Source organism: Bombus vancouverensis, chromosome 5 (genome assembly GCF_051014615.1).
Source record: "Bombus vancouverensis nearcticus chromosome 5, iyBomVanc1_principal, whole genome shotgun sequence".
NCBI classification, from domain to species: Eukaryota; Metazoa; Arthropoda; class Insecta; order Hymenoptera; family Apidae; genus Bombus; species Bombus vancouverensis.
In genome coordinates, this window is record NC_134915.1 from 17826826 (window position 1) to 17950742 (window position 123917).

At 39.8% G+C, this 123917-nt stretch overlaps 3 protein-coding genes and 1 long non-coding RNA gene across 8 annotated transcripts; 2 read left to right on the forward strand and 2 right to left on the reverse strand.

Annotated features, from left to right (window-relative positions):
• Positions 1-302: 302 nt before the first annotated feature.
• On the forward strand, positions 303-47598 carry LOC117158623 (choline transporter-like protein 1). 3 transcript variants are annotated; one of them, XM_033337719.2, is made up of 17 exons: positions 303-631; positions 34930-35075; positions 39874-39987; positions 40067-40221; positions 41892-41960; positions 42547-42640; positions 42921-42984; positions 43070-43178; positions 43592-43700; positions 43954-44073; positions 44677-44802; positions 44872-44978; positions 45224-45480; positions 45578-45744; positions 45815-45907; positions 46005-46097; positions 46171-47598. In XM_033337719.2, the coding sequence occupies exons 2-17, from the start codon at positions 35025-35027 to the stop codon at positions 46222-46224; spliced, it is 1782 nt and encodes a 593-aa protein (XP_033193610.2). In that variant the 5' UTR covers positions 303-631; positions 34930-35024; the 3' UTR covers positions 46225-47598. The 3 variants fall into 3 exon arrangements, with proteins under 3 accessions (XP_033193610.2, XP_076474563.1, XP_076474562.1); XM_076618448.1 differs by lacking the exon at positions 303-631 and adding an exon at positions 698-961; XM_076618447.1 differs by lacking the exon at positions 303-631 and adding an exon at positions 11178-11334.
• LOC143302662 (uncharacterized) lies at positions 18750-21336 on the reverse strand. The gene is made up of 3 exons (XR_013058338.1): positions 21111-21336; positions 20662-20846; positions 18750-18904 (listed from the first exon to the last, which is right to left on the reverse strand). It is a non-coding gene; the product is annotated as an uncharacterized LOC143302662 (long non-coding RNA).
• A 1021-nt stretch (positions 47599-48619) lies between the features above and the next one.
• On the reverse strand, positions 48620-74621 carry Snrk (SNF related kinase). Of its 3 annotated transcripts, none has more exons than XM_033337717.2 (8): positions 73625-74621; positions 60400-60603; positions 58957-59109; positions 57769-58015; positions 57129-57480; positions 56641-56769; positions 56439-56544; positions 48620-56073 (listed from the first exon to the last, which is right to left on the reverse strand). In XM_033337717.2, the coding sequence occupies exons 2-8, from the start codon at positions 60592-60594 to the stop codon at positions 53974-53976; spliced, it is 3282 nt and encodes a 1093-aa protein (XP_033193608.1). In that variant the 5' UTR covers positions 60595-60603; positions 73625-74621; the 3' UTR covers positions 48620-53973. The 3 variants fall into 3 exon arrangements, with proteins under 3 accessions (XP_033193608.1, XP_076474546.1, XP_076474547.1); XM_076618431.1 differs by lacking the exon at positions 73625-74621 and adding an exon at positions 60981-61936; XM_076618432.1 differs by lacking the exon at positions 73625-74621 and adding an exon at positions 60867-60937.
• Positions 74622-75896: 1275 nt separating this feature from the next.
• Positions 75897-89705, forward strand: LOC117158465 (uncharacterized). The gene is made up of 7 exons (XM_033337366.2): positions 75897-76738; positions 79537-79812; positions 83085-83346; positions 84525-84807; positions 85654-85842; positions 86828-86946; positions 87024-89705. Exons 2-7 carry the CDS (start codon positions 79747-79749, stop codon positions 88529-88531), a joined length of 2427 nt encoding a protein of 808 aa, XP_033193257.1. The 5' UTR covers positions 75897-76738; positions 79537-79746; the 3' UTR covers positions 88532-89705.
• The last annotated feature ends 34212 nt before the right edge of the window (positions 89706-123917 follow it).

The following is a 123917-nucleotide window of genomic DNA, read 5'->3' on the forward strand; positions in this document are numbered from 1 at the left end:
TTCTCCGATAGGAAAACACAAGGAAAATGCGCGTTCCGTTGCAATGTCTTACAGAGGAGATTGACCTAATAATTACGCGTTGGCGAACCCACTGAAGGTAGAAGATAGAAGATGCGCGAACATAGGCCAGAGTAACGAAGGAAAAGCAGCGTGGCGGCAAGCAGAGAAACGAAGAGCGAGCTCGTGTACAGTGTACGTGACAACGAATACAGCGAACTGTCGAGCAGAAAAGGAGGGATACCCGCACAGAGTATCGTTAACCGGTATACACGAGATTACGTTCTCCAGCGTGCAAAAGCGGCGAGGCACGAGTTAGTATCGCGAGCGAACTCGGTCGACACGCAAGTCGCGTCCTCGCGTTCTGCGAATCGTACGAATCGTTGGACGTCGATCGTCGCGAGCGGGAAAACCTACATGGAACGGTTCAAAGAGTCGCGACGTCCACACTGATACCGGCGTTTCTATTTCTGTGTTCCGTGTGGCTGGTCTATCGGAGCGACCAAGCGCAGGCTACGTAGCGTTTCGAACGAAAGGCGTAAAGAGCGTGTTGCGCGCAACGTGAGAGAGAAAGAAGGGGGATCCGTGGATCGGCCCCGTTAATCGACAGGAATCTAGGTGTAACGGAGGAAAGGTACGTGGTGTTCGGCGCAGTTTCCAGCGAACTCGTTACCGACCAGTTTCTCCATCGGCTGGAGAATCTTCTGCGAGTTGGCGAAGTTTCTCGGTTCGACGATGTTAATCGCGATGATACGAAGTAACGCGCGACTGAGAGACACCGCGACACAGGTCCAGTCGCACGTCCGTTGCGAGCTGTTTTCTCGATCGTCAGAACGAGAAGAAACGGTATCTCGTGCGGTGATCTCGTTCTACGGTTATCCGGATCGAGTTCGACGAAAGTCGTCGATTTTCTTTCATCGCAGACCCCGAGAGTACCAACTTCGTGCTGGCTGCCTCTCTTTCGGTAATTTCCTTCGACACCAGTTTCTCTGTGTACGAGTTTATTGACAGATCACGCGCTGCTTCTGGTTCTTTTTTCTTCTTGTCGTTTTTTTCTAACTTTTTCTCGGCGAGACCCAGGTGTTATCTTCGAATTGAACCGCGCGATCTTCGTAGACGATAAACCACTTTGCGAAGAATATCGACAGGCATGCTGGATTTCCACGCTCCTTTGTTTGTGCCGGATACAGCCTGCTATCTCGATCGACGTTGTTTATCGGTGAGAAAAGTTCACACGTGCTTTTGCACACGTGCGATTCTCCGCTGAATTCCATCGGTCGATCGCGAATACCTGACCGGATCTACTCTTTTGTGGAACCGTTTGCTCGAACCGTTTAATCGAGAATATCGTTCGATTACCCGGTAGAACGTGGTCTCGTCGGTGCACCGGCCATGTCCTTGAACGAAGGAAGCTACGAATTATCATCGCGACGGGATTTACGATTGCCAGAGCTCGGTTCAGCGGCACTCTACGAGAATAATCCTGCGGTATGGCAGCCTCGATCTGGTGTAAGAACGTTGACACGCCGTGTTGGTGACTCATGACGCTTATTTTTACTGTGTCTGGCCTCTTTGTGGTTTCGCTCGTGAACACCGACTCGGGTCAACTGCATAGGGATTGCTAATCCCTCGCAACACCGTTCAAGGTTTGCTTTGACAGGAATTTTCAACGATAAAAAATACTTGTTCCACGTACGTACGCTGTAATTAGGTACTAAATCCAACGTGTCGCAGTTTCAACTTAGCTGCTACTAACCTAATTTGCAACTTGTATAATTGTCGCGCGATGTTTCCTCGTAGAGATTCCCCCCAAGTAACGCGCGATGAAACAAGATTCTAAGAAAAACGAACGATTTATCGATCGACGTCACCGGAAAACCTTCGCGGATAATCGTTGTCTACTTCTTTAGCTTCGTTCGTTCCTTGCGTCGATTCGACACGTACGATAAATGTGGCAAAGCGGAGCGAGCTACGCGTCGCTGTACTTCCGTATGGTACGAACGATTTTATTTCTGGAAATAGAGAAATTTCATTTTCCTATCTGTCGTAAAAGAATTTCGAAACTTATCTCGTTTCGTTGTGTCAATAGTTTGCCACTGTAAAATATTCGTATCGACTTCTTGTATATTTTCGAACGAATAAAAATGTACTGGTATTAACAGCGCGTAACATCGTTCTGCCTACGATTTTCTCCATTTATTCGAAGCGATAACGATCGACGATCGAAAGCGAAAGAGAACTCTTCCGTGTCTTGCTCTTGTCTCGCAGAGATTCGTAATTTATCGAGTCTCGGATTTCCATAAAATTCATCGACAGATTTCCATCGGCAAATATCTAATTTACCGGTTCGATCAGCAAATAATCCACTTACGACCACGATATACGTACGTCGACCGATCGAAATTCGCGTTTCGCTTGCTGAATCGCGAACCGCGCGGCACCCGCACTGTCTCCGACGAACTCGCGTCCAGTTTTATCGATATTACCTACGAAATAGGAAGAAAGCAGACTGTGTGCTGTTTCTGGTGCGTCGACAACTTTTGCCGGCCAATTGAGCTGACATGAAAGCCAAGAGGAGAAATTGCAGCCGCGGGTCAACGAATCGTCCACTTGCACGAACACAAAGGAACGATCCGAGCCACACACGGTCCACTGCCTTTTCTCTTTTTCGTCCAGCTGTCCGTCCGTCGTTCTTCGTTTTTCGTTCTTTCTGGTCGCTCCTCGACGTTTTCCTCGTTGTGTTCTTCCTCGTAACTCGTAACACGTTATTCCCTGCTTTTCGCGAAGTCAATTGTTTCCGTTGCCTCCTTCTCCTTCTCTTTCTCCTTCTCTTTCTCTTTCTCGCGATAGAGACCAAACGACTTCAGGGTAGTTCCGTTTACGATCGATTGCGTGCAATCAAATGGCCTCGTAAACAGTATTACCTGACGCGACGGATGCTTCAATTTGACGGGACGACGTTTAACGACGGAAAAAGTATTGTTTTACCGATCCTGTTACTCCCTTTCTTTCGCTTCGTTTTCTTTTGCATTCACGAGAGAACGTGTACACGCGATCGTGATGGATAAAGTTATTTTTTATAGATTACATCGACGGCGGGACCGTTTTAGCTTCTGCAGGGTAGAGTGCTTGGTAAACGATGGGCTGAATTATTAAACGATACAGCGTTAACGACGCGACGATGGAGAACCATGTAAGATGAAAAGTTTGCCGAGTTAACGTAGTATGGATCGTTGTATTCCGTTTCAACGCGAAGATCGCGATACGGAGATACAGAGAAAGTACGTCTTTTTTGATCTTTTAAATTGTGTATTTGTTGCGCGTGTTTCTTGTATTTCGAGGAGATACGAAGCAATTATTGGTATTAATCTGTGCGATTTTTCCTTTTGATCTCGTATTGAAAAAATGTTTCAAACATGAAAGGTACTTGTGTTCGTTGAAACGAGAACGATATCGAAACGTGAAAAGTTTCGACAGGGACTGTAAAGTTAAACGTATCATTATGTATTATTTGGTTGATCGGAAAGTTTTTGTTCGGTCATTTCTGTTCTCCGCGAAGAAAGAAATCGATCGTTTTGGTAATACAATTAATTACCGTTACCCGGCGATTCATTTATTCTCCGTGGAATTTTTCGTTTTTATTATTAAAATATTCGTCGTGCAGCAGCAGCTTCGACATTTTTCCCGTCGAAACGATTTTATAAAGATCTAAACGAGTTACCGATCTTCTAAGAAAGCCTGTGAAAATTGCCACCGTTGCAAATTTTATTACCGGCAACTCTTACAAAATCCAACGGCTGAGGCACACTTTGCTATACGACGATTTATCGATATAATTTATAACAACAGATAATTCCTCCGACACTGCTACGCGATCTTTTTACAGCTTTCGTTCCGATATTTAAAATATACATGTAAATGTAACGTTTCAGATGTACGTACTCTTTCGTCGAACATTTTATCGATCAAATTTTCAACAAGAGACACATTACATATCTTTTTCTAGAAATATTACGTCATTTACCTCGACGTATATTTTCAATATATTGGTTAAAATATGCGTATATTTGAATTAGGTATTTACAATTTATGGAAATTATGCAAAAATATGCAAAATTTTCGAATTACACGTATTACGTAATATTTTCTGTTTACTAATAGATCCTTTCGATTGTATTCTGACAATTCGGCTCGGCTGGGGAAAATTAACTCGCGGAATTACAAACTGTACATTCTGTTTCACATATTCGATCGTTTTGATTTAGGAAAAATCTATATTTGGATGGTATTTTAATAAAATGACGTTATGCTAGAAAATATTCCAATTTCCTGTTTTTATTCATTCTTGTTCTTCGTTTTATTTTCTTCCGATTACTGGAAATATAAGTACAATGTATGATATTTCTGTTGGAAATATCAGAGTATCAGATATCCCACTGTTTGAATTTCCATCCGTGCAATAATTAAACGTTATAGGACCGAGAATGAAAGATTGGAACGATATATCGAAAGAAACCTACAACACCAAATATGGATTTCGTTTTGTATTTCCAACGCTCGTAGTTTTTAATCTTATAATTTATCGACGTACGTAAACGTCAGCTATCTCATTAGGTGTAATTCCGTGGTTCCACGTCAAATGCAAATATAGTATCTTCAATTCTGATCTGCAAGTATGCCATCGATTGTTTTATTAAAATATTAACGTGGATAGCGTGGAAAATAAATTTTGTTAAAAATTCAAGAAACAGTCCAGCTTGAAAGTAGGAAGATAAAAAGAAGCTCCATTTAACCTAATAAATATTCTACTATACTATACTATACTGGTATTCCTTCAGTTCACTATCTTGGCAAAAAAAAGTGCCACTTAACAACATAAACGATTTGATAATTATACGATTACGCGGTTTAAAGCGATGAATTTTATCTGTTCAACGTAAGATTGGACCAATTCGTTTTACATAATGCCAAGGTCAACGCCAGCCTTGCATTTATTATTCTACAATCAACGTTCCATAATATCCACCGGAATACTAAATTTAAAGCAAGAAATTTTACCTATCGTCTATGTTATTGTTTATATCGAAGCGGAATATCGATACCTTTGTATTTTCTTCTTATAATTAACCCCTTAATCTACAACTACGGCCATAGCCCGTAGTACGATGATCGGGTTAAACGTAAATATTACGGGCACATAATATAAATATAATATACAGGGTGATTGGTAACTGAACAAGCGGAAAGGGGGTGATTCTACGCGAAAAAAGAAGTCGAAAATATAGAATAAAAATTTAAAAATTTAAAAATTTAAAAATTAAAAATTTAAAAATTTAAAATTTAAAAATTTAAAAATTTAAAAATTTAAAATTTTAAAATTTTAAAATTTTAAAAATTTTGAAAATTATAAAAATAACGTCAATCGAGACAACGATCTACAGTGCGATCCGTTATAACGAGACGCGATAAAGTGCGTGCATACCGAGCGAAAATTCAAAGTCGATTTTCTCGAAAACAAAGCCTCGAACGAAACATTTTTATTCTTTACTTTCGACTTCTTTTTTCGCGTAGAATCACCTCCTTTCCGCTTGTACCACCAGTTACCAACCACCCTGTATATGTCGGGTTGGCGTTAGACTTAGGGGCGTGTAACGTATCCTCATTAATCGTTGTTGTTCAATGGAGATTATATTTACAATTATACGTAGAAATGTCGATTTAACAGAGTTTGTCAATTAAACGTGGCGATTAGACACTCTCGATGTTAAAGACGATGTTTTTAGGTTCGATAACGAATCCACGGTGAACGCGGAAACTCTTTGTACAATTGAACCTATTTTGAAACACAAAGTGACGTTAGCTGTGACGCACGGGTTTTCCGACCGACCGACAAGACGATGTGCGTAAACTCTCCAAGGTTATCGCAAGAATAAAAGACCGATACGATCACTTTTGTCAATTGCATATTGACCGGGGATATCAGCAAAATTCCAGGCGCCGTTACCAGGCAGACCCGCGTAGAGCCGTCGTTGCTCCTGCCCGGGGCTCGTTTGTTAATCAGCGTGTGTCCCTCGATATTTGTACTTCTTCTGTTAGGTACAAACGTTCATCCCGTGACCGTGGCTACGTTCGGCGACCAACTGCGTCACCTCGAGCCCAAGCCCACTGTCGTAATCTCGGGCAAACGTAGTCAGATCGTATCGCAACGACTACTTCTTGGTTCTATCATTTAAGTACAGCTATAACAAATAGCTTTAGACCAAAGTATCGGGGATCTTCCCAAAATTCCAAAAGGAAGGCCCGATGTCTCTACATCTTCGACATATAACGTAATATATAATAGCTTGTTTAGGTTTTAGGCCCAAAATTCTCGAACGTAAATCGTAGGTTAAGAGGTTAAGACGTTACGATTAACATAGATAAATAATAATTATCTAACGTTTCAAACAATGTTATCCTACGTAAGGACAAATTCTCTTAATCCGGCAAGGCATCAACATAATCAATCTTTATTCCTACACGTGTACGTACACGCTATTGAAAACTTAAAGCAGCATCAAAGAATCAGAATATACATCGAGCACAAAAGATCAAGGGAACGCAATCACGATGCGTTTTCAACTCCGACAAGTAATCCTTGGCGCATGAATGATCCCCTTCCGTGGGTTCTGCTCGTGTAGGATTACAAGCGATCGCGTTACGCATTGCTACGTACACGTACAAAAGTAGTTGGTCGAGATTCGCGCAACGATCGCGGCCCAAGAAATCGAGCGGAATTGCAAAGGTTCTGCGGCTAAGAACGGACCGGTGTCACGTAGAATAAAAAGAAATTTAAAAAAAAAAGAAACTTTATTTTTTTCTGGTTTACAATACACTTCCGAGCTGTAGGCGTGACTGTTCGAGACTACTTTGGATGATTTTAGGGGGAGTATTTAAATTCTTTTATTCGTGGGAGTGACAAAAAGGCTTCGATCATATATTTCGAAGAACGGATAGAGCGACCGGATGTTATCCCGATGGTCACTCATGCTAAGGCGCTTGGAATTTCGCTATTTTATCGCTTTGTTTAGTCGGATTTCGTCCGTGACACCAGCAACGGTTCTCGGAATAAATAACGGTGGAAAATTCAGCTTCCATTTACTTGGATTCGCGAACAAGCCGCCATCGCGCTATTCCAACGTAAAGCGGTTTTAATATTATCGCGAGATATCTTCGACGCGTTCCAGCAACGACCTAGATTTTTCTTTCGTCGCCTGGTGTTCACGCAGGCTACGCATTTTTCACAGCCTGTACGCGAGTGTCTCGACCGATTTTCTCGCCGCTCGGGATATTCGAGACACCGGTAGAATTTCGCGTTAAGTATCGTTGCTCTCGTAAACTAGAAATAGAAACGGCTTCCTGTTTCCGCCAATTCGGGTCAGGTTCTCGGTCGTTCTTTCATTTTATCCGTCCGAAAGATCGAATTTTCGGAAGCTATACGTAGTCTGTTCGTCGTTTATACCGTTCGTCGGATGCACGCGTGAATCCCGATAACTATGATAAATTCGCGGGATAAATTCGTCTGCTTCGTTTGTCATCGCAGCTATATCTTTTTTTATTCATATTTCATCCCGGTTTGTTTTTCAGAATCGTCAACATTTCACCGGTAATTTTACTTTATCACGAGAAGAGGATTTATCCCGACCAATTTCGCTTTTTCCGCGTATTTTCGATCGCACTTGAGCTACCGATGTAGATAACTTCTGTTTACCGTGTGCTTTCTTCTTATTGCGGCTGAAATCGCAATATCGGACGGGTACGTTAATCGCGTAAACTGTTTTTACAAACTGTCAATAATAGCTCGATACGTAAAATCGATATTTCCCATCTTGCTTTCCTCCTGCGATTCTGTGCTCTTGCGGAGCTTACAAATGCGGGATATTAATTTTCTTCGGTAACGAGGGCAATTTTTACAAAGAATCAATTGTATGGTTAATCGAATATCGTGGATACGTTTGTTTCGTAGAGGCAGACAATTTCTCACTACGGTTACGCGTGATCGCTAATCGCGCAAACATTTTTGCCACAGACTCCATGTAAACAGCAGTTTTTTAGCGACTTTTTAATGCTTCCAAATGATCCGTAGTCTTTGGTTCGCGATTAATGGACATTCGATAATTTGCTACGAGGAATTTGCTACATCGCTAAATGTGCAATTTAAATATTCCGATGCTTGTGCACTGTGACGGATTCACGGAAAGTTTCGACCATCGGTCGACTAGTTTGGTAGTTCTATCGTCGAGACTGATAACTTAAGATTTATCAAATTTCATTAATGGCGCAACTTCGATCGTGCAAAATGCTTCTTCGACGATGAATTCCGTTGAATCGAACTTCTCTATAAGAAATGTACTTTAAAATTATTCGTTCGAACGATCCACTCGATCCAAGCACGAGGACACTGCTGCGTAAATCGATAGCCAGAGAAAATTGGGATTAGTAAATGATTTTCTGGGAAGAGGCGAGGTGTAGCGCGATACAAAGCTGCAATTGCTTTGCACCTACGCGTAAAACGTGGGCGGAGATTATTAAAGTTCCACGGGAGCATGACGCGAAGCTGTTTTACGAAAAAAGAAAGGCGAAACAAAGGCATCGAGAAACGTCGTCGTCATCCGGCAAATTGCAATTTCGATCCCCTTCGAAGTCTGCTTGAAATCTTAGAAAGAAGAACACGCGAGAGACGACCAATCGCGCTAATAATTAAAATGGACGCGACGCTCTTTCATCTTCCGTGATCGAATGCGTTTCAGACGAATGCACGTCGATCGCGTAAAATCGAGTCATTTTCAATCTCGCGTTTCCCGATAACGGAATCGTAACGAACCACTGGAAATAATTCACGTCGCTTCATTCGATTAGCGAATCGATCATCGGCCTTTCCACCGAGGCCTCTTCTCTTTTTAAGTTTCTATCCACAGATAGAGACGGCTCGAACGACGAGTGTTTTATCGTTTTGTGATAAAGCTGATCCAAAGTGGTGATACGCAGCGTTTACTAGTAGATATAGTTGCACATACAGCGGTGGCCAAATAGATAAGAATATTTATGTAACATTGACAATTAAAAAATTTGTAACAATTCGTAACAATTACTTGTTCCAATGGAAAATAAAATTACATCGGTACCCCGTTTCGTACCGCGCGTCAACAACTACAAAATCAGCCTACAGTTTTCAATTCTGATTACACAAAACCTGATTGGAGACACTTACGCAAAATCAAACGTTTGATCGTACAAATGTTGTCGATAAGATTTCGTTTTATCGTATGCTCTGCTTGCAGTTCTCCGACGAATATAATCTACCTCTTTCGAGAAGAATAGAACGAGTCGCTTTTCCACGCGTAATGCGGCATCTTGAAGACCAAACTAACGAGACAGCGTTGTTTCGTAAAAATACAGTATCGTCAACCTGATCTGGGAAAATCGAAGAATTAAACAGTCGATCGCCACTGTAATTGGCAGATAACGCGAAGTCAGTTGCACAACGCGCGATCATCTCCGTTGCATCGCGACACAAAAACCTTCGGTGTTTCTACCTTGCGACGAACTCGTTGTCTGTGGATCATACGTGACAAGGATGTTATTATGAAACATTTGTTACGCGCCAACGTCCCCGTTTCGCGGCCTGGGGTTTTACGTTCCCCGCGGATGGTAAAAAAAAAAAAAAAAAAAAAACCCGGCAAGTGACTTCAACTTCCAACAGTGTATTTTGCCAGTACGTTTTATTGAAAATCTGCGCGAGGAACGATAGCAATTTAGCGGGATCGCATAGCAGTTTTGAACGAAATTCAACCTTTAAATTGGAAAACTGTTTGGAAACGTATCAAAGGCAGCGTAAACTCCTTTTCATTTTATAGAACTTCATATTACGTTATTTATTGGAGTCTTTATGCGCCGTTTCTGGTCCCTACATTCTTTCGTCAATGGTTATCGAACGTATCGATTTTATGAAGATTTTACGTAAAAGTATTCGCAGCATTTAATTAACGATCGTCGAATAAAGTGTTAACAAGTTGTGTGATAAGTTCGCCCGATTCTTGCACATTTTAAGGCAAGTTATAGAGAAACGTTACTTACGTTAATCGCAGTGGATAAGTAACGTTGTCGATCGTTGATCAATAACTGAAAATTATTCCGGTTTTCTTTGAGTTTACGAGATTCGAGATTATCGCAACATCTACTATATCGTTACCATCGAAACGTTAATTGTTTCAATATTTGGAGAATTGTAATATGTGCGAACATAAATATGTACTGGAATTTTTCGATGAATCTTTGCAGCGATGGATGGCGTCCGAACGAAAGCTATTTAAAAGACTTGTGAAAGACTCAACACTTGTAAAATACATCGTATTTTTTAACGAAACCCTCGAATTTTACTTCATTGCCGTTTGGTTGTTTAAGCGAAAATGTTTATTAGATCCTTTGCGATGCAAATCGTAAATATCACGAATTTCATTTTACTGCCAATTTCTGCTGTCGCAAATAACGAGACAAACTGATCTACGCCGTCGTTCAGGACTCTTAGCGCGCCTACCGTTTTTCATAAAGCTGCCATTACCTCGTGTAGATTACAAAGTTCCAAGTATTCCTTCTTTAGTAAAACCGTCAATATATCAGTATCGAACGAAGTAATATTTCTTCGTATCTCTCAACGATTACGTAATTCTGCTTGATTTTCTATCGCGCATAACAATAAAAAAATAAGAATTTGTAATTTGTTTCACGATCCTTCGTAAATCTCGTCTCAGTTTCGGTGGAAACGAACAGCTGCGTACAAAAATAGGATACCGAATCAACGTAACGACCGAAACGGTCGTTTCAAAATCTTTCTCGGAAAAAGGACGTGGAAATAATTTGGTACGCCGAAGGTCGGTCCATTTTTCAAAGAAGACGATCGATGCCTGCATTCGTGACTCTTTCATGGTCGATTCGGACGTGGGAAGAGCGCAAACAGAATGCAGGAACGGTCGTGCCAGCTGTCGTGCGTTATCCCACAGTTGCATTCTATGGAGCCTAGAATCTCATCTAGGCCCTTTAGCCGGCCTATGTTGAAAGAGTAGGGGCGCGGGGAGGGTTCGTTTAACCTGGAGAGCAAGCAGGTGCGTTCGCTCAACTCGCAACTAGCGTGCAGTTTACCTGCGGGAGCGTCTGCCAGCGCATCGTCGCGCGGAACGTTCGTGTCTCGCTCTGCTTCCTCGTGGTCGTGCTGTTCCACGCGTACATTCCATCGGAATTATCGTTTTATAGCGACACAGTGTCGCGTCACCGGGGACCTCGATGCTTCGCCTCTGTCAGGTACGTTAGAATCGATTCTCGACAGTGTCGTGTCTAGGTTAACAGTTTTTTTAACCTGCATTCGCTGTCGCTATAAATGCTTTACAGTTTTGCTCTTGTCAGAAATTTCTTTGCTTCGAACGTTTGGCCGAACACGCGTTGTCCGTTATTTGCTCCGTGTTCGTAGCTAATTTCGTCGAAGAAAAGCGCGACAGTCGTAGTCGATAGCGTTACGCATTTACAATTAGACAATGAAGAGGATGCGAGTCAAGCCAGAGTTCACGTTGAACTTTGTTACGGATACGACCTCTCTTTATCGAATCGGTACTCCGATTCGTGGCATCAGTGTGACTCTGTGATATAACGTAATTGATTAATCGAGGAAATTGCTAAGGCTGGCTAAATTAATACGTATCGAGCGGTCAGCGTGCTTCGTTATCTATTTATAATCGTATCTGTATCGAACACGCGGCCGTTAGTCGACGATCGTACGACGTCTCGAGGTGCATGCAAATTTCGATAATTTGAAAAAATGACACGTAAATGCGCGTATACGTACGAGACGTTCGATACTTGTACGTTTTTGCATCGTCGGAGCCGATGTCACAACGGATGTACAAAGTGTTTATTATGCAGTGAACAACTACAAAGAAAACTTGTTAAACGATATTTTTAAAAAGAAATATACCGTACATTTGTTCAAGTTCGTGGAACTGTCGAAGAAACGAAAGAAATACGTATTCGACTAGGAAGAACGTGTAATGAAAAGAGTAATAGAAATAAAAGCATAATAGCTCGGTATTCGGTTTAAATATGAATTTCAAAATGTAAATGTGTTTGACAGTCTGCGAACGAATATTTGGGTAGTCACGCGTATACGTTTTGTACAAAAGTCGAGCAACAATTTCCTTGTCGAAATTCCAAGAGTAGGAGGTAGGTAGCATTTGCAGTATCGTTCTTCCATAGAAACAAAGAACGCACGGTGAAAGTGCTTTTTCGAGTTTTCCCTCGTATCTAATGTAGAAAATAAAGGACGATCGTCAGCTAATTGGGAGAAAATACCGAACAACGACGTCTAGATCGATAAAGTTTCTACGCTGTAGATATTTTACTAATATTTTCCCAGCTACGTAAAATATTCACGATTCGACCGGATTATCGATCAAGCTATCTATAGCGATTTAATTCGAGTTTTATTTCGAATTTTACGATTATTTCTGATTCGAAGAAACTCACTTACGTCGGTCGATCGAGCGTCGATATCGCGAGTAGCATGTTTACACGATATAGAGTGGGCCAGAACGAGGAATAGATCGTAAGATGATCGTTTCGCGCACAAAGTACGCCGTACTTGGAATATTTTCGCAGAAATCGGCGCGAATGAACGCGTTGAGAGTGCAACCGTTGTTCTCGGCCGTTGAATACGAAGCGACGCTGCCGTGAAAGCGTGAGTGCTCGTTTTTAATACGCCAGTCCGATGAATATTTCAAATGGAACTTTAATCACACGGGCAGGTCCGCGTGACAAGATAACGTTAGTTGTCTCCTTTCTCACTTTGCCAGTTCGTGCGACGCGCCGTCATACTACCTATCTTTTGAAAACGACCGAGCATTGAAATTCCCCGCCAAACAACATTACTCTAAACCCGCGCGTCCTGTGCTTTGAACAGGCGATGCTGATTTTTATAAAGCTTGCCACGAAATATGCACATTGAAATATTTAAAAGGTGTTTCTCTTTCTTCTTTTGTGTCGTGTTGCACGATTAGTTTTCGAAAGATATTGTTTTGGGAAATTAAAATGACAACTACCGAATGGTCGTTGAATTGTGTAAGAGAAAGAAAATAGATGGAATGGAATTGGATTTCTGCGTTCCAATTCCACTGGATTGCCGTGGCTCTAATTTAATCGATGAATCTTTCATTAATAAAGTCTGCCGCGCGCGGCGCTATCTTTTTTTATTAATTCGATAAAATTCCCAGAGCACGTCGAAAAATCCTCCAGCTATAGATAAAAGTGGCGAGTTATTCTTCGATAATGTAATCTTTACGTTGTAAAATATCAGCCACTTTCGTCGATATCAGTTATACGGTTCTCTTTGCTATTGCAAAAAGAGCCTTTGTGCCATTCACCATGCATTTTCCACTCGTTTCTCGTATTCCTTTTCGGTTGCGCTGATTGAATTTTCTTTTAATCCTTTTCGCATAGAAACATGATTCGTTAAAACGAGCAAAGATACGATTTCAACACTTTCGTCGAATCTACCGAATTTCCAATCGATTAATATCGCTTTCGAGAAAAAGCAGAGTTTAACGGTTAATGTAAAACGCTGTAACATTTGCGAGTCTCGATCCTTTATGCGATCAACGAGATTTCAAACGTCAATCGTAAAAATCTATGGTCTTTCCACTCGATCCTACCGCTATGGTTTTTGAAATTTTTATATCTCGATCTACCTCCTGTTTCAGCAAACAAAAAACACTTTTAACGTTTCAACAAACGCTTTAGTTTGTCATTCTGTTTGCCAGACATTCTGAGATTTCAGAAATTTGTTCGGAATAAAAAGGCACCGTCGACTCGAAAATGAACGATCGTCTACCTACTTCGTTGTAACGCGAGAAAAAGTAACGATAAATCTTTTACCGGAAAGAACGAAAATTACAATTACAATGTTTAAACGTACAATTTAACCGCCCTGTTCTCCCCCAATTGTTTTGCCATTTCCACCTTTTGCGGAACACACGGCGTACCGTGAACGAGCTAAATCAACTCGCCAACTGGTCACACAAATGGTTATAGTATTCGATATTCTTCAACAACGATACCGCACCTATACGCGAAACTTGTTAGTACTACGATACTCGCGCAACTATGTACTCCTTCCATGAAAACGAAATAAAAGTAGAGTATATGTGTCGAAGCGGTTAGAAAACAATTTTATTACTGCAACCACTTGTAACGAGTACAGTCTTCGTCTTCCCACGCGAGAAAATCATTCTAGTTTTATTATAGTGCTTATGAAACTCCTTAATTCATCCGTACAAATTTTCCACGGTAGATGTTCAAACACTTTCGTAATTCGATATACAGATTCGATATGTGCGGTATGTGCAACAAAAAAAAAGTTATACGATAAGAAATACGAAAAGACACCATAATCGTAGTGTCGTGGAAAAATCATTTGGGAAAAGCCCGATGAACTACAGTGCAGGGAAAAGTAAAAGTGCTGTCGGGCCGGAGAGCATGGAAAATTTTAATGGGCCATGTGACTCGGCAATGTGCGCCTGGACCTTTAGGACCATAGGGTACGTGAAAATGGCGTCCTTGACCATCTTGAGTCATCGATTGCTACAAAACTCGTATACCTGACAGGAGTACTAAAACTGGTTTAAAAGGATGTTTTGGTGGAGAAAGTTAGTCAGCTGGCGTGAGTCAGTAAGTTGGAGTAGGTCGTGAGTTGCTTGTCACTCAGAAGTTGACCAGTTATACCAATTTAGTTGTTTTAGTTGTATTACGTTAGTACTTTAAGGAACAGCTTCGAGTTAAAAAATCATAGTTTTCTGTTTCAGTCTTTCTAACCGAATCCGTCAAATAAACAAGTCGCTATATAATTTTACAAAGTGGATTTACGTTTAATAAGACCAAGGAATAAATATACCACGGAACGGATGATCGTTGCTAATATGGTAAACATCTTCGATACGAAAAAGCTATTAAAATTCATATTGTATCAATTTCAAGCTTTCTTCCACCCGCCACTGTGCGTCTCGCGAAAAACATTTGTAGCAAAAATCCAACGTATCGTTTCGAGCGTGACAACGACCATACCCAAATCCACGTCATTCCATACTATCTGACAGCGAATCGTTAGGTTTTCACTCGATCTTTTCACATGGCCCAACATTACACTTTCCCCGTTACGTAGAGCAATCAGGATGCTCCCGTTGCCCCTCGACACCTACAAACGCAACATACAAAAAGTGCAAGCATTCGACCACGAGTCTAGTTTTTAGTCTTTAGTGTCGAGTCTTGCGTACAGTTTGGCCGTGATTCGAACTTCGCTACTTCGTCGTAATATTATACTCGATCATTTTCGCGAATAAAAGCCCACAAAATTGTAAAAACACGGTCAAGTTAAGTTACTGCTCAGCTACTGCTTTCTTTTTATCATTAATTTTACGCGACACGAGACACGTAGCTTCTAATCGTCGCAACAAATCGCTCGTTTCCATACTAATCGCCGCTAATAACCGAGCCGATGGCGATCGATGCGACGCAACATAAATATAAAAGGAGTACCGTGAAACAGCGAGAGTAGCGTAAAAAGAGACGAATTTATTATTAATTGCGCGTATATCGATCGAAGGCGATCGCGAAGGCCTTCGAAATAGGGTTTGCCAGGGCGCACAGGGGTAGTAAAAACTCGTCGAACCGATTGAAACGGCGACGTACGACGGTAAACGTAGACGTTGGACGTTTTTCACGGTATTAAACGTTGCGTAAATCCCGGCTTCTTGTTTAGTCACGCCCAGCCATTGTTACAACGAGATGGAGAGGGCGGAAGGGGGTGAGAGACCAGGATCGTTCGAGAAAATCGCTCGACATCGACATCCACTTCGCTCCACCTTTCAATTACGCGCGGCCTGTTTACTCGCCGGGGTTGGAGGGATGGTAAACAGAGTCATACGTTTCTTTTTAACGTTGCGTTGCTTCGGGCGATCCCTCTCTTCTTGCCTCTCTCTCTCCCCACCTCCCTCCCCGTTAATTAGCAGTTTAATTAAATGAAGTTTGCGTTCTTTTGGTCCCTTGCGGGACGAGAGATCGCGGATTCCGATACAAATTTCGTGCCAACGAATCCCGCGGGGAAATGAAGATGGCAAACCTGTATACGCACGTATATACAGTATGTATATATATGTGTACAGTATGTATATATATAGAGAGAGAGAGAGAGACAAATATTTTCGTATTCGTATACGATATAGGGGACGGTGTTTGCGAGGATGTTCGATATTAAAGATTTGGCGAGCACAGGGATTATTATCGAATAAAAATGAATGGAAATTAGTTTTGCCGAGTGGTACGAGTTAAGTGACTTTTGTGCGTCGTCCGTTGGACATTGGAATCTCGGAGAGTTGGAAATTTTTAGAATGCGTCTAAACACGATGCGTAGAACGTTTTCAAACGTTCTTCTACCGTGACGTTGGAGATACAGCGAGAGAATAATAACCTTTCGATCGAATTATACCGAACGTGCGAGCAACTTGTGCGTGACAGTGTATCAAAACGATTGTTCCAAGTATCGCTTCGACGCGATTCTTTCCTTTTTAACGTTCGAATGTCTGTCAGACCGAGTTTGGATTTTTGGATTTAATTAGACGTTACCGATAGCAAGTTACGCGGTAGCTGAAAATGGTTTAACCGGATTTACGATAAACGGATTAACGTCGAAAGTTGATAATAACAAAGGGAACGAAGCGCAGAAATTAGAAAGCCAAGGTGGTTGAGTTCGAGATGGCCATCTCGCGTAAATAACTTTCGTATCTCATTATGATTCGTTTGTTATATGTTTTTGTATTAAACGGAAGAAAGGCCGGTGTCATTAAGAATCCTGTTTTTCCTCCTTTTGATTTCTTAAGAACGACTTTAAATTCCTAAGCGTTTTTCTATAACAGTCTCTAATGAGATTTTAACGATCGTCTATTCGAGTTCTAATAAGTTTCTCGACATCCTACCGGCAACAAATAGGTTATGAGCAAGAGGGATATCGAGTAATACGTTTTTTACCAAGTTTGTTTGCCCCGTCTATTTTCTTCGACGCGCAATGAATCGTTTCAAAGGCTGTATAAGACCAGAGGAAATATTGACCATGCAGTCGGTTAAGACCGAGCTCGATGCACGCTTCGTTCGCAAACGGTTCATCGCCAGCTACCGTACCAAGTGCAAGAACATAATTTTCTGGTGTATTATTCATGATGTAGAAAGAGGCGATGCTGCGGAAAGCGAGGTCGATCCGAATGAATAAGCGAGAGGTACGAATAAAGATGATATACAGGGCGTTCGTTTCAGCGTTTGCCACGATTTTTAAGCACCTCCTGTTATTTATAATTCCCTGATACCACGTGAATTTGTAACCATCTATCTAGATCTTTATCTCGAACGGTAAAAAAGAAGAAAAGAAAACATTCGATCGCGTTTGTTCGACTTTGTTGGTTCTTCGAACGAAGATAAAAGGAAGATTGTATTGGAAGGAAGTTTCACCAACGATAGCGTTAACGTGATATTTCTCTGATAATTGCCTGTATCTTTGTAAATAGAAAGTAATGAGCGACGACGAAACGATAGGACGTACTCGCGGTGGAAAAATTTTGTAGCACCGTTCGAAAAACTATAGATAACGTCGATTCGGTATTTCGGGCTAACGTTATTCAGAATATTCTTTTCCAGATTATGGGAAGTGTATCGGGATAAACACCCAGTATATTAAGTTGAATCTATTACGATGCTAATCTTAAAGTTCTCTCGCTTGCCGCTCTACCTTGACCCTTTAACCCTTAACTGCACCACTTAACCCTTTCACAGCGATTTCGCTTTGTGCCCTTCGGCATTCTGATTTTCCTTTGTTCCGAGACTCCGAGACTCTTATTAAATGGAACTTCTCCGCTATTAATTCTAATTAGATTCGTTAAATCCCCGATTCCGAGCAGATACAATTATTTCTCCCCTCTATCTTTCTTACCTTCGAATTCTAATTGAACCGCGCTTCTCAAATTCTAAGAACTTTCGTTAAACTTTTCAAATGACACGCTTATACGTCTTTTAATCGGATAGGCGATCCGCTAGTTTTTCGACGTTCGATGAAATTTTTCAACGTTCTCGTCGTTCGTAACTCTCTGTGTCTTTCGGCGAAACGAGCAAATCCTTCGTCGAGCCTGTTTCGTTTTATCCTAAATCAACAGCTGAATTCGCGTGTTTAGATTCCAGCACGTTCGCGAAACAGGAGCTGTATTCGTATCATTCGTTTCTCTCTCGGCTAAAATTCCTGCCGCATTCCTCGAATTCATCCAGACACGCGTTCTCCGCTGAAACAGATTCCCGCATCCCAAGTAGCCACTCAATCTCTTTCATACTATCCCAAAATACTTGTCATTTGCATCTAACCTGACAAGACGTTTATTCGACGCTTCAATGTACACGTATTCCACTAGCCGTGATAACGCACATAATTTACATTACACCGTGATTAATATGCCATCGCGACTGCTCGAAATAATTAAGGAGTCACGTTCCTCCGTGATAGCATCGTTTAATTAGTTCTACCAATTATTCTGTGCGTTTGATCATCAAACGCGTACGCTTCGGCACACTGCTATTAAAGTCAATTAGCAATTAAGAATACGTCTGAGCCCTCGTTATTCGCAATTGTACCGTGTATCTGCTTCTACGTATCTTCTTGGTTTAGCCGCATGTACCAGAATTCCCACTTTTTTTCGTATTTCCCTCGAGCGTGTTTCTTCGTGTACTTTGAAAATTATCGCTGCCAGGTAATCTCTTGTTGCTTCAAACAAAACGTGAGAAAAACGCCCGTTTCGCTCTAAAATCAGAAACGAATCGTTATATCCACTTGTCTACGGTAAAGATATTAAATCGTAATATACAGGGTGGTTGGTAACTGGTGGTACAAGCGGAAAGGGAGCGATTCTGCGCGAAAAAAGAAGTCGAAAATATAGAATAAAAATTCAAAAATTTAAAAATTTAAAATTTAAAAATTTAAAAATTTTTAAAATTAAAAAAATAACGTCAATCGAGACAACGATCTACAGTGCGATCCGTTATAACGAGACGCGATAAAGTGCACGCGTACCGAGCGAAGATTCAAAGTCGATTTTCTCGGAAACAAAGCCTCGAACGAAAAATTTGTATTCTATATTTTCGACTTCTTTTTTTCGCTTGTACCATCAGTTACCAACCACCCTGTATATTTTCTTTCGGTGATGATGAAACATGCGATTCATAAATGTCACAGGCATAAATTTATTAAGAACAATGCCGATTGACTGTAAAGTGGAAAGTGGAAAGTGTGAGGGGCAAAGTGACGACGTTACGAATACTCTTCTGAAATTTTTCTTGGAATTTACGTTGTATAAACGTTAATTAGTGTTAAGCTACGAAGAGAACGTGGAAGGTATCTAAAATGCCACGAGTTCTTCGCTTTCAAAGAAACGAATCCTAGAATATCGTCTAAAGAGGGCGACGTATCATCAAGATCCTCTTTCTTCGTCACATCTGACGTCACTTACACCTCCATTACTTTAATAATCCTAGAATCCATCTGCTCGGATTAATACACACGATGTTCTCGAGAATAGAGCGAGATAAAGCAAAGAACAGCGATAAAATTAACGAGCAGCAACTCGAGGAAATGGATCTGACATCAATTACGTCTGACCATCGTACAGTTCAAAATATTCACCACGTACTAAAAAAATCACGAACGAATCCTGCAGCTCGGGAGCGCGGTGAAGCGAAGAGAGAAAAGCAGCGATAGAATTAAACAGGAACTCGAGAAAACTAATCTAACGTCACTTGCATCTCCATCCTACCATCGTCTCGAACAGCCGTCTTTGTGTAATCGATACGACGATGGATACCATTTGGAGAAAAATATTTTCCAATATAATACAGCACTTGCAAGCCTTTGCAAGTTCAACAAAACCAAATATCCGTACAGTGGTCTCCGATTGTAACCAAAGTCAAAAACTTTCATCTTCGGTAGAAGGAAAGAAGATAAAGAGTAGGACAACGAAAAAGATTAACAAAGAGCCGTTTTAAGAGTCGTTACTCTTCAAATGCGATTCATTTTACGTTTACTACTTTTTGCGATCTAACGTATCGCGGTAAACCTAAATTCACTGTTGTCGGATATAACGCGATGGTCCCAAGCATCCGACAATGCCAAAAATATTCGCTGTAACAGTGATCGGAATCTCGACGTACAAAGTATCCGAAATAAAATCATAAAGTTTCCATCTTCGATAAAAGAAGAAGATAAAGGAGGAGGCAAGGAAAGAATTAACGAGCAGCTCTCGAGGAAAAGTAACGAAAGGTCCGAGAAGCGATGGCTGACGGAGAGTACACAATTGCAACTAGAGTGAATTGGCAATCGAGAATTCGAGCGAGGGCTCGTTATTTGGAAATATCCTGGCGCAGCTGGTATTCTCGCGGGATTTCCGCGATGATTTCGACGATAGGCGCGACCTCTGCTCGTTAGTAAGCGCCGAGGTCGCTGCACGAGGTTACCGGAAGTCGCGGGCATCCGACAATGGTGTCACGGCGAAGATTTCTCGTTACCGAGTCGCGGTGGCAATCGGCCAGTGAGTCACGATTCTGGTTAATTCCTCTCGCGTACGTTTGCAACGAGTTCACGGTGATTTCGTGCCCCGTTTCGACATCGTCCTCGCCATTGTCTCGATTCGACTCGAGGCGTTGCACGCTCGCCTCTCGTCTCGTATCGTCGCCTCCGATATAACACGGTTCTGCAAATTATACAAATTATACAAATACAAATTATGCAAATTATACAAATAGCCATTTCTCAGTTACTTTCTATCGCAGGGAAAATGCGATGGTCGTTAATTTTCTATAAATAAGGTGGAATGAAATGTGCGTACGTATTTTGATGGAAATTCAAAGTTATAGTTTTCGAAAGTTTAAAATAAATCGACGTTTTTATGAAAAATATGAGAATGCAACAATCTGCAGAATATACATAACGAGTGGAAATGTCGTATGTAACGTACCCAAAGCAAAATATTCGTTACGATTAGATCAAATATTTGTAGATGTAAAGGTACAATATGGCAAAATATATAAAACATGGTCAAAGTATTCGTTAAAATATCCTTCGTCAAAGTACTCATCGGAGCTTGTCAAGGAGTGGAACAAATTTTTAGTTCAGTTTCATTTCTTCTCGTGTATTCATGAAAATATAAGGTCTACATAATCTTGAATAAATCTTTTATCCTCTTTATTAATTATATATTTCCCCTCACGACCCTTCTTACGATTTCTTAGAATCTATATTCATCGATCTGTGACTTCTTTTCTTCCTCCTTATAGGTTTTTCAGGTCTTTTCGTAGGTCTTTCCTCATTTTTTACAATCTTTTCGAATCCTTCCATCGACCTCTGACTTTCTATTATATCTCCTTAACTTTTACATTTTTAGCTTTTTATTAACCGACGCATTACGTCCCTTGTATGATTTATCGTTCACGTTTCCTTCTTATTGAAACAAAATTGGCAAACTTTAAAAGAGATTATAATTTTCGAGGGCAACGTTCAATAAATACTTTCCATTAAATCCTTGCGCAATCTTCGCAACTAATTTCCATTGAAATTTTTACCGAATAAAGCGCTAAAAATAGAAATGGTGTATATTATATAATAAGTAGCCTCTCACGCATTCGAATAACACGCTTCGAGATTTTATAATTTCATTCTTAACCACGATATTATCGTCCAAAGGTTATAAAAAATATTAAATCGCGAATTAAACGTCCAACTCTTTGTTCAAACTGTTCACTACGATTTACTGTTTCAGATTTAAATGGCATTAATAACAGGCACCGGGTCCTTATAAATAACGTTAAATACCTTTTACCAACGTTGACTAACGCTGCCTCGCGGTAGTGATAACAATTGTACAAAATTTCCTAGTGACAAAACTAAATTACCTCTTTGTTATTAACCGAATGAGAGTGGCGAATAAATCGATGCGATAATTCCATGGTATTCGTAAATAACGGTTATGGGCGGCAATATCCAAATTGATTAGCAATTCGTCTAATTGATTTCAAAGATATTAAATCGGCTATCGTATTACATAAAGTACATTCTCTAATTTGATATATTTTCTATAGATATCGCGTTAAAATTTCACTCGTCGCAAGTCCGTGAATCTTCTCCGAACCGATCGACAGAAGTTCGATTCTTATTAACTGATAAAGTTAACGAAACAACTATAATGGCAGATTGTAATCTTATCGTTTCGATTGGCTGGCGATAATTTACAGTACTGTTATTGTAGAATAAGGAAAAATTCACGACGTTGAAGATTTCGAGTCGTGAAAGACAATCCTTTTTTACAATAATGAGATACCAGTTGGTGAAATAGTCGATTACAAATAGCTGCCTGCTCTTTATTCCTTTGTTATTTATTACGACGTTCGAAGAGAATGGTAACAGAATTTTTTATGGATAGAAGAATCCTTTTCTATGCGACGATTGCAACACGTTTCGTTTAATAATTCTAAGATATAGATCCTTGCGTCGCTTTTACGACGACTGTTCTTTCTTCCAGTTTATGAAAAATTGAGAAGACTTTTGGAAAAAAGATCCATAAGAGGAAACGATTAACTGCATTCGCCGAGTGAAGCGAGAAATTTTTAATTCGAATCTCGCGATATCATCTACCTTCGAATTGATAGTTACAATGGCTCTTGAAACACACTTTGTTATTTTCGTACTTAATGCTTTTTCTATATCTAATATGTAAATTCAGAATAAACAAAAATTATATAACGATTGGAATATCTGACTGAAAGACACGCTGGGAGTATCTATGTATTACCACGGACTTATTATAATTTATAATTTCCACTCTTTGGAAATACCGTTCTCCTAGTACTTGAATTTTATTGCAATATATTTTTAATGTCAATGTGAGCTGCAATATGGACAATAATTACGATAAACATGCCAAGTCAATTTATAAAATTTCCCTACGACGTTGCATTTAAAAATAACGCGAAAACCGAATTACAGAGATTTATTTCGCGCTCTTTTAACGCTTTCGCGTTTAATTTCTTCTTTTGTTTCAATTTTTAACAAAAGCCACAAAAGCTTATTAACGGTAAAGATTTTAAAGAAAGCACTTGATTTTAAAAGTTTTTCCTTGTATTCCAGTAACCACTCGACACGAATTCAATCATGTTCGCAGCCTAACAATTCTAATCACTACGAGTCATCGTTTATAGCGAGCTCGGACAAATACAAATTAGCAATCATCGTTCGATTACCGCAAAACGTTATCGCTGACATTTCCAGTAGCTAATCCTAATCATGCTAATCTATTTCGCGTTACAAATATATCCCGATAATAAATCCGCAATAGCCTCGATTGTTGATATCGAGAATAATCGTTAATGACCCTACGCGGCAATCGAAAGCCATTTTACTCCCAAGCTAATGAATGACGCGTCATTGTCTCGCACACAATGCTTCTTAGATTCACTGTGTATTTTTATATAAAAGAACAAGGGAAGGACATTTTTGTGTAATACGCAGGAGATCGCGTGAGACATAATTCTCTCATATACGACATGATTTTCCACAAAAAAAAAAAAAATATATATATGTCGGGTTTACATTAGAATTAGGGTTAGGGGCGTAAAGCGAATCTTCGTTTGGATTACACGTCGTCGTTATGCAATAGAGAAGACATTGGCTAGTGCAAATACGATTACCATAAAACCGGACAAGTAACCGTGGTGATTAGATACTCGAGAGACTAATGACAATGATCCTAGGTTCAATAACGAATCCGCGGACAACGGGACGGTAGTCGTACGCACTCGCAAAAATCTAAGTCGGATTCTGCGTTAATATTCGCTGACCGTAAGGAGTTAATTCTTTTTTTTGTCGATGAGACCGCAAGAGAGAATGACTTTCCGTCCCGGTGATACCCCAGAGGAAAACCATGACGGGGTGTGTCTAAGGACACGAGATCATCGGATTCGTCCGGGACATCCTACGTTCGGAAAGTAAGGGAAATTGACGTTGCTGCTAATTGGCCAATCTCCATATCGGTAGTTAGAAAAGGATGCTAGCCGCCCTTGAGGGAGGGTTGCTAGTGGGAGACGTCGTTCGTGGAAAAATAGGTCTCTCCTGTCTTCCCGTAACTGGGACAAAGACTGTGTATCTGTTGAAGGATTTTAGGTAACTAGATATTAGTGTTTATGACGGTCCTCGGGCTAGCCGATCACGTACTGCGGAGACGCGTCGACATCTGGTAAACATCCTGCCCGGAGAATAGGATCTGCGTGTGGCGAGCTACGGGACAGAAACCGTTGGAATGTTTACTACCACGTGCCGCTACAAATCTTTCTTTTAAGGAGAGCTGTAGGATTACTCAATGCCTTTGTTAGATGGAGAGTTCGTCCCGTTGACCGCGGCTACGTTCGGTGACTAATTGTCGCCTTGAGCCCAAGCTCATTGTCACAAGTCTCAAACAAATACAATTGGTTAGAATGACGGCAAATCGTTTAGTTACAACTGTAAATTTTAATTACAATGTTTTTATGGATTTTCCCGAGGTTTCAGAGGGAAAGCACTGGTGTCCTCTTATCTCCGACATATATATATACAGATCAAAAATAAAGAATACAATTTTGTAATACTGTAATAATACTTCGTTGAGAAAATGGATCTTATGCAGCAAATATTAATCGATTTTGTACACGTACCTGACTCTGACATGGATAAGCCAAAGATAATAAGTTGATAATCACTGATAATTCATATCCATTGCAAACCGGACAATAGTGGTAAACTACAAGGTGAATATCGTGTTTCATGGATACAAACGTTGTTATTTTTATAACAGACGGGAAGAGGGAGAGATATATTCCAGAGCTGATCCAGTTATTATTATACATAAGAATCACGTGCACGAGAACTTGGTGCATTTTCAAATTAAATTCCTTCGATAAATTGTATTCTTTATACGTCGTCTATTTTTGCATGGAGAACAGTATCCTATTCCATATTACTATACTGTGATGGAAAATAAGCGAAATAAAGTAAATGGAAGATATCGCAGGGTTTTCACAATTATCACGGTATTATATTAATAATTCCGAGACAATAAAGTTACATCGAATCACTTGGGGACTCAACGTTTCGAAAATCTATGCTCCATTCTTTCTAACAATTGGCGGTACTTAGCGTTAGCGAGATGGATTACAGTATGAAACTTTAAAAGTCCATAGATCCTTGAAATCCGGGCAGAAGCGTCTTAAAAGTTTCGCAAGTTTCGCAAGATCATTTGGAGCGCGGTGGTAATGACTTGAAAAGTTAAGCGATCCGAATCTCGCGCGTTATGACAGCAACTGGATTTTGTCACGATGTTTGTTCCAATTAAAATTTTGATAAAGCCACGGCTGAAAGAACTTCTCTCTTTTCCGTCCTGTAGAAATTATCACTCTTCCTTTCTTTTTACAAAAGTTTTAACGGGTTCTTTCCACGCGGCCATTTTCTCGAGATTCTTCTATTTTCGCAACAATTTTTTTTTTTTTTAACAATTTCTTCTCGATTCTATTCCCGTCGAATACGGCGATACGAGGGATGAATATTTCTGGGTGAAAATAAAATTGTCGATATCAAGGGAGGAACAGGACTTTCGGAATAATCGATGAGACGAACGCTGCGATTTATCATTTCTCTGTTAATAAATTTCTATCGTACCATTGTTCTCCGGAGCTGTTCTTTCATCCTGTCATCACCATTAATTCCACCCACAGCCTCTGCAGCTGCTTCATGGATTCCTCTTCTTCCACGTGTCGCTTAACTGCCGGTCTGAATCGACGATAATATATTCGATCGACTTACATAAGTTTTATAATTAGAAAATCGATAATTATAATTATCCTCCTATCTACGTTAACTACTCCTACGTTCCAACCTCGAAGATTTATACAAATAGACTTCCAATACAGATTTTAACTGAATTCTAAAATAATTTGCTCGTCTAGATTTTGCGAACAGCTAACATCCACGATTCGAAACGACGAAGCAAACGATCAAGTAAATAATAATTTTCTATTCTAAATCAAGTTTCTGAATGATTTGTTTTCGTCAATTTTCATCCATGTAAAAATCAAATTTATTACAAATCTTCGATAGAAGACTAGAAAATTCTTAACTTGCTTGTTTCTTCGATTCCTCCTTCAAATATATCCGAGTTAATATCTGAGATTATTTAGCTAGAAACCAGAAAACCGTCAATGGCTAACACCCGCGATTCTAAGCAATAATCTCCACCTTTCCACGCATTTTCCTCGTCCTCTGTCCAAAACCAATTTTCCCGATACAAAGAATTAAATGGTTATCACGTTCCGCAATCACGATGCCACAATTAATCCTCCTCTTTATACGTCGAGCGCTTTTACGCGATGATAAACAAACGGGCGATTTTCTATAAGAACACCATCGGACAAATGTTTGCCAACGTGTTCGATAAGAGAGCGACGCGTTCAGCACGCGGCGTAAACGGTGTCCTCTCGATTTCGTTTTAACGATCGTCGTTAAAACGACGAAATAATCGTGTCCAGGGACCCATGCGTGCGATTACAATAAAATAAATCCTAGGTAACCGTAGAGCGTGCATGGATCGGTGTAAAAATGGCGAGCCAGTCGTCAACGCGTTCCAGGGTTTAGTAGCGTGTGGAGAAATCGGTAACCGGCTTCGAATCAAGAATAGGAAATAACGCGAATCGATAATAGTTGCGTCGAATCACAGCCGTACAGTCGTGTACCGATTTGCAAATAATGCGAAATTTACCGTTCGCCGACTGTGTCATTTGCCTGTGGAATATTTGATCGTTCGATTCAACGATTTTCAATCCCACTATGGGCATAGATAAAATATTCTGGGTGGACAACTGTCCACGATCGTCGATGAATCTAGCAGATATCGATCATAGCGTGTGCGCGTCAACGACGTATTCTTCAACCGATAATCGAGGAGTAAATGTCACCGATTAAACGATTAAGCGCTAGTTTCGCGATAACGCGGTTTGGTTCCTGATTTTTTAAATTAATCTACCGTATCATCGTTAGGATTACTGAAACGATCGAAATGACGAAAATCGACGATACAGCCTTGCCACTGTTAATTTTATTCGAATTCTAATTTGTCCAAGTTCGAAATACGAAAGTCGAAATACGTGCAAACGTATCGGTCAATTTATCACGGAGAGAGATGCCTACTTCTATAGGATATCGTAGCACGATTCGAACGCAGCGGAAAAAGATACTGCGAGTTATATAAAACGAGGTTTTCAAAATCTTTTCACCGCACAGTTTTAAACAATCTTCGGTAACCCAGTTTTAGTTATTCTGATAACTAGCCAGTATATGAGTTAGCTCGTTTTATTTTTACCTCATTTCTCAACAAAATTACATTCACTCAACTTTTGCTGTTTGATATTCAATGGATTAGCCGAGGGAAGACTTTTATTTCGCATAAAAGCGTCGGCTTGGAACGAAGCGTTTCCTAATACTTTCTTTTTCCTAACGTGTATACATAAATGGGTTAGGAACTTTGAAATTATTGCCGCGGAAAAAGGGGAATTTGACCTGGTATTCGCGAGAGGATCGATGTCGCGGAATTTTCGTAAAGTATAATATTAGTTTCCGTATGGAGAACCTGTGAAAACACGAGCTCTTCCTCTGCGAAGTAAACACCTGCGTAAACGACTCTTTTTATTTCATCCCTCGTTATTTGAAATACGTATGTCGCAATGTTTAAATAACGTACAGGTAAAGCTAGAAATCGAGAAGAGAGAAAAGAAGGAATACTCGTAACGAATTAATAACGTTTCTTGCTAATTTCCTTACGCGATAGAAGTCTTGGGTCGAAGATCTTATCGATGTTCGATGATCGAAGATGTTCATAAGGTGACAAAACCTGCTCGATGTACGCAAGATAGTCTTTAGACTTATACTATCGATTAAGAAGAAAAGCAATTCCTTGAAATATCGATAAAAAGCAAAATTAATTGTCAATATAATATATATCAGGCTCGATAGAATTATCTTTTCATATACGAAATTTATTTGTACATAATCTCGATATACAGGGTAATTGGTGGTACAAGCGGAAAGCGGGTGATTCTGCGCGAAAAAAGAAGTCGAAAATATAGAATAACAATTTTTCGTTCGAGGCTTCGTTTTCGAGAAAATCGACTTTGAATTTTCGCTCGGTACGCGTGCACTTTATCGCGTCTCGTTATAACGGATCTTAATGTAGATCGTTGTCTCGAAGGAAAAATTAAAAAAAAAAAAGAAAAAATTTATATTCTATATTTTCGACTTCTTTTTTCGCGTAGAATCATGCCCTTTCCGCTTGTACCACCAGTTACCAACCACCCTGTATATGTATAGCGCCTCGCATAATTATTCCAACAACAGTCGATAGACGGCTCTTGAATATTTTAACAACACTTTTATTACTCGTGTAATTTCTTATCGATAATACAATCGAAAAGGTATCCATCGTCCCAATAAAGAATCAAATGTGTTAACAATAGCAAGAAACCATTAATAAGATCTTACAGTAGAAACATAAAGTGTCTATCGTTCGAGTAATTACAAATGGTACTGCGTATGTGTTATATAGCGATAAACTTTGTTAGTTTTAATCCACTTCAATCTGTACGAATTAAATAATCATTACGATTTATTTACCTTTACCGCGCCCGATATAAAATCCGTTTCTACTTTATCGAAGGCTATCCTCGACTAAAATATCGCAAAACTAAATAGACGCAAACGGGTCACGATCGTTGATTAAATTTCAAGCGGTTAATTCCATGGGAAAAGAAACAAGCCCGCGAGAAACAAAGTTTCTAAATCTTGAAATCTCATTATCGTCATGGTAAAACGAGAACATTTAACCTATCAAACCACTTAATCAAGCTACTTCTAAAAAACGAACTAGCCCGTTAATTGGGACATTCGTTCCCCGTGGTACGGGCTCCGCGAAGTTCCCTAATTTCGCGAAATTCGATCAAGATACACGATATTCGCGTGCCCGACGCATTCCATTCGTTATCAAGGAAATATCGTGCCGCTGTTTAATTCCAGGTGACACGGTCTCGCTGTGGTTTCGAACGAGATTAACCGTACCTCCGTATTCCTCTGCAAACCCCGCCCGACCATTTTCTTTTCTTACCTCTCTTTTTCCTTCGCCATCCTTTCGTTCTCTTCGCCTCTTATCTGACGTACCCAATAACGAGGTATGTGTGTCGCTCGATAAGTTGTATTGTTCCTGGCTGGTTGGCTGGTTTGCGTCGAGCTTATCGACCTACTACGGGGGAAAAAGCAACTCCGGCGAAATTCGTCGCGCCAATCGTTTTTCGACCCCTGAAATGCTCTCTCCGTGTACGATCGATTCATCCAAGAAGCCTTCTTCGCTTCTCGTCTTCTTCTTTGTCGTCTTTTGCTTCGTTCCAGCTTATGCTGATTGAGACAGTGGTATAAGTAGTAAATAAGAAAGGATTGAATTTAACCGGCAAGTACGAAACTTCAACTTGATTCTGAAAATAAAATCTGTTATATCGCGTATGTGGATATATTTCTAAATAGGAAGTCTAGAAATATGGGATTCGTCGTATAATTGTAAAATGTTAACCGAACGTTCGGATTTTAACGTGGATTTGCAAGTAAAATTTATCGTATCTTGTACTTGTTTTAAAAATTATTTCGCAAAGATAGTTTGCCAGTAGATTAAAGCCATCCCCGACCGACACGCGAATGCCACAACTCGAAAACATACAGGCGAAATTATTCCGTAAAAATAGTTCTACCACGAATTAAGCAGATACGCTGCGCGAAATCATCTTAAAACGCGAAAAATTATTCCGCGAAAATAGTCTGCCTGCAAACGAACGCGCTAGGAGCCAACGCCACGTTACCCAACATTTTTTTAATATTCTAATTACGGAAGAGAATTTTGAAGATTTGCTACGTATATTTTTATCGTCACCTCTACTTTTATCCGGATTCTACGATTTTATAAAGTTGGAGGAAAAGTCAAAGTATCCATAGGAGATTACGGTAAACTATCTTTTCTTCTTTTTTTTTTTTTTTTTTTTTTTGAAATCATGGAACTTCATTTCGTATTTCTGCCCGTTGCATAACGCCGCGATCGTGCAACTTTGGCGCATTTTTACAATTCGACCCTTGGGTGAAAGATGCGTACACCTAAGAAATAACGATACAAAGACGCGAGTAAAATTACTCGGGAAAAATAGTTTTTCTGCGAATTAAAAAGGCACGCCAGGTAAAGCTATGCCATAACTCGGCGGCAGGTAGACAAAATTATTCCGCAACGCGGCAATTGTTTCTACAAATTGAAAACCACATGCCGCGAATCTGTAATTTAATTTGCGAGACGGCTATCTCGCAAGTGTATTTTATAACACGCGCCGTGCAAATTTATTTTTGTGGGATAATTTACCGTACGGTCTCCGATTCCGTTTGTGGCGACAACATTTTTCATGCATCGTTGAAAAAGCGGGGGTTTGGTATTCGGAAATAAGCAGGCCGAAGTAGGAAATGCGAAGATGGAAGTGGTCGTGAGCGAACGGCGCACATGTTCGATTTTTATCGCAGTCCGCGTTGATCGACTCCTACTCGCGTGAATTGCAGTTCGCCGGGATGCGTCGAAACACGTTCAAGGGTATATTTCTTAACCAAACTTGGCAAACTCGCGATGTGTGCTTCATTCTTTTTCTTCCCTACTTTCGGTCTTAACTTTTTATAGTGTGATATATGTATAGCGAATCGCAAAAATATTCTCCGCATTCGTCTTTCTTTTCCTTAGCGTTATTTATAGCCGCATAAATCGCTCGCATGGATTATTAGCAGAATAATGAAAAGTTACACGAGATTGTACTTACAGTGAGTGACTTACAAAAGTACTCGAGCGCTTACCTATAGAAAACCTTCGTATACATGTAGGTATATCAGTGTGTGTTGTTTAAAATATTTTGAAATTTCGTTAACACGTGTTTCCACGATTCTACCGTAATTAGCAGAGTCAATCTATATATCGTTATATCGTAATTCCGAATATGTTAAATAATTCAATAGCTTTCGTATCGATCTATCGTGCTTTAAATTGCCATTTATGACGAATCGTTAAACGTCGCTATCGAAGCGTTTATACGGAATATTTTGTAAGAAAAGCATAAGATTACATATCTGTTTTCATATTTAGATTACGTATTTTACACGACCCTCGAGGTGCCGGATCTTGTCCATCGAGAAGATCGATGAAGATGAGTGATATTTCCACGTCCTTCTCAAGCGACGTTTCGTTAGTTTATCTTCCTACGTTCTTTTTTCTATTCTTCGCGCTTTATTCTTCTTTCCATGCGGAAGTTTTTATAATTTCTGTTCGTCAAAAATGGAGCATTCAGGGAGGTTCGTCTACGTGTCTTTATTACGTTCAAAAGTGCAGCAATTGCATAATTTATAGTGGCGTATGGTCGTCGAATACGAAAAAGAAGACAGGTGGCAAAACTGAGAAAGATATATCAGAATTTTCACGACTGTATAACAAGTTTGAAAGTTCAACGCGCACCATGTAAAATATTTAACGTCGACCTTAATGGCAATTCGATGTATAAAAGATGTAACTCGAGCAAACGTGGAAGAACCTCTGTACGTTTGCCCTGCGAACTTTCTTTCTGCCTCCTATCGCAATTAGTACATTCCAAAGAAGATGGTATACATTGTGTCGCGTTTCGCAACTGCTCAAAACGATTCGAGAGGATTAACCGACCATAATGCGCGTTCATAACGAATAAATGGACAAACAACGCATTGATATTTCGCACAAAAGGTTAACAAAGAACGTACCTCGCCGTGCGCTTTGCTCCATTTTCGCTTTTCAATTACCGATGTTGTTGTTTCATAACCACAATCCTGATGATTAATCGGGACACAAAGTTTTAATAGGCTGTCTGCCCGGAAATTGCATCATCTCTTTCACTTTGCAACGAAATATTATGACGTTTCTCTCTTTTAACCTGCTTCTGTGCGTGTTGAAATTTCAAAATTACACGATTGCGCACCGACCACGTTATTAGATTTCCGAAAATTCCATATTTTTTTCATCGATCGAAGGATACCGTACACGGAACGACTGAAAATGTTCCAACAGGCGAAAAAGACGACAAACCAACAACCCCGTAGTCTCATGTACCAGTTATTTTGCTTATTCGTGTAGGCTTGCTCGATTAATCGATCGAAAGTGACGTGACTCGCGTCGAAAGAGGATGTTCCGGGAAACATTAATGTGACCAGGCGGAAAACATAAAAAAGGCGGAGTACATTTTCACGTAGACGATGATCGGCCATCTTGATCGTCATTAGTGGGGTTGTCGGACAGAGCTGTCCATTTATTTCCCAATTTTATCGTTATTATTCGATATTATGTTCCACTGTCTCTCGTTTCTGCTTATTCGCGGTTCTTGCCTGTAAACACGTTAGTATATCATAAAGAGAGGTTCGTGCGTTTTAAGCGACGTTCGTTTAAATAGAACGCAATTTTTACTTTGACGCAGAGTTAGTTTCGCAAAGAGTCGCAGAGAGAAAAAACATATTTAACTGTGAATCGCGAATCAAGAAATCAGAGTAACACCGTGATGCAATATGGTGGACGTATCCAGTGGTAGTTTTTAATCTGAACAATTTCGTAACCTAGTTTTTGAAGTCGGTCCATAGTTACTCATTTTTATTACTCGTTTTCAAGTATCGCGTTGAGCCAGTTTGGACAGCATCCGCAGTTCCGAATTGGTTTAATCCGCACGTAGAGCATATAGGTCAAAGCGTCCCAAGTGAGTCCAACTTTCGTTCACGTTATATTACGATTAGTTTCACATTTGCTTCACTTGTCGCGTAATAAAATTCCACTTTAAAACAGTGTTTCGTACCTGCCGCTGGCCACTGCACAAATCCATAAAAGCTATTCTATAATTAATGTCCACGTCAAAAACTAATATGCAACAGGGTAGCTATAAGTGCAGAAACGGATAACCTGGAAAATATTGTGTTTCACACCGAGCCGCGCGCTCTCGCGAACAGGAAAACATCCATCGGCATTAGTTTAAAACTAATACGTTGATCGACAAGTTACAAGTTGCGGGATTGCAGATTTCGGTGGTAAAGACAATCCTTAAAATTTTGCGAGTTACGCCAATTAAATCCGTGATGCTATTAATACGATTCATGATTTCATACATCGTGGGAATTTACTTGTACGATTATTGTAGACTTTTCAAAGCTATCGGACGTGAAAATTAATTGAAATTAATTTTTCCTTTCGGATATAGCCATTCCTATTTTCTTTTCGTAACTCGCGATTCATAAATAAAATTGCAATCTGCTCCGAAGAAAAACGTCGAATCGATGTTTATATTCAACTATCCAGTGCGTGATATTTTCGACCAGTCGCGGGGAGACGCGATCTCGAGGTAGCGCGTCGACGGGAGTCGTAAATTCCCGTTACGATTATAATAATCGATACCACGAACAGATCGATCCCCTTATTTCTTTTGGGATAATAGAGGCGGTTGATGCGGTGTAATACTGCGTTATAGTATCTATATTTCCAACAACTTAGTAGAAGAAAGAATTACGCCGTTGCGTAAGATGCAAGTGTCGTAGACGAAGGTTTGACGGGCGAAGACCCGGTAGAGAGACGTTGATTGTTCTCAAGTTAGAGAATCAGCGTAGAGACCCGGACTGATCTATAGATGAGATCGAGTCCAAGTAAATACGCTGACTGTCCTGTCGTAGTAGAACAAATCCCTCGCAGTTGAATATAGTAATGTAGTAGATGCAGTTCGAGATGTTGTCCGATCGGTAGGTGACCTGGCAGTTTTCGACTTGGTGCCAGAGTATCGACGGAGTTAAGTCGGTCCTCGTGTTATTACGGAGGAATGCTCGGTGTGGGTGTGTCTTTTGAACTAAGAATGTGGATTAGTCATTCACACTTTTCGTTAGGAAAGCGAGGGTAACGAACCTCCATGTCCATTGGTTGTAGTCAACGTCAATAAATGATTCATCGTTTATGGGAAAAGCTGCTTTTCCGTTAGACAAATATCCGCTTTCTTCGTAATTTCTAAGAGGGTGCAATAAATCTAAGGACTGTTCTACGGACCGTCCATAAACCGAAAATATTTCAAGGATTATAGATTAAGTTGAAAAGATTCTGTTTGCTTAGGTTTATCGAGGGTCTGTATAAACGGTACGTGGGCCTTGGAGGCCAGACCAAGAGGGACCTCGTACGGACCATCTCACGCGACGTAACGTAGTAGTTAGTGAACTGTCGTGCTGTACGCTCGTCGTTGTGTTGTGATGTATAAAACAATTTCACTAGTATCGTTGTTAATCTAATAATCTCGCAGAAGATGATATACGCAGGCTCGAGGATCTGAGAAAACAGAGGAAAACGAGAACAGATTTTCGCACTCCGACTCTCCTTATAAAGATAGCGTGGATCGGCGATATTCCGACGCAAGAAAGAGTCTTATAAATACTCCTATTACACGAGTATTAACTGCTTCATTTTTGATATTATCGAGGAAATCGAGTAGTTTCTTATCTCCGTCTTATCGACCGGTATTATATCGGTACTTAAAGATATCGCGTATTCCTCGCGCACTATACTTATTATCGCGAAGTGTTGCGCCGCGACGCAAGAATCCTCGATGCGACGGTTGTTGCGGCCATTTTAAAGAACTTCCGTTTTAATTTATTCCCGGAAGCGGGCGCATCCGTGACATCGGACAGTGTGGAGCCAGGAAAGGATCAAGAGGAGCAATACACCGGCTGTTAGCGAGGATTAGCCAGTTCCTCGAGGATGAACTGTTGCTGTTGCACGGACGAGCCATCGTCCAAAGTGGAGCCCGGGGTAAGGATTATTCTTTACGATTACGCTTGGTTGAAATTTCCGCTCGAGTATTTCAATATAAAAACTTCTGGTCTCGTCTCGTCGCCATGGCGGAAAAAGGAACAGAAGCCAGGTCAGGTCACTGATTTCGTTGAAATTTCGCGCGCAGTTCGCGCACGGGGTGCAATTCTTTTCGCGTAATGGCGGAGAAGAGCGATAATTATTCATGAGAAACGTATTGGCCTCACACACGCGCTTTAATTGTCGTATCCGTGTCTAAATTACGTTCGAGTATATTTAACCAAATAGGTTAGCGATGAATAAACGACCGTTCCGTCTAAAGTTTGCGTTTAGTTTGGCGATTATGTCGGATGGACTTTTACGTGAAACGTTTTCATTTTGGGTCCAATTGTTTATGAAACTGTCTCGACGAGTATCTATTTTTCTTTCTCTTTCGCCGGGTTTCGGAAGATAAACACGTAGATAAACGTAGCTAGTAATAATAATACGAACGAAAATGAAAGATAGATGGAATTCGGAACATTGTTTGTTTTTAAATCCAGCTATATCGGTGACCTGTGCCTTGAATTACTTATGCTCGAGCTTCTCACGAACGTAAGTTTCTATGCTTTCGACAGTCGCGAAAATAGGAATCCCAGGTCTCTATAGTTTCTCACTTTCGTTTCAAAATTAAGAATCGTTAATTACGTAATATCGGACGTACAGACGCGCTTGTTGTTTGTTGTTTCTAATTAATGTGCGCGTGTGACGTTATAAAGCGTTAATTTCCGTTTTAAAATCACCCTTCGATCGACTAAGACCACGGCTTCAAACCGTTAAAAAGCTCATACGTACGAGGGTTAAACGTTTCATCTGGTTCGAAAAACGATACCTTTTAATATGTAACTGATCCATATATTGCTAAATCCGCTTACAGGAGTAATCGTATACTCAGCGAACACTTTCAAATTCTGAATTATACTTTTTAGCACGTTGTTATTACGTCCTTATTGCGAATTTTTATCACATTTTTACGAATACGTGTACAAACTTCCACTAATGAGACATCCTTTCTCTTCTTTGTTATGTAAATTCTTTTACATCAAATAAGAACAATTATACTAGTTTGAAAATGATAATCCCAAGTGCCATTAACGGATTACGTCGAAGTTCACGAAATATTTCGCGTTCCATGTAATAAACTTTGGAATTCCGTCAGAAATAACAGAAAATTTGTTTCAAATATCGAAAGCGGGTGAAACGAACAACAAATAGGCCGGTGGAGAAGCTTTTCATTTTAATTATACTCATCAGAAAACGCACGAACACTTTTTTCTTTAGAAAACCATTTCAACCTGTGTCTTGCCATTTGCTTTAAAGCCGTTCAGACTGATTAATTCTATCGCGACTATTGCGAGCGCAACAACTGTAACAAATATTTCACTAGAAACCACTATTTTTTTCATAAATAAGATTCGCTGTAAAGTGGATTTAGTTGATTTACAAAGTCTACTAAACGGGATATAAATGATTATTAGAACGTGCGTAGCGAATATAAGCGTTTATGGAAATCTATGTTTGAGATGTGCAAATAAATGTATAATTACGGTAATTAAATGCTTTAAATACGGTGCTTACATATAGCCCATCAAAGTTAAATTTAGCACAGAGAACTCGTGCCGCCAAAATTCGTCATTTTCGTCCAAAGGGTTGAAAATAGAAAGACGTAAATACATTCAGTCAAAATAGCGCAATAAACAGATATTTCATTTCCAATGATAAAGCGAACGGGACAGAGTCAATCAAGAATATAAAGTTAAAAAGAAAGAGAGAAAATTCTGGAATGGATAATCCGTTTTGAAAAATGAGGATTGGAAAGCGAGGGGAAAAACTTAAATTTAATACAACGAGCGAAGTTACAGTTCCAAGGTGGCGAATTCCAGAAATAACGCATCGTATGCAACGTGTTGGATAGCACTTTCTTACGACCATAAATGCGGATAAATGGTTTAATTATAACTGTTTGTTCTCCGTATTCCAAAATGTAATTGAGAAAGGGGTGGTCTTAAACTGGTGATCACTAGCGTGCATGGAAACCGTGTATTCACGCTGCGATGAAACCGCTGTTTTTGCGCTTATATGTATCCTCTAATTGTACGGTTATATACCGATGGTTCCGTTGATCTACAGGGTGATTTAGAAATAACGGGATGATTAAAATTTGATTTTCGCTAGAGACTCGAGCGAAAACCCGAATATCATCGTTATTATCACACGCGCGCGTTCAACGTTATCGAACGCGGACGAAACCAAGCGAATAAAACAGATATTTTTTTTTTGTTGCACCAACATGCTAATAGAGTGGAAATAAATAATCTCGGGATAATAATAGTGGTAACGTTGTAGTAGTTGGTAATTGCCGGTCTCTGTGATTACATTGTTTCGGTAATGAGAAATACGAAAGCAATAATTATCGGCTTTTCTATCTGTTTCGTAATTAACAATTAAACTAGCGGTGAATCGAGTTACAAAGTTGTTAATTGACAATGAGACACCGTCCAACGACTACTGTCTTCGTCATTGTTCTGTCGTTTCTGAAATTCTCCCGCGCGATTGTTGAACTCTCTACCACGATCGAACTGATATTAGTCAAATTTTATACGATTCCAGTTAATAAAAGTTACCAGTGCTAATTAATTCTTCTGCATAACTGTAGCAAATTCGACGATAAAACAGTCAATTTCCGCAAGTATAATATGGTAATAATAATTTCTTACTGTGAAACAGTGTTGTAATATTATCAATAATTATCTTTTCGATTATCGATTAGGGATTATTATTAATATTAAGACTGTCGAGATTCGCTCGTTCGTTGCGCCACGCTTTGATGATATTAACGCATCATAACGCGATCAATATTACTCCATGTAATAACAAAATTTCCATTCGTGCGAGGAGAACGTGTCGAAAAAATGAACGGCTTAACGAAGCTTTTAATTTTGCTTGAAAAGCTTACGTACAAAAACGTGCGTATTAATTTCTCACGGTAAAGATTAACATATATTATCTACGTAGTATCGATCAAGTTCCTAGACCGCCATCCTTTAGACGGAGTTCCGTTCTGAAATTTCACGGTTTCCCTTTAAACTGAATGAAATTACAGAGATAGCGTTCAAACGGTAATTTAAAGCGACTAAAATATTTAAAAAGAAAGATGGGAATCACATCTTTTTCATAAGGTTCTAGTAGATCTCAATTTTTGTTATTACACATAGAAAAATATGTTCCTCCTAAATTACTTGACAGAATACAATTAACTAGATATCGTGTGATCGATAAGATGCGGTAATTTTGTTAACATAATCTTTGACAGCTACCAAAACAAAATAAACGCATCGATCATTACACGAAGACTTGTTCCATTTGACTAATTATCTGCCTGAATATTGCTTTTTTTTTTTGTTAAATTCACAATCAAAAATATGCAATATTTGAAACCGTATGCTACTCTATTTATTACTATTTATTAGTTTAAACAAACAAAATAATAGAAAGAAGAGGAAAAATAAAATGCTCGAACGAAAAGATACAGACTTTCGCACAAATACCCGCGTTCAATTTCTTTTTAAATTTAAAAAAAAATTATACGATTGCAATAACTATTCATATACAATACATACGCATTTTCAAACGAAACCTGTCTGGGATCCCAATATATCTTCCTTTAACGTTTTTCTGGCCAAATCCGATCAAAACGTTTAACCAACCTCGTAATCCATTGCAAAACACGAATAGCATAAATTTCACGGTTCCGTTGTTCGTTCCACCGTGAAAATCGAGGATAAAGAGTTTCTAAGTTTATACTTCATCTAAAAGTAAAATTTTGTTAATAATATTCGTTCAATTGTGCGAGACGACTCGGGTAATTAAGTCGAGAGGTTGCGAAAGGGCCAAAAACAGTCAACTTCCATTTGACTGAAAATTTCCTCTACAAGGACGATTTTTAACGACGACTCGGACTTGATCAAGAGTTGCTTAATGTAAACGCGACTTTAACGAGAACGAGGCGTAAATAAATGTTGACAACGTGACACGATGATGTTATCAATGGAACGTAATGGCACGCCTTTAATAAGACGAGTCAAGGGAGAGAGAGAGGGGAATTTAATTACGAGAGGCACGCTAATGCAAGGTCACCGTCGAACAGTCTAATTAATTTAGGGTGATGTCTACTACGATCGTTCGACTCGTAACAGGGTTACCAACTGCGTTCTGCCGGTGAAACGACGCGGATTCTCGTTGAAAGCGTTTAGCTACGCTCGATTTCACCGGGCTGAAAATTTGCCGGAATGCTGACCGCGACCAATAGATTCGACGTTTTCGATCGTTACACGAAAAGACGTTCGCGTTCCACCGACCAACTCCGTCTTTTTCTCTCTCTCTCTCTCTCTCTCGTTCGCCTACTCTCTGTTTTCTGATTCGAAACTAATTTTTCGTCTACGCGGTAAATTGGAAAAACGAACGACTCGAAAATGTAGAATTTAACCCTCGAACGCATGAGCATCTTTTCAAACACGTTTCGTTTAAAAAATTCGCGATTATCCATCTAATAACAGACGTTTTTAATAAAACAACTCGTCTATTCGTCCGAGTGAGAATACCGAACTGGAAGGGAAACCGGAATCTTACCTCGAATTTCGTTTGCTCGTTTGCGAACAAAATATCACCGATGATATTTATTCGGTGGAAAAAAAAGTGAAGCTTGACACGCTCGCGATTTCGATAAAACAGTTACGATTTCCCATACTTTTTGTTTCAGACACCGGACCACGAGGGGATGTCGACGAGGCAGTCGGACCAGTTTTTCGTTACCGATCGATCGTGCACTGATATCCTGAGTTTGATCGTTCTGATCGGTTTGGTCATTGGTTTCGTACGTTCAACTTTGTTTCGTTTCTCTTTTGAAACAACGTACGTAGAAAGTACAAAACGTTTTCCTGTTACCAATATAGGGTTTTCTTATGAGCATCGTCGCGCAGAAAGGAGACATTTATCGCGTTGTAAATGGCTACGATGACTGTGCGAACGTTTGCGGTCGTATCACGGAAAGAGAACGTTCGAATAATTCCGATTTCGCATGCAAGGGTAAAGACATGAGGAAAAACCGGTAAGCATAACCTGTTCATTGACTCAAGCATGTATGACACGAGATGTATATGCGAACAGCGTTAAAACTACGTTGGCCCCTTTTCGAATGACCGTTTCCACGTTTCATCGCCCCATTCAATTTTAACTCGATGGGAGATGTCGGAGGATTAATTGATATATATCGTTATCCACGGTCACATACACACGATGAAATTAATTAATCGTCACAGAGAATACGATAAATTTTGATTCAAAATTTCCTGTTTGCTGTTCATGAATATAATACTGCTACTAGATCACTCTAATCTTACATTCACGGTAAAATTATTCTATATTTATTAGCAGACCCTTGTCATTTGGAAAAACAAAATTTCATCGTATATAAATCATTCGATCACTAGAATCGTTTCAATCGTTTTACCGACTATTTCGAGTATTCGTGTTTCTTTCGGAGAAATTTATCTTTCTGAATGAAGTGCCCCGAGTTAAGAAAGTCAAATCTTTAATCATACACAAGCTGGTGAAAAGAACTTTAAAACCTCTATAAACTCGTTTTCGAAATTAACAGCAACTGTTCCCCGCCGACTTCCAATCTATCCTATCCCCATAAACATCGATGATAATCTATATAGCAACGATCTATCGAAATACATACGTGTGTACGTGCAAGCAGCACACCCGGTCACCGTGTAGATGTTCAAGCCTCGCCAAATACGGTGCCATTGCTCCCGAAGGATTAATAATTCGTCGACGGATTAACATCGAACTTCATAGCTGCGACAACAACGCGAAATTCAATATTCCGTGCGTCGACGACTGAATGAATGAAACAAGTTCGCGACAATGGGATCCGCTGTACGATATTAATATTTTCTAGGCAGCGAGGCGTTCGCGATGGTGGTTGAGCGCGCGAATACGTCAAATTATACAGGAACGTGTTCACGCTATTATAGTTTTTCTTCGCGTCTCAAATAATCGATTTGTGGAAAGAGATAGAAAGGGGGCGAAAGAATCTCCCTATTCTGTCTGAGATTTGATTTGTAAAAATCTGTCAAGGCTTCGTGCAGTAACGAATGATTTTTAATTGGTAGACATAATTTTCTTGATTAGAAGGAAAACGCGAACCAACTCTTAACCAGCTACAAAAGTATAAATTCATACTAAACTATCTAAAAATGTGAAATCGCTTCTCCATGACCTTATTACGATTTTATTATTAATTTGAGATTAACGTTACAAATACCGATAACGACGTCAAGCTGTTCAAAGCTATTCCTTATCAACAAATTTTCTAAAGTAACAGAATTCTGAACTGACCGTTTCCCTAAATTTTTCCATTTCATTTCTAATTTTTATATTAGCGAGTACTAGTTCTGGCCATTTAAACTGTTATACAGCGTGAATACGTACCATCCTGAATACGTTTGTGTAGACTCTCGATCGAGACTCACCTTGCTACCGATTTATTTCATCCCACCCTGATCTCCAATTCTTTATGCTATGCGTGAAATCTCGGTGGAGAACTTAGCCGGGCCGTGTGAAATAATGCGGTTAATTAGTGTGAATGTTGCGTGTAAATTCGATACCCGGTCCGGGTGGAAAACGCGCTGCAACTTGCCAATTTCCGACGACACTTTTCGCGCAATCGTTCATTAGCGCCGTTACTCATTCGTTATTCATTTCCCTCAGGTACCTGCAGATTACGGTGGACACACGAGGGGTGAGAACTCGCACGTGCGTGGAAAAATGCAGCCCTCAGTTAGTATCGCCATGATGCAAGGGATCCCGTACGCCACTTCCAGTTGCGGGATCGTAAAGAACGATGTCTGCATTGCACGAAAATTGCCATTACCTATATTTGTATTTTATTCTCTTTAATTCAAGCGTGATTTCAACAAATACGATCAACGCGAAATGCTTTCGCGGATAGCTCGTCTTAACTCTGCCGCATCGTTTGGTTCATTTTCGACCGAATCGAATTTTTCTCTGTATCAACGAATTTCCTAGATTTGAGGAAAATATGAAATAATATGAATGCTTTGATATTATAATATATGATCCTTACGTATGATGGCTTTGATCGTATCTATGTTAATGGCTTTTTTAAAACATTAAAATTTAAACAGTAGCGTTAACGCTATGAAAAAAGTTAATACTATACTGTCGTAGAGTGTTCTGCGGTGGAAAGAATTATTCCTCTTAAAAAATTTGTCTTTCAAAATGTCAGTTATAATCGTATAAAATGTCACGCGTTCTAGCATAAATAAATTCGTGCAATGTTCGACACATCCATGCTTTATTCCCGAATGATTTTGATCGTTCTAATATTTCATTTTGCTCGTAGGGATACGGTGTTTTTAAATCGCTGCGTGAAGAACGAAACGATGGAGTCGATCACTTCTTTGATCATGAAACTCGGTCTCGATAATTTTTACAAGGTTTGTAAATTTCCTTTTTAATAGCAATTAAACACCCGTTAATCGAAGTTTCGCCAAATCCATATACCTTGCTACGTTAAATCATAGTAAGTTTACGACATTTTCCGTCGGTATAGATCGTCACCAACAGGTAAATACAATCTTTGTAGCGTGTAAACTAAGCAACTTATGTAAACTTAAAGGAACAGCGTAGATATTTAGTTTGAACTTTATCGTCTTCTTGCCTTGGGTTGATTTTACTCTCTGAAACGTGTTCAGAAACGGATTCCTTCTTTTTCAGGAAGCCTCCAGGGATCTTAGCGTTGCTTGGAGAGAGATAGTTTACTTATTACTGATCGCTTTAGGTACGTACTACGTCTTCTTTTTCTTACAAAATTTTCTTTCTTTCGCGTGAACATTTTTTCACATTTCTTCGTTCTTTATCCTCAGCTATTTCATTCGGCATTTTAATCGCTTTCCGCTACATGGTGCAATGGATTGTTTACATTGTTTTAACAGCCGTTATTTTGGCGTCCATCGGTGGTTCGGCATTTCTTTGGTAAGATTTCGATTGATATTCTTTTTTTTTCTTAGATTCGTTTAAATATGAATATCACGGCCGAAGAATACACGATTTTTATGCTTTACGGTGGAACAATTTTCAAATTTCTTTCTTTTTTTATTTGATTTTGGTATTAGATATATGTATGCGTATAAAAAATATTAATTGTCACAACATTATACCGTTTTTCTTTTTTACAAAACCCTAAATTTATCAGCTATTTTCGAAAGATGTGTACTATTGTATTTAACGAGTCATCTTTCCAACTCGGTAAGTATAGAATCAGAATATTCTCTTCTAGCCGTTAAGGCGGAGATCAATGATCGTCGTTACTTCTGACGAAGACGATTCATGGTTAAAGGTTGTCATCATCATCGTGTGTTCTAAGTGGAGACATTGTGTTTGCGCAGGCTAACATGGTACTGGGAGAAAAAAGCGGTGCAAACGCATGAAATAGACGTGGAAGATTCGAGCGAGCAGGCTTACATAGTCTACGCGATCATACTGACTGCTGTTACGGTAATGAATCTTGATATTTTGAAGATTCTTCCTCATTGTCCTGTCGTCGAATTTGTCGACATTTTATTTAAAAAATTTGTTAACGACCAGATATATCATATAATTAAGGAATTTTCATAGACCATCCGTTGAACGATTTTTCCATATAAATTAGAGATGTCGTTTGTCGGCTATTCGTAAATATTTTAGTCACTAAATTTGTCGAAAAAATAACCGAAATACATTGATGTTATCGATTGGACATAATTTACAGGTCATCATTCTTCTGATCATTCTGGTGATGAGAAAACGAATCGCCCTGGTGATGCAGCTGTTCCATGAGGCAGGAAAGGCTGTCTACGCGATGCCAGTGCTCCTCCTTCAGCCTGTATATGTACGTAAATATTTGATAAAACTAACGTATACAGAGTGATGCAACATTTCTGCCCACTCGAACAACTTTTCCCTCTTTTCGATGAACAAACTCATAGCGTATCGAATAATCTAAAATTGCTTTCGGACTCCATGCTTTTTCCTCTTCACCCTCGTTTCAGAAACATCAAATTTTCTTATCTTTATATTTATCTATCGTTATGCTTCTTCTCACTCGGCATGTAAGTGAGAGAGGGCTACTACTTTATCTTCCTATCAATGTGCATTCTTTCCTTCCTATTTTTAAGTCACGTGATATACAGTTGAAAAATAGGAGATCGCACGACGTTGTGGTCGAACAACACGACGGAAGAAACGATTTACGCAGTAAACTTGGAAGAACAAGGTTCGAGAATAAAAATCCGGACAAACTTTGAAATTTGTATCTTTTAATCGTTGTCATACTATTTTCTGTGATATAACATCGTATCAATTGTTTTTATATCGTACTTATTTTCGTTAACAGAAGCTCTAACAACTTTTTGCAGCAAATGCGTTGTAAGCTTCCGTTTTCGATTAATTTACTTCGAAGAATGCTTTAAACATGTACAGTCATCGGTTTCAGACTTATCTTCTGATCGGTCTCACCGTGTGCGGCTGGCTTTACTGCATGCTTTGGATCGAAAGCGCGGGGAACATTTACAAGAACCGGAAAAGTCACATCCATTTCAGGAAGGATAGTGTTCTAGTCGTAAGTGATGGAATTATGTAACGCAAAATTTAACAGAGGCAGAAACGACTAATATGTAACATTTTTCAGGCGACCAGATGGTACAATCTGTTCTTCTTCTTCGTCACCTGCGAATTCCTCTTGGGCTGCCAGCATATAGTCGTCGCTGGCGCCGTTGCACGTTGGTTCTTCACCAGGTGACACTGATCGATATCTTAATTCACACGTAGACACGATGGAAATTTCCATATTCCGTTTTTATTCCACTTACTCGACTAGTAGACTTTGCATTTTCATTGAGTAAAATAATGTTATTCTTTACGATAGTAATCCAAAGAGAAGAATAGAAAACGAGATTTAATTTTCTAACGAAACACCTGCGATCACAAAAATCGCGAGTTTCGTCCAATAGTAAGAAAAAATAAAATTTTCTTTCGAACAGGGACAAGAAGCAGGTCTCTCTGCCAGTCGTGAAAAGCTTTGGTTATCTCATACGATATCATTTAGGCACTGTAGCATTTGGCGCACTGATTATTGGTATAGTTCGACTGATAAGGGCCATCATTTCCTTCGTGCAAAATCGCCTCAAGAAATACGACAATGATTGCGTACGATTAGTCTTATGGTGCTGTCATTGTTGTTTCTGGTGTTTCGAGTGCGCTTTGAGGTTTCTCACGAGGAATTCTTACATCGAAACAGGTATGTACTACATGATATGTACTAATTTTTTTTAGCAAGTATTCGCCACATCCTTCAATTTTCTTATCTTAATCTTTTAATCTGTTTGCTCGCTCAGCTATATACGGATGTAATTTTTGTACGGGAGGCAAAAAAGCTTTTCAGGCTTTAGCCAGCAACGTGCTAAGAGTCGCAGCTATCAACAGCGTTGGAGACTTTGTTCTATTCTTAGGAAAAGTAACGGTGGTCACGTTGACAGTTGTTTCAGGAATTTACTTACTACAGGTACGGATCTATGTTCATCCGTAAATCAATTTTTCCAACTTTAGATCTGTTAACCTCTTTGTCTGTTTAGAAAAAAGAAGGACTCCATTATCCATGGGTACCGATTGCGGTGGCCGGATTTTTCGCTATGTTGGTCGCGCATTGTTTTATTTCCATATACGAGGTAACTTTTGTAACAATTTTTAGAAATAAACTTGTATCTTCACGTGCGAAACAACATCGATTATCGTCCGTAATTGTGAAATTTATGTTCGTTACAGATGATCATAGATACGATATTCATCTGTTTCTGCGAAGACTACGCGAAGAACGATGGCATCAACAGGCCATACTTCATGAGCCGTGGATTAATGGTAATTAACATTTTCTAATTAGCCGTGCATTATAGAACGATGCTTTATATCGAAATGTCTGTCTTTGTTTCAGGAATTCGTTGAAAACAGCAAGAAAGCTCTCCGATACGCGAATCATCACTCGTAACGACGTTTTATTGCTCGTTAAAATATTACACGACATTTCGAAGATACCCGAACCTTCGGATCGTGTCTTCGAAACCATCGTGGCACGAAACACGCGAAAATGCCTGGCGAATGAACGTTATATTAAACTTCGAACGTTCCATTTCGCGAATTTTCCAAAAACACGTCGCGTGTTTCTTTACCTCTGTTTCTAAGTACAAGTACAGTATCACGTAGAAAAATGTAAGTGGTAGGCAATTTAGATCACGGATCTCTGTTGACTGTCTGTTCTAGATCCTAATTACAACTACAACTACTGTAACTATAAAGGAAGACATCCTATAGGTAGATTATCTATATTTTTTATAATAACGAATAAGAAAGACAAGCTTGAACAGACTTTTAAACGAACAATAAACGTAACTCAAATTACGACTGATCGACGAGTACAACGAAGAGCTATCTGTATCTTAACGCGTAATTTTCACGTAACGCTGTATTTGTATTTAGTTGCGTAAATGCAGTGTACGCACAAATGTTCGCGTTCTTCCAATCGCAAGGATGAACGGAATTATAGTTATTGTTTTCACGTTACGAATTGCCACGAGTCATCTTCGTCAAAGAAATCCGTGTGCTAATCTAAGCCACCCAAAGTGTTATATCGTATTTATGTTATATTATATTCTGCGATTTTTGCAGCGGCGCAGCTTGTTGTACGTATACGAACAACAAATATGATAACATTCCGGTCCGTACGAAATCGTACGAGAAACATCGAACGAAATATTTCTTTTATACAAATCGATCGCTTCTCCATGACTCGTTCCAAGCGTACGTAGGCGTACCGTTCGTGTGCATTTACTCGCGTCGATAATATATCGCGTAGAATATCTCTTCTATCGTGTGAAACATCTCGTTTGTATTGTATTAGCGTATAAATGTATTAGCGTATAAATAATAATCGAACAGTCGCGAAGAGATATCGCTGCAACATTGTCAATAGTCCAAACAAGCATCGTCTTGGAACACGTTCGAAACTTGGTAGCGCGTTTACCAAGAGCCTTTTGAACGCCTGCCAGCGATTTGAAAATTTATGAAAAGGCGATACTGCGAGCGGAAGTGCACTTAATGCAGCGACGATAACGCTATCTCCGAGTAATTGCAGTCGCATCGACCATCGCGTGTCTAGGTATATATATCCACTCCCTTTCTTTCACGCAACGAAACCGCCCATCGATAATACGCGCATCTCCAGCGTCACACCTTTCGATGATCGATCGTCGACAATGAACAAGTACAACGTTATTTTTAAATATGGTCGCAGCTTTAAGTCACACGATCACCTCCTCCGAAACATTATAGTATTATAATTTTAATAAAATTCGTATTTTATGAACGTTCTCGTGCGACGAACACGCAATTTATCTAATTTTACAAAACACGCTCCTTCTCTCCACTCCTCGAGCATCCATGTTCATCTCTTCTTCTGGTTAGTCGAGTTGCTTGCATTCGATCGGTAGTATTCGAATACACCTCGATCTGAATATTTATACGACTTGAAATATTCTTTCAAATTTCTTTATTTACGGTTATTGGTCGAGTCACTTGGATCCGAGCAACGGGAAACGTTTCATCGAAGCGAACCTTGAATTTTACTTGACTTGAAACATCCTTTAAAGTTTCCAGCAAGACTGCGGTTCTTGCAACTATTCCCTGACTTGAACGAAACAACAATAGCCGGGAAAACTATTATTTCGAGTTCCATCCTCGTTGATATCAACTCTGCAAACTAAATCGAGTTTTCTGAACTTCTGCCACGTTCGACTACAGTTTTACAACGGTTCTCTGCAGGGTTCGATTTTAGTCCACGTGTCGCGTTCAAATTTATTCTCCTTCGTTCTGATCCTTCGATCAACAAGACTAGCAATAGACGTTAGTGACAAAAAAAAAAAAAAAATAAAAAAGAAGACAGTCTAAATAAACATCTTTTTAAAAACCGAAATTTCTTTCGTGCTCTTTTAAAATTGAAATTTCTCCGACTTTAAATCACCGAACTAATTCGAACGAGCTTTATTCCTACGGCCTAAAAATATCGACCACCCAAGGCCATTCTCTCCGCTGTATATTTTAAATACGATCCATTTAACGTACGTAAACGTGGCAAACCTCTTCCACTTTCTTCCAAAGGCTAGAGAAGACAACGAACAGTAACGACTGTAAAGGATAACTAGTCAGGGAAGGATGGGGTTCGGTGGACTTCGATCTTTGCACCCACCTATGGTAACTATTATTAACTCTACTTCAACCATCTCCTGCTGCGATTTGAAAAGTAGGAGAGAAAAAGAATGAATCTTAAGGAGAGGGAGTCATCGTGGGAGAAACTTAAGACACAGCGTCAGCAGACTTGCTCCTCGTGGTTCATTTTTTTCTTTTCTCGTTTATTCTGTTTCGGGCACACAGTTTATTGCATGAATGATTTATACGATTCCGGTATATCGCGACGACACACGGTCCTCGTCACCGGAGCACGCGAATGGATCTTTATTTTTTTGTTTTTTTTTGTTTTTTTTTTCGTTTCCTTGTCTGTTTGTTACACTCAACTGGCAGTAAGTTGGGCCGACATTTACGAAATTTAAGCAGACACTTGTCTTGTATGTATATATATACCTTTTTCTTATATATACATATACGTATATATTCTTTTTAATTATTTTTCCTTTTTTTTTTTTCTTCGTTTATCATTCTCACTTAAAACTGAGATAGGGGCGCTCGATGAATGTGTACAGCATCGGTGGAAAAAAGGGGGACATACTTTGTTCACTTATACAAAAATCATCACGGGAACAATTGTACTCTATGCGTAGCGTTGTCCAGGGACAACTTCGACTGGACTAGCGAACGAGAATTAACGCGAAAACGACGCCTCGTTAAAGTTTACACCGAAGCGATATTTCCTAGAACACCACTTTCGATCGAATCCTCGTTATCTCGATCGTTTTTTCTTATTTTTATTTTCCTTCCTTCTACACACACACACACTGTCTCTCTCTCTCTCTCTCTTTCTCGTCGTTTCTTACAACGCACTCTAATCGTGCTGTATCGCTAAATGGATTCATTTACAACACGAAAAATACCTCTTATTTATCATAGATAGAGCATCCACTTGGGACAATATGGCGTCGCGCAGGAAGTTTCGTCGAGCGGATAGCTCGATGCAAGAATCGCAACGCTTCGCTAGGTTACTTGCAGCTGCAGGCATACATTCAACGATTTTATTTTATTATTTTATTATTTTTTTTCCTTTTTTTTTTCTTTTACTCTTTTTTCGAATTTTCTCGTGTTTGGCAAAGATACCACTAATAACGCGTAAAAAGTGATCGAACTGAACGGACACACGGCGTACATTCTACGATTGTTCCAAAGGGAAAGAGTGTATACGTGTGTGAATGTGTACGTGTAATTGGTCAAGCTTGAATTCACCACCGTGACCCATAATGCCCGGCAACGAAGCATGTCACTCTGGTTCCGCGTAGCTTTAGCCAAATAGCAAAATTCGCGCGTCATGGTTTCCCTGCTCTCTCTTTTTCTCTCCTTCTATCTCTCTCTCTCTCACACACACACACACACTTTCTTCTCTTTTTCTTCCTTTCCCTTTTCTTTTCTTCTTAAATTTCCATTGAACGGAAATAATCTTAATGCCCGTTTACACCTTGGTCGCGATTCGTTGGGACTCGAAACGAACGATGAACAAATTCGTTGAGTGTAAATTATCGTTATTATTATTATTCTTTAATATTACTTGTTTTTTTTTTTTATTTATTCTTTAAAACCAACACTTCAGCCGTGATAAGGTGCACGTTTGGTAACGTCGCGCTTTCAACGAAACATGACCGAAGAACGGTGATTTCTCGAGACATTATTCCAGTATGATTCGTTTTCTTTTCTTCCTTTTTGGTCTCGTCGAGTCATCGTCATCGTACGACACAAGGCATCCAAGCGATTATGGAAATTTATTGTACAATTTGCTCAGTCTTTGTGGAGGAAGCAAACGATCTCGTTCCCGAGGCGACGACACGAGGCGAGGATGAGAGAAGTGTTACAACGAGGAATAAAGCAGGTCGACGATCGTCGGCAGTGACGATTGGAAAGGATCGTCTCTCTCTCTTTCTCTCTCTTTCTCTCTTGCATTCCTTTTCTCAGGTTGTATAATAAATAAATTGTATTACGCTAAAAAATATCTGGCTCGGTACATACAGTTTATGCGCGGATTTAGTTTAGGTACATACAAACGCTCTTGGCCTACTCAGGAAACATAGAACGTCGCGACTGACGAGGTGCCATTAGGATTTGAAGAATCGAATTGCAAATTTACAGAAATATACGACTCGAATATTGCCTTTGTCAGATTGCTACCATACATCGTACTATAATGCAATACCTTGAGGCAACGTAAAAATGATATTAGATTGAAAAATTGATATTTTCCTGACTCGCAGTATCATTAGAGAACTCTAAATGTAAGCAGTATTTTTTAAGAAAAAAAAAAAAATAGTTTATTTCATTACAGGATTCTTATCGATACTAGCAGATATCGATACTCTTACTTTACTAGCATTAATTTTGAAAATTGTAAAAATGGAAGTTTCGTACAGTAATTGAAGAAGAAAGGAACGTTACACACAACTGTCTATTGTCTCTATCGCTAATTCTTCTATATTCTAACGATAAGACGACGAATTCTGGACTGCGATGACGTGTGGTCCCTGTTGTGATATTCAATTTCAATTCTAGCTTCACGAATATCTAGAAATAGTTTTGTCCCGTAGTAAGGAACGATAGTTAGGCGCCGTATGCGGCGAATTTCACAAAAGCAAAGCCGATACTTCGGATTTTCTACGTATCAAAAACACGTAGACGTAACGTTATAGATATGTCTTCAGAGTGTCACAAGCGATCCAATCAACATATACTACGGCGAGGATACAGACAGTGACTCACAACTAGAGCGAACAGTTATTCATTCAGCGTTACTACCTATTAATTCCTTTTATGAGAACATCGATCAAGTAAGAATTGACATATCAGCGGTATCAATCTTTAAGCCTCGTTCGGATTAGCCAAGTTGCTTGAATTCAAGCGACTTAAGATCTGAATTTTATTAATGTAAACCTGTTATTTACTTGGCTTAAAATATCCTTTCAGGCTTCGATCGTCCTGCAAGAGAAATATAGATGATTTTTTCCAGAAAAATACCGCTCACGCAATAAATCTTAGAAATGTATATTTCAAAAACACTCGACCCTTTCTCTTTGACAATTTTTACGATAAAGGAACGTTTAATTTTTGAACATTTAGTCTTTCTCTAATACTACAAAAACTGTAAAAAATAGTTTGAAAAATTTAAGAAAAGTAAAGGAAGATAAATACGTTTCGAGTTTACACCTTCGATTAGTATAGCACCCCAATCATCGCGACAGATATATAAGAAAGTGGATGAAAAGCGCGTGCACGTACATCGCTCAGGTTCAGCGAGAGTTCTGCCGAATGGCTCGCGTTCGATCTACAGAGTTTCACAAAGTCGACCAAGTTCCTTCCGACCTACTTTTAACATCATCGATCGATGCAGGAAAAAAAGTGTATTTTGTCATGGATAATAGATTGCAGGTTCGCATTCTACAGCTTCTATTCTACCAAATATTTCGTTTCGCACAGCAACATACATATGTTTGTCCTACGTTCTCCAAGAAATGAACGCGCGCATTCGGCAACGACGATGACGATGACATTGGTGATGAATACGGCGAAGAATGAAGCGCGCGCTCAGCCGGCAAGCGCGCTGACACTCGCACCCAATTGCTTCAAAGGGCGAAGAGGATCGTCTCTTGAATTGTACGACGGGAAGAGAACATCGTGCACATCGTTCTATTACAGAGTTCTGTCCTAGGGGATCCTGTTCCTCTTTCGATGGTCCATTTTGTAAGTTTCGAATATTTCGATATTCAGTTAGGCTTTTCAAAACTTCGTATTGTCGCTTTGGCATCTGAACGTCGGCTTTTCTTCGACGACAGATATTCCTTAACGTCGTAGGGACGAGAACATTGGATTTTTTGAACCTTGGTCTCTTGTTCAGAGATTTGACAGTGATCGATGCGCAGAACTTCCTGATTCTTGTACCCTTGTGACATAATTCCTCCGGACTTTATAGACCTTGCAAACTTCCGCTGTTCCTTGTCTTAGAAGTTACAGAAGCAACTATTCTTTCACTGAATCCATTCTGTTTCTCACGCTCGTAAATTCTATAAATAAGAGTCTAGATTACGAACACCTTGTATCGGAACTTTTTTCTTCCGAGCAATTTCTACTCGTCTACGTGCACCTCTTTTTTTTTTAGAATTACTATACCATCACTATACCATTTTACTTTCAATTTCGATTTATGGTATTTATCCCCCAGAACGTCGAAAAAAACAGTTACAAAAAAAGTTCGATATTCTCCATTTTCTTGGTGTTTCTTCCTCGTCACGTCAGATGTTCGCGTATAGCACCACAGAGTACGTTCCTCGATCGAAACGGTACACGCGTAAGCCTAATCGATTAGCGTGTTACATATATAAATACGGTCTCGCTTGTGTGCTTTGTTCCTCGTGAAGGAATTCCGTTCATCTCTTGAGAGAGCCACTGTGCGAGACCTTTATATGTAGGATGCTAATTCTTTATATGTAGGAAAATCGGTACAATAGTCGCGATTCGCGGGAGGAACAGAATTTTAAAAGGAGGATTAGAGGTAAAGGAATAGATAGATAAATAAAGGAGAACAAAAGGGAACAAATGGACACGAAGGGGAGCGAAGGGGAAGATCCTCCAAAATAGCAAAAAATGTCAATCCATTCTTGCGGATTCAACGGATCCTTCTTCTTGCGACTCTCGCATGATTCGGTCAATGTCTGCGTTACAATAATCAAGAGAGTGACAATAATATTAATAATTAGAGTCAATAATCATAATAATAAAATATTAAGAATAATAATATTAATAATGATATTAATAATAGTAATAAACTCTGTAATATTTAATATAGGTTTGTTCATACGGACTAGATACACTTCCCGCAGAGCGAAAGATCGATCGATAACGCTCTCTCCCTTTCGACACGACCCTTAATATTATTTTGGTCTTTTTCTCGACTACGCATCGCGTTCGAAAGGTTACAGGATCAGGTTTTCTACTGATGCAGCATCGGTCTGATGGAGGGGACGTGACGTGATCGATTGAATACATTGACCATTGTGACGCGTGCTGTGTAATCTACCGAGAGGTCGCGGCTGTTAACGATCGCCACAACGCGTTGCGTATAGGAGATCCTCCTCTTCGTCTTCCGTTTAATCGCGTCGCACTGCGTTGTCTCGCGCACCTTCTCTTTCATCATATTCCTCTCCTCTTCCTCTTCTACCTCGCTTTCCATCTCTACATGCGAAACGGCCGCCATAAGATTGATTGCACTTCGTGATAATCCCCTTACGTCTCGTTGCGTCTCTTCGCGCGTCCTCGCCGTTTCCTGATCACCAGCAGCGATCATTAGTCGCCACGGAACAGCGACGAAACAGAGACGAAACAGCGCCGAAACAGCGACGAAACAACGACGAAACAGCGACGAAGCATGGTTCATAGTCGCATGGACCACGATTTCAACGACTCCGGATTAAAGTTACGCGACCCATGCTGTCTTCTTCCGTCGTCGTTTGTACATCGACCTGCTCGTCGTGCGGATTCATCAACAGAGGCTGCAACACTTCGACGCATCGCCCAGGTGAATGTGGCAGACGGCAGGTAACGCGCTGCAGCCTTTTCCCACGACGCTCTCCTGGACCAAATGCGACAGACCCAAATTCTGATTGATATCCCCGTCGCTGCCGCGATGCTGGTGCTTCGCGTCGCACCACTGTTTACGATCTCGCCACTTGTCATCCGCTGTGGCGCAGAATAACATGGACTTTGGTGACGGTGGACTGACACGATCTCGAGCAATGCTACCGCAAGATCGCGCTTTATAGAGGCGTCCTTTACCGAACAATCCTGGTAAAGGAACACAGAGTTTCTTATGCACGGCGAAATACCGACTAAGCAACCGGATCTTCCTGTTTTTGCAGTCGTTCCTATTCATCGACCCGTTCCTATTCTCCTTGTCGTTCGACGGTATCTGATTAACCGAGCAACCATTCAACTCCCTTTCGTCGCACATCCCGATCCTTTGACACGCGTCTCGTGGCGTCTCCTGTTTGCTACATCTGCCGTTGGAACTGCAGTTGGTCTGTTTGTTCGACGATTGCGATAACGAGGACTTGCCGGTGCTGAGGGACCAACTTTGCAAAAGCCTCGCTCCAAAACCTTTGGCCTTTTGAACGGTCGCCGCCGCCTGAGATAACGTCTGTGGAATTCCATGCGAACCTGTACTGCTCTGAGATACCGAAGACGAAGACGAGGACATGCTTTGGACTCCTAGAACAGCAGAATTGCGAGACACGTGACAGTGACTGTGACACGACGAGGGTCCTTCCGCTTCCTGCACTTCTGTGATACGGTTCAGAGATTGACTCTCGCGTAGTCGGGTTTCTCCGGCTCTTCTCCTACCTGCACGATGTCTCCTACCGAATATAACTTGGTTCTCCGAACACCTATGCCTTCCCCCCGTTGTCGTAGTCGTTGTGGTTGTTGTATTCGTGCTGTTTCCGTTATCCTTTCGACTTGTTTCGCTCGGCGGTGTTTCAGTTGTGTGTTCTCCGTTACCTACACCTCCTCCACCACCTCCACCACCTCTACCTCCACCACTCCCTCCTGGATCTTGCGAATCACTAGAATCGTCGTGACTATCGCGTCTCGAAGACATGGACTTGCTCGAAGATGTGCTCAATTTATGCGCCCTCTTCTTTCTACTCTCACTGTCATCGTCACTAGCGTCTGAACTCGAGCAGGAGGTTGTGCGTGTCTTGTGGAACTTGCTCTTCCTCTGTTCGTACCCGGTTCTCCTAACCACCCGACACTTGGAGCCGCTACTCTCGCTACCAGATACTGGTAACGCATCTCCGTCCTCCAAGATTTCGTTCAAAGGCGTAGACGTGGAACCAGTGCTGCCTGGCGAAGGCATGGTCTTATACTTAGGCGTCAACGACAGGTTATCGTTCAGACCGCTCAAAGGTCGTAGAGGAATCGATACCGTGGACGACTCCGTGAGAATAGTGGTCGTGGTAGTCGTCGTGCTGGTTTCGGACGGTTTCGACGGACCCATTGTCGACGAGGAATCCAAAGGGGCAGAGGATCGATGTTGCGACCCCATCCTCCACTTATTCACTGGAACAGGTCCCATCGACTTCAAGCAGTCGGACACCGACTTTGGCCTGTTTTCCGAGGATCCTTTCCTCGACCAGCCAGGCAATGATCCGTCGTCCAAACGGTTCTTCAGGTTCTCCTGGCTGGTGCAGTCGAGCATTGTTGCTGCAGGTACTTTGTCCACGAGCTGGTTGCCCGCTTGAGGCCTCACCGCTGTCTTTTGTTGGACAGACGACGAGGAATCGTTGATATTCCCACTCTTTGGACTAGACATCAGTCGCTCATCTCCGTCTGCAGTCACAGGAACCACGTTGATGTCCTTCTGCGAATTTCGCTGCGACGACATTGGTTTGAGGCTCGGCTTCTCCGGAAGCTGAGACAACCTCTCCTGTAGGATGTGCGACAGTTTACCCTCTGATCGAGATCCTCGACGGTTGAACGAGTTCAACGTGGAATTGCTACCGCGTTCATCGCGACCTGAGCACGAAGACACGTCGTCCTCGTCTTCCTCCTCTTGGACGATGCTGCACTTCCGCGTTCGAATATTCTGCAACGAAAGCACATTTCTTTTGATCCTTTGGAAAGTTTACGTAATAAATCGACAAACAAATATCTGGTGTTATTACTATGCTCCGGATTTTCATGCAAATTTCTATTTTTATGAACACAATTATAGAAATGGAATCTAAGAAACGATGTACGTATTTTATCCACAAAGTATTACAATATTTATTTCAGGAATTTTACTTTAGCTATTTTATATATTTTTGCATATATACTACATATATACCACAGATTTTTGTACCTTTAAATTTTGCACAAATCCACAAAACTCGCAATTTAATTATTACGTTAGTTCGTTAAGTACGAATGTCAGTTTGTTAAAAGAAGAATTAATTGTTGAATACGTACTTGAGGTACGTCACCCGGCGTCCGTGGCACGCTCAGCAACGATTGGTTGACTGTGCTCAATGAATTTTGGTCGGCACGCATATTAGTGGCCGCGTCATCTTGCCGGCTGAAAATAACCAATGCTTAGGTGTATAGGTGATTGATATACGTTTGACTGTCTCTTTCAGTAAGTTGTATCGATATAGTGTATAATATGGTATACCTAGCCGAGACTTCGAGGATTTCCGGTCGAGTCTTCTGTACCTGTTCCTGACGATGAGTTCGTAACTTCCTTTCTGCCAGCAGGAAATACGTCGCCGTTATGTGATTGTACTCATTCTTGTCGAGGGCTCTACAATTAAATTAATTAACGATGATTAATTAATGATGATTAGATATCGAATACTTATTAAACGATTCATCCTATTAGCTAGATTCTTGCGAGAGCCAATCAATACCAAAACTTGATTTATCATAGAATAAGAAATATAAGTGACGTATTATAAAATCTATATTCTTTTTTAAATTTCCATTCGTGAAAAAAGCTATAATGTAACAGTAAAATATAACGTAGCGTAAATTTTAATATTAGAAATATTAATCGCACACGTAAGTACCATAGATTTTGGCACGGATATGCAACAGATTTATAAAAGTAGAATGCTCCCGATACTCTTTTTAATATCTTAAATATTTGATAAATATACTTACTCCAAAATTTCTTCTTTGGTGGCAATATTCCCGTTGACCATTTTGGTAACTATATGATTGTGATGATCATCGGACACCTGTTGCCTGGAGACCAGAGGCAACGCCTCCAGCGGCTCCGAGTCGGGTCCAATGGCCAGCCATGGATCAGCTGCTATTTCCTTCAGCGTCGCTCTGCCTTCTGGCTCCCTAACGAGCATCCTGGCTATCAGACGCTTGCAGCCCTCGGATACGTGCGGTGGTATCGAGTACTTGCAATCCATGATCATCGTCAAGGTCTCGCTGTCGTTCGCCTCTTGGAAAGGCGCTTGACCGCATACTAGCATGTACAAAATTACGCCTAGTGACCAAACATCTGAAAACCCCAATTTCGATGATGAATACAAGAAGAAAAGTCAGCGATGTACGAATAAACAAATACGAAGAAGAATCTAAATATACGCGGTATATAGCAGTATCATATAATTCGTTATCGATTGCAACACAGCATTGCAACGAAACGTTGTAAAATTGATACACAAACAAAATCTCGGTGTCTCTGAATTAGCCCGTCAATGTCGATGTTTAACGCCTTGTACTATAATTATATTAAGTCATTCGAAACATCGATAAAAGTACAACGAGTTGATTTTATGGTACTCACCAACGGCAGGAGCGTCATAACTATCACCAAGTAGAATTTCCGGTGCCGAATATGCGAGGGACCCGCAGGAAGTTTCCAGCTTCTGACCAGGGCAGAATCTGTTGCTAAATCCGAAATCGGTAAGCTTCACGGTGCCGAGTTTCTCGAAGAACACCACGTTCTCGGGTTTCAGGTCCCTGTGTACCACGTGCAATCGATGGCAATACGATATGGCTCTGACTATCTGCCGGAAGTACGTCCTAGCCACCTGTGATCGATTAAAAGTCTATCAGCGGGCCTTGAGAATAACGTTACGGCCTTGGGACTCTACCAATCACGTCGAAAGACAATAAATAGAGGATGATATTCTCTGTCCCATAGAATCGAACGAACGAACCGAATCAATGTGCAACGAGTCGTTAGGTTGCGCAAGAATTCTTGATACATTTTCTCCGTTTCCGGCAATGAGTAAGGAGTGTTCCGATTTCAATGACTAACACACACTAACACACACATTTGTTTGTGATTCATAAGTGGCGCATGATAATTAGACTTTAATCGATAATAGAATTGTTATTAATAGAGTTGAAGATACAGTTAGGAGTTAGTTGAGTATTAACAGATGTAGGATTGGTCTCGAATGAATGTAGCGAGCTGCTGTCTCACAATGAGTAAGGAATAACGAGGCATTAAAATCGCTTCAAGGTTTTTACGATGTTTGTATCGTGATTCAAGGATTGGAACGCTTAATGCTTTTAACCCTTTGGGATACGAGTGACATTCGACACGCTATAACCTCGAGTAGTCGTCGTTCAACGTTTACAATTACAAGTCGTTCATAATTCGAGAAATCTGCTTAAGCGTAACGTCGATCGTGACACCCGAACGAAGATTTCGTTGCAATCGAAGGACACATTACAAACATGCGCGTATCTTTCATCAAATGCTTCGAAAAGCAACGGAAAAATCTCCGAAATTACGTAATCAAGTTACGATGAAAAGAATTTTTACTGCTTAATTCACTGATCTTTCATCAATTAATTCTATTCATTTACGTCCATCCAAAGCGTCATGATGGGCAAAAGAAAATGTGGCAAAGAAACAGCTCAAGAACTCCTGCGTGATGTCAACGCGTGTAAAATGACTCTTGCTCTTCCCTGGTAGAACAAGATCATTACGTGCAATACGCTCGAGCCATCGTATACATACCTCCTCGCTGAGCCCGCTATCGTGTCGCATGATGTAATCGTAGAGGTCGCCGCCATCGCCGAGCTCCAGGATCAAATAGAGCTTCGTCTGAGTGTCGATCACCTCGTAAAGCCTGACCACGTTAGGATGTTGCACCAACTTCATGCATCTCACCTGCAGACAGAGAAACAAAGAGGATAGTCGACATGGTGCAACAGCGTGGTTCGACGTTTGCCCTCGAACCACGCTGGTCAATGACCCTTTCTCCTTCCCCCTTGCGCCATTATCTCGTTGACCTTAACGAGATCTACAAGTTCGAAGCGGATCGTAGATATTACCTACGCGATGCTGGCCGTTGAGCGGATCTTACGCAATCGGTCGTTAATATTTAACACCGATGTCGCGAAACGATGAGATCGTAGGAAGCTGTTTGCGAGATCTCGCTTGTTCGCTTTAACGAGAAAGGTGAAGAATCATAGAGATCCTCTGTGATACGGATTGCGAGTGGTTTCAAGAGGATGGACCTTGGCGATGGTTCGATGGAAATCGAGATTCTTAGATCTGTACGTTAAGAAACTTTATTCCGTGTTACGTCGATGGATCATTGAGGACGATCAACGTTGCGTTAACGCAATATTTCATTTACAACTTCCTTCGATCAATTTACTCGCATTATCGAATTCTATCTTTAAAGGTTGTGGCCATGGAGAAAACTAAGAATTCGCGTAACGCGTTTCCCACCGCTATATTCCTTCCACCTAGATATCTATGTCGTTAAGATGAACTACCGGTTGATCCTCATCGAGCGAAGAACGTATCGACGTTGGGTCGCTTGAAAATTGAAAACTTACGGACGAGGCTGTAATAAAAGTTCACCAATTCGATACTTCGTTTAATTAACGACAAATTGAAATTCCAAAGAACCAAAACTCGGATAAATGGAATTCCGCCGTAAACCTTCCGCTTCTGCATGCTTCGACGTCCGTTCCTTTGAGTAAAACCTCACCCAGTCTTTCAAACTTGTGCCCACTTTCACCGAAACGACCTTTAGCGTTAATCAAAGACTCTACTACTCAGAGCTGCCAATTAACTCCAAGTTACCACTATCTCTTCTATCAAAAATCTATTCAAAAAAGCTAAGGATCCCCTGGAATATCGTCGAACGAAAGAAGCAAAGGCCTGAAAGACTGGAGAGTCTGCGGTAAAAATTCGGTGCTATGGAGCACGATACGCGGCGCACGGCCATCGAGCGAACCAACGAAAAGAAGCGAGAGATTAGTACGCGTTTCCATTTCCTTCGCGACCCGCTTTGTGCTCGACATATTCCCATTTACACGACGCATAGGGGGAACAGGAACAAAGGGACGAAGGATATGCGCGGTCGCTTCCGTCGACGAGACACGCGACGAGAGCGAACGGGGGAGAAGAAAAAAAAGAACGCCATCGTATCGTTTGTGTTCTCACCTCCTGGAAGAGGTGTGCTCTCGAGACCTCGTCGAGTTTGCTCTTGTCGATGACCTTCACTGCGACCTTCTCGCCGGTGAAAACATGCCTGGCGAGCTTCACGACGGCGAAATGACCGCGGCCAAGCGTCTCCTCGAGATCGTACAGGCCGGCGATCTTGCCGTCGTAGTTGCTGTACCCCACCCTCCGATGCATCTCGTGTAGCTGAAACAAGGAACAACTGTGAATGGTCGATCTGATCACACCACGGTGAAACTTGTTCCGTTTGGAAATGTTTACCGAGGTGCGATACCCATGCAACATTTATATGAATTTGTAATTTTACCAAAATACTTAACAGATATGAAACCTAGGTAGAGAATTGTTTTTTCTAGCGAATATTATGGTGGGTACTGTTACTTTGGATATTTTATATGTCGGGTTAGGGTTGGAATTTTGGGGCGATCGATGAATTTTACTCAACTTACCATCGCGGACATAGCTAATGTAGAAGTAATGGCGGCGATAGGATGGTCGGGATGTTAATGACAATTAATTCAGGTTCGATAACGAATTCACGGCCCACGTATGACTGCACTTACAAGTAAACTCATCTGCGTGAACTACAACAAGACTCCCAAGTCCAAGTGGAACTGCCCTTATATATTCCTGTCCCCACCTCTCGGGTCGATCTTTGCTTTAAGGAGAGCCATATAATCATTTCATACCTCTGTCAGGTACACGTCCCTTCCGTGACCGTGGCTAGGCCCAGTGACCCGCTATGTCACTTCGAGCCCAAACCCATCGTCATAAAGCAAGATTGGAACATTAAAACTATTTCTTATTTTTATTACGTAAGTGTAGCTATAGTAAAAGTCTGGACTAGGGTAGGGTATTTTCCAAAATTCCAAAAGGGAAGTCCCGATGTCCTTCCATCTCCGACATATATTTTTGTAACTTCGAATTTTCTATAAACTCGCGTGCTTATCCGTGATTTAGTAACGAATAAAGGAAATATTTTCAAATAGATTTCAGATAAAATTCGAATTTTCCAGTTTATTGGAATTTTCATCGTAAAAGCACTTAACGAGCATTTAACGTAAATGTATAATCCGAGTGTGATGGTATAGGGTACGGTAATAAGAAATATGACCATCTTTCAGTTCTCGTTATCGTCTAAATTTAGATTTTGACCGTGAAAAAGATAAAAATCTGTTTTTACTTTTAACGTTCTGACAAATGTGTAGTATCGGGAGAAAACCCTGAGTAATTAAGAAGGTCTACTAGACCATGGGACATGGGCGTGCCAGGTATACCGGAGCCAGGGTATAAAAGGTGACCGTTAGTGAGTTTTTTTTTTTCTAGTGTTGCCAGCGAGCTTTTAGTGCTGCCAGCGTGGTCGAAGAATGTCGTCCGCGTCGGGGGTGGTGTTGTCAACGTTGTCAAGGAGTGTGGTCGGCGTGAAAGAGAGCCGTTGTGACGAGACGAGTTAGTGACGAATGATGATTGCGTGCATATAAATTGACGGAGCGTCGTACTTGATTTTGTGTTGGCGTGAACGATATTGAAATAAATCATACCGTTGCCAAACCTACTAGCACGCTATTAATACGTTATTTCCTATAAATATTACACATTTATCGTAATAATCGAATACTAAGCATGTATAGCGTAATCAGATAGTGGCGAGGACAGTAATTGTTCAAATTTTTGTATGGTAGCGAAACAGAAAAAGATCTGTTATTGTTATTGGTGTTTCGACTATATTAAATCTAAGCGTTTCTCGATTCTACGATATCAGGTAAAAAAGAAGATTTCAGTATTATAATGCTACATCTTTGAAAAGTGGCGACCTTTTTGCTATATATACATACTATGCGTTTCATGACTATTTTTAAGTATCCATTTCTTTCTTTAATGTTAAAGGTCCATGACTTGAAATAGAACCGTGAAAAACGCAAACTGAAGGTTACGTATCTTTTCATTAATAAGAAATCAGCATGGTTAAGACCGTTAAGAGAAGAATTCTCGTGCATGCAGTTACGAAAAAGACATTGAAAGGCTGAAAAACAGCTAAAACTAGAACGAACCAAACTCTTCTAATCGCGAAAAGACAATCTTAAATAACTAAACTGCGAATGTTTGTGCATTTATAGGAAACGTAAAGATTGCAGAAATATACACAACCTGCGTAATTGTGTGTCCAGAGATATATAAAATATTCCAAGCAATATATTCACATCAAGTGGATAAAGCAAGTCTCCATCTACATTTAGTTGCATTAATAAAACCATGAGTCTGTACAAATAATCGTTACATCCCCCATCGTCGAACAACTTTTATTAAAAATCAAGCTGTACCAATTAAAGGACTCTGTAGTCCTTTAATCATTCATTCATAAAGTAATCATTTTTGCCATAAACAACGTAACGTTTAGAACTTCATTTCTCCCCCTAATATATTCTTCAACTTCTCAAGCACGCTACATATATGCCTTTACGTAAGCGCAATAAATTTATTTCGCCATTTCAAACAATTCCATAGACAAACGTAATAAACGTTCCCACCGTTTACAAAGCGATGCGTGTCCACTCTGGCAAATCGCGGAAGGCAGTCGCGTTGTCCGGCGAAACAATTCGAGCACCGTGACTGCAATAACAACGTGCACGTGTTTCGTACGCGCGAACATCGCATCCGTAAGCAACACAACGATTCGATTGTCCGCCTTATATGGAAAATAAATTTCAACGCCTACTGAACGCGGAGGATCAGGCTCAAGGCAATCGTGTGTATAGTTACTCTCACTTTTGCGCTGCTTCTTCTCTATGGGAGTGGCGCTGCTCTGGTTCGCGTACGTAAGGGTAAACGGGTCTCGTTTCCGGCGTCCCTTCCGGAACACCGAAAACGGCATTTAACTTCGCTCGTTGCAAAATCGATCGATCCACTCTCTCGTTGACCGTTTTCCACTGCAACGGGATTGGCGGATCGGCAAAAGAGGGTCGGTGATTATTTTTAGAAGTGGTTGGAAGAAGTAATAATTAAGCGAACCTCGATCGACGAGAAACAGATCGATCGGTGAAAAAAAAGAAGAAAAAAAAAAGATTTCCGCAAGATCGACGAAGGCTTCCATTGAACGTGGTCACGTTCCGATTGCAATTTGCGATTCCGATTGTTTCAGCTGCACGCGAAATTGCTTTCTTATCGTTCGTTACTCTGTATACGCACGTCGAGAAAACCAGTCGTTCCCGGTAGACGAAAGGAGTCTTGAATAATTTATGGGCCGATCTGAATGCACCGGTCCCGATCTCGAATCGTAATGACCACGTTTACGAAGAAATTGAATCGTTAATAAATCAGACATCGCGTTGTCGTAAAAATCGGTAATGCAAAGTTTCATGGACGAGTGAATGAAATAGTATCACGGATAACTAAAGGACGTATCGTTATGTTATCTTTCTGCACGTGCGAAATAGATAGGGGATCGACGATGAAATATCGACGGAACGACCTTGGATGAAATTTTTATGATGTATATTTGCGACCTTTATTTAGCGCTACGATGTTTTCTTTTTTTTTTTTTTTTTTTTTTTTTTTTAATGAGAAACTATATATTTTTGAGCGTGTACAACGCTGATCAGATATCGAGAGCGCGCGAGTTAAATAACTAAGTATTACAATAATCTAGATTTATATAATGATTCTGTTGCAACACTTAAGCCCGAAACTACTATAATGCACAGCTGCTACGGAAAATAGCTCGATGAGTATCAGCCGCGAATAATGCACAGTGCAATGCATAGAGGGTGCACTCTGTCTGTACAGAATAAATAAAATAGGTAACATTAAAAATATCAACGCAGTGGTAATATATAAATCTAGAATCATTTATAAATCAAACGTAAAAAAATCATACTCGAACGACGTATGAGTCATCATCCCCTTCTTTCGATCAAACGGCGCCAGAAATACAAATTCATCAAAAAAATTCTACGTTCCCTAATAAAAATAAGGAGAACAATATTAAAATGGTCTGCTTCTAACGAATCACGCTATCATCCCGTGTGCATCTAAACTGTTTAAGATTAGAACTCTTGATGCAGTTGTTTTGACTTAGTATTGTTACAGTCAGATCACTATTATCATATGCAGAGTTACTATTATTTGATTTTTTGTATCTTACTATTTGACGACCTTAATCCTAAGGTTTGAGGCATACTGACTTCCGTACGTACATAATTTTCCGATAGATTTCTAATTTACACGAAACGTGATACGTAAATAATCTGTAAAAGTCAATATAAAAAGTCTTTTCGTTATATACTTTACCAAATTAAAATCTCTTTGTGTCTATTTAAATTTATTATCCACTGCATTATAATTTAATATCAGATAGTTTACTATGCATGGAATTTTACACGAAACGTGTTAATTATTTCAGCCTTTGAAAATTACGTGCAGAACGGCTGATTACTTATTCTATGTATTTACATGATACACTTGGCCAAATATTAGTTAATTGATTATGAAAGCTAATGATCACAAATTGCAAATTAATAATAACAAAGCGGCACTAGCTATTCACTGCGATATAGTTCTGCGTGTAAAATATTGTCAGATATTTTGCATAATTTTCGGTGCAAAAATTTCAAACTAAACCTCGAAATACGTATAGATATAACGTTCCTCTGTTCGTTACCGTAGAAACGAAAATGTGTACAACATTAAGAAAACTACGATTTACGTGTATAAAATCAAACAGATGCCAATGAAGTTTCAGCCTATATTTTTAGAATTTCAATTTTAAAATTACGATAAAGAAACTTCACAAAGTCTTAACTCAATTTTTTAGACGAGATGTAATTTATAATACTATTTTCTCTTTAATGTTTTGCGTCAAAATCACCGGCATATCGATTATAAGCTAAAATAAATAATCGATCACAACCTTTCTCTTTCGTGTGCTAACAAAATTACGATCACAGGAAGCTAAAGATACAGAGTTGGAGGTGTAAAGATCGAGTCTGTAGAAAAAGCGGATGCCCAATAAACGAACGAATGGAATGAAAAAGATACGCTTAATAAAATAAATTCCTTGCTAGCATATCTCACAGATAGCTGACCCGATATCTCGATAACAATAAATATTCTCTGTTACTGGCGATAGAACATGCAAGAGAAAAAGATGGAGTGTGTGAGAAGGAGGATATCGCGTACGGATAGTCACGATTATTCGTTCGACCGTCAGCCTCGCGTCAAGCCAGTTCCGGTTTCTTTTCGTGGCATCACGCTACGAAACACATTTGCGTCAGGACTACGTTCGCATACGCGACGTCAAACAGGAGACGATACATATCTCTAGGGGCTTCGTTCTACGACTCTCTTTCACAGTATACAACAACTGTATAGAGTCGATTCATGAACGAAATAGATGCAAAAATACATTTTCTTTGAAGAGCACGGAAGTATGAAAGGAACGAACAAAGACACGCGTACAGGGTAGGCACCCACGTTCTCGTACGCCGGTTTAAAATTAAACGCGCAACGTTGAGAATTTACGCGAGCAGCAGCAACGATCAAAGACACTCCGCGTCGCCTCTTCCGATCTCAAAAATATTCGACAGCAATTACGAACCCCTCGTGCCTTTCGTAACGCGACGATACGTTTCCATAATCCTTAACGCGTTCACCACCTTACATAAGAGAGTCGTATAACGCGTAACAAGTAAATTTATTCTTCCTCGCGAACATAGCGATTCGTTTCATCGATTCGAGATTTAACAGGCTTGTTTACTCGTTCGCTGAATAAATGACGTAAAAGAGAATTGTCCGTTGGTCGAGAAACGTACCAGACGTGATACACGATGGTGAGTTTACGTAATTGACGATTAATAATATTGTGAAATACGAGAGGGCGGTGATTCGACACGCGGAGCTTATATTATCGACCAGTGATGTACGATGAATCAAGGAGGAATTAAAGGGATTGTGATAATGAACGGACAACTCCATTTTGTACAACTTGTAGAGGAAATTGGAACCTTTCGTTTGGTGCGAGAAAGGAACAAACTACGACGAGAAATCGTAAAGTTACTACGATATCATATACGTTATAATCCTTTATAAAACCACATAAAGTGGCATGTGGTTTTGCAATGGACTGAAACCAGATAACTTGGCACTAGGTGATTCCGACGACATTACGATACAGAAATCGAATTTGAAGATTGCCTACTATTTCCAAGAACATAATTTACATTTTCCATTAATCGGATTAGTAACAAATTTATTTGTTCTTTCCAACATTTCAATGATATTTACCAAAAGCGAAAATAAAAGATACAAACTTAATGTTAGTCGAAACTCTAAACTCGGCATAGAAAATGAGCTAAAGATCTACAAAACGATAGTAAAACCAATTTGGACGTACAGAATAGCGTTACGGGGGACAGCAGCAATGAGCCACTTAAACGAAAGTCGCTACAACCGAAGATACCGAGAACAATAGTCAACGTCCTATGGTATGTCAGAAACGAGGATATAGCCAGACTTAAGAATACCAACGGTCAAAGAAGAAATCGGCAGATAAGCAGGTAAGCAGAAAAATACAAAGAAAGAAGGGCACTACATCCAACCAGCTGGCTACCGAAGAGAGCAAAACTCACAGCAAGAAGACTAAAAAGAAAACACCTCACTGACCTTGCTTAAGAAATAAAACAGTCAAACTCGAAGATGGTATCCCACTGGGGATAGCCATCCCATGTTATTTGGCAATTAAGTCGGAAAAATTTATCAAATGTCCAGCTGGACAAATTGTAAAGTACAAATTAAATTAAAAAAAAAATTTAACGTTCAATGAAAACATTTATCACTACTGATACTAGCTGAATTGCTACCACTCCATTATACGAATTTATAGCAAGATCCAAGGAAGATTCGCTGTTTAAAATGGTTTCTTTTCGACTTGGTAAAATTTCCAGAAAGCGAAGCTCGACTCCTTATAACCGCAGTTCCTTCGATTTTTCTTTGAAACGACCGGATAGTGGTGCATGCACACGTGTGCCAGAAAACTTCTTCGTATTGTCCGATCAGGCATTCTGAGAGGCAGAGGCAGAGGCAGAGACAGACAAAAGTACCGGTTCTAAGAAAAGCGAAGTATGGAGTGTTGAGTTAGGTCTCCGCTCTCGAGGCCAGTCTAGGTTACAGAGTTAGTCGACCATTATTTTTGGTCGGGTTGTCACGACGTGTATTTCCACCACCCTGCTCGACACAACAGACCAGGCAGACGTTTCGCCCCGATTAAAATGCACGGTATGCGGAAAGTAGTTTTACGATTGCTATCCACTCTGCCTCCTAATTGATTCGATGCACCGTTTAGTACTGCGATGTGCGTCATTATCGATGGCCGGATATAAGAGAGGAAATAAAACCTCCGTCCTCGGTATTTTTACGTTTCAAACCAACGGATCTTTCCGATTCCCGTAGAAATAAATCAATCGCGACACTTTTTTCTTCTTTTATCGACCAAAGAATTAAAGAACGTAAAAAATTCGACATCAATAGACCACGTTATCTACGTATTAAAATGGAAATAGTTCCAATCGACCTACTATCCTGGCTTATCGACACGTAATTACTAAGTAATTAACAAACCATGTATAAATTCGAGTCCAAAGATTGAAGCGTAGCAGCGTATTTCCTCCATAAAATTAGGTCACCCCTTTTTCTCTAGATTTAACAATTACGGATAACAATAACGTAGACATAATTAAACACAGCGTATATCAATTAGAGTGTGAAAAAGGTCTCACACTTGAAGAACTTGTACGAGTCATTACATCATATCTGCAATGTGCACTAATAGCGAAACAAGATCAGTCGGAGCGTGTGCTCCCTTTAAAAGCCTATCTCCGCTCCTCTCCTCTTTGAAATACTCGAGGGTATCTTATGGAACTCGCTATTACCGTGTACCTAATTAATTTTATCGCGTTCATCAGTGGTTACCTGGATCTATCGAACGGCCGATATTCAGCAACTCGTGCCACCTTTGTTACACGGCAAACGACGAACCAACCAACGAGAGAGTATATACCGCTATTATATACATGTGCGTATACACACGGATGCTGTGTGCAGCCAGGCACGAAACGTTTCGCCAAAGTAGGCGTGAAAAACGTACAATACGTCGATTCGTCCAAATATCTAGCCACGACTGATTGGACTTGACATTTTCCCAATAACAACCTTACGTTCGTCCCAGTATCATCCACCTGCGCACGACGCGTATCTCTCGGTCGCCCGTTGACCTGGTTCCGTTCTACCGGCGCATTACGAGCCGCGGAGCCGCGTATCAAACGAAGATAAAACTTTCACGGCGTGTTGTCCCCCCCTCGAATCCCACCATGGAGGAACAACACCACAGTCCTCCCAACTTGGAAACTATGTTATCGACGCACCAACGTTGCATAACATTGGAGGAAGTGTAAACTCGTGTACCACGGGTCGCTGCATTCTTCCGCGAATCACCGACGCGACCAGTTTATCTCGAGGACAACCGAGTATCGATGATTCGAACACGGAGGAGAAAAAGTCACCGAGTGTTCGACGTTCGAGTAAATTATGGAAAAGAATAATCGTGTGTTTAATTAATTTCTGGATAATTGCAAGACCTTTGTCTCGAAATGCAATATCGTCACGAGCTGTACAATTTGATACAAGGCAGATCGTACTGTTTGTAGTGACTCTAACTTTAGAAGATCCAGTTCTTTCGTATTCCATATTTCACACACTAAGTGTAAAATATCTCTTCTTGTGCGACTGAATTGATATTACTATTGGAATTTTACGAGTTACGAGGCATACTAGTATTTGCAAATTCTCTCGCACGATAACAAGATACTTGCTGATAAAGCGTATGAAATTTGAAAAGTGTATTTCTATATTTCCTAGTTCATTTATTACTTTTAGCTTTCTATTCAAATATTCCAAGTTACTGAATGCTTCGACGAGCATACGCAACTACAACTACGAAATATTTCGCTATTTCTTGGCGTGAAAATTACGTTCCAAACTAGACATCGTAGGTAGCGAGAACATAGTAAAGTCCATGTTGGCTCGTGAATAACGATCCGAATTGCGGTCTGGTCGTTATGATTCTTTGAATGGAAATAAGTTCGACGATGGATTTAGTAAGTTGATAACCACTGTTACAACATACTGACACGCACCGAAAACAGATAATCATAAACACGAGTAAATTGGATTCGGAAACGTGGCAACGGAGTTGCTTAATCCGGTCATGCCAGCGGAATCACACGCAGGATTATCCAAAGTAATTCGATTAGAATTCGTAGTCAATTTCACCGCAAGGACGCGCTATTTACGCCCCCTCTCCTTGTACAAATCTGTAAAATAATATTGCAGTCATTCTACTACCTCAGCGTGTTTTTTTCATATGTAAATTTAAAGCCTGCAGTTATATGTTCCGTAGCTCAATCATTCAACTTTATATTAGCTATAATTATCCTATGTAAGATTGTCCGCTAATTTACTTCGTTATTCAATTTGATACATTTGTTGGTTAATTTAATTTAATAAATTACATATTCAATAGACAAATTATGAAGTTTTACGTATACGATCCACATTTACATATGCAAAATGGTTGATAATTTACTTTCTCGTTGAATTGATTATTTGATACGTCGTTATATAATTTAGTAAATTAATTTCATAAATTACATATTCGATAGATGGATCGCTTTACCGAATGAATGACCCGTAGAGTTTACCTTGCGTAGGCCTGTTCGATAATTTACTTCGGCGTTTATTTAAAATGAAAAAATAAAATTACATTTTAAATAATTCGCTTTATTCGTGAAAAGTCACTCGCCTGTTTCCAATTATACCACGATTACCGAATCACCTCGTGTCAGCCACGATATCGGTTAAAAATGATGCCACGTTTCGCCGTAATGTTCCAATTTAAACAAGAGAAGATCGGATTAATCTAATTTCTCGGTTTCTCGGTTAGTTAGAAATCAAGTAAACGGAGTGACGGCGATTCGTTGGAAAGTCAGGTAAAAAATTTCATTAGACTGCAATTTCTCGAAGGGGAAACGAGTTTCGTCGATGAAGCTCGTTAACACTGTCAGGAGAGATCAACACGATGATGCACGTACGAGGGACAACGAGGGACAACGAGGGACAACGAGGGACCATCGTCGAGCCTAAGGTCATCGTCATCGTTCGCGAGAGATTCTCCCATGAATTTCATCTCTATCGATGTCTCTGGGACGAGTGAAATGCCAACGATTCGCGTGACGCGCCGTTAATAAGTAAAACGAGCAACAGCTCTGCCTGCTTCTGCTTTAATGCGATAGAAACGAATTAATCGGTGATTCGGTTTCCCGTAAGAGCGTATATACGCTATACATATAATTTACACACTTGTGAAAGATGCGAATAACGCGATTTCCTTTTACCTTATTTCCATCGTTATCATCCGGATTGTCGATTGCATCATATCTCAGATAACGTGCATTCTAACATCAGAGGTTATCAGCGATAGCGATCGTTGTTATCCAGATATAAATAAATTGGCTACGTAGACATTTTGCATTTCACGTAAACAAAGAACGGTTATTCCTGACGATGTTTTTCATTATCATGACTTGACGACTTTCGCGATCCTTGAACTGTTTCACCATCGTCGTACGTCGAACGCTACGTGACCATGCTTTCGAACGTCGAACAGCTTCGAAGAAAAGAAAAGTGAAAGAAAGAAAGGAAGAAAGAAAGGAAGGAAAGAGGCGAGACAAAAATGCGAATTGCGCAACGATCTTTCGTGAAAACCATGTTTCACAACCGCCAGGCAAAAAGTAGGAGAAGAACAGCGATCGTTGTACGCGTACGAGGCCCTACGCGAAAATTCCCTATTTAAGAGGCGATAACCTATTGTAATATGCAATGTAAACGCACCACCACGGGTGCGTAACAGGTAGTGCTCGCGTCCCGTTACCAAGATTCCTCGAGTCTTTGACACGCGGAAGATGCCGGGTGTGCCTCGACCGGAAACATCTAATATCTCTCGCCTTATAAAACGGTTACCAATATCTTTCTCTATTGTCTGACCGTCTGTCCTCCTACCGAGAACAATTAGGAGCGTTTACGGTGTTTCTCTTGTCGCGAATATAACGCTATAGAACGAGACAATTTCACGGCTGCAATGCGACCAAGTGCATGCGTTCCACGCTACACGTTGGAAAGAGCGAGATGGGTGCTGTGCGGAAAAAAAAGATAAACCATCGCGAAATAATGGTGCTTTGTTGACTGACCACGAATTGGCAGACTTTATCTGGTCAGTTATCGAGCGAGGTGTATTTCTCTATTGAATACAAGTGAGATACGGATATTCCTTTATTTTAGTTAAATCTAGACGGTGGATGAAGCTGCGAATTCACATTTTTAAGAATCAAAATCTCGTAAGACAAATTGATCCACTCCACTTTCTATCAAGTTATTAATTTCACACTACCTACCTACATATTTGGTATTCAACGCGTTAAAAAAGAAATCTTCATACGTTTGCTTCTTATAACGGAATAGCACGAATAATTGCAAATTCCAAGGAAAATTTAAAAAACTAATGTTTATAATTGTCTATAATTCTTTTATGAATTCTGATTTGTAGAGTTGATCAGCGTTGCTTCTGAGCGACTCGAATCTAACTAAAGAAACAGGATCTAGATAAACACGTTTTGTATATGTAGGCACGTAATGTACGCATCTTTATACATTCGAATTTCCAATAAATGTTATATGCCATTTATTTCATTGTATAGATATTTCGTTATATTTCTTTGCGACTAACCTTAGACATGCCCCAGTTATCGTTAGTTATATGTAATACTAGAAACGCATTCCACGGTGTTAGTTTTGAGAATTAGACGGGATAACGATGGTCAGTTAACAAGGCAAAATCCCGGCCGGTTAACGTGGCACTACGGTAGAGACTCTGTAATCTGTATCCGTGAGACGATGGTATACCGTGCCACGCCATTTTTAGTCGTCTCACACTCTTTTCCTCCTCCCTTTCCTTTCGTCTCTTTGACCCCTTTCTCTGACCACGGTAAACGAACGTGACGTAATAAGACATTAACATTTCACAGAGCTCCCGGTTCGTTAACCTACCGATAATATCGAGGACCACCCGTTTCTCTTTTTTTTCCTTTTTGGGTCACTTTTTTTCAAGCCAGCTAGTTCAGATTCGATCGAGAAATTTCTATCGATCATCGTATTGTTCGCGTTGCATTGTTAAATCGGAATTTAGAAAATAGGATATACGTGGCTCTGCCGCGTTTCTGTACGATAACGTTGCACTAGTTTTCTATCCGCAAGTATACAGCAAATACTTTCACAAATATTCTAAGCAGGTGTTCGAGATATATCAGCTTTTTTTCTTTTTTTTTTCTCTTTCTAGAGATACTGTTACAGTGAAAATAACGAAACCTCCGTAATCTATGTCATCGAGAGTATACGAATGTAAGTATGTGTATGTTCGACTGTGTAACGCGTTCGATGATTGGTAATTCGTATTTTGTAGATAGGATAAAACACGTGACACGCATTTCGCACAAAATATTCGCAATTTACTAGACGTTTTTTATTCGTCCGATAAGTAGCGTTTCAAGGTCGTATCAGGTTATGTACCCACGAGAACTAAATATGGCGGAATGTCATTTACAAGTAATGTAAAAAGCTGGCTTTTAAAAGACATAACGGGTGTTCGAGCGGTAACGATACTATCTCCTGTTAATTACGTTTATCGCATGCAGGCTGCGCGCTAAATCGTTCAGGATAGGTCGCGAATGTTTATAAACGAATCACGTATCGACTTTATACTCGAGTCCTGTTCGCAGCACGGCATCGAAATTTTGGCATACCGAATGTAACGTCACGTAATGTGGAAAATATTCTCCGACTTAGGAATTATCTCCGTTACGACTAACCTTCGTCTTATAATATCAAAAATTTAATCGATAGAGTTCAAAGATAAAATAGATCCGATTTGGAAGATGCTTTTGGTCATAACGTAATAAGAATTTCACGCGAATTCCACGGAACGTTTCAACACGGTTGAAAAACAGAAAAGTGGGAGTGTACGATGTATATACGGAAGGAAGAAGCGTCAGGAGCCATTTTTACAGAAGAGTCCACTAAATGTACCGTTGAATAAAATTACACGTACCGCTTTGCCCGCTAGACAGACGAATCCAGCCAGCACTCGACTTCCCTTCTCATCCGATTGACTGTCATTTGTGATGAAGTTTCATACGCGTGTCAAATACCGCGACGATTGATACACGCACGGTACCTAGGGGCCGTTTGTTGCCCGATTTCTCGTACGTTTGCCTCAACGAGTTTAAACGTCTCCTCCTTCCTTGTTGTTACGAGGAAACGCGTCGACCACGTAGTTCTGTACAATCTAGACGATTACGACGACGTTCAACAACGAAGACGAAGACGACGAAGACGACGAAGACGACGAAGACGACGACGACGACGACGACGATGGTTAAGCCGTCGTTGATTGCCACTCGCGCACGCACTCACGGCAATAGGATGTATGTTTACACACGGCACACTGCACTGTCTCTTTCTCGCACTCTCGTTTGTCGACACGATACTCTTTCCTCCCCGAGAGACACACGGCTCTCGTACACCCTTCGTGGCTGGATTACCTCTTCCTTTTTCGAGCTGCCTCCTCTCTGTTTCTCTCTTTTCGCCACCCAGCCACCCTCTGCCCCTTCGATCCAACCGTATGAAGAGGAAAAGCAAGATTTCCCTGCTCGTTCCTCCAAGTAGTGTGGCCGACACACTTCTAGCTTCTTCCCACTTCCACCATTTCGTTTCGTGTACTCTATCTTTCTCCCTCTATCGTTCGCGTCCCGTACCCTCCCCTCAGCCCGCTGTTTCTCTTTCTTTGTCTGTTCCCGTGGTTCGTCTCACACCGTCGACTGACTCGTCGAATCGTCGTCTTCTTCTTTCTCTTCGTTCCTCGGGCGACTCTTTCGATCTCGTGCACGCCACGCACGCCACGACTGAACACTCGCGACCACCGGTACTCACACTCTCGCGAAACTGAATTTTCCTCCACTGATTAGATAAAAACCGACGGACTCGACGAGCGTCAACGACAGACGCGCTCGCTCGACACCGTGACACGGGAAAGCTGAGAAAACGTACTCACCGAATTCGGCCTACCAACGATTCTCTCGCGTCCGCATGCTCATGCAGGCGCCACCTACTGGAGCACGTGGCACACTACTGGCGCCACTGAACCGCGCCAATGTTTGAAACGGGCAAATTTGTTTGCCGTGATGCTTCATGCATGTGATTAACTTGTAAACGTTTGTGCGTTTCTGGAAAGTTTGAAAGTGTACAAATATCCAGAAATATGTATGTATGTATGTACGTTAAGTATCCAATCTTCATTTATACGCATTATATCATGATTAATTATAAGAAATCCTCAAACGTTCGTGTCCATATTTCTTTCGTAGTAATAGAAAAGACTTCGATTTGTATATTGAAAATGCTTCCAATTTTGATGATTCCGTAATAAAAAAAAATTAAACAAACGTAAGACAATATATGACAGCGATTAAATACATGAAATATATGTATATTAATAGTATCGTTAATATATTTGTATGATGATTACGCAATAAATAATTTTTGCGAATAAGGTATATACAGTTGAGTAATTATGCTAATTAATGCGAATACATACATATACGCATAATTTATTTAAAATCATCGTTACTTGGTAGTGTAGAAAAGTGGCATTTACCGACTGAGTCAAGCTAAAAGTATTCTACAGAAGAAGCGAAAAGTTGTTGGACGAAATCCCGATAGGTGTCCACGGCATATATCGCAATTATTTACGAAACAATTTTAATCACATCTATGCTATTAATTACATTAATTACATAACTCCTTGATAAAAAGTTACCTGATAATAAAGATAAACTTTTTACTCCAATCTCTAGAAATCATTGGTCAACCGCGTGTCAAACGTTCCAACTTAACCAAAACTACAGAATACAATGTGCTAGCGTTTCTTATATACCCGAAAATTATTCTTATTCAATGACAAATCGTCTGACCGTGCATTTTCTCCGAAACCTGTCTAATAGAATTCCGCGAATGCTACGCAATCTGTTAAATATTCGACTAAAATGAATTTCCCCCGATGGAAATGAAATTTTCTAGCAAAACCAACGATCCGATTGAAACAAATGCGTTTATCTCACTCAAAACAACGTTTGGCACATTCCTCGCGAAGCATCTCTACCGTTGTTCCACTTTTCCCCGAGGGAGGTGTTTCCACACGTGGAAATAACTGCCCAATTAGTCAGCGTTCCCATAAAGCTCGCAGAAAGCTCGACGTGCCGCGACGCAGACGCATCAATTTTCCCGGGACTGCGATTATGCGTTCAGCTACCTCTAGCACGTGGTTACAACACGCAGAGATCGGAAAATTAACGATGGTCGGTGAACAGTCGTGAATCGCTTTGGAAATAAATCGCGTGTACGAGTAAATTTCGCTGAAAATTGACGATTCTTCGGCCGTTCGACGATGAACATCGTGATCCACGAAGACGACGTCCGCGTCGAGCCGTTAGCGCACGGCCAAGCCGGCTCGGCGCCAAAATCAGCTCGCCAGTCGTGCTTTCCGGTCGGTGTTTTATAAATACTGCAGACAGTCGAAGAGTGCAGCGTACACGGGAGTCGCTGTAAAATCACGAATCCCGGCAGGCACGTTTACGGTTAGAGCAGCAGAAAGAACCGAACTCGAGTTTCGTGTTTCAAAAGAGACAAAAGATTCCGGGCCGTTTCGACGAGATTTCGGCACATTATGAAGTTGTTCGTGAAGAAATAAGTGCGTGGTAGTGGTGCTGGTGACATTTTCACGGATTAATTGTAGCCCGGGTTGGCCGAGCGAATTCTTGGAACGAAGTGCCAAAAGTGCGAATGAACGCGAATGAGTGCGAATGAGCACGAATGAGTGCGAATAAGGGCGAGTGTGTGGTCGAAAGTTGGGAAAGAAGCATTTGGCGAAGCATATTATTCGGTCGGGGAAAGTGATAACCGAGCTATGCTCAGGGAAAGTGCGATAAGAGGCGGAGAAGTGATTGCTTAGGCGCCAGTTGGACCTTTTGTCGAAGATTACTCGTCGTTTGATATTTTCTTCTACCTGGACTTTTTGGTATTTTCTTCTACCTGGACTTTTCGGTATTTTCTTCTACCTGGACTTTTCGGTGTTTTTCCTCTACCCGGATCTCTTGGCATTTCTTAGGTATGGGGCTAAGTATTCGAATCTATTTCTAATATTAATGAAAAACGATTATGTTCATACTAAAAGACAAGAAATTAGTAAATTATCTGAAAATTAAGGAAAATTATCGAATTATTAATCTCTTTCGTATCGGAGATATAAATTGTATTTCATTACAAATTACATTGACAAGCCAGCTATTTACTATTCGTAAATGTTATTTTAGGCGATAATACGCTTTTCTTCCTTGTCCTAATTACTTTGTTCCGACATTTATTAAGATAACCAATCTCATAAACTCATCTCCTTCCCACATACGTATACAGTTGTCATTTTTAACTGACGATTGTTTACACTTAATAAGAAATAGAATCGACGTAAATGCTAGCGAAAGAGTTTTATATCCGGTGAATATACGGCCGATATAGTTAACGTAATTTGGCCGAGGACGAGCGATCCCGTGTGTATCGGAGGTTTGCGGGATTTCGTTGTGTTTCAACTTGCGCAACAATTATCGCGACTCGGAAATATAAGATCTTAAATCCTTCGTTAGAGAAGGAGTATCCCCTACCTGCGTGAAATCATAAACAGGAACAACTTATTCGAGCGAATAATACATAGCTATGAATTATAACCTGGAATCTGAGACGCTATTTCTGTCCTAGGCACGTGTACTTTGCTCTAACAACGATCCTTTCCGAACACCGCCGTTATTCCCTTTCTTAATTTTTCTTTCAACGTGAAAACCTCATCTAAACTACGCTGATCGTCATTTATCGATCAATTAATTCAATTTTTTTCCAAATATCAAGTTGATTAGAAAGCTTGTATTCCTCTCAATGCTGAAAGATGATTGGTTAAATCAGGACAATCCGACAAAGATAATTCGGACAAACAACGAAGAAAAGCCGAAATTGGCGGACAGAAAGATTCGAAGCACATCGCCTACGAACTTTTTCAAATTTCGCTACGCTACCTGATATTTCCAATCTCACTAAAAGTCGCTAGACTCAGTGAAAGGTAGCCAGAATCAAGTTCGATGCGTCTAATATCTCTTCGCGCGGTATCGTCTACCTTCGAGTCGCATTTTCACGTCCTTCGACGCTCTGCTTCGCCCCGCGTTATTTTTCTCTGCCGCATCGATACCTTTTTTTTTCTCATCTCCGCGTCGGCATGAATGTTTCATGGTCTGAATACGCCGCTCCTGTATCGCGAAAACGCGTTCTCCATCGGAAGTAGCTGAACATCAAACGACGCGAGCTCGATTCTTTTCACGATTTCTGAACGCGATACGCCCGCGTTCAGAGTAAGTACATATCTTTTTCCTTCGAGACGAAGTGGCAGGCGAACCTTCCCCAACGCAAGGCGTCATTCACCAAACTTTTTTTTACTCCCTCCGCATTTTTCTTTCCCTCTCTGTTTCTGCATCGCCGTTTCTCTTTCTCTTCTCATTCACGAGCAGGCCGTGCCACTTACGAGCTTTGTAACTCCGTGAAAACGCGTCGTTACCCTGCACGGCCGCACAAAGGGCGCATTATCTAAAACTTGCGCTTTCGCTTTGCGGCTACGCGGAAGTACGTGATCGCGGTTTAAGTGGCTTTTGGCAAACTTTCCCCTACCACTTCGCCAGCACTTTGGCCCACGCTTTAATTCTCAACAGGATCTTGTTGTTACAAAATGCCGCTAGACTGTACGGAGCTTCTAATTCGAAGCCGTTTGCGTAACGTTCGCGAATCATAATAGGAGCTAATCGGACAAATTATCGCAACTTCTTTAAAGAATCATGGCGAATGAGAATTGCAATCTTGTTTGCTTGATTTTCTTCGTCGCACGACGAAGGTAATGTGATAAATGTCTCGGGAACTTGCAACTTTCTTTTAGAAATTTGCGAACGATGTAAATAGTTACAGTATCATGTGGCGTCATTTGCAATTCTAAATTAACGCTTTAACGAGCGGCCACGCCAATTGGCGATGTGGCGAAATAATCATATTGCAATGTGTAAACTCGTATTATAGATACTTTGAATAATATGCGATTTACGGAATTTCAAGTAAATAACGAAGAAATATACCTCGTAATATATGTATATATAGATATACACATACCTTTATATCTGCATATTGGTAAAGATATAATTTGAACGAAACCTCGTACAAAATTTTTCTACAAAATTTTTAAACGAAATGTTAAATCAGTTTCGACGAATCCTATATCATAATTTTCTATTCTCGCGTTATACACCCTTCCCGCTAGTTCTATACTTTTACTTGAATTTATGGCTGTGATCACCCTTCTCAATACATAATCAGCCTACACACGTTCACAATACGAGGTGAAAACGCAATCCTCCCTGGTACAATTCAAGTAACCAATACACGTCTCGCCCATCCATCACTGGACATGATCGAGAGCTTGCGGCTGAAAAGATAGAAAAAATAAAAACCGAATGCGAAGTATGCAACAAACCACTGCATCAAGTGTTTTAAAACACAACGCTCGTAAAAACCATTCATCGTGATTTTTATCGCGTTGTCGAAGTAGCGATACTTCATATCCACGCGATCCTTCTCGTTTTGTTATAGAACGATGCGTAAGATTAATCCGAGCCATCTCCACGCGCATAAATTATGCTCGTAATTTAATTATTCCTGTACAAATTTAAATAGAATAATTATCGTTGAAGTCAACGGTATGTCCGAATATTAGCGCCATATCTATCATTCGAACTCCACAATTTCTATCAATCTAGTCGTCGACAACGAAAGAACCATCCATTACCAAATAAACAACACAACCTTCAATTTCAATCGTTTCAGTCGTAAGATCCATCGACTTCGCGACAGGATCGAAGATTGATCGACGTAAAGGCCAAGACCAACGGACCAACATGTGACGAAAAGGAGCGTTCAGCGTGAGACGAGAGAATGTAAATCTCGCGATATCTGCGTCGATCACAGGGGACAGTTAAACGCAACTTTTGGCTCGAATTCGAGTTCGTGGCGCACGATTGACGACCGTCCGTCAGAATGAGCTTAATGAAGAAGGCCATTGGCGGATCCATTCACAGGATACGAGAGTTCGAGCTGGAGAAGGTAACTCGATTGGCGAATCAAATCTTCCTCGTGATACGAGCAACCCCCTTTTTACCCCTTTTTCACCTCTTTCCTTCGTTTGCGCGTTCGTTTCGGCGCGTTCGTTTCGATCGGTCCACCAGCCCTTTTGATACTCTTTTCAGGTAATATGATTTTTCGATCGACCAGATTGAACGAAGCTGTTGGTCTAATCGAAAGGGAAGGATGGACACGACGAACGTAAATTTAGAGTGCCATGGATGAACCGATTACTCGAGCTTTTACCGACTTTTCTCTGATTGCCAGTATATTGCAATCCAATTTAATTATTAATCTCTTGTCTCTGATTTTACAATATTTATCGCGGAGATCACGGAAATTACTTTTATTATTAGATCGTAATATACGGCATATTCCGTTCAAATTGAAATCAAATCATATTCGTTCAAGTTAAAAAATTAAAATCATATATGAAAGAAATCCGTTTTAAAATAACCTACAAGGGTAATAATATTTTTCAGAAATGAAAACTAAGGGAATTTATGAGGGAATTTATACAGTGAAATCGTACGTTACAACTCGATGCAAGTGTTTTCGCTTGCTTTGAAATTCTGCGCACAACGTTCGAGATAAATTCTTCGGTTCTCGAATATCTAGTAAAATTTCACATCTAATTAAGAAATTGACTGATTAATTTAAACGCTAGAACTATTATAGAATTATCGAAAACGCGCAGATGCTTTTGGCAAGTTCAATGTTGGACTTTCGATAAGATAAAAACGTTATAGATTGTATATATTCTGCATATTTCTTACATGTTTCGTAATATCGATAAACTCCATAGATTCGCAAATGCTCTTTATAACACATCGACTCGATGTATCCCAATAGCAGCTGAAAATAAGAGGCTCGAAATAAGAGGCACAAAAAGCTCGATACAATCCATCAACAAAGCTTTCTGACTCCTCTGACTTTTATTTCTCCTATAAAACACTTAAATAAAGAAGTTGGCATTCGACTCTACTTATGGACCAACGCAAGAACACTCTTTGACGTTTTTCCTTAACCGAACATCAAACAAAAGCGAACATTCTTAGCCGCGATCTTCGCCTGCCGATGAGTCACGAATGGAACGAACAGGCTCCAAAACAACAGCTGCGATCATAACCTCAAATAACGCCAATAAATCGTTCGATAGGTCAAAAAGATCATCGAGATTAAGTGGCATTAACAATCATAATTCACGCGTTCCCACTCATTCATTGTTTGTCGAGATCCAGAAATAGTAGCTTGCATGCGCAATATTTATACAACCGTGTAAAAGTATTTGGACACCTGGCGCAACTTTTAACATATTTTCAAAGATCGAAGAACGTCTCTTTGCCGCGAATTCTTTTTCCCCTGTCTTATCTGGGACCAGACGTTCCGTTAAATTTAAACTATAAGAAAGAATATATATGGCCACATCACTCGACAGTTCGACATTTGTGAGTGATGAAACATTTCGAATGTAGTTAGAAGAACACATTTCTAAGATAGATCGATCAGATACAATTAAAGTCACTCGAGTTAGATGTCTCCGCAGAACCAACGTCCATCCGGCATCCGACGTTCTCGCTCTTTTACTTATACCAATTGAAGTTTAGGTCTTGATGAGATTTCAAAATATTTCATACACTCCCACTCCCCCTTACATACAAAATATATTCATAAATAATTTCGTTACGTAACATGTTTCATAATATATTCATAATACATATGCAAATATTTATACAAGGTAGTGAACCTCGAAACGAAGCAAACGCGGACTCATCCGTTTTCTGGCACTAAACCAACTTTCTCGCTCAATGCCCACTTTACGATAGTGCGCGACGCGATTGTAACCTTTAACACCTCGACGAGTCTTGCGAACAGCCTGTCTGTGGCTGTTGGAGAGTAATAAACCGACACCGTTTTCGTTGTTACGGAGGTTTGTGGCAAATCGTGTTTCTGCCAGGGTCTTTCTCTAACTTTGGGAAATCGGAGTATCCAGCAAACACCGACGACACTGCATCGTGGTGAAGTCTATGACTCTGTTGGCGCTTGCCTCTAAAGTTACCGGGTGAATATGTGTCGCCGTGAATGAGACAACTTCTTTTTTAGGTTTTTGGAACACGTTTCGTGTAAGTTATACGGAGTTTGAGTTCACGAGAATTACGACGTTAGCTCGGTTTCTTGTAGCTCCTCGGCTTTTGTAACGTGGAAATGGTAGACGATGACAGATGATGTGTTCGTTTTAAAGAAATAAGTTTCAAACAAAGACTGGGTCTCGAATGAAAATGTTTTACGAACGTACGTGCGTATAACGTATACGCAGACAGGTACACACCTGAATAAAAATCTCCAAATATTATTATTTTCGTTCCAAAACTGAAAAATGTCGAGTGATCGCTAAAATACACGTACGAAGAAAAATTATTTAACTCTATATTACAATGAAATTGTAAATGTAACGATCGTTTTAGTAAAAAAAAATATATATAGATTCCACAATCTACGATCTAAATCCTACATCGGTGTTGAAATTTTTCCCACAAAAATATTACTGGCAATAAATAAAGAAAAGAAAATCATTCATCCGATCCGATCCTTATCAGTGACTTTAGTTTTAGTAATTTACGACCGCATTACGATTTCCCGTAGTTCGACGTTTACAACGTATCGCACTAAATTATGCAACTTCATGGATCCACGAGCAGTTTCTGGTCAGTGTAAAAGGAATCCTCTGCTTCCAAGAGGTATCTTCCGACGTTCGAAAACGATATCCATCGATCTTATAGCAGAATTAAGTCGCGTTCCGAAATAGAAATAGACTTCTCTCGCGTTCCTCTTTAATTCCGACCGACTCGAAGAAAATCCACGCAAAGCTAGAGACGCTGCTAGCCATTATTAATAAATGTCCTATCGTACAAGATAATTCTTTACTTGCAAACATCTCGTGTTTCAATGAATCAATTAATTACCAGATAATTATCAAATCAATTACACCTTGTATTAAACATCTGGTTAAAGATTTGCCAAGATGAGAGCAAACTTGAAATAGAAATTCAAGGATCATGGCAAGGTTACGATATCTTAACAATGTTCTCGATATATCGAGCTATGGATAGCATTTTAACATCGATCGATAATATTTTCGTTAGCAGCACCTGTACCACAAACAGCAGCTGTTCTACGTCTTCGTAAAATTCATCATTCGCCTATCTCTCGTTCGAAGCAACAACACCTGAATTTGATGAATTTTTGCCGAACAGGTGAATTTGATCGACGAGTTTGATATTCTACAAATTGTTGGAGAAGGATGGTTCGGCAAGATCCTGCTAACCGAGCACCGAAGCACCCAGACCGAAATGGTACTGAAGGCGCTGCCAAAGGCGTACACCGGCATCTCGGACTTCTTTCGCGAGTTCCATTATGGACTGCACCTGGCCGCGCACAGGAACATCATCACCACCTACGATGTGGCCTTCGAGACCGCTGGCTTCTACGTTTTCAGCCAGGAGTACGCTCCTCTTGGTGAGTGTCCCTTTTACGCCATGCACGTGAATGTCGTTTATCGATCGACTTGCATCGTGCTTTCCAAGATTTTTCTTCGCTTAAGGAATTTCGAGCAAAAATGATAAAAACAATAAAAAGCAGCAAAAAAAAAAAAAAAAAGAAAAAAAATGTGTAATTCGAAGAATATCGCGAGAAATTTTACAAGAAAAATTTTTATGCTTCCAGATATGAATTCTTTCCACTGAGCAAATATTTTTAATATTCGGTTATATCGGTGTCATCTATGCGTTTCTTATGCAAATTTAATTGTCCAACGAGAAGTAAAATTTGTCCACCTTTCCACTCGGCTCTTTGCTCCTTTTATTACCATAAAATAAAGTATTCGATGTTCGTAATAACAATGATCCATCCTTCAAGAACAACATTCATGTATGAAAGGTACAGTTGGAGTAGAACAAATAAATTTGGGTCACTTTTCCATTGAAACTCTTAAACGAGGGATGGCATCAAATGTCTAACCGTGTATAGCTTCTACCTAATAGTCTTTGACGACTTTACGAATGTGGATTTATAACGGTGTGGGATGGCCATTGCGCCATGCGTGTATGATTAACGCCTTAAAAATGTTGTTCTCGGGGGCTGTGGGAGCTCAGATGTGTGGGATAATGGAATATTCGACGCGGAGGAATCTCGATAGATGCAGGAAAAAAGGGAATAAAGGCCAGCAGAGACGTCGAGATGATAAATTGGTGCTCTTTGAAATTTTAATTTGCTGTTTGCTGAGTAATCGCTGCTGATGCATACTACCTATTCCACACAGAGTATGGAAGTTCTATCGTTAATACTGGCTGCAAATTGTTTACCATATTCTGTAGAAATTTGGAACCATCTACCAATCGACCTAACCAACCCAACCAATTTAACTCCAACCTAACCCCAATCATAGAAGAAAAACACGGCTGTGGAAATTGTTTTGCTGCAAAACAGGATTGTTTCTTCAGGATTCTTGTCTTCGTTTTCCTTTGATTCCATTTTCGAAATAAGCCTCCTTCCTCACGTTTTTCAGATATTTCGAGTCGTACAAATTTGAAATACTCGAATAAGAAACATCTATTTTCGTACAATAAAGAAGCTTGATATTTCTACATTTCCCATAAAAGTTACGATATTACACCGTATACGATCCATCGTTTCAGGAGATTTAACGTCCAACGTAACGGAGACTGGGCTCGGCGAACTTCACGCGAAAAGGGTAGTCAGACAATTGGCTGCAGCGGTGCATCATATTCACAGTCGCGAGTTGGTGCACCGTGACATCAAGCTCGACAATATTCTCGTGTTCAGGAGCGATTTCTCGCGGATCAAACTGTGCGACTTCGGCGAGACCAGAAGGGTGAACACGGTGGTGCGTCGGCACAACGAGTGGCTGCCATACTCGCCACCCGAGGTACTGCAGATCGACACTGACGAGACGTACAAGTAATTATACGATTGACCATTATTAGCAATTATCGCGGTTATTTTTCATTTTTGGGATTACCATAAATTTCATGCAAACAACGATTGTCCTACTTTTAAAACAGAAACACGTATGTGATAGAAACCGAATACTGTTATAAAATTACACCCACGATAGTATAAACATAATTTCTATCGACGAATTAAATTAGGATTCGATTAAGGATTGAATTTATGATAGAAACAAGATCGAATAGATATTAAATCTAGTCGACGTTAAACTTTCGATTTAACAACGTGCTCAAACGATAAACACCTTTTGGGAAGTAGTGTATTGAAATTGATTCGAGAATCGTGGCCAGAAGAAATATTTGGGTTAACATTTATACGGGAGAACATGATCTCGTTGTTGACGCAATCTGTTCTGTTTTGTTTAAACGTTTGATCGATCGACGATGCGGAAAGCGTATTTTCTATGTAACTTTTATTCTTTTTGCAACATCTTTTTATTGTCTCGGAAGATGATGAATGAATCGTTATATCGCGTGGGTATGTTATATTTTATGATATCAATAACAGGGTTTCGTTCATTTTATATCGTTGACAAGAGAAAATTTATAGCTCTTCCAAACCTAATTCAAAAATATATTTGTATAATATTTTATAACAATTTCCAATATTTACAGCCATTAATCTTCCGAAAGATTTATCTGATTTATTACAAATTTATAAACGTTCTATCGGATAGTTCCGCATTGAATTTTAGTAAGGAAAGGTTTGATCGTTTCGAGCTGGTTAAAATCACGATCATGAATGAGAAAATATGCACGCGTACGCGTGCAGCTTATTTACGTTTGACGTTTTCAGAGCTCTCACGTCGCACGATGTCTGGCAGTTCGGCATTGTCCTATTTGTCTGTCTGACCGGATGCTTACCGTGGCAGAAAGCGGCGTTGGACGACCCGCGTTACACCAGATATCAAAACTGGCACAACGCGACGCTCAACATAGCCAAGAAACCGAAATTATTTCAGCTGATCAGCTCACGAGCGCAAAGGTCAGTTTCTTCGAGAGAACCAGGCGCCGGCAAATGTTTAATCATATTTGAAGATTTCTATCTAACAATTTGATCGCTTTCAAGCATTTAATATCTGTCAAAAATTAACGCAAGACGTTTAATTTAAGTAATTAAATCATTTAAATTAAATAATCGAATAATCGTACAATTTTAATAACACAATGAAACCGATAAACTTCTATTTTCGTAAGAAATTATTTACATCGAGGGAAATTTTGAAATTTACATTTTTATGAAATAATCTTTAAAGTATCGAAATTTCGAGCTTTTTAGTTCAATAAGGAATTATTCGTACGTCGAGAAATTCTACTTACATCTACATGGTACAATTTCAATTCTAACGAACAGAAAGTTCAATCTGGCATATAGTAACCCGACTACAGAGAGTATAGAAAGAAAAATATAAATCGATGCATACCGAAATCGTTCGTTAAACACGTGGGGAGGAGAGTTCATAAAAAGGGTGGCGTTTTCAGGATCGATTCAGCGCGTTAAAACAAGCAAAAGGATTCACTGTACGACAGATTATATTCTGAGGTCGCGCAAAGAGTAATACCGAGAAATGTTTCCATTTTAGCTTTGGTTTGTTTTCGAAACAAGCACGAGTACGACTGAAAGCAAGCCAGCAACCCCCGAGTTAAATGGTTTATTGTCTCTGAGTGAACGGAATCATTAAACGTAGCGATATGACGGAATCTTATTCGTAGACCAAATTACAATCTATAGAATTTACAAAACTCGTTATATATTCTATTAAAATGATTCTCACAGAAGTTAGAAGTCTTGCTTTTTGTCCTTGCACGATACTCGAGAATGCTCGTAATATACGATACAAATGTCAGTTTCAAATTTTCTTTTGTTCACCGATCTACCTTCGTCAATTTATTCTAAAACTTGTACCAACGTTTTACTCGTCTATCAAACTCCTAATTTCTTTTCATCGATTCTTCTCGCTGTTACGAAGGATGTTCAAACGATTGCTGGACCCTAAAGCCGAGAAGCGTCCCGTTAGCGTGTTGGAGATAAACAAATACCTGGAGGACAGGTGGTTAGCGAAACTCGGCGCGGAGAAGGCTATGAACGGTAACGATCGATCCGAATTAAAGACCTTCTCTTCCTCTCGTTTTCCTATCCACCTCGTTGATTCGACGTTTGTACAGGTGGCGCCGACGAGAGGGACGAGCTCTGCCCGTCCATGTACAGTTTCCACAGCTCTCTCGAGGAGAAGAATCAACTGCTTCACACTCTGACCACGTACGGCATCGAGACCACGGTGGACAGAGCTAAGAAGAAGGACCGAATCAGAGAATGGATTCAAGCGAGCGCTATAGTCGAAGAGTACGAGGAAGACGAGTCGGATCTGAACGAGGACATTCGTATCTACGAGGATGAAGACGAAGAACCGAGCTCGATGAAAGGCAGACACTTTCCGGAGACTCGTCCAGTGGTAAAGAACGAACCTAAGAGACATAGAAATAGAACGCATGCATCGTCAGCTAGAAAGAGACAGCCTATCAAAAGACAGCCAACCGAAAGGAAGATTCCGTTTGCACCTCAAGTAGCCGAGGAACGAAAAACCATCGCCCGATTCGCCAGTTTCCCCAACGGCGATCCTAACCTCGCGGTCCATGCCAATGGAATAAACGGCAACGCGATACTTCCTCTCGCGTTACCTCTGAAAACCGAGTCCAACATGGAGGATCAGAAGCCACTGGCGAACGATCGAATTAATAATTCACCAGTGAGCAGTTTGAACGCTTCTCAGGACGAGACTCTTGCAACGAGGAGTGGCAATGGGTTCAAATCTAATTTACCCGAGGGAACTCCCGAACTGGCAAAGCCCTCGCAAGATTTCCAGGATCGAACCTCGCGGGTAGACTTGATCGGTAATGGAAGTTTGCCGAGGAGCCCGCAGATCCCTGCTAGGAGGCATCGTTCGCAAACCGCCCCGTTTCCGGCCTCGCCGGTGTCGAACGGAAACGAAGCAGAGTCTGCGAGAAGAACGCAATCGGCCACTGTATTGGCTGGCTCGACGCAGCCAGACAGATCCAACATGGCGATCGGTCGACCGGTGGAGAGGTCAAGTGTACCGGTAGCGAACGGCCAATCGTCGATGGCTCGGGGCGAGAGCTCGACCCCGAGAGCGGAGCATCGATCCCCGACGCAATCAATGTCTCGAGTAGAGAATGCACCGGTGGTAATGCTGCCTATGGCAGCGGCTCGAGTGGAGAATCAATCGAGTAATCTGACAGCGACCAGAAACGAGAAATCTGGGCAGGTTCCCCTTGTGTCGCAATCCGCCAACCCTCTCACTATGTCTGTTGCATCTCATTTGGTCATGCAGAGTTTCAACGCGCTACAAGGGATCAACGCAGTCGCCGCGGGGGACAACAATAATACCGTGACAGGTTCCACGTCGAATTTGCGAAACTCGCCGAAGAACAGTCCATCTTCCACGCCGAGTAAGACCCTGACACCGAAAAATAGTCCGACTACCACTCCCGCGAGAACGTCTACACCTCCAAAAAATAAGATTCACAGGGAGGAAACGATGATCTATAGGAAGGATCCATTTGAACAATATGGAATCGCCCAGGGAGTGATCCTGAGGACGGACAACACACGACGAGGTTCCATGGAGAGCGGCAACAGATCCGCTAGTAATTGAGGATCGATGTTTGATTTCGCTTTCGGGTGACACGGAGGTGGGTGGAGGCTGTCGAATCGATGGGATTGCGGATGGGATGTGATACCGTACATCGTGTCCTGGTTTGGCAACGGTTTATGCGTCGTGTATCTGGTTACGCAGCCGAAGATTCGAAGCAGGGAAAGTTGTGTTCTTGTTGTGATACTCGATTTGCGATCAGTGGTCGTACACCGATGGCGGTAGAATATGTTTTGAAATGAATTTCGGGACTTTGAGAAGAGGATGAAACGAGATATTTCTTTGAAGATAGCCATTGAAAGACATAGAGTAGATCTTGCTTTAAATGAAAATAAACTGATCCGAGGATGGAGAGTACGACCGATAAAAGTTGCAGAAAAATCAAACGAATTTGGTTACTTTGCGAGAAAGACGAAATATATACCATAGAGACAAGTGAAATATTATTTGAAGAGGTTGCTGAGAGACATAGGCGTGGATCTTGTTCTAATTCAAGACACGTTCGTTTGGCTGTGGAGGTAGTTTTGTTTGAAACGTAATGATTTCTGGAACATAGCGCGATACAAAGAATCAAACGAATTTGATACTTCTCCGAACAGAAGATGAAACAACGAATGAGATACTTTTTGAACATGTCTATTGGGAAATATAGATTAGATCTTGCGATAACTCGAAATAAATTGTTTTATCGTATTCCAAGATGTAATATCTATATCTATTTTACATAATGCCGAGAACGAGTACATAAATATTGAACGCATAGAATTACGATATAAATATAAGCAGATGCCCCGTTTTTTGAGAATATTTCCACCAAACGACTCGCCATAAAGAAACTTTATCCATGATAAATATCACGAACAGTATTAAGGTGATCCAAAGAGGACTAAAGAGGCCATAAATAAAAGGACGAATCAAAAACTACGAATTTATATACCATATAGAGTGATTGAGAAGGAAGAAGTTACATAAATTCAAGCTATTCGATCGTCGCGTCGTACCTATCGAACTTGGTATCAAACGATGCAACGCATAACAGCGCATCGTTTAGAGTTTAAACGGTCCCGTTTGTTGGATGCGAGCCATGGACGATGCTCATTATATTCGCGATTCTTTTATTCCTTCATGCTGATTGTAACGTTGCATCGCCAACACGAACCTCGTTCAATCTCGATAATTTATGGATTATTGTTTCCTTTATCGTTTCCTTTTCGCTGCCAACAGGATGATGGGCCGATGAATCGTACAAGCAGACAGAAAGGTAACGATCATCGAGTAATAGGCATGTGCAAATTTTATTTGAAATAAAACTGAGAAATGAGGAAACATTATTTCAATTGCTTTAATTCTTTTCATTTTAACTTCGATTTTTTAATAACCAAAGGGAAAGTACTGTTACTTTGTGTTACGATCAAATGATTTCCCACTTCATTTCGTATCTGCCTTTCCAATACAAATGACAATTATGGTATAATAGAATCAGAAATCAAAACACGAAATATCAATTAAAGTGAAATATAATTTGATAGATAAATAATGAAATAATTTGAAAAAATCCTTCTATTCAAATAAACTGACGTATAATTTTTTCAAAATATCATTTAATCAACTACTCATTTTCCAAATATTTTATTCAAATAACGTCCAAGCCGATTGAATAACGCCATTGGCCATGATCGTCTAATCTCACCCAATGTGTCGTGTATTTCAGGAACAATTTACGTATAGCTGTGATCGTCGATCAGCCAGGAATCGTGGAGGCGGACAAATTTTGGCAAGTTGTTCTCGGAAAACCACTCGTTCTTGTCCTTGACCGTGAAGGGAGCAGGCACTTTCGATTTCCTTAAAACTCGATAATACTGATCACGATTACTCGATTCCAAGACGACGCGCGACGTTAGGCTAATCGAAATGTAAATATTACATTGTACACCGTGGGCAGGTTCCTCCGCGTGCTTCGAAGTAATGGAAGGTGTGGTCGGCGGAATGTAACGTGAGTTCGATTAATTGCGATATAAAAGACTCGTAGGATCACGCTTGAATTCTTATTTCTTCGATTGAACCCGTTCCAAGCGATTGCCAATGTACGAAGAATGTACAATTTTATAGTTATGAATGGTGTTATACGTTCAATATGTATTACGTAAATAAGAAGTTGTAAAATTTGCGCGAGTATCTGTATTCGACGAATAAATGAGGATAGTACAAATAATACGACGATGGCGACGTTCAAATGCGTTTTATTTATAGTTTATATAGGTTTGATACGCTCGATCATATTACCAGCATCGTTCTTTTTCCACTGGGAATATCCTGGGAAATTTGTTTTTCAAAAATCAAAAATCCAATAAAAGCAGGGAGATTCGAGATACTTAGCAATTCCGAAGAATGATAACAGATGGCAGCCAAGGTTAGGAAGCATATAGGGTGAGATACACGTACACGAAAGACGCGCATATATGTTACGAGATATTTCCTCGACACTACTTGGCAATCATTCAATTAAATATAGACGCGCGATAAATCGTTTTGTCGTATTTTCAGATTTATAGGAAATAACGTACGACGTCGAGTATTCATTCGATAAATATTTATCATAATGATATGAAGAAAATTAAGCAAAAAGAGAACAAAAATAATATAATGATAACGAACAAGATTAACGTATAAATATTTAATTAGTCTATAATTAACAGTTAATTAATTCTTCAATACCTCGTACTTAATTAAGGATGAGTACCTCCTTCGATATCTAACACCTAATTAGAAGTATCAAATTGACGCATTAATTATTCATTGCTCGACCCTATAAATGTAAATTTGGATTTCTTCTGAACCACGAACTAAGAAGCTTCTCTAAAAGGAAAATACTCAAGAACTGTTTGCAAATTTATCGAGAGAAAAGATTCGTCCTATGTTACAAGATCATCACACAGAAGGGAGCGAAATCTCTGTTCGTTATCAACTCGATTGCTCGATAATTCCAATTCCATGTTCGTAAAAAGTAATCCATTCTGCGATTCGAGCCAATTTCCGTAAAATGAATCACTAAGCAAGCTCTAAAAACGGGCATCATTGACGAACGAAATCAGCGAGGCTAATAATATCTTCTCGATTAGCGAACTAGATGGACGAACCATGAGCAGAACGCTTAACGTAATCGTCTCGTGACGATAAGCGTTCCTTTCTTTCTCGCCATCTCGTACAAACTAATCTCACTCTCTTGCCGTGTAATTAATTATGAACAAAGAAATAAAAAACGAAGAAGAAGACGGGGGAAAAGAAAGAAACGAGCGAAGCGATACGGTGACTGAGCTTGAAAATGCTCGATATTCTCGACGCGTGTGTCCGTGGTTCTCCACGCGTCGCTTTCGACCTCATCCTCGCCATAGTTGACGTAGACGTCGAGATAGACGTCGCCGAGGTCCTCATCGTAGTCGTCACGGTAGTCGTCGCCGAGGTCCTCGCCGTAGTCGTCGACGGAGGTACGTGTCTGGCGATATGGAAATAATTACCGGGCGGGGCGGAGGCACGAATTAATTAAGAGATACGTAAGTAGCGTATATTGCGCACGAGATGCAATTACGTCGTCTTTGAGTCCGCGGCGTAGCCAACGCCCCGACGAAATATAACGAAGTGCAAACCGGCAGCCAGCGATAGGCTTTGACACTGTTCTCTCGGATACCAAATGACCCTTCGCCGTGGAATTCGCGTTTATCGATTTCTTGTCGGATTAGGCTGTGGTTGCGAATTCACGTAAACGACCAAATAGGTAAATTAATTGGGCCATGATACGGTGTATTAAAATTTTTAACGATTTTTACTATCTTATCAATTTTTCAATATCAGGGATTCTAACAGCTGTAATCCGAATGAAAATAGTTACAGCGTAAGTATCTTGGTTTAAGTGATTTTGGTCACGAATAGCCGTTATCCGCAATAAGAAGTTTCGATCGGTCTTGGTTACCGATAATCATTACCAGCATAAAACGGAATTTTCTTGATTACCAAGAGCAATTATCGTCGACGGAGATTATTCGGTTGCTTTCGAGCTTGCAATTTCTATTGACATTACTGATGTTGGTCAAAGTCAAAGGGTCACACCTAAATGACCCACGTTCGTAAAAATTTATTTGATCGATTGGTCGCGTGTATACAAACAAATTCGCGTCCACTCTAAGTACAATGTTAGGCGGCGCCGTGCCGCGACGCCGGCCATCGATAACGAAAATCATGCCATGCCGCGATCGTTAACGGGGTTCTAAGAGGAAGTCGAATAGATTGCACGAGGAGAAGGGAGAGTACAGTATTAGAGAGAAATGGAAGTCGAGCAAGCTTAATTGCTTGTGGCTTGGACGAATTCGGATGATTAATGGTATCGGGGATTGTCGCGTGGATTAGATGGATGGCGTTTCAAGGCTAGCAGAGTAACATGGGTTGTACTGTTTTAAACGGAGCTTTAAGTCCCCATGGCGTGCGTAATGGAATGTCGCGTTGCATAATGGAAGCGAGCGCATCGTGGTGGGTTTTGATGCTTTTACGATCGCTGCAATATTCCTGGTGATCGTAAAATTTCTCGGCTGTAGAGTTTCGTCATGTTTTACCTACGTTCTTAGCTCTTATGCCCTTTAACCAGCGTAATCTTTAAATTAGTTATGAAACTACGAATGCTATATTTATGAATTGTAAATCATGGTTTGTAGTGGTTATGTAGTAATTATGAAGGGCGATAAAATTTTAGAATCTTGTAGCGTATATCGAGAAGAGTAAAAGATGGTCAACAGAAATCTTAAAATGAATATTTTCAAGAGAATGAAAGATGAAAGCTTGTTTTCGCGTTTTTAGAGCATCTTTCTTCCTTTTCAATAGAAAATCTGTAAATTTTCCAGCAATCCTTCCGCAACTCTAATCTATATAATCTAGGGTTATATAATTTGAATTTTATTATTCCATTACTATTCTACTATTGTAGATTCCATGAATGTATTCTATTATTCTATTATGATAGAAGTACATTTACGTGAATCTGCCGAGGTACAGACAATTCACATAACTAGCGCCCACATAATAGGAGTTTAATAATTCTTCCCACTAACTGCAACTTTCGTATAAATAATAGGAACTGATATTCCAATCTGTTGGCTCAATTTTCTCGGATTCGTTTCATCCAACACTGACTAAAATTTTGTTTCGGATAGATGAGATCCGACGGTATCGTTGCTCTATTAATAAGATAACGAGATTAATTGAAAAAATGACGGAGACAGGTGGTAATTAACCCACTTCAAGTTACTACTAGTTCAACCTGTATATTTGCTCTAAAGAAACTAGACACTCTAGCCATGAAAAAGTCAATTCCTGGATCAATTTCACATTATCGCTCTTCTCTCGCCAACTCGAAAAACCTCCCTTCGTCGAATTCACCTTCTAAACGCTCTTACAGCCCGACGAAGCTTCACTACCAACTATATTTCACATCCCAATTAAACTCTCTGTTCAAACGGAGCCACCCAAGCGCAGCGTTCGCGCGTTGGGTCCGCCCAGCACCCAATGCATCAATCCACCACCAAGCACGAGCAACACCCGAAGAAGCAAAAAAGCCATGCATACATTCAGACCGTCGACCTTGCTCGCCAAGCGAACCAGGTTCGCGTTCTCGTGAGGCCCCGGGGAACGGGTTGCCGATCAGGGATTCCCGAGCCGTCACCTTCGGCCAGCGAAAGCAAGGATGAAAATTAATGAAACCACAATTGGCGTTAATGGCTTCCCGTGGCACCAACCGACTCGAGAGAGTGAAAGAGAGAGCTTCTCGTTGCTCCTCGATGCTCGTGCATCCTCGTTACGGATAAACGTGGCGATTTTCGAGGGTCCAACACTGTGTTGCGATCTTACGATGAATGCAGAAACACGCGTGTTTCTATCCGAATATTTAAGAACTAAGAATAACTTCGGCAACTGACAGTTTACGCGTAGCAATCATGAGATCTTCCTACAGATTTTGGGGTCTATACGGGGTCTTAAGGAATTTCTGCAACTCTTTCGGAGGATCGATTCTAGACACCGAAAAATATACCAAAACCAGTACGTAAAATCGCTGAAAATATACTTGTAATAATTATTAATGAGCACTAAAGTGATATAGGAAATCTTCAAAGGCGTTTTTCTGTAAACTCACCGTAACGTTTCTGTAATACTGTAAACTCACGTTAACGTTATTCCATATTTTTGATTCATCTTATCGCGCGGAATCACCTTGCTCGATTATACCACAAAATACTTTGACTTCGAATGAATTTTTTCAAAGTCAGTAGCCACTAAACAAGTTGCATTTTCGCAGATCTCCGAGTTGCATCGTTTACGTGACTGGCCGTTTGTGAATCATAGCTAAGAAAGAGGTAGTCACCACGTGACAGCCGATTTGTTTGAAAGGCTCGGAGGCAAGGGATATCCGCGGCTCGCGACACGATCCAGATCCGAATTGGTTGAAGAAGATCGTGGTTCTGCGTTGAACGTGTGGCTCTATTTATAAATGGGCGCCGCGTGTGCGGCCACCGGTAACACGCTCCGAATCACTCGTGCCCGATGTTAATTCATTCGATTCTCGGTATCGCGAGCTGGGATCTTGTCTTTAACGCGTTAAGCCCTCGGCCTTGACGTTCCGTGTAATTACACCGCGTGGTCGCCGCGCGGTGAATCGCGCATCCTGAAACGAGTCGAGCCGGAGTAGTAATATAACGTGGCGCGATGCCTTTTAATGAAACTTCTTCTCTCGAGTCCTGACGAGGCTTCAACGTCGCGTGGTTAACGATGTGAATGGTGAGATAGATAGGAAGATTGACCGGGTTGACGTGAGGTTTGTTATAAATACGCGAGTAGAAAAGGGCGCTCTTTCTCTTTCTCTTTCTATTTCTCCGGTTTAAAGATGGTAATTATAGTTAATGGGTAGAGTGCGAATTTTTATCCGTTCGTAAGAAACTCAAAGGCGCAAAAATCCAGAAAATGCATATAATATGCAAAAATATATAAAATATCCGAAATACGGTACTCGCTATAATATTTAGTAGATGAAATAGTTCTCTGCGTAGATGCCATTTATTTAATCGTATTTATTAAAACATGAATCTAGAGAAATACCCACGGTCTATTAATAAGGGAGCAGTCGAGAATTTCCAATGTACATCCACGAATAGTCGTAGGAACTTGTTCGAAGAGTAATTTTGGGCGAATTCTATAGTAAGATAAATTTTATGTATCGTTCGAAGAGAATGTTTGAAATTATGTATAGTAATATCACTGTATCTGCGGAGGAGGTAAGCGATTGCGAGCGCATGTGTACACGAACTTCCTGTTTCATTTTGGATGCCTCTATACGCTGCCAAAGTTTGCCTGGTGAAACCGGAAACACCCTGTATATAGCGTGTTTATCGAAGCGGATGTACATATAAGATATTACAATGTAGTCTCAACAAACAAATACTTAATCTATGGAGGGAGTTACGGCCATGTTGCGTTGAAAGACTTCGTGTGGATCGACTGTGGTCTGTACCAGATATACACATACATATGCGTTAGATCAATTTTACGGAATTCGTCGACAATTAGATCGGTTCGAAAATAACTGGCTCGTTTACCCACTGGTTATTAATAAATAAATTCTTCAAAAATAGAATTGCTCTTTCACGTAGTACACTCGTCCTGCGGTAATTTAGAATTCTGTTACTTTCCACTTCCATAAATTTTACTTTATAACACGTTGCTCTACAATACGAAATATTTTTGGAACAAAGCATTTCTCTAAAAAGTCTTTATAAAAGATCGTCGAGTCTCCTATGCGTTAAATTCTTCCTGCAAACGTTTTACGTTTCTTTATTTTCTAAATCAACCAAGCACACCTGTTATACTTCCTTACTTGAACCAAACCTCGCCAAATAAACCCACGACAAAATAAATCGTAAAAACGCCAAGCACGTCATTAAACCGAGCCACAATCGCCTTCCGAGTAACACGGTTGTAATAGCAATTTTCGAAAAGGAACACGTGTACGTACGTGCGAGGGACGTTCGTGCGTCTTGTTAATTAACTCGCAATCCGGTAATTGGCCGCGATAATAAGTTGCAGTTCTGGCACGCGGGGTCGTTCTACGGCTCATCGTCGGATGCTATCTGGTTTGCCGATGTACATCGTCGACCCTAGGAAACGCTAGAACGATAAAGAGGTTGCAGGGTCAAATCGCTTTAATCCTCCTTCCTCTTCCTTCTCTTTTTCTTTTTTTTCTTTTTTTTTCTTTGAATGGGTTGTCTCGAGGCGCGGTCGCGTTAGCCAAGGATGAAGAGATTCGAGATACACGGCTGGGAAAATTCAGCCTCGAGATAATCTCCAACCCTTCGGGTTAATAGCCTGTTCTCCTCCGAAAAATTTACCTTAATTCTGGCCGGCTCTCTTCGCAGCCGGAAGTCGTGCCGGGCTACTGCGACTTCTCATCGAGAAGTCTGTTGATGTCTACGTGAAGCCTGTTCTCGCGTGTTTTATGTGGTGAAACGAAAAGTTTACCAGTCGTAGACTCCTTGGATTTGTTAATTGTAGGATGATATTGAGCTCAGTGTATTCGTAGTTGTAAATTTCCTAATTTAAACAGTATATGATGTTTAATGTTTATGGGAAAAATATACATTATTACTCGTTTATGCCAACAGTATACACTATGTGCAGCTTATGTAAGTAGATCTCTGTTAACAGTATGTTAATTTTAGCAAAATGTTTTAGCAAAACAAATTCATGGCAAATTGATGATTAGAAGCAGTTCTTGTTACCACTTTATGAAACCAACAGACTATAAATTTAAATTTTCTATCGAAAGACGTAGTAACAGTACGTAAGTACCGATGAAATGGCATAGATTTACCTTAAAACACTTTCCCTGATAATACATGCTACTAATTATTATAGTATCGATATCGCTTTACAGTTACAGCCTCCAGTTATCCTTATTATATCGTAGATATTATTCAAATTTTTACTAACATTTTCCATTCTCACACCAAATGCGAGCAATTTTTCTAACTCGACGATGCAAGCCTCCGAATGCAATTACAACGTAGAAACGATCGCGAAAATTTGTACGTCGACGGTGTCCAACCATAATCATCTCAAAGCCATCCAACTAAGCGCAAACATTACCCACAAAGATACGGAACCCTCTGTCACCCCCTACAGGTCTCGATATCGCGATAAACATCCCCGAGCGTGTCATCGTCGACGCGAAGGGACGCGAATCGAAGTAGGAACAGAGAGGACACGCGATGCCTGAATCTGATCTGCGAGCGGCGCGTCTCCCGGTCCTCCATTTTCATAAATCAGCAAGTAGCGATCCGGAATGATTAATCCTCGACTCGATAGGGAAAACAGGGGGAATGAAAATGCAAATTCCGATCAGGAGGTCCCCGGACGCGCGACACTGTACGCCGGCACCCGTCGAAAGTGGATGACGAGCCATCCGCGATTCCGCATGCAATCCATCCGCCGATCGGGGAACTCAGTCGCGAATAATGTCCTCCGGCTGTCGTGAAAGTAGGCGTCGCCAAAGCGTATGCGTACATTAGCATTTAGCAATTAGTAGGGAACGGTATTCCATCAGCGTCCCTCCGTTTCACCCCCGGTTTCACCCCAAGTTTCGTTCGTTCGGCTGCCTGCACGAGGATTAAGAGCGCGAAAACGCACCCGCGACCGTCTGCGCGATCGAGAAGGGTTGAAGGCTCTGTGTGTGTGTGTGTGTGTGTATGTGTGTGTAAAAGTGGTGTACACGCTCGATCGTAATGGTATAAATATGGAGTACCTGCGAGTTAAAGGCGGCCGCCGTGTTTCGCACTTTCTGCAAGGAATTTCCGCTTTTCGTTGCGTTTGTCGCGCGAGACCCTGTGAGGCGGGCGTTTCTCAAACGCGGCCGTTTTTCATGTTAATAGCGAGGGTCTTCTTTCGCGAGGAAACTCGCGCCTTTCTCACGTCCATGCTTTTCGCGATATATCACAGACTTTAGTTTTTCTCCTTTTTTTCCTTTTCTTCTTTTTTTTTTCTTTTTTGTAAGGAAAATGTTTGCCGATAAACGAAAAGAGTTGGAGAAATATGTTTCTTTCTCCATCATTTTGATGAAATGTCGCGAACAGAAACGTAAAGTTTCTTCGCGAACAGGTATCGAAATAAAAATGTTACGTTGTTACGTTTATGAACAAGTCACTTCCTATCTATCTGTACGCTATTGCATGTCTCAGCAATATGTTTTAACGATCCTAATTAATATTTTTATTTAAAATCTAAAAAGTTCCAAAGCTTTTATTGCTTTGCCTTCGATATCCTACTCTTTAAAAGCCTGAAACCGCATCCCTTCCTCGACTATCTTCGACATTGCCTTTCTACGCATCATTCCGCCATCGCAAAACCTACCCCATCGCTATCCACGCGTTGCGCCGTCTCTTTCCAGCGGATCGTAACCGTTTTCCCATCCAAACCACCGTTCTCCTTGACTTCAACCAGAACTTCAAGACATCCGTTCCGTTCCACGAACCACAAACCGCGCCATGCATAAAAGGTTCCAGCATCTGCTCAAGAAAGATGTACGGAATAAGATATATGTATATTTCAATTTGCTCGCTCTTTTGCTTTGCTTAAGAATGCAGCAACCGTAAAGATCCCGTCCGCTCTTCCACATTCAGCTTTCGTACGCTCTACAAACAGGGATTTCTCCACCGTGCAACGATATGAAAATTCAAGTCAACGAGAGGTTGGTAAATATCTTAAGCCGTGTAATGGAATGTTCGCACATTAGCGACAGGCCATTAATACGGTAGTCGTATTCGCGGAGAGTGGCGTTTCGCTTTTTAGCGGACAGTAAGTGCCCGGTCACACGAGCCTTTTTATTACAAACCTACGGTGAAGTACACATTTGATCCAGAGAGGTATGAAAATTATTTTCTTGCTTTCAATGCATCTAAACGCTCTCACAAATAATGAAATGTGATTATTTTGTAGAATTTTGCACGAGAAAGCATAGAAGAGTAACAAAAATCAAAAGTAATTTACAACCTATCATTTTCTTTACTTTTTGCTATAGAATCTTCACATCGAGATTCTTCGTTTCAAGATACTTGCACATACGTATGTAAGGAAAATAAGATCTCACTGTTCGTTCAGACAAAAATTACAAATTTCACTCTACTTTGAAAATTACAGAACTATCAAAAAAAAAAAAAAAAAAAAAAAAATGGAAGGAAGCAAATAGCTTAAAAATAATAAGGGGGTTACGTGCAGCAGAAAATTTTTTTTCACAAAAGTTTCAATAAGTTGGGTTTTTCTAAGAGATTTGTAACAGAGTCTTGTATTCGTCTGTTCAGCGTCATTAGCGAATATTTGGTCAAAATATAGCTGAAACTGTTTCGATGAATTAGGTGAAAATAGGTCACGAGGTTTGGCAATAATTATATGTAAATAAAATTCGGTTCTAACGTGGATTTCCTTAATACGAAATTGTCGCGCATAATTATACTCTTCTTCGATAACAAAAACCTTCAGATTCATCTAAAACGAATGTCAACTTTACGCGACCAGGTTTAAAAGAATACGTACAACGTAACGTTCATTGAAAAAACGCTCGTGTGGTCGAACCCTAATAATAAGTGGGTTACCACGGATGTACGCGCGCCCACATACCCCTCTGTATACATAATTGTTTGGACACGAAAAGCTGCGCGCGTAAAACACCGTTTCCTTACTTGCCCGTTTCTTCCCTTTGTTTGCTCTTCCATGTTCGTGCATCGCGCCAGTTAAATTGATTTTACCTCCGCCGCTTCGTGTATTTGTCTTCGAAAATACGGAGGAATTCCGATCCAGCGAGAAACAATCGAAGCCACGCCTCCTTTCGTTTTCATTTGTCCGTTTGTTTTCCTACCTGGCACGGTAGCCGTAATGCAGCTCGATAAATACCACTTATAAATTCTCTCGGACGATCAGGGCTGAGTTTCTTTCTCCCGGAAATAATTAATGAATGGACGTTACTGTTCGTGTCAACGTATTTACACGAGTGAATGATTTGCCCGTTCTTTCAATATTTCGCTACGAATCGAAGGTTTTATCGAAAAGCTTCAGAAATTTATTATTATAATTAATTATCGTAAAAGAAAGTTGCCGTTTTGATATAATATAAGTACTCCTTTGAGAAAAAAAAAAGAATCAAAACTAAAAAGTAGAACGTGACGATAAATATAAAGCAAACATTTTATCGAGGTATGCCAAAGGTTTATTATTAATTTCACGCATATAGTTACAAGAAAGGAAAGTCGTTCCCCCTTAATGAATTTTCCATATCTTCGAATAACAACCAGCATTACATGGAACAAGCAGTATTCGAATCGTACAGGCAGATCAGAAAAAAGAATTAAACAACGAAGAATTAATAAAAAGCAACGAAGCGGAGAAAGAATCGTCCCATAATTTTTCCTCGCTGCGTTGCAACGATTTTCTCTCTATTCATTGAACTACTGCGCTATAGAAACGATCAACGACCCTTAGATAGCATTAACACAATGATCCCGCTTAATAGGTTTAGAAATGACTCCCGACTCATTAAAAAAAGCTGGTGCACGTTTTGGCGAGCACGATTCTCTCTTGGGGAGGAAGAGTCTCGTAAAAAACTACCCTCGAAACGCTATTGACAGCGTATCATCGAACGATCAATGTAACCGATGATGGGACATCGTTAAACGCGTTTCTGGCTCGTCTATCATCGTGCAGCGTGGCTCGTTCACGCTTCCAAAAGCTTTTATCGCGATGCTGAACACGTTACAACGTATTACATCATACTCGACACCAGTCGTCCTGACATTAACGAGCGATAGTATTTTCTAGCGAGCTTTCGCTACCACATCCTCGTCGACGACTTGCTCGAAAAACTCAAACGGCCTCGTGAACGAGCAATAATTTCTGCTCACGTGTACGTATTGTTTGGAAATATTTCTTGAAATATACGAACGTACACTATGTGCAACGCGATGTTTCGAAAGCAATGGACCTAACCGCACAGTGCTTTGGAACGGAGAAATGGAGTGAGTACACGTTATCGATTGGGTTACAGGAGATTGCGAAAACGCTATTCTGCCGATGAAAATTAGTAATTTCGGTAGTATAAAAAGTGAAATTCGAGGTATGCGAATTCTATTAAAAAAAACATACTTATTACTAAAATCAAAATTTAATTTAATTACAAGTGAGACAAGTCAGATAAAATGTAAAAAGAATAAACACATGGCTGCGCAACTCCTACACTAGCAAATTTTTGACCGATAATATGTCCGACTTCTCTTCTACATTTACAACAATACTTTATTCAATTTAGCTGTACCAAACGCATAGTATGCATGGCATTCGGTATCAAAAGCGAGAATAGAAAATATCTGTACAATGACTGTATCGTCAAAGTAAATAAAGAATTTATCCGTATTTTTTCTGGCCCATTGTCTCTGATCGGATTTGATCGACTATTCGCTTAGGTAAATCGGACTGGATTAAGCTGTCTGTTTCTATGCCAGCTTAGGAATGGAACGCGGTAATCCGACACCCGGTTAATGCTCGACAGGAAGTCAACGGGAAGACGAGGAGAGGAGGCACGGTCGATGAGTGATACCGGCCGCTTTACAGCTATCCCTTGGGGAAAAAAGCTTATAACGCTTTTTCTCTACGTTGTATCGCTTTATAGTATCATTTTTGGGAGTCTCTTCAACGAACAATCCCTTTATGCTAAATTTTAAAATTATTTTCCTATAAAAAACGAGAAATACGATTTGTCATATTTTCGTCACCGACATTCGTTTATCCTCCAATCATTTCGAAAATATCTTTTTTTTTTCGCTTTAAAAAATTCGAAGGTCCCGAAGAAAAATCATACACCAGGCAAAATGCAGGGTGGATCGGAAGGAGTTTCTCCTCTGCGAGAAGGGGCGTAGAAATTTCCGATTAAAAAGGCAGGATATCCAACAATTTATCGTGAATTCTCCGGCGTGGAAAACGGTAAAGCGAGGTGATACATAGCGATGAGGAGAGGGGAGGGAGGGAGGGCTCACGTACGCAATTGCATGCGGGAAGAAAAACGCGAAATCGTGATCACTCTGCTAGTGTTTGCATTGTTCGCGATTTCTTCCCGCCAAGGCGATGATGATGACGACGCTTTGCCCCTGGCGTTCGCTATGTTCGAAGGAAAATGGGAGAAAATGTCATTGGCCGGGTGCGTGGAGCTCGCGTGCTTTGTAACTGCGCGCGATCGATCCTCAGACGCGTTCACCTACAGCATAGGGGTGCGAAAACGATCGTACGTCTAATGGAAATCGGCTGTTAGCTATCTCCCGATGGTTTCTCGATTCTTTAATGAGAATCAAGGGTGATCAGGAACCTTCGAACGATAGTATTATCGTTAAATCGAATACGCGTGTGAATCCTTGACGAAGAACAATGAAATTCCTCGTATTCCTTGTTTTAATCACTGTACCACTTGTTTTAGATAAACGCGATTGACTGTGCTTTCAAAAAATTACCACTTATGGTTTTACATGGTTATACCGTGTCTATGTTACTCGAACAATTTTGTATATTCTTATGAAAATATCACGCAACTGTTCTACGTTTCCATGTTTGCAGACCTTTGTGTTTATTTGCAGTTTTCAAGCAAGAATTTCAAGAAATATAGGATATTAGAGTTTTCAATTTATTATAAGTTGATATACACATATTTTGAAAACTTTGATCGTCGTAAAGGCTCTGATATTTTAGCAAGAATATAGAAAATCGTCAAAGAAAATATAAAAGAATCGAATGTTAGAAATAAAATTTCAAAATTGCGCGATTAAATCTACATTTCCAATGGGACATTTACAATGCCTCGACGTATTGTCACAAGATCAATAATAGCCTAACATCGTATCGCAACGCCCACGTCATTCTGCTCGCTTCGTCTCGTCACATTATTACATTGTATTATCATCGCGTTATTACGAAAAGAAGAAAATTGAGTAGGTTGAATATAATGCAGTAAATACGTTAGAGAAAGTCTGCGTTTACTTAAAATGCCGTGTGTATAAAATGTACCTTCTGTTCTTGGATTTCATACAAAGAATGCAACGATATTCGCGACCATTTCAATTCAACGAAATAATCGAGCAAAAGATTTAATTATTTGAACGCTCTAAAGATCGTAAATTATCTTGGAACGCGTACGACAAAGAAAGTTGAACGCGTAAAATTAAATTCTCCTGTTACACCAAAGAATGTTTTTTGTTGCAAACCGGACCGTTTCCGGACGGAAGTCGAGGTAAAAACACGGGCGTAACTCGCAATCACCGTTCATATTGCTTGTTGTTCAAAGTAAGAATTGCGAGAGGTAGTTGCGGGCTCTGGCAAAACCTGGACAACGTTGCCTTGGTGTTTCCCTAATCCAGGAAATTGCTCGTCCCAGCAGGGCGATTCTGTCACGTGTACGAGGCGAAATGAGTTTCCACGGAAGAGAAGAAGAGGTACATTTCCGAGGAATGCGATAGAGAGGAAGAATATTGGACGATGTTCCCATAGATTTACGTGAAATCGCTGAATTCGAATGTTAGCTCTGCTGACAATAGCTTTCCCGATAAAAAGCATCACATTCAGATTTTTCTAATCCTTCGTCGCTGTGAAAAGTATTTCAGTTATCTTTGTCGTACTAAATTAATCGACGTTCTTATTAATTCTTTTCTTCGACGTTCTACCGATGAGAAAACTCTTATTCGGTAAGAAACTCTAAATATTTGTGAAACTTTAACAAAATACGAGTTCCAACGACAGACGTTATTGGAATTCCAATATCTGGAGCTTTCGTCGTCCGATATTCTTTTCTATTATTTAAACGTTCTACCATTCGATTGTTCTACCATCGAAATACTTTATTATTGAAATAGTACATTTCCTACGTTACGTTAATAACGAAATTGGTATCGGTATGAAATTAATCAGTGCGCACAAGTGTCTGGCATGTAACGATACCACAGAAAAAACTTGTCAGAAAAAAGGGAGAAACGTTTTAGAAGCTAGGAAGTGATAAAAATGTCTCAATTAGAAAATCAAGAAACGAGTATCTCTCTATTACGAAAATATCAACTATCTTTACCTATCTACTAATTCTGACACTGGACCTTACACTAACTTCCAAAACGCTATCTTCAATGGCTACCATACATGGAAACGATCACAAAAAGAGCCGAAAAACCCTCTTCACTCCATTTAAACAGTAGCATACAATACGAAAGACGCGACGTCACCATCGAATGGCCACGAAAAAATCGAGTGGCGCTCGATCGCATTTACGGACAAACAAAACGTACACCAACCGGCCCCAATCTGAGCTCCGATCTCGGGCACGAAACAGCCAGCTGGTAACAAAGGTGACCAGAATCGCGGATCATAAAATGCAGCAAAAATAACTCCGAATTTAGCATCGTACACGGGCCATAAATCCACGCCGCTTCCGACGTTAAGAGTCGCCCGTGCACCTCGATCGGCCTCGTGTGCAAGGTTCTTTGACCGGTGTACGTCGAAACGTTTGCGAGGGTGTGTACACGCTTTCGCTATGGCGCTATAAGCTTTGTAACTTTCGCGTACGCTGGCCTCTGTACCTGTGATCCAAGGGGTTGGCGAAATAAAGCGAGCCACACAATGGTTAATAATCCTATTTCCTATTTATAAAGTTTCGATCGTTGGTTTTGTTGCATCACAACGAAAAGGGATCTTGAAAAACGGCTTGGACCTGTGCCGAATGAAAACTAATTTCGAAAAACAATCGCTTATAAAGAAACGATCTTGGCGGTGCATTTATCGTAAATAAATTATCGTCGAATGTTTTATCGAACGTCTCCTTAAGCCACTTACGCATTTTTTACCTCTATATTTGCCTAATTTTAATATTCGTGTAATTGGTTAGCGCTTGTTCAGTTGCTATTTTTCTACAAAGATATATGTAGAGGAATGCTATCACAGTGATTGAATTTTTGAATATTTTATTCTTTGAATCGCTCAAGTTTCTGTTACCATATAGCAGTATGCTTAACATTCTTTTCGCTTTTAGCGTGCCAAAGATATGCCGATGATTTTCAAGTACAGGAAAGTTTAAGAGATCAATGCAGTCAATGCATATAAATGGCGCATTACACGAAGAATATCAATAAACGACTAACATATAAACATAATAACTCGGTATCAGAAACATGATCGAAGACTGAATCCTGAAATCATCGATCATTATACCCTCGCCCAGTCTCGTATTCACCGATTTGTTCGTACAACAAGCAAATAGCTTAACCTTCCTGTTAAATTTTTACTTCTCTGTTGAAGCATCGAACGTCATTTATAATTACAATTACAGCGTCGTTCGGTAATTAAAGGCCTCTTAAACAAGATCGATATGATCGAGTCTTGAGAGCGAAATAAACCAGTCTGCTCATTACATGGAAACCGTGTTGCGCGGCATAATTAATCGATCGAGCCAGAATCAATAAAATTTCTTTCGATCGTACGATTATGAAGCCCATAAAGCGTTCCATAATCACTGGATCTTCCAGTCAATAAAATTCTCAACCGGTGCCGATCACCGAGGAACATTTTCGCTCGATCGTTTCAAATCCGCTTGATAAAATCTCTTTAACCCCAATTTCCTGCAGCGAGCAAAGAGAAAAAACGAACAATGGTCATTTGGAGGAAGGATACAGAATCTGGTTAGACTTGGTTAGACTGAGCGACGCTTAAGCGCGATTAACTCGCCATGTTATGTCTCCAGGATCCTGCGGGACCAGTTTACGAGACGTCGCGTCGTTTTCGTATAGCGCGAAATTCGAAACTCGATTCTCGCAAAGTGTTCCCGTTGAATTAATTCGATGGTCCACCGCGAATATTTACTGCTCGTCGCTCTGTGTATTTTTCGGTTGCCCAAAGTCTTCTTTACTTTCTGTTTTTAAATCAGTGATTTATAAAATTTAGATAGCGATCCTTCTCCTTTCTTTATGAGGAAGACGAACTCTTAGGAAAAATCAGGAATGTTAAATTTTAGGAATTGAGCTCTCGGTTCCTCTTAAAAATCATACTTTTTAAAATATTAATCCTCGATCGTTATTATTAGGCCGTAGCTATTTAGTCTTTAGCTATCTAATTTTTCAACATTTTTTTCTAATTGATACTTTTTATTTTACACTGCGGAATACGTTAATGACATTTGTCGAGTAAGATTTACAAGTTAAAATTAACCTTCTCAAAGTGTAACAAAAAATGGTACAGAATTTAGAATAAATTTTTGTTATCACAATCACTCTTAAGAGACAACGATATCAATCGATTCAAAATAAGATCTACTCGGACTATAAAAGCAAAAAATTGATCTTTATCAAATATAATATGAGAGTATAATTGCACGGTAGCTTGCAATCTGTAGGGTATAAATATAGCCAAGGAAAATAAGCAACATGATCAAGGTAAATCTTTAAGCGAACCCATAAAACATCGATCTTTATGATGTTCATGAAGTATACGAATTACGAGCGTGTTTCGTATCATTTTTAATCGAAGCTGAATATCCGATGCGTGCAAAGATTCGCGTTGTATGTCGATCGTGAGGATAGATATTAAACGCAAAGCGGTCCTTGGCGGCCAAGATGGATCGTGCGAAAACTATAACGACGCGCGAACAAGACTTTCACTTACACGTCGAGACCGATTATACAATCACGCTCGATCTTCCCTTAATTATGGCTCACGATCGCCGGTCGAGATATAACAAATTACCGGATCTTAATTTTCTTCTTCCTTCCGACGTTTCCTCGAACTCGCTACTACAAACTACGAATAAATACGACGATGTGAGAAATTATGGGTCTGAAGGGAGTTGCTTCGACGCCGTAGCCAAGTATCGAACCAGTTGCTTGCGAAAATTGTATCGCGCAACGATCGTATTTTAGAAACAACTTACGCGATAATGGAAAGTTGCATATTCGATACTGAAGTTTCCCTCGCTCAAACTTTTTATTGTTTTCAGTTGACACATTTCACGAGACGACCGAGACTCGATATTGCCACATGTGGATCAATTCCTTTTATTTTCTGTATAAAGAGTTAATTATTAGCAAAGTTCAAATATTTCTCCATAAAAAACGCTGGTATATAAATTAATTTCACGCTGAAAACGTGAACTGTTAAAATTGAAACGAAATATTACATCACTCTCGCACGGTCCATAAAACAACTTCCAACTTCGCTATTTAATTAACGTTTCCGTAAAATTAGCAATACTACGCTCTTGTATCTTTATTAACTTGGCTTCCAATATTCAAATCGGATTTTAATTACTCAATCAAGTGTTTTAATTCCAAAGCAACCAGACTAGCCGTGTGGAGTTAAATCTTAATCTCTTAAAGAAGAGACAAGCGTTCGTTTTAAAATAAAAATTACTTTACCTCGGCCTTATCCTTCACTGATGATCGATCAACATCCGCACTGTTCTCGACAAAAACAAGAAAATAAAGACGAAACGCGTCAGATTTACGGCAAACATTAAGCCTCCCTCCCAGCCCCGGTGAAACGTGGCTCGTCGATAAATCGACATCGATCATTGTTTCGTCTCGGCGATCAAGGGGGTTGACGTTAACGACGGAATTCAAGCCTGGATGGTGTTGGCTCGTAAAACGGAACCCCTCCTTTTCTCCAGGCTTGTGCACTGTGCACGGAAACTTCAGCCGGTCGGACGGCCGCGAAACTCGAAACCCTGGCGTTGAATCGAATTAATTGAAATGGCCGGAGCTATTATAAGAAGTTGCGGTGCTCGTTTCGTCGGGAATCGGATCGATATCCCCTGACAGCAGGATAGAAAGAGAGAAAGAGAAAGAGAGAGAGAGAGAAAGAACTTCTCTCTCGTTCACGAGAACCAGTTTGTCGTCTGGCTTTATTAAAACATGTAATTACAATCTTATTATAAACTTATCGTCGCTCGACGGCCCCTCGAGAAACGACACTCTAGGCTACCGGTGAAAATTACTTGTGCCGCTTTTCTCCAGATCACGTGAACCCGATCGATTATTCACGGCTCGTTTCCTTCGATTAAAAGACGAGATTGTGGCGCGCCAAGAGATTCTTTTCTTTTTTTACTTCTTGTCGTTTTATTCGCTTTTGTCAAACGAGCTAGTTCGTACTTAATTTTAACATCGGCGGATACTTTTCTCTGTTATGTCGGGATCTATTTACATTAATCTCGAGGTCTTGCTCGATCAGATTTAACACGGTCTTAATGATGGCAAATTTAATAGCGACGATTGCTACGAGAGTGAAAAGGAAGTTGTAACGTAGAGGTTGTAGGGAGGATCTAACAACCGGTGGTTTATTTGTGAATTATTTTGAAGAATAAAACCATTTAATGAAAAAGAAGCATTAACTTTATTGCAGACGAGCAAAAAATGCACCAAGTTTCCACTACGTCTACTTGGGAATTAATGAGAGCTAACAAGCCAGATAAATCTTCTAAGTTCTACAAAAATATAATCGCGAACGCAACCAATTAGCTCATGTTATTTCCTATATAAATAATAATGTATCATATGATGATACAGTTAGTAATTTTATATCAAATAATATTGCCCAGGTCTCATCACGTGGAGGTTGTTATGTGTGGAGACCCACCCTAACCACATCCTATCCACCCTCCTTTTACGAACAAAAATTTATTTAAAACATCAATTTATAAACGAATGCTCTTTTCAGTGTAAATTTGCAAAATGTTGCATCTTTTTGATCGTTTTACAAAAGAAAAAGGAGCAAAAGGAGCTATAAGGAAGATCGACGCGAAAGACTAATCCTGAAGATAAAAGTTGGAAATTAATCATAAAAATAGATAATTGAATTAAATTTTAAACTAATGATATAACACTATGTGAGACGCTTGTTTATAATATATCAAGAGTTTTACTTTCATATCTTACTTTCATTGCAAAGGAAGGTGTAGAATAATCGAGAGTTAAAAAGAACATCAAGAAAAAAGACAAAAATAAAATTAAATACGTCTCACAAAGAGTTACATTTATTAAGCTTAAATCGACGCGAACTATCTTTTCTATTACACCAACTAGATCCATGCAACTAATTACCGATAAACAAAATTAAATACCCATACTTAATATTAAGATTTTTTCTAAGCAATAATTATAAATCTAAACCTAATCCTAATTATAAATCTAACCTATCCTATCTATCGTCAATTTAATGATTTCGATAAATCTTATAAATATCTGACTGTAATAAGGGACGAGAAAGGGATATTGCATGGAACAAACGTATCTTTCAAAATATTGAATATTTTTCACGAACATTAAAACATGTTTCTCGCCTTACTAATTCCATCACTGACCAACTAGAGATTTCGTGGAGTCCCTACACATTACAAGTCTAAAAGTTTTATTCAGGCTCTATATATGTACGTATATTGAGATCTAATAATTTTTTTATGGTTTCTATCTATCTAACAATCTGAATATAATATAGAGAGGGAAAGAGATATAGGAGATCCGAGTCTTCTTTCGTTGATTCCATGATTAGTTTCTGAAACAAACTCAAATTATAAAAAGATTAGATAAAAACTTCATGGGACTCAATGAAATTCTCAATAGGTGAGACTCAAACATTTTTGTGTACTATCATTCTTCCTTCTTCCTTTAATTGCTTTCCATAATTCACAGTGTTCCATTCTAGAATCTTTAACATTGCTAAAAAAAGACTAACAGCTACCGCGATATTTTATTCGCAACGCTAAAGCAAACACGATTATTATTTTACCGCAACACTAATCCAAACCAAAATCAACACTGTCACAACTCTAATTCAAACCGAATTTAACATTTCTTCGCAACTCTATTTGAAAGCGCGAAATTTGGACCACATACTTCGCAACTCTGATTCAAACAGATATTAATTACACATATTAAAAGCGAGCATAGTGACAAAATAGTAACAAGAATGACTTCCCATGCTCTGGATAATCCAGAAGATGAGGAGTCATTAGTAGTTGCCCTTTTCTATGGCAGTTTGCCGGGCCTCTTCGGCTTATAGCCTCTTCTTTTTTCGGGCGCAATACCCGCTGAAACTTAAATCTAAGCTCGAGTCTTTCTAATCGCAAACAAAAGAAAAACTTATAAAGGTAAAAGAAAAATATAAATCACAGAAGCTGATTCAAGTGCACATGGATTGAGCATTCGCATGTGCGTGCTCGAGCGATACACGACCGCGGAATTCAAAAAACCGATAGGTAAAACCTTAAACGAGCGGCATTCCCCACTAGTTCTAGTTTTACTGACGATTTTTCAAATTAGATTTCCTGAAACAGGTTGGTCACGCGAAAACGCGCCTACCCGACCACAGACTGTGCCAACCTGCCCGGCCCTACCTACTTATAATTAACAGACACACCAGAAAGTATGCTACCTATCCTACCTAGCCCTATATTTAAAAATGGCAAAACAAGCACACCAACACACTCACTCCACGATTCTCTCACATACCACCCGGGTGCAAGGGCCTACACTAGAGAGCACGTCCCGGGACGCCTCCGACACCCGAGTTCAGCACGCTACTTGCACACTCTAATTTACGTACCATTTTCCTGAAATCGACTGACGAAAGCTAGTAACCATTGCGTAAAACGTAATAAAAGTACACGTAAATTTCAATTTTAATTATGAAAATTAATAACAAAAAGATTAAGTACATCTTTTATACAGACGTTATTATAAATGATTACAAATTAGACAAATTTAGTGTTATTATCATAATTTGATCTGATTGGACGAATATTTGTGAATTGTTTTTTTATTATTTAAAGTTACAGCGAATAAAGTAATAATTGAAACGACGCAATTCCACAGCCTAACCACACACACACACATAATGTGGAAAATACGTCGTGCACGATATACTAACGCATCGTCAGTCGCTAAGAAATATTTATAAGCTTATGAACTATGGTCATCGTACTCAATGCCTTTTCTTCACTCAAGTAACACCTGGGCACGTGAGTGAGGTCCTGGCAAAAAATACGGAAAGGGTTAAACCTGAAAATCCTGAGCTAAAAACTGATTGGTACATCTACTTTACGTCTACCGGACTAAAATTGCATCAAAATAATGTAATAATATTGACTTTATACTCTACTTTACTAATTTGATTATTGAAATTATCACAGTAAAAGAAAAAAACTGACAAGTAAGAAATTTATTTAATAATATTGATGCAAATAACTTCAGGCGATCTCTTCGTCAAAGCACATTTTTGGAAATATGTAAGCAGTGTTGCAAACTCGTTGCTTTGATTCCAAAATTTGCCTGTCGCGAAGTTTCTTCTTGCACATGAAATTTCACACATTTTTATGTGCAAAAAGGCGAACTCTAGTGCCTTTGTGTTTTAAACTTTACTCGTGTTCATAATATGAAAATCAAAGAATTCATACGTTAATATTTTCAATATTATTTCTAATAATATTATTGGATAATATTATTATTTAACTTCTGCATATATCTTGGTGAACAATAACTTTCAATCAAAGATAGTTAAACAAATTATTAATAGTATGTGATTCATATTAATTATTCACATTATACTAATATCATTAATATAAAGTGTAACTCGTCAATGTAGTATCGTATGTAACATAATAAATATAATAAAACGTATTATAATAAATGTGTAATACAATAAAACGCGATGTGCAAGAAGACCTATCCTGAACTAGTAAATAAAATACAGAAAACAAAAATATTACTACTCGCGGGTATAATAAATACCCGCGGTCACTATGCTGGCAAAAAGATTCTACGTAATACAACCAGTCACCCGTGCCGATTCGGACCTTTCATCCTACGACATGATTGAGTGACCGGAGGAACAAAAATGCATGCAACTTACAATTAGATGCGTAGGACGTTGTCAGCACTGCTGCAATAGTCTAGAAGACATTATCAAGGAAGAACCATCAAAGCTCATGGGAGAAGTGGAGGATGTGAAAAATCTGTTACAAAACATGGATTGCTGTAAGTTACTATTAAACATTATGATTATTTGAGAAATTTGAAGTAATGAAAGACTAATCTCGATTAAACATAAAATTATAAAAGCTTTGTATTCAAAAATTGTAAATCTAATAGTTTCTAAATTTGCCCTAATCATATTCTAATTAAAGACTAGCAATTAAAGAAAAATATACAAAGATACTTACATACTTGGCTTTTGAAGCATCATTTGATCCTCTCAAAGAACTGGTAAGTGGTAGACAGTGGGGCAGATCTGTATATAACAAAATATGGAACGTTATAATTTATTGAACAAAAAAATTTCTCTTCTAATAATTCTTAATTACTAGAAGAATTGCAACTCTAACTCAACAGTTCAAGATCTAGGAATTGGAAATCTAATAATTTCTGAACCATGTTAAACGTCTTTCTTCTAATTCAATATTAAAACTTTAAAACTTTATTTCAAATTTAAATTACAAAAAAATAATACTTACACTCTTAAACTCCTGGAAAAGTTTTATCCTCTTGAGCATTGATTCTAATGCCGAAAACGAATAGTATTTAAAAAAAGAGTATAAATAAAAAAAAGAAAAATAAAGTACTATTAACGCGCTCGTTTAAATAAAACGCCGAACAAACACTGAATCTAATTTCGCGTATGACTATTGCAATTAAATTTAATAAGAGCTACTGTGCTCTAAAGAATATTAAAAAGAAACTATTGCGTTGCAAACACTGACTCTATCAACCGCATTGCACGTTGTCACGAACATTCTCTGAAAACAAATCTACGTTAGTAGAGAGGCGGAGGGGAGTAGGGGAATAAGTAAGATATGTTTTGCTTTCATGCGTTTTTTCTTTTGTTGTTGTCTATCGAGTTATTTTGAAAATACTGCTGTTTTTATAAAGCTATCGAAGACAAGTTACGTTGTTGTCATTCATTTCTCAAAGTATCATAATGAATATTACGCAAATGAAATATGTATTTGTAACATGCGAATAAGTAGAAAATATTACTTGAGAATATGCAATATTTTTAAACATTTAGAGATGCTATAAATAAATGTATGTTAATATAATATAATCGATTTCAAAGATTATACTCTAGGCTAGTTCAATTTCTTGCTTATATGTAACAAAATTTGACAAATCTACTTTAAATTTGAAAACTTGTCTAGTAATTCGCTTTGTTCAACTATTTGGAAGTCTGTTTAGTATTGGCATCGAAATAATGAAATAATATTCCGATAATTTATCTCAAATAAATAAATCATTCATAATATTCGACATAGCAAAGTAATTTCTATAGTCTTTTCTAATTTCATGTCGGTATTCTCGAAAAACACAAAGTTATTCATTGTTCTACTATATTACACATGAACAACGAATCATAAGATCAGGGATGAAATATGTATTATAAGGTAAATAATTGTATACCAAAAATTACCAATGATTCAATGAAAGGGCAATATAAACTTATCCATCTCCATGAAAAAGCATTAAATTAAACATTGACCGTTATGGCGTCCATATTGTAATTCCTGTTTCTTGGCGCCAATATGTCTTCTTAACTGACGCCAATAACCTGCAAAAGAGAGAATCAACAATTTGGAACAAATATTCGAAATTAAAAAGAATATTATATTAAAATCAAACAATAATCAAATCAAAATCTGTGTCAAAAGCAAGAATACAAGCTATTGGTAACTCTAATGATCAAATACACGATCGAAGAAAAAAGAACGACCGAAAAATGCAGAGAGGCTAATCAACTGTCATTTTAATCAATTAATAACTAAAATAATGCGTATTAATTAAGCAAACCAAATAGTACAGTGTAAAAACAGCAGAACAACGGTAGTAATACAAAGACAGCAACGACGGAAATTCTACGTAATTATGTACCTGCCGCGAGTTGATACGCCTTAACGACTCGATCTTCGACCTACGAATGCCACACCGCGCCGCTGTTTGTCTCACCGAGCGAATTATGTAAAGTGGTGGGGATGTTCAGCCCGGTTGCAAGTCTATCGCATTCGAGCCGACGAATTTCTAGAAAAAACTATGAGCTATAGGAAATGTTTACAACAGCGAGGAACAAGAGTGGTGTTATATTACATACACATACGAATTGGAAACACGACTATATTACAGTAGAAATATTATTCGTTCTCTTTAACGTGACCAAATAAAATTCATATATATTATTCCTAATGAATATGCGGAGAACGTGTAATTAAAAGTAATGGTTTTTTTAGTATGAGAGAAAGATATATTTTTAATGGAGAGTTTTAGTTTTATGTTGTACGAGTAACACTATTTTAATTTAATTACTTATTACTATTCGTATATTATGCGTTATGAACGGGTAATGGCATAGAGAACATTGTTTTAATTAAAATCGTAATTAGAAAAGAAGATTGAAATGAATGTCTAGTCTAGAATAAGTTGTTCTTAAAGCTTATGTCTAAAAAAAGTAGTACCATATTTAGTCGCATTAAAGCCATCTATACATATTCTGTAATGAAATCGTTATTAATTATTATCAATGAATATTAGCAGAGAGGACCTAGTATTTCAAACATCCTTCTTAAATAACGAATAGCTCTGGAAATAGATCAGATTGAGACACGCTGCATTTTTTGATTAAACAAGAATTATAGATAAACCTTTTTAAAATAGACAAAAAATGTTTCCAGGTCACGTTATTGAAATATATTGAAAGCGGGTGACCGCAACAGTAAATCGTCAAGCATCGTTGAATTCATTTTTCTCTACCCTAGCATGGCATCAGAGGAAAAAAATTGTATGATTTGTGACTCGAGGTTTTCCCACTGTGATGTTTCTAAAAAAAAGAATCCCAAGGAACCGGCGTAACTAAGTGCCAGGAAAGAAGTGACAGCTTTATGGGAACCATACCCTTGACCTGAGCTTCCAAGCACGATTCAAGCTTTAGCTTTTGCATTCGAAAATTCCTCGCAAAAATATTTCGACCATTACTTCTAAAGTCTATTGGCGAAAAGAATTCGAAAAAAAGATTACACATTTGCTTTATAAATTCTTTTGAATCTTTAAATTGCCTGTTTTCCTATATCACCTATGTATTACATATGTATACATGTATATGTAATACATTACCTAAAATCCATTCTTTTGACCTATGAATACATGTATGAATAAGAAAAAATTCAATTGCTATGGTTTATGAACCTATGTGTCTTTAAGGAAGTGTATAATTACTTCTGCAGCTAAAAAATTTAAGGTCTTTCTACGATATAGTAGACTATTATAGTAGTACAGATCGTAATTATTCTCTGCATCGTTTATTAACGACACGCACTTATTAACGCGCATATGTAAAAAAATTATTTGATAAAAGTTGTCACAATCTTGTTCTTATCCATACGTGTAATTTGTTCAGGTACTTCTGATGAATAACCTGTTATTACGCAAGAGTAGATTGGTTTTTCTTCCAGTCTACATCTGCTACATAATAATCAGGCTGTTGCATTTTTGTCGCGATCTTTATAAAAAGATCAAAAAGTTGCTTATATTATAAACATACGTTCCTCTTGACGTATGATATAAAGAATAATCTTTATCGAAGGAGTACTTTTAAAATTTCTTTTTAAATTCTAACGAACAGCTTCCCATAATTTATTTTTTTATTACAACTTGTGCTCATTTAAAAATAATTTCGCTACATTCTTAAACAGTGCAATTTTTTCCACATGCTTTCTTCATCTATCCATAAATAATAAAGATTTACTATCCATTTAAGTGCCTCACCCTGCATATAATATGTATATCCTTGTTCGCGAAGGTATTACGACATCCCACAAGAAATACGATTTTCTTTCCATATCTACCAGCTATAGGCGATCATTCTCATTTTCCGTCTCGTTACTGCACTTCGTACATGTATCTTTTCATATACGTTTTAAACTGTTGTTCCCTCTGAGTTCTCGTCGGTCATAATTTAAATCCTTCGACTTGAGCTCGTTAGAGCGCAATATAACAGCGAAACTGAAACGATAATTTACACCGATATTTATTAATAATGATACACGTATCATCGCCATTTTTATTACTATTTTTATTATTCGCCACATATACGCACATACACATGAGCTATATAAATAATATTGGTACTTTGTACTTCTAGGTATAGAAAATAATTTTAGAGACAATTTTTTAAAGTATAGATATTTTATGACTCGTTGTAGTTTTGCTCTTTTCTCTTGGATTATTGTTTATACGATATATATTCTATATAGATAAATAATAGCCTATTTAACGTTCGAGTGCTATAGTAAATTGTTCCATTAACGTAAGCTCGATTCTTTGTTCGTGCAAATTTGTTATATTAAATATTTGAAAGACGTTAAGAGCCTTGTAATTCTTGAAGAATCTTAATAGATTTAATTGGGCTAAAGAGCTTGGATATCTGGGAAGGCTCGAAAGTCTTCGGATTCCCAACTCTTGTAGAAATCTTTCAGCATTTCTGCCATTTCAACCAGGCGTGGATATAAAATCGTTAATTAGAGTAATCTCCGACTTAAGCGCGGTCATAAAGAAAGAAGCAATTACGTTACTCAAGTCATTTACCATCGCTACGTCAATACCATTTTATTAGATCTTGTTTTGGATCAAATCGATCTATCTTTTACGTTTGAATGATGCAAGTGAAAACAACTTCGTAAAGTTTTTTGCACGATCTCGCACCACGTTAATAAAACATATTTTTACTCCTTATAGCTTACAGACAGTCGGTGTATCGGCTGGAATTTAGATTGGACAACCTGAGTTCGTTATACTTTCCAAGACTAGTTGGATAATTTTATGGTTTCGAAGAACTACTCGCGCTCATAGATAAAAGTATAATATACGACGCTTACGTACTTTATGGACATGAACACGAGGAAGTAGCTTGACATTTCTAGGGATATTTCACAATCTAAAGTCTCCCGTGAAAATAAATAAAAATACTAATAAATTTTCTCAAAAGTGAAATTACTCCAAACGAACGAGTCATAGATAATGCAAAAGCGTGGAAACATTACCAAAAGACCAACACAATCATCCAAAAGTCTGTCTACGTCTACTACCATTATTCACAGGATAGAGAACCCACATCATCCACAGTACACATACACTAATGGTAACGACCAAATGTCATCCTCCACTGTCCACGTCTCTTTTCCACCCTATTCTCGTGAATCACCTGGTCCAAGCGGAGTTGCACAAAGAACAGGAAGACATCAGTACCCCATACACTCCACTTATCACTCGTGTGTCCTAATGGACCCTCGAGCAAGGGGTTGCCGGCCGATCGATCTCGCCATGAGGTTAACTCTAGTCTAACCACGTAAATGTTGCTTCAGCCGCGTTATTCGCGACTACTTGCTCTCGAAAATCAAAGGAACAGCGTTAAACGAGAATAATTCGGGAATGAGTGTGCGGATTCATTGGAGGGGCGAATAGAGAGGAAAAGAAGCAGCGAGGATATTGCTAAGATTGGAGCGCCGTGTGTGGGCGTCGTAAACACGCGGCAATTTATGTTTCCATTTAACGTCTCTCGCCACCGTGTAAATTCTGCATGCGACAATGCGCGTCTCGTAAACGATCTTGATTTTTCGCGATTCGCCTGATTTATCGGAATAGTCTGTAATCGATCGTCTTCGGTAAACTGAGAAAGGAAATTTAGAAATTGAAGAAATTAAAGAGCTAAAGTTAAGAAGAAGCGAAATGGAGTTGCACGAGGAGTTAAAAAGTTTGAATGCCTGTATGAAGACCGTACAACATTTTTTCTTAGTGACTAAAAAAAGAGAACTTCAACCTTTTGCTTGCGGTACTGAGCCACCCTTATGGTACGAATTATAGTTCTAATTCCATAAAATCAGATTGATTCGTAACACAATTTAGAATTATTAAAAACAAATTATGTATACTGTTCCAATACTATTTTTTTATTAAACAAAAATATCTGAAATGTCCAAAATGTCGGATTCGTTATAACGGATTTAGACAAAATAGGTTTCATTTCCATTACTACTCGTCAAGGAAATATCAAAGCTCGTCTTGTAAAAGTCACAGTATCAAAAATACATCGAACACAATGAAATCATTCGCAAACCAATCGCGTTAATATCTCTAACATTCTCATTTAAAATTCCATCGATTTCCAGGAATAAGAAAGGGCACACGACATTTTTTAGTTAAAATTCCGACAAACGTGGCGCGATTTGACTAAGAACGGCGGAGGGAGCGAAAAACTGAAAGCCTGCCGGCACGGGTGAGATTTACGTGGGCCCTTAACTCGTCGTCCCTTTCGGTTATCTCGCGCCACGAGGACGGAAGGTGTGCTTCAGAGAGAAGAGCGGACGCGACGATAAGCAGCATCTTGTTTCGGCGATAACACGTAGACAACGCGCTCCCGGGGGGAAAAGCTGTATACACACTTGTGGGAACACAATTCAGGGAAACGTCTTCCGTTCTGCGGGCCGGTGCGGCGTCACGACGCCTCATGCGACACGCATGTTTCCTCGTGCTGACAGTCAAACGATCCACGGATCTCGTCCTTGGAACCCCGTGGCTACGGCGGCCCACACAAACTCGTGTGGCCTCCAGTCTCGCGAACCAGAACCGTGTAAAAACCACCACAAGCCACGAGCTAGCGAAACGATCCGCGAAAAGCATCGCGAGCAAAGTGCTCTGGTCGTTTAGCCGTCGACATCCTCGTACGAGAGATCGTTCTGGTTCTGGCTACGAGAAAAAGTCGGTTTCATAGAGGGGTAAAAAAGTCAGAGAGAAACGGGACAAATGGCAGAAGTATCGCGGTGGAACAGATGAATTTTTTGCCAAGGAATATTGAAATAAGGAGGCTGAGTAATGGATGACCTTGGGGATTAAAAGATCCAGGCGTGGTCGAGATTTGCATTGGAATTAATAGTTTGAGATTTGAGAGAGATTGGAATGACAGATGGAAGAAGTTTTTAGACCTTCTTGAATCCTTTTTCTCAATATGTGCTGTTAGCAGTTAAGTATAAATTTGAGATTTTGAGGAAAAATTTCCCTTAGATTTAAAAATAGCAAGAAAGGTTCGGCACGCCGAGTGAACGAATCTGATTCAAATAAAAATGGTGCTTTTTGTCCTGCAATCTATAATATTATGTACTTTGAACTCAGGCATTTAAATGATCTTTAGCCTGCCTATACTGTCGATATTTAATTTTTAAAATGGACTATAATACGTTGTTATCAGGTTACACGTGTTAGTACATTCACAGGAAATCTACTCCACTCGCTAGAGGATTTTTGCAATCGTTATTCCGAGTTCGTTCGACGATTTAATAGCCTTGAGAAACCGCTATCGAAGAAAAAATCAGCTTCATAATGCCGCGATCGATTGACCGTGACGGAAACCGTCTTCGGTCGAGATTTCCGGCCGCGACATCGTGGCAGACAGGTCCTGGACATACAGACTTCTATCGTCTTCTGTCGAATCTATATTTAACATGACAGTAAGATCCAACGACGATGTCCAGGCATGCAGTGTAATTTCCGTGATTCGATCTGTTGGAAGACGTTGTTACGTGGAAGTTTAGAATCACTTTCTCAGCTGTATCTATGCTGGGTCTTCTGCTAATTTATGTTATTAATTCGAAATTAATTCTGCAAATATCAATAACGATCGTTCTTATTTCGATAGATATTTCACTCCAAACTAACATCTTTTGTAAATTCTCGTATTCGATGAAACACGAGCCACTCGGAAGAACTTTCTTTACCGATGAGAAAAGAGCTATATAATATCAATACCAACTATTAATATTTAATATTAAAACAACTATTAATATTTAATATCAAAGCAACAGTACATACTAATTAACGTCATATTACATAACATCGAAGGGGGTGAAAATTTGGAATTTCATAAAATATCTCGCATCGACTACAACGTCAATGGTTCACAGACGGTGTCATGGGGCTGACGATTCACGACGGATCAGCCTCGTCGAAAAACAGCGATATCGCGAGCTTACGACGTACCGCGGACAGCCGCCCTAGTGAAAATATTATTTCAACAGCGTCCACGAGGCTTTACGAGGCCGCTATTATCCCGAAGCCGCCTCGTTTCGTCGCTCTGACGCGATACACGCGCTCTGCCACGAGTGTGGGGTGATCTTTAATTGAGCGTCGATATCCCCGTTACAGGGGCTGAATCTGGAGCGCGAAACGAGGAAAATATGTTACGCGGACGTTCAGCGTAGGGGGTTTGTTTGCTGAACCGTGAGGCGTTCGAGTGTATGAAATCTACACCGATGCGATGCTTATCGATATTTGTTTTATAGCAAGTAAAATGTCGTTCGGCGTGTGAAAGGGCAAAGAAAGTGTTTTAAACGATACGATTAATAAATTGTACGATTACAAGTACCTGACAATTACAATGTGGCAAGAAGTTGAGAAGACAGTCGGTCTTCCGGGGTATTGATCGAATATAGAAGACGGTCAGTCGTTTCGGGAAATTTTCCAAAAACAAAGTGGATACATTGAAATAATTACTCGAGAAATATTTCATGTCGTACATAATTAAATAGCGATATTATAAATTAAAGACCAGGAGTAAGAAAGAGAAGCGATTCCGTAATATTTTTATCGACTATATTTATATATCGTCTAGATATATAAATAATATTTCTCTAGATGTTTTCTACGAAACTTCCTTATTTTGTATTATTGCTATACAAAATTTTGAAACGTAAAGAACTGACAAGCATTATGTATTAACCGCTTTTAGTGCTATCAACTGAAAACACATATCTGTGTACCCTCTGATAGGTAGACATGTAAATATGTCCTACATTTTTGGGACATGCTACGTCTTTCTACTACCATACATATTTTTGCTCTTACAAACGTAAAACGAACAAACGTTGTCCGATATTTCTCCGAAATATTCGTATTTACAACTTTCTCCAAAAATGTTGACATTTATATAGCACGCTTTATCGTAAATCTATCTATCTCTAAGAATCGATGATAATTTGTAACAAATTCAAATTTTATCAGACGTAAAAATTACGAATGTTATGTTCCAGAATTAATTCGATATTTAACCATCACGTACTAACGTTATTGTTACAAAAGATTGTCGTTTAAACTAATTCATCGATAGGTATGTTATTCCACTCGAACAACGACAATTGACATTCCAACCATTGCACTACTTAAATCACAAAATGTCCTTTATCTATCGCTCCAGAAACTATCAAACCAATCGTTTGTCCTGCCTAAAATCCTCGCTTGCTCGACATTATCCTCGCACCCAGAGAGCTCGGAAACCCCTTCGCATTTACCGAACATTCTCTCTGCTCGACTCATTTCCCAGAAGTGTCGACGAATCGCGAGAAGAGTAACAGAGATGAGGTTAATCGAGTCGCGCTCGCTTGGCCCGTTAATCCGTGGCCACAAATAATTAATGATCAGCTGCGTGTCCCGTCGTACACGCAGCTGTTGGCATGGCAAAAGAGGATTAACTGTACAAGGGAATCGAATTTGAATGGAGTCCAGGGCCTTCGAAAAGCCCTTCCTCCGCCGTCGTGCGCATTAATACGCGCCTCTTCGAAGCGATGCGCTCACGAGTGCAGGCGCAGTCGACGACCATCGGCGAACCCTCCTCATGTACGCGAGTAAATTCGTCCAGGAATGATCTTAGGATGAATTAGAGCTAGCGTCGCGGCCGTTTATGGTCACCGGAACGACCCGTTTTATTGGCCGATAAACGGTTTCCGTTTTGACTTCCAGCTTATAGGAACGTGCTTTGCATCACGACCAACCACAAAGTAGGAATTTTCGATTTCTTTTATGTACTTTTACTGGTAGATTAAGCGAAAGACCCGACTTTTGAAGATACGAAAAATGAAAGGAAGCCTTTTGTGCAGTTTTTGATTTATTTGCTTTTCATTTCAGTGGCTTGTTTCCTCCATTTTTATTCCTTCCCTCCCTCTTTCTGCCTTTTTCGATGAAACATAGCTGAGTATTGTAGGTCTGACGCTAGCTATAAAGCCATAAAAAATGATTGCTGGAGCTCTGTTCGTACAAAGTTGTTCTATGCTAATTTTACCAGAAGCTTGTAAAAAGTTTCCACTGTAATTGAAATAAATGGTATTATAGCGGGGAAAAGGAATGAAAATTAATTAATGTCACCAATATCGAACGAATTGAATAACGTCGTGAATTCTGATAAAATATCCGAGGAGAGATATCAATTGTTAAACATTTATAACCACTTGTTACATGATACACGTTATTTTTCGATCATAATGCCGTTCACCACGGAGCACGATTTTCTCGAAAACAAGATAGAGACGTGAATGCAACAGCTCGAACTCCGATTACGCGTTATCGCAAGGCTCGTTAGATTTGCGCGTGTAGGCAATTTATGCGTATGAACGTTACCACACGACCATCCCTTATCGCGGTGTCAAGGGTCGTCCCAGCGTTGGGTTTGCCTCTCACGTTCATTTCAAGGGAGATTAATCGTCACCGCGACCATAATCTACTGCTGTATAAATTACCAACTCTACGTATTAAGATACAAGTGTGTAAATTGAATTTTCTTCTCATCGAATCCCGTACACGTACCATCGTCTTTCACAAACGACCAGACGTTCGTTTAATCGACTCTTGACACGGTCTAAACTGAGCATCTATTTCCTGTTAAAGACTTTGATGTTTATCTGGAAATTATTTTCTCAGGTATTTCAAACTTTTCTCAAATCCAGTTCGTCTAAGGAGGGTCACGATTTTAAATCACAAGAATTAAATCTAAGACACGAATAAAATTTCTATCATTTCAATCGTAGCGATCTAACCACGTGGAATCGTCATATCGGCGCAAACTTAGAGAAGATGGAGTTATCATGCTAATCTAGATTTGGAGCCTATTTGCGTCAATGAGCGCATATATTCGGGGGAAAACGGGAAAACGGGAAACGGGAAACGCTTGCATGCCTCGATACGATCTAATGTTAGACAGTTTGGAACGTAAAGTTCGAGGTCCCTTCCAAGCCGCATGGAAAACGTTCGTTCTCGACAAACAGAAAGAGCCTCGTCGAATACCATTTCTACCACCGTAAATTAGTTTTCTTAGGCGCAATTAGTCGTCGTCGATCACTGAGACAAGCGTTCGCTACCGATCAGAGAAACCTTTCGGCAAATCTGCTCGTAAATCGTTTTCAGGCCTCGTTCCTCCGGTAAATAATGGAGCACGAACGTCTATTTTCGTCGGT

What these genes read in the sequence shown, in the direction of transcription:
- Snrk (XM_076618431.1), bottom strand. An exon ending in ATCCTCGAAGTCTCGGCTAG is followed by an intron (nt 56,545 to 56,640) that starts GTATACCATATT and finishes GGTTATTTTCAG; the next exon opens with CCGGCAAGATGACGCGGCCA. An exon ending in CGCCGGGTGACGTACCTCAA is followed by an intron (nt 56,074 to 56,438) that starts GTACGTATTCAA and finishes CTTTCGTTGCAG; the next exon opens with AATATTCGAACGCGGAAGTG.
- LOC117158623 (XM_033337719.2), top strand. Translation starts at nt 35,025, where the DNA reads ATGAACTGTTGCTGTTGCACGGACGAGCCATCGTCCAAAGTGGAGCCC. An exon ending in AAAGACATGAGGAAAAACCG is followed by an intron (nt 40,222 to 41,891) that starts GTAAGCATAACC and finishes CATTTCCCTCAG; the next exon opens with GTACCTGCAGATTACGGTGG. An exon ending in GTTTTATTTCCATATACGAG is followed by an intron (nt 45,908 to 46,004) that starts GTAACTTTTGTA and finishes TGTTCGTTACAG; the next exon opens with ATGATCATAGATACGATATT.
- LOC117158465 (XM_033337366.2), top strand. Translation starts at nt 79,747, where the DNA reads ATGAGCTTAATGAAGAAGGCCATTGGCGGATCCATTCACAGGATACGA. An exon ending in GACACTGACGAGACGTACAA is followed by an intron (nt 84,808 to 85,653) that starts GTAATTATACGA and finishes TGACGTTTTCAG; the next exon opens with AGCTCTCACGTCGCACGATG. An exon ending in ATCAGCTCACGAGCGCAAAG is followed by an intron (nt 85,843 to 86,827) that starts GTCAGTTTCTTC and finishes GCTGTTACGAAG; the next exon opens with GATGTTCAAACGATTGCTGG.